A 132,505-nucleotide genomic window follows, 5' to 3' on the forward strand; every position below is an offset into this window, starting at 1 on the left:
GAAATTGGATTTTTGTAGGTAAAGGGTTTGTCCTGGTTTAAATTCCTGAGCAGGATCGTTGTGAAGCGAGAGAAGTCCCAGGGGAGAGGGCAGAGCGAAGGGTCGGTGCAGCAGGACACGGGGAGGAGAGGTGGAGGACAGCTCTCCCCTTCCATGCCCGTTAGACACGGCCGTGTCGTTACGGGGACTTACCATGCAGGGAAGTTGTCATCGCCCGCACTCACGAGTGTAACTTGTTGTTGTTTCCCAAGACTTCCTTAAGAGCAAATACTGGTGCTCCAAAATTCGGTTCTGTAATTCCAGTGCCCAGAAAGAGGGGGTGTAAGGCAAAGTGTCAGGTCTGCCAAGCTGTGTAAAATGGGATCGGCCCCCGCTGCTGCTGCGCCCGGCCTCCTGCAGCCCCGCGAGGAAACGGCTGAGGATTGAACGTGCCAGTCCTGCGTCCTGTGACCTTTGGTGCTGTCAGTGCGCTATCCATCACAACAACCCACGGTTCTTATTTCGCAATACCAGCTCTACGTTTCGTCTTTGTTACGGACGCTGAAGAATCCGCCAGTGCCGATTGTTCTTCGCTTTCTGTAAAGCTGTTTTGTTTTCATTGCCTTCTGAGTGTTCTCAGTGTAGTTTCACATGACGATAAACGCTGTTCTGAACTGGCTGATGAGAGAGGGTGTTCAGATGATTTTTGATCTGATAAAATAGGGAAGAGAGGAGAGTTCTGTCACTAAGTACTGTAGAGTCCACTGTGGGAAAGCAGAGCATCTCCCTGCAGTGGGGAATGGAGCAACTGAGTTTTTGCAGGCAGCGATATCGTCTGACTCTCTTGAACCCCGCCATGGGACAATGCCATTTATTTAGCATTTGACCCAACGTACAAATTGTAGCAAAGTCAGCGGTATGCTTCCAGGTTGTTGTTTGGCTACAAGTTATGGTTTTGCTGAAAACACGAGTTTGCGCTGTTTCTATATTTATTACTTAGTCTTCAAATGTTCACACTTAGTAAATAAAGTAAAACTAACAACTGTACCACTTTCTTTGAAAAAAAATTACAGGGGTAACATTTATTTGTCCAACTTACCTCATAGCCGGTAATTTAAGAATTATTTTATTTTGAACCTTAGATAAAAAGTTTAGATTCAAGTATGGGTTTTGCTGCCTTGGATTATAAATTCCCAACTAAATCTGTGCTTTTCCTGAAATCCTGAGTTGTGACCGTTACTGGTATCGTCTCATGTACTGCCTGTTTCTGTAGAAGCCTAGAACTGGGTTGAAATGGAAGACTTGTGTAAACATAAATCCTGTTTTATATCATTGTCCGATTATGTTCTTACAACGCATGTTTCTTTAAAGACCATATAGGTGCATTGCACAGATGGGCATTTGATTCAGCTGAGGGGAATGGACGGCTTGAGCCATTTGGTAATGAATTACGAATATTTGTTAGTTTTGAACTAAGGTAGGGAAAAGAATAAACAACAGTGATGAACACAGGAATGTTCCAAGGTTGTTTTTTTCTCTTAAGATCCCGCCCCAAGGTGCAGCAGGGGACCTGTATGGTAGCGCATTTCCCAGCATCGGAGGAGGTGTGTTACGGGTTTGAAGAGTCGAGGTCATCACCAGTTCGGTTTAAATGCAAACCAGACCGAGCTGGGCACTAATAACGGGTACCAGCGATTGCCAGAGCCTTACTGCGAACCTGCCCGAGCGTAGGAGCGCTTACCGCGCCTGGGTTTGAAAGTTTCTCACAGCCCGCTGCAGGGCCCGACCCTCAAATCCGCTTCCTCCCGCGGCCCGGCTCCCCGCTCCCCGCCCCGGCGCTCCGGCTCCCCGCTCCCCGTCCCCGCCCCGGCGCTCCAGGCCGGCGGGCGGCGCTGCGGGCCCGGCGGGGAAGCAGCGGGCGGCCATGGCGGAGCGGAGGAGCGGGGCGGCCGAGGGCCTGGCCCGCCTCTCCGAGTGGGCGGACGCGCACCTCAGCCTCCTGCGGGTAACGGGGTCGGTGGGGCGGCGGGGTAGCGGGTGAGGGGCCGGGGGGCTGCGCGGCCCGGCCCGGCCCGGCCCGGCTGAGCTCCGCTCTCCTCTGCCCGCAGAACCTGAGCACCGGGATGGCGGTGGCCGGAGTGCTGGTGCTGGCCCGGAGCGTCCGCATGGTGAGTGTGGCGGGGGCCGGGGGCTCGGCGGGGCCCCCTCCCGGGCCAGCGGCCCCAACGGGCCCTGCGAGCGGGGCCGCTCTGCCCCGGCGCCCCGCACCGCGGCGAGAGGCGGCGGGACAGTGGAAGAAAGGTGCAGCAAGGCCCGGCGCGGGCCCACGGCACGGCGGGCAGGCCGGTTTCACGCGTGTCCCCGCTCGAGTGGTGTCTCCGCGGCCAGAACCGAGACACCTTCCTCGCCCCCTTCTTTGTTCTCTGACTTAGAAGCTTGTTCTGCATCTCCAGCTGCAGCTTCCTGCAGGCCTTGGTAGAGATAGCGTGCACTTCATCTCTTCTGGTGTACAGTCCAGACTGTCTCATATCTCTAGTCCAAATAAAGCTGAAATAGAGGTGGTTTCCTCACATCTTTTCTCCATACTTCCACGAGCAGAACTGCTTTTTGAATATTTTTAAATGTGACCCTAAATCTTCCTTCAGTTCCTGAAATGATCGGTTCATGGCACGTACTAACGCTTCACCGCTAGCACCAGGCAAAGCCGCGTCCTCGCAGGTAGGGAGCGACCCGTTCTCCCGTGTAGTTCCAGCTGTTTAAAAAGCAATGGCTCTTCTGATCTTCCCTCTGCACAATTCCAAATGCAGTTTGCTGTGAGAGAATGTTTGTGTAAAGTTTTCACTTTAAAATCTTAGCAGAAAGCCCGAACTACAAATGTTGCCAGAATTCTTCTTTTTCTTTTTTCTGTTTTGTTTGGTTGGGTTTTGGTGGGTTTTTTTTTTTTAAACTGAAGGTTTGTGAATGTGTTAACCAGGCTGTTGGAGCTTCCAGTGCAAGTGAGATCAGACTTGAACAACTTCTGTTCGTAAAAACCTTCGGGCTTTCTGCCTGCAAGGTCCTGAGTTTCTGTATTCCTAGTGGGAGACCTTACGGACCACAAATGGGAAGGTTTTCTGAATAAATAACAAACAGTAGAAAGATCTTCGAGTTTAGTCGTGGTGGTTTGGGTTTTTTATTTCCCCCCAGGGCTGGTGTGTCACAGCGGTTGTAGATAAGCAGGTCTGTGCTTTTCACAGCTGCATAGACGTAGGCCAGTGTTCTACAAAAAGCTTCTTCCAGTGAGACCTCTAGACGTCGGTGGCTTAAATTCTGGGTGTTAGGCCATCCCCGGTGCCTGTCCTCCTCCCTCCACCCCCTAAAACCGTGGCTGCTTCATTCCTGCGCTGCTGCTGCTGCTGGCCAAGTCTTTGCTGCTGCTAAGCCTAGTTTTCCTGCGTGATCACGTAACTGTCCCTTTGAATCCTCCTGTTAATCGACGGCTATGGTATCAAATTTAATCTTCTTGTGATCTTTTCAAAGGTGTACGCCTGCTTTTGTCCCTCTCCTCTCTTACTCCCTTGTCAAAGTCGGTGTTGTTTCTGTCCTCCCTGGTCCGCCTTTGTTCTCAGTGTGTCTGTTCTTTGCTTAGCGTCTTTAAACACGCTTTGGCTTCCTTTCACCCCTGTTCTAGCACTGTTCAGGCCACTTCTAAAACACGCTTTTCATGGTGAATCAAATGAACTTCAATATGCACTGCTCAAAAAATGTCACTTTCTGTTCTTGCTCTAAACCTTCCTTTCATACCCACCCCTAATATTGCGAGTCCTGTAAAACAGGGAGCATCCCTAAGTGTCTGGAAAGGCTGGCACATAATGGCTTCTGCAGCTGATTGCTATTAAAAATATATACATCCACTTGCCCATGCATTCTAATAATAGGTCTGTAATTTGCCAAACTATTTTAAGAAGAAGTTGGATTTAATGTGATTGTAACTGCTCTACTTTTTTTTTTAAAAACCTTGTCTTGTTCTTCTCTCCACCAATAGACAGCAAAGTTTACGAGTGCTTTGGATATACCTGTGGCGTTCGTAGAAAAGAATGTGAAATTGCGGGGAAAATTACATCAGATAACTGAGAGAGGCCTGGAAGTTGAACACATTCCCATCAGCATCCCTTTCATTACGTCGATACAGAGAAAATGTAAGTAAAAGTCCGTGAAGAACAAGGGTAGGAATGAAATGTTGTTCTTAATGTGCCTACACAGAGAACGGGTAGGGGCAAGCTTGAGAGGAAGGGTTACGGTACAATTCTGGCTCTGCCTTTTGGTCTTTCCCTACTTTGCGGGTGGGAAACTGGGGAATAAAAGACTGCGAGGAGACCTGGAAAAAGAGCTTGCCGATACAGTATTTGTATTAATTAGCATCATTACTGCGGTATTTTTCTGGCAGCAAAAGCGAGCAGACAGGCAGTCCATTTGCTTGCGTAGCTCACCTCCTTCCTGGCAAAAAGACTCTGTTGGGGTTGCCCTTTTATTTACGGATGAAGATCTGGCAGCTACGTATACAAAGCCATCCTCGGGGACAGTTTTTCTGTGCCTTCGCAGAAGCCGTCCGTCAAGCCTGCGAGTCACAGGCTTGCTTTGCCAATACCTGCAGGCGCTAATGCTGCTTGCCTATTGTTTCTGCCCCTTCAGATAAAATCATAGTGACTGATAAGGAAAGCAGTTCTTTGTATGCAAAATAAAACAAACTAGCTTAAATCATTTATGCAATCTTGAATTAATTTTTTTTAATGAAGAAGAGCTGAGACCAAATTCTTACTTGCAAGTAAGTAGTGCTTTGGGGAACTAAAATGGATTTTTTTTTTTTTCTTTTTTTTAAGTCCATGGGAATAAACTCGTTAACAACAGCTCAGGGTCTGTGCAAAGCATGAGGTTTCCTTTGCTGCACTCAGTAACAAAGTTCTCTCTCTCGCTATAATCAGGGCAATCAAAAGGTCTTCTGCTGGTAAGGCTTGCTGGAGTGGAGTTGGCTCCGAGCGGCCTGGCCTGGTTACAGCAAGAGTTGAAACCCAAACAAATGATATGGTTCCAACTTCTCGGAAGGGAGGACTTGGCACTCGAGTGCCTTGTTTTAGTAAATAAGGTAAATATAGTGACAAAAATTGATTTTTATCTGCAGTTTTGAGTTTGACTGTGGTTATGCGATCCAGTTATCTCAGTACATTTAAGGAATGTTATTATTTATAATTTATCTGTCTTGATATGAATTTTAAATGTTGTATTTGTAAATCTGGTTTCAAGACCGGTATTTTTGCAGACTGATTCCTGACAGGAGCGTACTTCTCTGTCAGATAGTGCTAGGCTATATCCTGTAGTTCTGATCAGCCTAATGTTTAGTCTATCAAATGTTCTCTCACAAATGTCTCGCATTAGTATTAGGTTTTAACAGTCAGCTGGATTCCTCTTAACTTTTAACTCTTTCTGCCAGGGCGTAGATTTAGCAGGTAAAGCTTGTGTCTCAGAGGGAGTTCACACAAAAAAATGAATAAAACCGTTTTAAAGGTGAAGTGAATATCGTATTTATTGTGCCTTTTTGTAGGGTCGATTTCTCAGCGTGTGCTTAAATGAAGAGATCTTGAGACAAGGGCTTGGGAGAACAGCACGTATTGAAGGACTACATCATGATTCCCGCCTGTACTGGAAACTTCACAAAAGACTCCTTCGAGCAGAGTTAAAGGCCTTGAAGAAAAATAAAGGAATATGGAAAGAAGAAAGCTGCTCTGAAAGAATTAGAGACCGTATAAGCAACAATAAATTTGTACAGACATTGAAACAATTTGCGAGCTGGTTAAGAAGTTCTATTTAAAGGTAAAAAGGGAGACTTGCTTGGAGGAATGCCAGTTACCTATGTTACGGGCTTTATGTAAAGTATAACTTTATGATAAAACACAGTGCTATAATTTTGAGGGTCCCTGTCTTGAACAGAAAACCCAGTTACCTAATGCCGTATTATATCCCATATGGGCTTGAAATTTAGTAGTAGTATGCAGACCACAAATTAAAATGTTCTGAAGCCAAACTTTTCCACACTAATGTCCTATATTAGTTGTCCAGTTTTCCACCTACTAAATACCTACGCAGCTGTGTTAACCACCTAGTGAAAGCAGTCGACGGTCTGGTTTTTAAGAGGTGCAGAGTGTTCGTTCACAGTGCACGGCCTTAAGTGCTTCTCTGCTACATGTCATTACGATGTAGCCCACGTTGGTTAGAAAACTCCATTTCAGACCTCTACAAAGCTTGTGGTATGTGTTTACACACCAGCATTTTGTTTGAATTCTATTCTTATACTACTTCTGTGTATAATCTGTGTTTTAAAAATCTTTCATCTTGAATAATGGGTTGCATTGTTACCGATAGAAAAGGTAATTTGTTATGGCTGATCTTAAAAAGCTGATAAGGTCATAACAACTAAGTTTCTTGGGAAAAAAAAATCACTTGGTATATCAAAGAATATAAATGAATATGTCAGTAATCCAGATTTTTAGAAGACAACACTCACTTGAAGAGGAAAAACCTATGCTGTTTTTTCTGAGGGTTCTATAAATATCTAAAATTAGATGAAAATAAAACTTTAAATTTGAAAAGGTGGACCATACCGTGCTAAGAACTTAAATTCTTGTTTTATTTTTGAAACATGTGGTAAGTATATGAGTGTATTATTTATTTTATAAATATTCTCAGAATAAAGATTGAATTTCTTATGTTCGTTGTCACATGTTTTATATACCAAGCACTTGACCTTTGTTTAACCTCCCACAGTCCCAATATTTATTTAAAGTGAAGTGTTTTTCAGATTTTCTTTCTTTCTGTGTGATTCCTTGCCAATCAAATACTAAGGAGAAGAGTGTGGTACCAAAAAATCATAATAGCTGAGCATTGCTTGTCTGACAATTAGATGCTATGTCGTTTTCTCTGCTGACTTCAGGGCAAAATTGTGAATCCTGAGATCCTAAAAAAAAAGCAGCTTTTCCTCGGGTAAGAATAAATGTTAGTGCTTCTTTACTACTTTTGTTCCTGGGTCCTCTCAGGGGTGAGGCTGGTTTTTGCGAAGCACAGGGAGCAGCTAGCCATGAAGTACCTGCAGTGCAGATCTCGGTGCTGGAAACCAAGGTGGGGGGTGGGAAGCAGCTCTGTGGGCAGAGGCAGACCTCGACAGGAGCTGGAAACCAGGTATCTCTGCCTGTTTAAAAAAAGAAGAAGAAGAAAAAGTGAGGCATTTGGTTTTCTGCATTATACAATGAAGGGCTGGGCCAAGCACTGCTGTGGTACTTGGACATGAAAGTCATACAGATGGTCAGGGATTTGGGATCGGCCGTAGCATCCTCCGAAGCAAAACTCAAAGTTGACTTTTAACCCCAAACCACAAATTCAGTCTCGGCAATAATCCACTTCTCATGGGGGTTTATAGGTGTTCCTGTTCCTACATCTGGTAAATAGAAAGAGCTTTTCCAAACTGGGCAGAATTGTACAGTTATGATGGGTTTTTTTCTGTCATAATTAAATATAATTCTACCCGGACTTTGCACTTCTGTTTTGTAAATGAGTCATAGGAGGATTTATCACAAAAACCCACTGTAAAGCTGAGAGAAAAATCCAGGAAACTGCATGCTACATTTCTAGCAAGCAGAGGTGAGGCGCGGGTGAATACGAACTAAGTTTCTTCCCTCACAATCTTGTCCCTTAGCCCTTTTTACCCTTGGTGAAGTTCAGAAAAGCCCTAGAGATTTTTCTAAATTACAGCAAATCGCTGTATCCTTTCTGTTAGGTTGTGGCTTATGAAGGATTTTTAAAAGGTGTCAGTACAGCTGTTTTATCACTTAAGTAGAAGAAGCCTCCCCTTGGTCTGAACTAAATTTTTGAAGTTCCCAGTACTGGTGGCTGCGAGGTAGTCTAACAAATAATCTCAGAAGGAACTATGGAGGGGGATATCTAAATCTTTGAATTCAGGCCTCTCATCTCTTTTCATGTTTGTTGCACAAGACAAGAAGTTTTCGTGATGTGCTCTTACTATAGTTCTTGGTCAGATTACAAACCCAGGGAAGCGGTTTCCTGTAAGGGATCAGTAATGGACAACACTAGTCTCTCAGAGAGTAACCGAGAGGTGCAGGATTTGGCATTGCGGTGACGACTGATTTCACGAGAGTCAACTCCTGTAATTGTTTGTTAATGCTGTTTTCCTTATCGTCCAGGGCTTATCTGTTCTAAAAAAAGCAACACCACACCCTCCCCCCTCAAAAAAGCGCAGCTCAGTTCAAAGCTGTGCTTTCCATCCCTGCGAGGCTTGAGAGGTTGCAGATCTTGCCTCTGTGGGAGGCCTCTCTATTGAAAAAGCGGTAACAGGAGTAGAAACAAATAGCTCTGCAGAACCAAGCTGAGGAACGCTCTGGGAGGCTGGGGGAGAAGCAGCACTTTTCTCCACTTTATAAAAACACCCCACGCTGCCCCTGAGGAGCACTATCCCATTCCTTTAGCCACAGCAGCAACGCACGTCAGAGTATTTCCAAGCAGAGGATGCAGTTCTTGTGTGATTAGGAATAAGGACAAGAATTAAACTGTTTCGCTCCTGTGCCTTTGCCCCTGCAACTCTGAATATGCTGTGAGCAATACAACATCTTAAAAAGATCAGAGGGAGCGAAAGGAGAGGCCTCCAAATGGCCCACTAAGAAAAATATCTTCAGCGTTGCACAGGCTTTTTATTGCTGGTGCGGCATGTAAGGCAAATGGTTGTCATAAACATTACCAGCCTTCCTCGCAGCCCACCCAAAAGCGGTGGGCATGGGGCTGCGAGCGTCCTTCCCTGACAGACGAACAAAGAACCTTGGCCCCGCGCATGGAACGAGGCCTCGCCGCCACACGGCGATGGGCGTCTGCGGGGGCTTCCCCCTGCCCGGGTCCCCGGGACAGGAGAGACAGCACAGTCACCTTCCTCAGGTTACATCCCTCTCTTTTCCCAGTCTCTCAGAGCTCACGCCTGCTGGTTCCCTACACAACGCTCTTCAGTCACCATCAGATATAAAAAGTTATAATTCCGAAAGCAGAGCTTTAGACTTAACGTCCTCCACCAGAGGCGCGTTCCCTCACGCCAGGAGGAAGCCCAGAGCTTTCGGTGGCTGTCGGTACACCGTATGCCAGGGAAATCAGAGCTGTGTAAGTACCGGTTATCGCTTCCCTGCCGTGAGGCTCCGTCAGCCAACGCAGGTGAACAGCCCTTGAAGTTCACCGTAGATATTTAAAGGGGGGGGGGGGGGGAGTCAGTCAAACGCGATGATTTCCCTCCCCCGGGGGATCCCGGCGTGCTCAGCAGGTCTCTGAACGCTCTCCCCAGCTCCCGGGGGCGGCGGGTCCCTCCCCGAGGCTGCTCCGGCGTCCCGCCGGCGGGCGCTGTGAGGAAGAGCGCTCCCGCCCCGCCCCGCCCGCCGCAGGTGCGGCCGTTGCGGCGGTTGCCGCCGTCCTGTGGAGGCCTGAGGCGACGGGGCCGTCCCGCGCGTCTCCATGGCACCCGCCGCCGGCGGCCGGCCGAAGGTGAGCCTGAGGGGCCGCCCCGCGCCCGCGGTTCCCGCCGGACCGCGGCTCGCCTCAGCCCGGACCGCTCCCCGTGACTCGGGCCGGGGAACTCTGTGAGTCCCGCCGTGAGGGAACCTCTGCCGGGACGGTTAAGGGAGAGGGGGGCCCCTCGCCCCGCGGCAGCCGTGAGGCGGGGCGGCCCGGGCAGCGCTGAGAGGCAGCGCGGCGCCCCGCCGACTCGGAGCAGGCACACAATGGAGCAGGTTGAATGGGAGCGGGCGCGGGGCCGCAGCAACACCGGGGCTGGATCGCCGGCCTCCCGCTCTGCTGGCGGGCGAGAGCGGGCTCCGCTCCGGGCAGGGCATCGCTCCGGGTTTCCCCTGCGTTCCAGGCCGGAGGGCGGGCCGGGCCGAGGCGGGGCGGGGTGGGCGGCAGCGCCGTGCGTTTGAACGGGAGAGCAGGTGGCGGCGACGGCGGCGCCGGACGGGACCCAGCCGAGCCCGGCGCCCCGCGGTGAGTGAGGGTAGGACGGGCCGGCCGGCCCCGGGCAGTGACGGGCCCCTGCCCTGCCGGGACGCCCCGAGCCCCCGGCCCCTCAGGCGCGGGCGGCGGCTGTGGTGCGGGCCCCCGCGGGGGGCTCCCTGCGGCGGGCCCCGGGGTGGACGGCGGCGGGACGGAGCTGTCCCTGGGCGGGCGCGGATTGCCCGCCCCTCTGGGAACCTCCGCTGGGCTTTCGTGTTGGGAGTTAACGCTGGGTTTTCCCGGTGTTCGCAGCCGAAAGTTAAGATGGGGGTTTACAAGGTGTAACTTCCCCCCCCCCCGATAAAATGTTGTTCTGGGTCTCGCGGGACGCTGTTATTCTTCAGTTTGTGAAGAAACCGCCACCTTTCCTTCCCCTGGAGCTGCAGAGGCACAGCCGCCCCGCGGCGGGCCCGGCCCGGGGCATCCTCGGGAGCATCGTGGGGTCCCCGAGGGAAAAGGCAGCACCCGCGGTGCAGCCGGTACCGAGGGCTTTTCCTTGGTGCTCCCCAGGTGTAGCTGGCGTCGGCCGGAGTCACAAGGAGCTGCTCTAGCGGTTGCGTTGGCAGTATTTGTTCTGTTGGTTAAATAATGAATCATGCCGGATCAACTTCCAGTCGTCTTTTGGGCTCTTTGCCCCCTCTCTTGGGGGCCAAACCTACTTTTGCCATGTGGCGTGGGAGGTTCTGCTTTAAGGTTGTGTCAGAACGGTTGCAGCACCTGGTTTGGTGATGAGCTAAAACCAGAGAAAACTGCAGCCGCTTGGTGTGCCGTAGACTTAGGCCAGACCGTGTTAAATGAGGCTTAACGTAAAATCCTGACCCCGCTGAGAGGAGCGGAGGACATCACCCGAAGAGCGTTGCAGGTTGCAACGCTTACGGAGCACGCTTGGTCCCAACCCTGTAAGATGCTGAAGTAGGTGGGAGTTGAGAAGAGTCAAGCCTCTTGCTGGATTGAGTCCTTCCTTAAAATACCTTGTTTGAGGGCTGATAATCTACTCCATAAACCATTTTTCAAACAAAAAGAAAGTACAATGAGCTGGGAATTATACTCCATGCACGTTTTGTTGTAGTTAAGCAACTGTATAATTCTGGGAACTTCAACTTTAGTTGACCGAAAGGTGTTTTCAGAATAAGTGTTATTAAATTCCAGGGAGAAAGATATAAGCCTTATCTGATGAACTAGTCATAGGCTCTTTGTTTAAAGTGTGCTTTAACTCCTGAGTTACAAAGCACAATGTTTGCCTGTTTTCAGTGGACTCTCCTGATTTACTTGTCCTTGGGACTTCTGGCCCGTATGTTACAAAACTTAGAGGAAGCGGAAGAAAACTTCAGGTGTCTGTTGTTCTAAAATGTGAAAGAATACCTGCACGTAACATTTACTGAAAAGATAGACAGGATTCAACCCTGCAGCAAGATACCTAAGTTAAAGATAATGTGCTATATGGAGAGAAAATGCGGGCTTCTTGGGAGGTGAGAGACAGCAGAGTGCCTGCACACTGTTAAAAATCTTCCTATTTCTTTAAATGTTAGCTCCCTGGAATAAGTTTGAGAACACTACTTTTTTTTTAAAAAAAACTTTGAAGGATCTTTTTCTAGGTTTAAAAATGCCAGTAGGCTGTTACAGAAAAAATGTTATATTTTATCAGTTGAAGGTGCGTGATTTGTGAAAAATGATCTGACTGTTGCAGACGCTTTCTGTTTTTATGCTACCTATTGTCTATAAAAATGGGGATCAGCTGGTGGTTTTGGATCAAGCAGTGCACAACTCATTATTTTAACAATACTGGCTCAGCTTGGGAGGTTGCCTAGGGAATTGATTTAATGCTTCTGTCCTTTCACCCTTTGAGGCGGGTGTCCCACGATGACTTTGATCAAAATTGCCAGTATTTGTAAAGGAGAATAAAATTTTCACTCCATAAAAAGCAAAGGAGAGGCTACCCGCTATTAACAGATCCCAGTTTTGCATGAGTCGATCTGTAATTTAAGACGCTGTCAAGAAATACCTGTGGCAGTAATACAGTTTTATGATAAGCATCAAAACACAGAATGAAAATTAGTCCTCTATTCAGTATTTAGCTTCCCCTTATTTCTGGGAAAGGCTTTAATGCTGAAGCTGTTTATTTCTGTTGGCTCTACAAAGTAATCTTTCTATAAATGGAATGGTTTTCCTTTAATGAAATCTGAATAAGGATTTTCTTTTTTTAAGGTGTCACCCAAGATCCAACTCAATTTAAATTGATAACCTAATTGATAAGCCCAGGGCCACAGCTACACAGGGTGGTGCAGTCCTGGTGGATATTTTTTGTTTGTTTTGGTTTTTTGTTTGTTTGCATTGGGTTTTTTGAATAAGTTTAAAGAAGTCTGAATGTTAAAAAATATCACAAACACTCCAAATTATAAAAGCAGAGGTCTGTTTACAGGTCTGTTAGAGACCTCCTGTATTGTCTTCAATGGGACAGTTTTTTCTGCCTGTGTCTTCAGAGGAGGTAAGACTGCCATGCATAATTGCCTTGTAGGGTCTTACAGAAACTGTTTTTATTAGTGCTTCAGATTGACTTGAATGTGTTGAAATGAAGGTGCTTTAAAACACAGTTATTATGGCATTTTTCTCTTGGCATAGTAGGATACAGAGCATGTTCTGAGCAATCATCATGGCTGTTGTACTGGAAGGGTGTTATAGCCACTAACCAGCAAAGCGCAGTTCCCCCGGATGGTGGAGCAGGGCTGAGCAACGCACCAGAGATTAATTGGTTTGAACCACTGGGTCTGGACTGTGCTAGGGATAAATCTCTCTGCTTCCAAGTCTGTAAGCAGAAGGTGCTTCCACTGGAGTACTGCTGAGGTTGGCCAACGTTCGCGCAGACTGATCTAATGGCCAGGAGGGAGGTGTGTGTACTCTTTCTGTTGGTTTTTTTGTTGTTTGTTTGTTTGGTTTTTTTTTTTCCTTTCTTGTTTATTTTAGGAAACTGGGATTGTTTTCTGTAACAAAGGTGGCTTTCTTGTTCCAGTCTCCATGGACACTGAGGGCATTATCATTACTCCAGAGATCTGAGTTTACCATCTACTTTCCTGACTTATGGAGCCTTTTGCTGGTCATCTGGCATTACAGAAGGACTATCTAGTTGTACCTGGGTAGCTGAGAGTGATGTGGAGCATGCACTTGAGAGACGGAAAGGCGGGTTTGGAGATCCAGAAGGTGAGGAAATATCTGCTACTGCAGGTAGGCACTTACTAAGCTTCCCACAAAGGCAGTGGGAGTGCAGAGGCGTGGAAGGGAGAGGTGGGCAGAGCTGCTGACAGCAGTTTGGAAGCAGGCACCTGTTGCAGTGCTAGAAAAAGCCGGGGAGACGATGCTGGGGATGCAACATGTGCCCCTCCGGAGGCTCAGGTCCACTGGTGAACAATGCAAAACTGTTTCAAGGGCACTTGGCCACGTGCATTAAAGCAGTGTATCGTTCTCGGCAAGAGATGTCCGTGTGAGTCTCTTCAACTTGAAATAACTCAAGGTTGCTTGCAAGAAATGTCAAGTAGAGACAAGCTGTGGTGTAAAGCAGTCCATGCTCCATTACAGACTTGATGTATTGGAACTGACACAAAGTTCGCATACCCATGCACACTGAGCATGACCACGCGTGTCACTGGGATGGAGTATGGGATGATGTGTCGACTCTAAGTGCATGGGCCAAAAATAGGCATTGCTGAGCCTCGTATCAATGTGTTTCCCATATTCATTGCTTGGTCTTAGTTCCAGCCGCAGGTGATTGACACATTGGTTGGCAGCGAACTAGGTAGTGTCCCCGCAAGACAAAATGGAAGAATACTGGCAATTACCAACTGTGTCAACTGATGAAATACACAAAGGGTCTTGTTGTATGAAACGTCTGCTCTTTGGGGGACTGCATATCAGTCAAATAGCCAAATATCATACAAGATGCAGATCATCCATGTGCATGGCTGGCTGTGTTGGCATAAGTCCTTTCCAGGCATCTTATTTTTATCTTCATATTATATCCCATTGTTTGAATTATTCTGTGCTACAGCAGAGCAACATCCAGGGTTTCACAGGTTAGAGCAATAGCTGTAAGTTCAGCAATAGCTGCTTCAGCTATTGAAATGGCAGTGTTGCCTATTTCAAAGAATAGGGTCTCGCATAGTAACAGTGTGTCTGAAAATGACTTGTCCAAATTATTAAATATTTACTCCTAGTGAGAGATGGATACTCTCAGGTGTGATCTGGTGTGCTGCATCCCACCTGCTTTTTACAGGGTATGTTTCTGCGGATCTGTTGAGGAAGAAAAGGTCCTTCTTAAGGCTGTGAAATGACCTACAGGAGAGAAATGTTTATTTTAATTTCTAGGAAGAGAATTATTATTTTCTAAAATTATGATAGGTAAGAACAAAGTAAGCTTACACTTCATGTTCATTATCATGACATCACGTCTTTAAAGCATCATTTTGCTGGTGGGAAAAGGTCTTAAAGTCTGTGCCAGGTATTTTCGGAAGGTCTTAAAGATGTGTTACTAGCAGCTGTTCAGTGAATTTCTTGCTGTGTTGAATCTCTGTGAGAACATCTACTCCCTTCACTTGCCTTTTATGTTTCACACTCCAGGCAGAGATGCACGTGGCGAAGCAGTGCTAACCAGAGCTTCAGCTAAAAGCAGTGCTGGATGTGTTCTTGGGAGACCAGCGGTCTCCTTTTGCTGACACTCTCAATAGTTCACCCTTGTCAGCATCAGCACCACTGGACTGAGTGGTGTGAATGGGAGTTTAATTTCTTGACCACATGCAGTAGTGTAATTCATGGGAGTCTGTGGAAATTTAGCATCTCCAGCATGGGAGGTGAAGTCGAATATTTCCCCCTCCCTTGTTCCAGTTTTTACCTGGTGAGTTGAGTCAGGAGCTAGGAATCTCTGGGAGTTCATTACCTCCCTCTGAGATGAATCAGTTCCCTGACTTTGGGACCATTCGTCTTGGGGTGGATGGCTCTTGGAGCTGACAGTTCTGGGCTTGCTGTACGTTCCTCTGCCCACTTTGAAGGGAGTGGTGGTGTTTATAGAAGAAATTGCAGAAAATATAAAAGAATCTCGAAGAGTATAATAGAGTCTGAAGATGCGATGTTGATGATGCATTAAAAAAATAGCGTTGTCAATGTGATGAAGTGAGTTCTCTCTCTGTAGATTAAAATGTCCAGTGTAGAAACTCTTGCGTTCAACATCTAGAGTTTGAAAACCTTTGTGTGCAAAACCAAAAAATTATTTGGATTAGTGACATAGTGTACAGAGAGCTGGCAAAAGCAGCGGAAAGGTGTGCAGGGTACTGGAAAGCTGTGTAAGGAAAACATTCATGTACACTTACTCATCTTTATCAGTTCCATGTCTGGTGGGATGACTGTTGCACTGAACGTGGGGCATGCAAGGTAGGTGTCTTCCGAAGCTGTGCCTGCTGAGTGATAGAGAGCAGCGTGCTGCCCCCCTGGAAATAATTCCTTAAATAGGAGAAAAACAAATTCCGCTTAGGCTGCTTGAGGAATGGGGAGCAAATGCTAATTCCCTTTCAGGGTCTGTTGCCATGGGGAGTCAGTTCAAATCCTTTCTAATGCCTTCCTCAGTGGCAAGTTGTGCTGACACATGCTTTTCATGACTTCCCAGAAAGAGCAGAGAAATGACTTGAAACAAAAGCTCCATCAGAATTAACGGAGCCACAGGAAGATTAAAGTTTGCTGTTAGTTAGCTGTGGGTAGGACAGATAAGTTGTCCGTTATACAGGCTAACATGGCTTGACTGGCCTCCTGCCTGCCCTGGGTGGGCTACATGGGGGACGAATGGGTGCTGGGTAATTTATCGGCCAGACACCGCGTATGGTGCTGTGCAGTGAGGACTACCTGCTCCTCTCCTGGAAAGTGAAAGTGTAGTTTGTGGAGGAAGTTGTGGGCATCAGTCCTATAGCGTGATCCGAGCTAGATGCAGTTTGGGTTAGGCTGAACCTCACGTAGCACTAGTGCCATTAGGAGGGAGATGTGCAGCCGCCGCTGCCTGCTTTTTGCACCTTGGCACTGGCCAAGTGAAGCTGGGTACAGTTTCCTGAGTGTCCCCAGCAGAGCACTGGCACTGGGACTTGGGATCGAACTGGTGTAGGGGACAATGAAGAGAGCTGTGGTCTGATGCGGCAGTGGCAATGTCAGTGATGATAATGCTATTTCTGGCTTGCTGATGTAGATCGTTAGTTGCTGTAACATGAACAAAGATTTAGAAGCAGCTTTTTCAAACACTTAAACAAGCACACTGACATCAGAGTCTGTCTTCATCTGGTGAACGATGTATGACTAAGATTAGTGTTTAATGCTCTAATGGGGGAATAGCCAAAATACCAGGTTAAAAAAAAAAAAAAAAATCTGCATTTTCAGGAAACCTCACCTGTCTAAAGGACATGCAAGTGCAACATCTGTATCCCAAATCCAGACTCTCTTGTGACCTTTTCCCTTTGAATAGACAACTCTGACTTATAAGAGTTCCCAGTTGCTCCCAGTGAAATCCACAGGGAACTTTTCTTTGCTACCATGCTGGCTTGCACACTCTGACACCTTTACTGCCAGTGTTGTGCCAGCACGGCTGTTCTTGTGGCCTCATGGCACATTAGATTAGGGAACTGACCGGCAGAAAAATAAACCAAACAACAATCTCTTGTTTTATTCCTCCAGACCAGTTCCTAGAGAAATAAGAAAAGGATCGCATACTGCATGTTTTTTCTTTCTATTACCAAATATTATCAATAATCGTTTTTCATGCTGGTGATATTTACGGGTGAATACTTGCTGTTAAAGAGAGAGTGTAACTTTGGGGATATTTTTTAAGCTTTTTGTTTATACAACATACTTTAACTTCTGGAAAATGTCCGTACATTTATGAAATAGTTTACGCCATAGGTAGGTGGAACTTTGTTTTTTAAGTTATGAGAGCGACATCAATCGGTGGGGAAAAATGTCTGTTTTGTATCAGCAGTATGGATCTTTCATTTGATGCAGCTAACATGCCTTGCCTATTCTGCATGGCTCCTACGCGTGTAACTTTAGCAACATTTATGCAAGTTATTTTGAGTGAATGTTGATATTTGATGCTGATTAAAGTGGAGATTGCACAGATGATGTGTGGAACCCTTAGAGCCTGGGTTTGTATGACAGTTAAATCTAAATCTGCATGAATTCAGACCAGCTTAAATGCTTAGCAATATTTGGGCGACTATTAGTGGCTTAGTGAAATAAGAAGCCCAAGAGTGCAGATGGGTGGATGCCCCATGAAATATTGTCATATTTTATAATCTCTTCAGATTTGGTTTTCAGGTCTAACTATGGCTAAGCTTTTCATCCAATGGCTACTTTGTTTTGTGGATACTGTTTTAAAAAAGTACAGCCCGTGTTGTGCAGCAGCTGGTCTCTGAAAGCTTGAAGGTTGTTCCACCAGAAGATTTGTTGATACTTTCTTTAGAAAGTAAAAACATGGACTGGAAACAGCAGCTCTTTTTCTAATGTGTAAAGCCTGGAAAGAAGTTCCTGTTGATGGCTACTGATAAACGTGGGAGAAACCCTGCAGCTTATTTTAACATGCTCCAGGGAAAGAAAGTTGGTGAGAGCATAAATTTTCCTGGTTGCATGTTGTGGTGTAAACAGAATTGCAAATGACTTCACTCCCTCTCTTCAGTATCTGTTATTTCATAATATTAGTATAACAAAGGGCTGAGCCCTTGGACTATTGAGAGCATGTTCTAGGATAAGTGTCTCCTCTGATTTCCACTGCAATGTGTTTGCCAAGCTGCTGAGTGCTGATGGCACCTTTAGAAATGAGGTAGAGTTTGATCTGGAATGTTTCTTTATCGAACTAAGAGGTTGTACAGAAACACCAGCAATCCCGTCTGGGCAGCCCTCATTCTGTTCCTGAGGAGTGCAAGTGAATCTTTTGCTCACTCTCAAACTTAAGGTAAATCAGTTAACCTACCTCTGTTCTAATAATACATGTAGAGCTGTCATGAAGCTAAATTGCTTAGCTTTTGAATGCTACCTCAGTATTCTCCAAGGAAAGTTCAAAGTAGTATTTGTACTGTGATTTGGTGTTTATTTTTTCTGTTTGCGATAACTGGAAGCTAACTGGGTGCACGTGATGGTAGTCAGCAGAGATTCTGAGTGCCCCCACCGCAATCGCAGCTGCCAGATTAAAGACCAGTGTTTCTCTCTGGACAGTATATTCCTGCTACTTAGTGCCAGCCAGATGGTCTTTCTGCCCTCCCATGCAGATGTCTCTAATGCTTATAAGAGTGCTCTCTGGCCATATCTGGAGCTAATACAGTATTATTTCCAATCACACACTTAGTGTGTCCTTTGCTTGACTCTGTATTGCTCATTTCTAACCTATTTCTTTTTTTTTTCTTTATTATACTTTTCCTTTGTGTCAATTGTAGCATCCAGTATCTCTGAACTATTTTTCACTGTAAAATTTATCATTAACAGGTATCTGAAACAGGTGCAAGCTTCCAAAATCTGGAGCCCTCTGAATATTCAGTGTTTTCTGGACTTTCTTTTCTGTTGAAGACAAATTGCCAGGCACATGTGCCCTTTTTTTTTTTTTTTAAACTTTGGTAGAACTTTTTACAAAACATTTGTTTTTACCATACACCATTTTATGCTAAGGGAAGGAATACATTTTTTATAAATCATACTTTCAAAATGTGTTCACTGGGTAGATGCTGGAACAGTGAGTTCTGAAACAGGAGCTGTGGTTTTGTCAGAGGGAAGTGCTGGTGAACTGCAGTATCTGTCCTGTTACTAGGAACGATTCATGGTATCTGACTTAATATTGTTACCTGTTGAGGTGCTTCAGAAACAAGAAGGGGAGGGGGCAGCTGAGAAAAGGTGAGATTAGCAATCTCTCCACCCTGTATACTGCTCACTTAGCTACCAATTAATCTGTCTGGGCGTTCTCAAAGAGAGCTGTGCACAGGACTCAAAGGAGTTCCTGTCTGGTGCTAAATGGACGTGTGCTTAATACCCTCTTCACATGTGGGACCTGCACAGTGTCCAGGTTAAATATTGCAGTTAAATATTTAGATTATGCTGCTACTTTCTAAAATAGTTTAGTGCTAACCATAACAGCCTGAGCTGAGAACATGTTTCGCTCAAGTGCTGGTCACCCTCCAGCTGCTGGGATAGTGCATTGTGATTCCCTGGAATGAGTGTCCTACTTCTCTGCACAACTCCCTAAAGCATCGTTTTTTTCTGTGCAAGAGGGGAAACTGCAGAATACAGTGAGACCAGTGGGGTGTCAGGTGTCATGTTCTTGATCTTAATCCTCTGGTAATAAGAAGCATCTATCACAACCTAGGCAGAGCATATGCATCCTCTGCTAAATTCAGAAGTATCTTATACATTCATCTCTACAACTTTTATAATCAAAAAATTTCATAAAGCATACATATAATAAAACTTCCCTTGTGAGGAGTTTACCCAATATCTTGATAACAAAAATAATCGTATTTGTTCATCTCATCCATCTATATCTACACAGATACATGTATATGCGTGCATACACACACGAATTCATACATTTAACTTATTTTTTGTATCAGACTTCTTTGAGCAAAATTGGTTTACTTCCATTAATAACTCTTTTTGTAAAGTATAGTTCAGTAGAACTGATCATAGGTCTCCTCTTTGGAAGGATGTCTCTTATGGAACACAGTACTCAAAGTACTAAAATAACACAGCTGACACATGTCTAATGGAAATTAATCACTAAAATAGAAGATACAGTTCCTTCAAGTTCCGGTGTTTCGGCAGACCACATAATGGACTCCCTTGCTCAACTTACATGTTAATACACTTTATCCAGATATAAAGTAGATGGATTCTTGACACACTGGAGTAACATCTCTTCGCTCAGGTAGTGAAGCAGAGATTGCTTTACCTCGTGGCATGAATGTGGCAGGCTCAGGGCTTCACCTGCAGGAACTTTGCTTGTTGTACAAGAGTGATACCCCGAAGTTGAGAAACCTGCAGAGCGGAAAAGTTAGGAGTGTTTTTAACTCTCTTTCTCAATTGGGTCCATTATCAAGTAGCTACACAAACTGATTTTGAACTCAGATTTATATCTGTTTAGTATTTCAGTAACTTTTTGCCAAAATAGTTTGGTGGTACAGTCCTTTCCTATTTAAACATAATTATATGCTTACTGGAACTTTTTAGTCATGTAGCTTATTCTACATGTATAAAGTTATACAGGTATAGCCTGTATAACATTCTGGTCTATGACATAAACAGGATGTTCTTTTTCTACTATGTTATTGTTGAAATGGTGCAAATTTGTGTACAGTTAAGTTCCTCAGTGCATGTTCATTTGAAATGAAGGTGTTTGGCCCAAAGAGTGTGGATGGTTGGTTTTTTGTTTGCCTTTTTTTTCATACAATACAGTAAGGCATGATCTTGGCTGGGCTCTCCCAGAGCTCTGTAACAGAGAAAGGGAATAACTTTGAGGGCCATCCAAATAACTGCTGGTGTTTCTTAGGAAGGTTTTCTTACAGGATGTTTGTGTCAGCTGATGCAGCCACTTTGGGATTCTGCCTTCATCCCTGTGCCAGGGAGAACCTTTGTTCTAAGGGGCCACCGTGGTGTGGGAGAACCCTTTGTGCAAGAACAAAGGAGTATCGTATGGGCATGAGCCATGAAAGGGAGGGGAGAGGAGGGGGCTGAAGGGTTTCTTTCAGAGGCACTGCATATATATATATTGATGGCACCATTTTCCCCATAAATCTCCCCCATGATACGAGTTCTGTGTGGGAGCTGAGCAGGAGATAAGATCTCTTTTTGTTTTGTGTAAATTCTTAATTAAAACATGGTGCCACTTGTATTTTTATAGCCTAAAGCAAAAAGCCTGGCAGTAGGCTGGACCATGATGGTAGAATTATTCCTAGTAACTAACTAAGCGGTAAGAAAGTAACTAACAGCTTGTGCATTACTAATTAATGCCAGAAGAGTGGCCCTAGTTATGGCAAGCTATAATGAAAGCTCATGGCTGGCAAGGGCAAAAGTCCAAGAAATGTAGAAGATGAAATCTGGCAGAGGTAGCGGGTATTACTGCTTAGCATTCCAAATCTTAGTAAAATATGCCCTTAGTGTAAACAATACATGGGCCATACCCAAAACACATACTGTAATGGAGACTGTGATAGTTCTAAGACAGAGCAAAACAGAAACAGGCATTTTTGGCTCACACCTGCAGTGGATCATTCAAACTGTCTCTCCTCCCCACAGAGGCAACAGCAGAGAGGCAAATCCCACATCTGCAACAACAGCTTTCTCACAAACCTGCAACAGAAACATCATAGATAGCAGATTAGTATTTGCCTATCACTCTTAATACTTGCACTGATGAACAGTGCAAGTAAACATAAACATCACTTTACACTTTTTCACCAAGTTATTGGCTTCAGCCCCATGCTAGCTGCATCTCCTGCAGAAGAAAACCTTGCCACCTTGCAGACTGGAGCACCCCTGGCAGGGGTGTCCCTGAGAGCCTAGCTCGCTGGCGGGAGAGGGCGAAGCTGGTTCCCCTCTACCTTGCCTCCAGGTTGCAGGATACTGCTACCCCTTCACAGTGCCAATGCTGTTGAGCCTTCTCTGAGCTGCTTCAGCTTGCTAGCCCTCCAGGAACAGCCTGCTTTTTTCCTGGGTTTGTGAGGTGAATCAGTTGAGGGATGCCTGGTGACTGACAGAAGTGGTGGGGGAGAGGAGATCTGCTCAGCCATTGCAGGGGACTGCAACAGAGGTGTGACTGGGGTTGTTTCCAGGTGGGCCAGAAGTGGCAGATATTTCTGGGCTCTTCGCAATCAGCTGCTTCACCTTCACCACTGCAGGAGACAGCGTTCATCGCACCGATGCATGGGGAAGGGGAAAAGTTCTCCAGGTTCTTCTGTTCCCTTATAGCTGAGTACAGTGGTTGGGTCCCAGGAAATGATTGCAGCTAAATTGATCATTAAGGATAATATGAGTTGGCTACGATTTAAGATTACTTGGTTTCCTTTTTGTTTTGAAATCACTTGAGCAAAACGGATCTGTGTTCCTCAGCAGAGCTGCAGTCTGGGCATTTACAGCATGCTGTGGTATTTCATTTGGGGGGGATTTGTTACTAAGCCCCCCTGGCAGTAGCTTTTTGAGGAGGCTTGAATGGCAGTGTTCTTACATCCTGCTAGTGGTTTGCTTGGATAAGGACAGTTGGAGTTGTTTGTGCCAAGTGTGGGCGAGAAAGCAGCTGGGTTGACCAGAGTGAGGGTGGGAGGGAGTTAAAATGGGAGACCAAAGCGGGCTTGTAACGGGAAGGGGTATCTGGATTGCTGAAACGAGAGTCTTGAACTTGATAAAATAGCAAAGGGAGAAGGAGGATCCAGTGAAACGATTTGGTGTCAGAGCAGGAGATCGAGGAGTCCATGGTTTTTTGTTTTGTTTTTTTCCAGCAACAAATATCAAAGAAATACGAAATGCTGGTTTGTTTGGCTGTAACCATAACTGTGCATCATAAGTCCTGCTGGGTGGGATGGATTTTTGCAAGGTCCAACTTGCAAAACAAAAGGCTGAAATTCTTTGAGTGGAAGTTCAATGAAATGACTGAAACAAATACAGCCTTGTCTTGAGTTATAACCACCAGCTTATTAATGAGTTAACTTCTGCTGTTTAGGTCGCTGAAAATAATTGTTCCGATTGTTCCCATTGTCCTGGATTGCGCAGTGGAACAGTGAGTGGCTGTGATGGAAATGCTCCAGGGGCTGAAGGGGGGTTGTTTCTCACCTCATTGTCAGCAATTGGCTTCAGCCACTTGCGTTCCCCTCACTTGGCTGGTCTTTATTTTGTGCTGGCTTGCTGTGCGTTTCCATTTTAACTGGTTTATAAATATTATTGGCTGGATCCAAGAAAAATTGGCGGTCATGGCTTGGCCTAGCAGAGCTCTGGGGCCTGTGTCCAAAAAGACTGCTCTCTGCTCCCAGCACTTATTGGTGATAGCATCTGCGGCAAATTACCCGTGAATACTTTGATGGGCTTGTCTCTGCTGCTGCTGGCATTAGAGGCAAAACTCATCTGGTGACAGTGCTGGGAGCTTCAGCCCTGGCAGGCAAGCAGGCAAGGCAGGGGCCAGCATGGATCCATGGAGGGAAGGGTTGCTGCCTGGCCACTGTGGTCTCACAGGAAGGTCTCTGCAGTCTGCCTCTGAAAAGACTGCCACGGTTCAGAGATGAATCCCAGTCTTCCTCCCGTGCAGCAATGTGGGCTTCTGCCTGCTGCTAAAGATGCTTGGTTCAGGCAGCCATCAAGGGGGAGCATTCAGGCTCCCAGGTGCTCTGGTTGTGCTCTGGGGTGTCCTCGGCTGGTGGCATTTGCCAGGAAGGGTATTGTTCCCACTCGTTCTGTTTGGTCCCGTTGGCCATTAGCTGTGTAATGGGGGCATAACGGAGGAAGGGGAAGCAGGAAAGACAGTAAAGCAGATTGACAATTTATCCTGTGCTGAAGCACAGGATAGCATTGGCGCTCTGAATTGAGAGCATCTCTTCCCTGCACAAAGCTGGGATCCCTTGGGGCTGGAGGACACACATTTTGCATGGCTGATGTAACTGCTCCTCCTCAAAGGAGCTGCTCAAACTGCCTGTCCCCAGGAGAGTTCATCTCGAGCTCCCACGGGTGAATGTCTGCCAAGGGCATGGTGCGCTGGTGCAGGGGGAGTGCTCAGGGGGCTCTGTGTCCGTGTAACACTACTCTGTGGTCTCAAAATCAGGAGGTAATTACCTTTGATTCACTTTTTTTTAATAACCTTCACTTGGGGAGGATTTATAGTTCTGTGGTGTTGTCTGATGTGTCTGTAGCTTGTTAAATATGGGACAGCATCATTAAATAGATTAAATTGATCGTCTCTGCACGGCCCCACAATAGCCTGCGGGGGTTGACTGTAACAACAGGCGCCCATTGTGGGTGCAGCGACTGCCGGGTAGGGTGGGCTCACTGCAGCAGCCTTCAACTCGGTAGTTGTAAGCATCGCTGACAGTCCGTCTCCAGCTCGGTCCAAGTGATCCACCTGCACCCTTTGCCTGTATATCCTTGGAGATGGGCAGGTTTGGAGAGTGAAGGCCTCCGCTTGCTGTAATGCTTTGTGTGAAGCTAATGAACTATTTTGCATAAAGAGCACAAATAAATACTCTTGTAGCGCTTGCAGTAGTTATGCATTTCATGTAAATTAACTCATAATTATCCATACTCTGTTTCACTTTGTAGGGTCGCTGCCTTTGATGGTGAGCAGAAAGTCCTCTTACAATGAGTTACTGGAGTCTGGATAAGAAAAGCTGTCTGCAGTACTGCAGGCACTTCTTGGTGGACAATGGTGTATTTCATGGTAAGTCACAAGTTATCTCCTATTTTTGGCTTCTTGTGTTTCCTACTGTCAGATGCGCTGAAATTTCCAAGCGGCACGTGTGTATCTCGTTGGTAACGCTCCTCTCGGGGCCGGTTAGCATCGGTGCCTGCGCAAGCCTCGCTTCGGCCATGCCTTTACCGGCACAAAGCAGGTGCGAAGGCCAGGCTGGCTATGGCGTGCTGCGGCGGCTGCTCTTCGGGTGGGGTGCCCGGGGCTGCCGCCGCCTGCTTACTGCGGGGGCAAGCTACGGGGGGTGCGGGGGGGGGGGGGGGCACGGACACGGGCTGGCTGCCGGCGCTGCCGCGCGGGTGCGCCAGGGGGCGCTCTGGCTCCGCCGCCCCCCTGCCGGTGCTGTCCGGTCCCGCCTCTGCACACACCGGTGGCGGCTCCGGGCGGGCGGGGGGTGTGTGTGTGGGGGGGTATCTGTCTGTCTGTCTGCCGCAGAGAGCCCTTCCCCTCCTCTCCGCGGTTTGGTTTAGGAATGCGCTTCCTCCCTTCCCCTTTGGGTGAGGCCACGGACACGCAGGTGCTCCGGGCAGGGAAACTTAGCTTGAGCTCTAACGAAAGCATTAAAGCCTGAAGAAAAGAGGAGGAGCAGCAGTTGGAGCATAGGCAGTGGGCAGAGCTGCTCTGGCTGTAGATGGTGATTGTGTTTTGGAGTGGAATGGATTAATTGTGTTCACATGGTCTGGCACTGCCTTACACTTAAACATTTTCTCCTGAGGCATTTGTAGAACTGCTGCAGCGAAATCTGCAGGTGTGCATCCTTTGTGCTCCTAGCCAGGAGGAATTGAAAGTGTCAGGAAGAGCTTGACTTCCAAGTATTGATCAGATGTTTGTGCAAAATAGATGCCTAATAGTGATCCCTAGTTAGTCCCCTGTCAACCCCTCACATCTTAGTCTCTTGCCATTACAGATTACATGCTATGATCATTCAGTTGTTGAAGTATCCTTCCAAAAGCAAAGTTGGGAAATACTCAGAAGACATTTTGATATAAAATACTTCCTTTTCAGGACCTCTTTTGGTATGCTTAAAACTCGCTATATCAACTTAACTAGAGAGCGTATGTGTTCCCCACGCAGGTTTCTGTCCCTTTGCTGGGTAGCTTTACTCTTGGGCAGAGGTAAGGAGCAGTGCTGAGCCCAGCACGTGCTCCTGCAGTGGGTGAGGGACCACCAGGATTCAGGAGCCGTCCCTGCCTGGAATAGACTCCTGCAGGTCTAGTCTAATAAGACTGCTGGACCCCTACGTGTCCTACTGGGGGAGTGACTTCCTAATGCTGTTTGAGAGGCCCAAACTTTGTATTCCTTATTCCCTTTGAGGTCAGTGATTAAAAACTGTCACTTTAGGGCAGATTTATGGCACTATTAATAACAGCAACATGGAATGCCTATAAATTAAAGACAGAAATACTCATCTTTTTCAAAAGCAACGCTAATTTTTCTTTCCCTAGAGAACCTCCATCTCCATTTTCACTGTGTTTGTCAGGAAGCTGGGGAAGTTTGCAGCTCACAGAACTGCAATGCAACCCACTGTAAACCTAACTGTATCTGCGTTTTTGTCACTGTGGTTATGTCACCATTGATGAAGCTAATGGTCTAGTGGGAGAATTAATCACTTGTCAATTTGTGCATCTTCTTAATGAAAACCTATTCAGAGGTAACACCATTTCCCCTGTACTGCTTTTTTCTTGCCCATAGGCACTGCTAGTTCTATTTGGGACACCAGAAGAATGTTAATAACTTTTCCGTAAGTCAGTCTGACAGCGGCATTGTCATATTAATTCATCTGTGCACTACATTTGGGACATGCGTTACAGGGAAGATGGTTCACAAATCTGTCATTGGTGAACCTGTCATCTCCAGGCACAACTGTTCTGCTTCTCCAGTGAAACCGAGATTCATTCCTGGGATTTATCAGGCCATTTGTGCGGTCCCGCTGATTTTGGTGGGATCATGTTCCTTCTGAGTTCTTTCTGACATTGTGGAAGGAGAGAGTTGTCTCCTAGATGTCTTCGCTCAGGTCCCCCTTCGCTGAGTCTGGGCACTCTTGCAGTGTTTTGGTAAATGCCTGTTAATCACGCTTCTCTCCAGGCAACAATCTGCTCTCTAGCATGAGCGTATAACTGGAGCAGCTATGTTTTGGATGCGTATTTGCAGTTTTGCTATTCCAGATCAAGTGAAAGAAAAGTCTGGTCCCTACTCTGTGACTTGAAGTGGTAATTTATCATAGAGCACCACGATGTCTTTATCCTGCTAATGGTGCGAAGGCTGGATAATGATCTATTAGCACAAAGTCCAGTAATCCATGAACAGCTATTGAGTGATGAGTATGCAAAGTGATAATCGTCTAAAGTAGAAGACGTAATTAGCAGGAATCCTAGACCAGAAGGATTCTATGGCTTGCTTTATTTGTCTTTCATTCATGACCAGACAGGATTAATAATTTTTTCCCTGACAGAATCCTTCAGGGCTTCCCATTTGTCTCTTCAACCTAAGCAAGACATTGCAGTGACAGTTACTTTCACTCTGAGTTTATGGAGGGAGCTGAAGTCCCCGCTGGACAGTGACAGAGGTGGCTGTTCCCAACAGCATGATGTAAGGAGACATGTGCATGTCCCCAGGAATTAGCATGTTGCTCCTGACGCTTGAGAGAAGTTGGTTTCCTATGGGACTGTGCTGATACAGATAAAAGGGTTGACAGAGCTTTTTAAGGATTTGCTTTTTGTCAGTGAGCCTTCTCATCCTGTAGGTCCTGACAAAGGGCAGTGCGAAGAGTAGGGGTGAGCGGGCTGGGTGCTCACCCCCATTCCTGATGGCAGCCTTGTGGTTAAGATTGACCCATCCTCCTTGCCTCTCTCGGAGAGACCAAGTGGGACTAAGCAGTGAACTTTGGGCTTTGCTTGACTAAGCGAATGCCAAACAACTAAATTGGGACTACCTGTGTCTGAGACCATATTTTCTCCAGCAGACATAAGGAAATTGTACTTGTTTAAAACTTTTTTACACTACTGGGAAATTAGGAAAGAAAATCTAATGTGAACTCTACATGGGAAGGGTGCTATCTGTTAGCACAGAAGGTGCTGTGATCCAACCCCTTGTGATTTGCTGACATTTCAGTGTTTGAGTTGTATGTGTCCAGCTCTAGCGTCTATTAATTCTAAGTTACGCAGTGTTTTCATGATTTTTTTTTGTAGTTATTACTATTATCGTTTCATATTCTGACATGGAGAGCATGGCTCGTCAGGGAGCAAGCACACAGAGCTGTTGATTGGCTTATTTTTCTACATTTATGAATGCTAATATTCTATAATTGTTAAACAGAAAGAAGCTGCAACATGTTTAGCAAATAGCTGATTTTGTCTCAGCAGTTCTTAAAGGAGCTGTTCATACGTACCTTATTAGTCAGTTACTTATGCCAATTATCTTTTCTTAACTTCTCTCAGAAATACAAACCTTTTGTTAAATTGCATTTCCATAATTGTAATTAATTCTCTCTCTTAGTTTAGTTTATCTTTTGGGCTCTCCACCTCTTTCCAGACGTGTCCATAGGGACTTGACCACTATTGGCAGGATGTCATGTTAATTCAGTCTTGCTCATATCTAAACTGCGCTCCTTCGTTCAGAGCAATGGACTAATTCAGTTGTATCAGCTTGTCTGGAAGGTCACATTACAGTGGCACAGTTATCTGTAATTGAACCTGTAATCTGGAAGAACTGTTGCACCTCAGGTGCAAGCCAGCCAGATAAAAATACCCCACTGCATCAGTTGATGTTCTTAAAAAGCACAGGAACATCTTTCTCCGTAGAGACTTCAGGACTGGAAGCGTCTACAGAGGCACACAATATGAACTTTGCTGCTCAACTGTTCATCTCTGGTGTTTCCTTCATACCCTTCTGGGACCTGCATTGCTTTAAGAACCTAAATAGATGGTATTCCATTTGTTCAACTCCAGCTGAGGTGTTTAAATGCAAGGAACTCTTGTGGACTGCATAAATAAGAATGCTGAAGCTCTGTGTTTATTGGGAGTAGTTTAAACATCTTGATTGTGTATAAAAAAAAAAAACCCAAACAACAAAACCCAACAACACCCAAAAACTAACCAAACAAAAAGAAAACCCCAAACCAAAAAAACCCCAAAACCCCACCACAAAACCAAAAAACCCACCCCCCCCCCAAAACCCCCAAACAACAAAAAAAACACCCACAAAAAAACCCAAACCAACCAGCCAAAAAAAAAAAACCAACACAGAAACAACCCCCCAAAAAACCAACCAAAGGGGAGAAAAAAAACCCCCAACTTAGAGCAGAAACACCCAAATGAGACTGCAGCACTGCAGGCATAACCTGTTGGAGTGCACGGTGCCTCTGCGTGAATGTCAAAGAACCTCATTTGGAAGACAAGCAGTGAATGCTTCTGCTCCAATGTGGGAGACAATCAGCTGCAAGCGAGGAGGTGGTGGAGGACAAAGCATACAAGATACAGCAACAGGATGACAGCACCTTGCTTGTGTGATGCATTAGTTGAAGGCAGATGCAATTTTGAGTGTCATGGAGTAAGATGAAGGCGTTAGTGCTGGGAGGCCCACCCTAATGCAGTTCTGGTCAGCAGTATTCAAGCAAGGGGAGATGGGGAACAGGCACAGAAAAGGACTACAGAAGTGGAGACGAGATGAGTCTGGTTTGTTTAGCTGGGAAAATCAAAGATTGAGAGGGGATGTGACTGCTGACTATAAATGCATTGTGAAGAGAAAGCTCAGGGAAGAAAAGTCTTATTTGAACTGATGGGGAAAGTTGGCAGAAAAGCAAATTGAAAGTTGTCCACGAGTATCTAAATAGACACAGGAAAAACTAATGTACTTTGAGGTGGAGATTGGTAAGTTTTGGAAAAATTGTTAAAGCATCCGATCTGTGCTCTTGCTCTGAAGTTGTAAATGTAGTTGGTAGCAAGCAATATATTGACTAATGTGAATATAAGGCTGGAGAACTATTTAAGTGGTCCCAATTCAATTCCTCTGTACAGTGAACAGCAAATACAAACAGCAGTGTTTCCATTCCACTCTGGAAAATGCTGCTGTACACAGATCAGGCTGCTTTCTACCACATTATAATGATGCTTTGAGACACTTGCATGTTGTTAGGCAAGAAAAAGTATTGATACACAACTGTGTGCCTTTCCACAGGGCTTTAATGGGTTGTCTTTGAGTAATGACTGAACATTCATACATGTAATGCTGAAGTACTATGTGCATCAAAATTGCCTAAGGATTTCTCCTAATTTTATTAGCAAAAGCTGCTAATAGTTGCATTTGCAGGATATTAAAATTCTTATCTGTTTATGTCTGAAATCTTTGGTTATGGAAGTGGAGGTTGCTGCTGTGTCTTGTACTCTAGGGAGTCTTATCTGCCTAGAAGCAAAAATGTCAGTTTTCTTCAGTAACAGCGAGATACAGCACTGTCTGCACACAGAGAATAACTAACTGAAGACAGATCTGGGTTTAAGCTATTTTAGTAGTTTCTGTAGAATAGAGCAGATAAGCAATTATATTGTTCGGAATAGCCTTGAGGACTTGATGAACCTACTTTCTTTTCCTTCCTGTTGCAAACAGTGCCAAAATACAAAGTACGTCATGCCTCTAGGCTTGGAAAAAGATTTTTTTTTTTTTTTTTTTTTATTTTCTCGGGGTTTTCAAGATGTAAACGTGGATCATATTTTGTTTGTTTGCTGGCAATAACAATGTAGGAGTGGCTGTGTTGTCAAACCAAACATCCATCTACTTTGCTAGCAGATGTTTGGGGCTAAAAGTATGAAGGGGAAAAAAAACCCCAGTGTGTACATAGTAACCCTTCCCGTGGCACACGCTCCCAGTGCCTGCCGGTCAGCAGTGTAAGTACTTCCCCAGCCAGAAGCTGCATCTAGATTGCATTTAGTAACTTTACGTCTGATGGTAAGGTTTTTTCCTAAAGTTTTTTGGAATTCACTCATGCTTGTGACCATCTGTGGGAATTAACGCCAAAACCTATGTTGGTTGGTGTAAACCTTCTGCTTGAAGGGAAACAGTAATTTCATGCAACCGTGCCACATTCAGACTGTAATGGATGGTGCAGGTTTGGTTGCTCGATTACTTCACCTTTGAAAGACCATTGACTGAATGTACTGAACCAAGGGCCAAGCCTGTAAGGTAGACAGGTACTTAAGTCGTGTTAGGCGTTTTGGTAGCTTTGAATGTCTGCCTTCTAACATCTTACTGAGGAAATGGGTGGAGAACATTGTGGTGATAACACTTTCTTCTGCCACTGGGAAAGGGAAAGCAGCAGGAATGGGAACTTCATTCTAGACTTCAGTATTGAGGTCCTGAGCCACTGCAGTGCAGCTTTGGTACAGTGCTGTTGTAGATATCAGTACTTCCACTTACTTCAAATGGGACTTTGAGATAGGCCACTCAAACATTTGTCTCATGCTGGCACTAAGCAAACAATATTTTTCAGTAATTATTTTGCCATCTGACAATGTGCAGTGAGCTGTCTGTCCCAGCCACCAGCAAACTTGCAGGGGAAACTGCTGACCGCTGATCTGGATTCCTGCGTGTGCTCTTAATCTCTTGTTTCAGGAATATCCAGCTCATCCTTCAAAAGGTTCTTCCAAATCGCCTACTTATATACATCCCAAGTTGAGCAGGGGGGAGAGAGAGAGACTTAGTCCAAGGCAATTGCTTATTTTGAGAGATCATCTCAAAGATTTCCCAAATGTAATGGATGCAATTGTGCACCACCTTTATTAGATGAACACCTACTGCTGTTACATAACCAGTTTTGGACAGCTTCACAAGAGATTGCTTATGGCAGGTGTTACTGCAGTGTTTTTCCATTCATTTGCCCGAGAAGCTGAGCTTTTGCGCAAGTTCTGGTAGGATTTTTTTGCTTCAGTGATTTTGAACTTTTGTGCCCAATGTATGGGAACATAAAATGCATTATCTTTTACTTTTTATACAGTAAAATGGTCTATTTTGGTTATTAGAGCACAAGAGTTTTGGGGGAACAATAGTAAATCTTTGCCGAATTGCATGTATACGTTAGGCTTGATGTTTGCTGATGGGCAATGCTTTATAATTAGCTCTGCTGAAGCCTCCTGCAAGCCCTACGCTTGAGGCTACAGTGCTAAAGATGCCAGATGTAGAGTGCAGAATTCAGACTTATGTCTTAAGTCAGCTTCAATTTAAGTTTTATAATGATGTTTGGGAAAGCAGGACAAGTTAATAGTGCAGTAACTTATATTTTGGTTTATATTCTGATTTATGTGGTGAAATATCCACAATTCATTCCTTGAGACAGCCGGAAGTAACTGAAAATGTATATGCAAGAAGAGCATTAAATAATTTATTAAAGTTCACATAGATTAAGTAAGTGCCTAAAATGCCTGAAGAAACTGCCTCTCGGTGCTTCGTTGAATGTGTAACTACCTTTAAGAACCCTGTGTCTATCACTAGATGCATCCTTTGGTGAAAGGAGGAGTTTCATGTGTGGGGTCTGTCTCGAGCTGGTGTATCAGGTGGTTGAGTTCTAATGCCAAGTGTTTTTTCCGCTTCCACCTTGGTATATTTGTCAGCTTTCCAAAGAACCGTGTCTTCATTAATGACAAATGAGTAGAGTTGATAAAAGCTTTAATCTGATAAATATGACAAGTTTTTCGTGCAGCTAATACAAAGTTTTATTCATTGCTAGCTGACTTTTCATGAGGAGGTTGTATTACAGTTTAGGTATAAGATTAAATTTGGATGATGAATATGAAGATGTTGTTATCTTCTTATTTCATTATCTATTTACTGTAAGAGGTAGAAGTTCTCTAATCAGCTTTTCTTGCTCTTTAGCAGAATTAGTCTTTGTACTGGTTTCCAGCTATTTTGACAGTGAAAAAGGAAAAACCAGTGAGCCAGAAAATTAATATTCTTCTGATGCTGTAATTTCAAAACTATTAGTTAAATCATATTCTCATTTATCAGAAAATGAATATTTTGCAGTAGAACTTGCACTGTCGTATCTCTGTCCAGTAATCTAAGCCTTGTGAGGTATAGTTTTTCGTGTTTGAAAATTGGGCTTCCATTTTGGCAATTTGGCAAAGGCTGACACTTTTGGTAATAAATTTTCTTTAATTGTGAATGGGGATGCGGCAGCTGCCTGGTGCCACAGGCAGGTTCTGGTGCTGCCAGGCTGTGGGGAGGGAAGGCAGTCTCCCACGTCTTGGGGTGCAGGCAGGGCTGCACCGCAGCCCGTTCTCCAGCAGATACCTTGGACCATGGCCACTCAGCCCTGCCAAGCGCGGGGCTGTCGGCTCTTGAAGGGGGACTCTGCCTGAGCTCATGTGGGTACAGCCCTGCGCCGCCTCTCCGCATCCCATCCAACCTATAGCAGCCAAGCATGAGGCAGGATTTTTACCCTGGAATTACTGGTTCAGGTTTACGTGGCGTACATGTATCTTCCGTGCTTTTCAAGGGAGTTTTTAGCTGGTTTTGTAGCCCAACAGACTTGAGCTGTCTGGGGAGGAGAGCTATGCCTGAGCATAGCGATTCCCGCAGCTGGCTGTCTGTCCTGTTGGTCATCCATTTTGCTGTGGGACTATCTGTTGGTTATCCCGTGGGCTACTCCCTCGCACAGATGAGCTGGGAGTGCCTCGGTGGCAGGTTTAATGTATCTTTTCTTCCGGGGAGCTAAAAATATTGGTGTTGGTTTGGCAACTGCACCCCAAGACAAGCCAGCACCGTTTCGTCGCTCTGGCATTGCTTTTGGCACAAAACAGGCCACATTTCCCTCATCTCAGCCAGAAGCTGTGAGCTGAACTACAGTGTATTTTAAATGAAAACATATCTGTAACTATGTGCATAGAAGAGAAGAATTACAGTTTGCAGATACTACAAGAAACCTTTAAATCCCCTCTTTTAATGAAATGACAGGGATAGTGCTTTGACACTGTCTGCTTTGTACCTGGAGGTACTTGCTGTCTTGTCTCAAAATAATTCCAGTGATTTAATGATGGAACTTTTTTTTGAACAGCAAATTAAGAAGACTGGAAAATAATATTAGCCTGGGGGAGATGGATTTTGAGTGAATGAACATCTTTTTAATAAATTGTAGTGCCTTTGTAGCTGAGATTGTCAAAAGCTATCGGTGAGATGAGGCTTGGAGGATGGTTCACGTGTTTCTTGAAACCAGCTTAAAAAGTTGAAAAAAATCAGGCTTTTAAGCACGCAAGGCATTGGCAAAGGTCTCCCAAGGAAGGGCTTCTGGGGCAGAAAACGTAAGTAGGAAGAACAGGCGTACAAGTGAGTCTGTTACCTTTCCTGCCGAACCTCATCTTGGGATTGTGCGATACCTATGAAACAGTAGTGGCTGTTGTTGAAATATGTGCTGTTGCCTTATGGTGATCATTGATGTTAATCAAATACAGGTAATAGAATAACAATTTCATATTCAGAAAGCTTGCTTGTCACCATCAACTCTGAGACTTTGATAGAACTTTGCATGCTGTGGCTCCGCAGTGCGCTCCCAGCAGGAGCGTTGTGATCCCCCTGAGAACAGGGGATGTACGTGAAAGCGAAGCAAACTGGAAAGATGTGAGGGTTACTCAGCCACCGCTTAAATAAGATGTAGGTGCAATGTTGGATGGTATAAAGTAATCCAGTTGCCTTTTGACTCTTCCCTTTGCGGACAGTCAAACTGTAAAGTAGTGTGTCTTCAAAGGACACACCAGCTTCAGATTTGACTCTGACAGGGCTAGGGATTGGATGCAAAACCTGGCTTGTCAGTGAAGACTTATCATGGTGATTTTTTTTTTTTGAGGAGTTGAATAAACCTACAAGTATTTTCATACCATTTGGCATATGTCTCCTGAATTACATAGAAGTCTTCATTTGTTTGTTGTAATGTTCTTGATAACCCATATAGCATGCTCTATTTCTAAAGCCTTATAGCATTTAAGCACTTCTGGTTTTAAAGTGAACTTTATTTTGAAGACAAAATAATAAGGAATGTATTAATGATTGGGCAAGGTTTTTTACAGAGCGGCTTTGGTGTTGAAGATGCTTGTGTATAGCTCCTCTCATAATTAATAGAATAATAGGAGTGTGGAGTAATTTGCACTTAACACATTATCAAGTACAATCTGATATATCAATAATTAAACTATAGAGTGGTGACAGTTTATTTTTTGTTGTTGAATTGCAACTATAACACATCAATTCATTTGAATGTATTGATAACTATCTAGAGGCTTCTGAGTGACTTCATCCATTAATCTTGTGAACCAGTGGTGGGGTTAATGATGTAGCTGTTCCATTTCCCTTGTTATAACTGAGAGCGAGTGACACTTCTCTCTGCAGAGCATGACTTCTGCCATGTCCTGCCATCCTCAGCTGAACGTGTGATTAGAAGCACAAACTTTGAGCGCAGCCAAAGATGATCCTACAGTGGGTCTGGGGGGTTGTTTCATCTTACAGGTTGCTAGATATAGTCAACATATATCTTGCAGTGTGCTGCGATCTATCGTGACATGTGGTGACTGTGGGAAGTCTTACTATTTGTGTTAGCAACAGCTAACAAATAATGATTTCTCAGTAAGTAAAACGTGTCAACTCCACTTGTATCTTGTCTCCCATCTCACTCAAGCTCTACAGGCATGTAGAACTATGGGGAGTTTTGGGGTTTTTTTTTCCCTCCTCTCAGTCACACTGTCTATCGTGTAACTTTTTCCTAGCACGCGCTAGACAAATTCTGTCCTCTTTTATTGCTGTCACAATCTTTGAGGATACAGCTGGGGATTCCTTTCATGCGCTGATGTAAATGTCACTGTGTGAAAGCCAGCTGAATAGTGAAACAATTAGAAAATGCAATAAATCAAAGATGCAAAGCATTATATACGGTGCCTACTTTATTCTTGTTATGCTTTCCAGCACTGTGTCCCCTTGGGCTCCGTTGTAAGTGCGTGCAATTTATGCAAGTCTGAATGTTTCTGCCCGTTGTTCCACACTGACTATAAACCTACTGATTTTAGTAGCATTGAGTTGGCTTAAACAAGCACAGTATTTAGCCAGGCCAGCCAGTTACCAGGCATGGTAAATTTTTATAGCTACTGAGAGAGTTAGTGCTCAGCATCTCGCAGGAGACTACTTGTTCTTACGAAGTCAATGCTCAGTGATGCACAGACTAAACCATTTGCATGCTTTGTGCTCTAACTGGCCTGATTCTGCAGAATGGCTGTTCCCCTTCAAGTTAGTGAAAGAGACAGGAGGAGGAGGAGGCACAAAACCTGGGGAAAAGGAGCGCGGTCCACAGAGGTTCTCTCCTTCTGCCTCGCAGAATCCCATGGCTGCAGATGCTGGGAGTTACTTTGGAGTGAGGGTGTTTTTTTCTCTTCTGCATTCAGCCTGCGTCACTCTCCCGTTCTTTAACTGAAGTATGGTAATCCGTTCCTGACTGGCCTCCCTAGGTGCCAGCAGGATTTCCTTGAGCTTGCCTATAGAGCTCTTCTTCCCAGGCGTTATGCATGCTTAATGCCTGGAGTGTCTTAATCGCTGTGCTATGCATGCATGTCTCATACCAAAAGTAGTCGCTGCTCCTGCATTCCTACAGCAGCCGCAGCACAGAGCAGATGCTTCCAGCTTCCCTCTCAGGCTGTGCTTTTCGGTTTTGGAGAAAGTTGCCTAGTATTGTCTCTGGATTTGTGCTTTCCTGTCTTTTGTGTTATGGATCACGAAGATTTCATCATTCCTCATAAAGAGCAGTGCTGGCAATGTTCTCCTGTACTTCTAAGGATTGCTTGCCAAATGTTTTAGCTCTGGAGACATGAAGATTAAATTGAGGCTTTCCTGCAGTGAGAATTTCCATTCTACTTGCCAATAATGCATGAGTTACAAATTTAATGGCAGACCTTGAAGTATATAAAAATTTAAGTCCAGAAAAAGGTAAGGATGTTTGAGTTTGGAATTACTGTAAAAAGAGCTCATTACATTTCTGGAAGTGCTTATAGAAAAATCGGGTAACTTTATCCTTATGATCGATAAGTTACATACAATATTTATGTGGACATTATTAGTATGAAAAATGTGTGTATATGTATTCCTGAATATTTAAGAGGAAAACTTGATATTTTTGTATTGACTTGAAAGTACATTTCTCCATGAAAACGTGTGGATTGTATGTGAGATACTGCTCCTATGATATGGACCAACTGCACTTGTGTGTTATCTTAAATTATTACAAACGTATTTGCCTTTAAAAAAAAAAAAATTCTTGACCTTTTCATCTGTTGGTCATTTTGCTGTGGCATAGCTTTCTATAGAAAAGAGTTTCTGGGTTTTTTCTAGTAGCACTTATAATAGTATAACACATATGCAAATGATGTGTGAAATTCTGATCAAACGGCATTGGATGAGAAAGATGTGTCTTTTCAAGAATTGTAGGAAGATGATACAAAAAAGGAAGACATCTTGACTAACTTTCTTTATAAACTGCAGGTTACTGATGTCTGATTTTGTTCAATTCAAGTCGGTGCTGGATGGCAAGTGGTAATTAGTTTAAGCCTCTAAGTGGATATAGAGTAAATGCTGTAGAGAGAAGGAGAAATCATGGTAGATAAAGTTTATTTTTGTATTTTGCTCATCCCTAATGATGTTATGTGCTTTTAAAGAAAAAAACTTAGAAAATACATTTAGCAAAGAGCTGGCTTGTCAAAATTGGGTAGTTCAGAAGATGTTTTCTAACAAGATTATCTGTAATTTAAAAATAAACAAACTAATCTAAAATAAAGCCACCAGAAGTCATGGATTGTACTTTGAAATACCATTTTGCCCACTCTGAAGCATGTTAAAAAAAATTTAAGGGCAGTGTTGGGGGTTGATACATACTGATTTTTTTTTTTCTTTGTGTTTAGCATGGATGGTTTTACTTGATAAATATGTGTCTGGAAACAGACACAGCTATTGTATAAGAAATTGAGACTATTTCAAGAAAAAGTCAGTTATTTGTATACCCTCTCAGGGAAGGGCCTCCTATGTTGGAGTTGGTATGCTACAGTTCCAAATGCTGTATTTTTATTTTGGAGGTTTTGGTTACAAAAAACTCTAAGCTTTGATGCATATGGTTAGGTAAAGGAGACCAGGTGTTACTCCATCTGCTTTCTGAGACACAGAAGGTAATGGATATGTCCCCACTTAATAATTTACAAGAGCTAGCTTATTTGAAGGGGTTTTTTGGAACAGTCCTAGAAGAAAAGCATCAGGTTTAATTTTTGAAGCTCATGTAAGTGTGTGTGTGTAGATAAACACTTTTCATACTGAAGTACTCAGTTGATGGTGAAATTCTGTTTGTGGTCATTTTGCAGTTGCTTTTCCTTAATCAGGTATGACAGCAACTGCCAAATTTCTGTTAATGTTTTTCGGTTAGTAGCACTACCATTACTCTGTCTGGTGGAGGCGGTTAAAGGATGCAGAAGCAATGAGTACAACCCGGTGTCCCTTGCATTCAGGTTTGGCTGCTTTGGTGGCGTTGCAGCAGTGCGCGTGGGTTCACGGCTGGGCTCCCGGGGTGCCTCCCGCACGCAGGAGGGCTGACAGGGCACTGCGCAAGCGCAGACTTCGGATGTTGCGTTTTGTAGGCATGAATATATTCAGATGCTTGGATGGTGGAAGAAGGCAGAGTGCCTGATCTCCCCCTTATTCAGGCTGGTGATTACTTTAGCCTGCCGGCACTGATACTGATAACAGCAGGATCACATCCCTCACGCAATTTATGCACGTAAGAGTGCTCGTATGATAGCGCCTAGATAAAGGGATAACTGAACAAGCGGGTGCTGTGCGTGCTGTTGCTGGCCGGCTGTCTGACTTGGCTCCGCGATGAGCGCTTGCAGGAGGCAGCAGCTCCATGCCTGCCAGCGGTTTGGCTGTAAGTTCATACGCGGCTGCTAACCACTGTGAATGGGAAACGCGCTTCTGCTCAAAGAGGTGTTGGCAGTGGGACATTAATGGGCATGGCACGGGAGGAGCGGTACAGACTTCCCTTGGTTATGGGTCTGGGTCTTTGGCTGATGGGTCGTGGTACTTGGTAGTTATCTTCTTGTTGCTGCTTTAGCAGAACACTGGGGTTGCAGTCGGTACAGCTAGGCAGAGAAACAGCAGTGAACTACATCATGTTTCATTCACAGGGACTATCGCAGCAGCCTTTTTTAAGGTCATTATTAGTGCTTCTTTGGGACTCTTGTATCTTTACCTCTGTCTAAGCACCTGTAAAACAAGTATTAAGTATAGACTCTGGAATAGTAAGTGATATATAAAGGAATGAGCTCAGAATGGTGTACTCTTCTGAGTGGATATTGAAGGCATCAGCCTCCTCCTGTGAAGAACTTGGTCTTCCGCAGGTTTAATTCCAGTAATAGCTTAAATCTATCACAGCGTTATATGCACTCGCAACAAATTAGCATATGCACGGGCAGCTTTGAAAGATTTAGAGCCTCTGGGTTGTTTGGTATGTTCTGAGGATGTTATCCTGTGTGAAGTGAAATGCCTCACCTGCCAGTCTGAAAGGAGTGTTGCTGCAGTGTGGCACTGTGGGGTGCTGGGTCCCTTCTGTGGCACCAGTGAGGTTTCAGAGGATGTTGGAGCTGGATGCTGAATGCCGATGGCTCCGTGAGAGGTATCTAATCTGCTTCTGCAGAGCCAAGGGCGCAGTAGACCAACTAGTAACTAGGTTATATGCTTGTTAACTACTTGTATTCTTTTTTTCTTTGTGCTTATGAATTAAATACACTCTTGTTTCAATAAATCTACAGAACACCGTTACCGTGTGAAACTGAAAAGGTTTTTAGAGTTTGCTGAAGAACTGTGCCTTTCTGAAATTATGTGGCATAAACTTAAAACTGTTAAAGTAATTTTCTCACTGCTTTGATGAAGACTAAAATGGCCAAACGCTGTATTGAGATCAACATTGATGGTATCAGTGTCATGGCATGCAGTAGCTTGGTGAAACCAGGGGTTGGTGAACGGAGCTTGCTGAAAGAAAAGTTCACAGCTTTTTCAAGCACTGAGCTTATCTGCAAGAGGAAATGTGTGTGCTTATTTTTCCTCTTTACCATACATTTTGAAGTAGTCCCTTAAGAAGTTCATGTCTTAGAGAACAGCCTGTTAGTATGCAGGCAGCATTTTGTGCTGGTGTGTGTGCTTCTTGGATAACTGAAATTAAAGTTATGGGAAACCGTAAGCTGGCTTTTTATATACAAGTGACAGGAAACCCAGCTGCAGGTGAGGGAAGTTTGTGCCTGTTCTATGTCAGGTTATTGGTATGCTCAGCAGTATAACAGATCGCTGGTTTGGAGACATTTTCACATGTTACCAATAGAAACATTGATCAGCATGAAACTCAGATGCACAAAACATCATTATTTTCAGTAATAAAATTACTTTGGTGTTTGAGACTGTCAATTCATTGTTTGTCCACAGATGACTCAGTGACTTGTACCGAGGTAATTTGAGAATAGAATAGATAAACATGTTTCTTTAGCAAAATGATTGTTTCTGAGGAGTGTGAATAAATTAGTTCATATCATCAGTTGCACTGTAGTCTTCATTCATTACTTTTAAAGGTTAATTAACTCCGCCTTCAGTTCTACTCTGCTTTTCCCCCCTCCTACTCCCTAATCGAGCCCCAGATGTGGATTTATTTGGCAGCCTGAAGGGGAAGCAATGCTTCCTCCAGCCTAGCTGCTGTCACAGCCCAGCGTGATGAGCGCACTCCAGGTCCTGGGGACTGGATCCCTCTTGCACCCACTTCATCCTGCAGCTACAGCTGCTCTTGTGCCCTGTGATTTATTCCCCTCACCGGGCTGTGATGCTGTACAGGTGCCAGGATTGCTGTGACACATTGCTATTTGCTGATAAATTTGCAGACATCAGAATTCACTCTTTGCGCTGAAGCTGGGACAGTTTATCCTCTGCATGTCTAGTGTGTGGGGACAGGAGCCAGCTTTATGAAGGGTATTCTGGTGAGGTTTTTCTATTTTTGTTTTGTTGGAGAAGTTAAGGGGTGGGTAAGATATAAAGGAATGGCATATTTTTTGAGGGGAGATGAAGGGATCTGACCCAACTCAATATGTTGCAGTGGGAATTGTATTTCATTGAAGTCCTGGGTAGTACATAAAGGATTGAGGAACAGGGATGACATTAGGCTTAGAACAAGACATGCTTGGTTCTCAGGCATATGATCCTTCTTTATGTACTTGCTGATTTTTTTAGAGGGCAGACATGGGATTCTGGCAGAGAAAGAGCTTGTGGCTTACTGTTTTCCACTGTGACCTCTGCTCAGTGTAACTCTGACCAGGTGTAGCTCCTGGGATGCCTTTCAGACTGTTTTTTATCAGTTGCTGTGAGGCCTCAAAGGAGGAGCTCCTGTCTTAGCACTGCTGCGGAGCATGCACAGGTGACTCAGTTGAGCTCCTTTGAGTGAGTTATTGCCATCCTTTTGGGTACTTGAGTGAAAGCTTGCCTAGCTAAGGGGAGACCCTAGGGTTTTCTTTGGAGCCATGGCCACAGACCCACACTACGATGTCTCGTGCTCCTTGCGAATAGTTATGGCAGCGTGAGGATGCTGCCCAAGAAGCCAAATGCATCTCTGTCCTTTGCTTGTCCTGAAACCTACTACTGAGGCTGTCACAGCAGCACGTACAGACCTGTCCACTCAGCCTCCTTGTTGGCAGGTGTAGTGGAAACTATCCTCCTCCATTCCTTCCTGTCCGCTGCTGCTTCCACTTGCTCTATAGTGTCATAATCAATTGCTGTGCCCTCCCTGCTGAGGGATCCTCATGCAATAATGAGGATTAGGATGTGCAAACTTGTTAACTGTGTTTGCTTAATAAATCTATGTTTCTTGTTCACTCTCTTGATGTGACAATGTGTTTTGGCAGTTGGCCATGTCTGTGGTTAAATGATTGTGCTTTTCAGTGTTGATAAAGGACTAATTCCATAGTCTTAATGGAAAGCTTATAGTCCTCAGTCATGCTGGGTTGCAGTGGCACCAGAGCTCTCAAAATGAACAGCTTTGCAGTCTGTTTCTGAAGACAGAAGAAGAGATCTCAGAGATACTTATTGTATTTCAGGAACCAATAGCAGTAACATTCCCCTGTAAGCTGTCACACAGTCGGTCTCTTGGCTCTGTGTTGGCAGGCAGTGGCCTGTCAAAGGTGCTTCTTTATGGACAAGACTTAGAGCTGGGTCCCAAAGCCTTGCGACCGCTCAGGACCTCAGGATGCTTCAGCGGTGTAAGTGTCCAGGAGGACGGTGGAGGAGCTGTACCTGCTGAACGATCTGTTCATCAGCTCCTTTCCAAAGTGCTGCTTGAATGAAACCTGGGCTAATTTCTTGAAGATGATAATTAGAAGTCTGCTGAGCTAGCAGAAGGAAGGTATCCTTGAGCAGAGGTGGAAAATATGCATTATTCATCGTAGCTGGGGGCTGCTCTCTCGGACTTCAGTTGCTATACCGAAGTGTAGATCTCAAAAAGGGGATCATAGGCCCTGTAAATAAGGCACTGTCCTAGCAAGTAGTTTTCTGCACTACACAATACTCTGTAAAAGATAGTCTCACTGTAGGAGCAAAACTTATGATTAAGGATCATTAAAACTCTTTTGGGATTATATTGTAGTGCCAGGTCTTTCTTTTGATGTTTCTGTTTCCCTTCTGATCTCTAAGCGCAAAAGAGGAGGGGGCCTCAGTCTGGGAAAGGACTCTAGGTGTTCCCATGGCAAGAATAACTAATTATTGTCAAGGATCAGCTGTGGAGAAGGCATATAGCAAAAACCTTTCGCTTGTAATATGAAAATAAGATGAGTTAAATTGATCATTCTAGAAGCATTAAGCCAGCAATCTCAATATGGTAGGCTGAAACAGCAGTTACTATTAAATATGTATTACTCAAATAAAACTTCTGGGAGCTACTACTCCCAAGTTTTTGTGTGTTGTTTTTGGTTTTTTTTAAGAAAAGATGATACTAGACAGTTTCCACACCTACAAAGAGTTAAAACTATGCTGATAGATTTTGGTTGTTTGGGTTTTTTTTTCCCACTTCTGGGTAGTATATGTTTTTGTTCTTAAGCTTCACCTCTTTTTTTTTTTTTTTTTTTTTTGTTGGCATATTATTTAGTGAATTTACAAGCATGAGTTATTTTTCAGATTTTATGGTTTTCATTGATTGTAAGCCATTCACAATTGTTTTGAGTAGTCACAGTTTGTGCTTGGCTAGTTACTCTACTTGTTTTGATTCTTTACCTTCTGGAGGGCTGAAATGAAATACCTGTGTGCTTTTCAGCTAGGCCTTGCAAGGACTAGCACCAGCCTTTGGTGTCTGCTGGGGTGTGTGACTTCCTTGAGGATTTCTTGAGATTTGCAGAAGTGTGAGAGATTGTCCGTCTCATGTCCGTGGACTTCACAGAGATTATGGTTAAATCCATTGTAAGAAACTTAATGTAAAATTCTGTAAGGTTGGAAGAGTTGCTGCAAAGCAAATTAAAGTCTGGCATAAAATATGAGATGTGGTTATTAAAAATGGTCCTGACTGGGGCCGTGGATTCCCCCAGACCTGCATCTGCGATCTCTGCTTTCCTGGGCTTTTTGGCTGTTATATAACAAAACAGCAATCAACAATTTAATGACATTAGTGGTAAGCTGCATGGCGCACTGGATGTTAGTGGTGTTCTATGGGATTTAGATAAAGTGTGCTCTCTGGGGAATGGAGGTAGGGAGTAAATGGCTTTTAATGGCCTTAGCGTAAAGGCAGACTTACAGCATACTCATGAATAAATGATGCAAAATAGGGTGATGAGAAGAGTTCAGACAAATGAGAATGCTGGGCTTTTTTCGGTTTTTTTTTTTGTGATTGCATCTAGAGTATCTTCACTACTTGGATCATGATAGTCTAACTGCATGCTGTTCTCCAGTTCAGGCGTGTGTGTGCTTTTTTCTTTGCATGTTTCTTCAATGCCTGCTTCTGGGAATGTGCATCTACGTCAGTAAAAAATGGACTCCAAGCTGGATCCAGGTACATGATTCCAGTGATGGGAGCATGCTGTGACTCCTTTGTCAACCACCAACTATCTACTTTTTGTATAACAGCCTCACTTAGAGTTCAGTTTCTGGAGTTTTGGGGTTTTTAAATCTGAAAACTTGAGAGAATTACTATGGTGGCATTTGGGGGTTTAAATAAAGATAAACCATGCTTTCCATAGTGTAAGACCAGTTACCCTAAGGTGAAGTGTAGGATCCTGTTCTGGTTCTCGGGATACCGCAGTATAATGGATTACAGGAGATGTCTGCAGAAGTCCTGGCAATCATGTGGGTGGGAACAGCACATGATGGTGATGGTAGTGGGGGGTCTTTTGGCTCTTTCCTCTCTGAAGAGAGAACAAACGATATACCTGCAAAGTATATAGTAAAACCAAAAATACTGAATGTAGGGGAGAAGAGCTGATGTTGCAGTTGAAAAAGTAACTTCTGCGTTTTATGGGTTTCTCTTATTCTCCCCAAGCTTAATGTTGGCTTAATGCAGCTTGCTGCATATAATTTAGAAACACAGTTTATATCCTCTTTCGTAATTATACTTCTCATTGTTTGGTAATGCTCTTTATACCTTATTTAATCTTTTTGTTTTGTCAGATGGCTGTAACATTAAGTCCCTAAAAGCAAAACATGAGACCAAACCTTTTTTCTTTTGGTTGCACTTTGAAATATTAATTTCTTAACATATAGTAGTATAACAGGGAAAAAGAAGAAAGAACTGTTCCTGTGGACAGCAGTAAAAAATGTTTTGATCTTTGATTTAAAAAAAAAAAAATCTGTCTCAACTTCAGTGGTGTAATCTTAATACTCAGTTGTAGGATACTGTTCCTTAAGCTATTAAATATATTCACATTCTACTGTATTTGTTTTGTTAAGGGCCAACTGTATTAATTTACTAAGGGTTTGCTGTGAACACTTGAGCTGTTTGCATGTAGCAGTTGCACACACTGCCCCTTGCAAAAATAGGTTTTACTGGCTGTCCTGAAATTGAATTAATAACTCATTGTTTGAAGATCTATGTACATTGTCTAATGGCTTTCTTGTGCTTTCTCACAGAAGTTGTCGGAAATGTGGGTGAGATTATGCTCAGGGTGTGCTGAGTGCCTCTGTGGCAACAGGCTGCTGTGAGTAAACTTAGGACAAGCATGGAAGTTGTTTAGTTGAAACTTTGCATGTGCATGTGACTTACTGCACAGGACCCACAGAGTAAAATGTGTGGGGCTTTGAGCTTTTTTTTTTGTTCAAATAGTTAACATCATCTCTTTGCAAGTAATGGTTCTTTGAAGGCAATGGTGGAAAAAAGAATGTTTTTAAAGTGAAATCCCACTGTAACTGGCTAAAGAAGTGAAATAAACCCCTGTTCACCCAAAACCTGTATTCCATCAAGATTTTGCTGTAGGGTCTTGGCAATAGAGAGTTTTGCTACTAATGGTTAGGTAATAGTATTTTCTTGAATAACTAAACCCCAAAATGTAGCAGCAAAAAATCTCAAACCTGTTCCTGCTGTTGCTTACTTTTAGGGTTACATGACTGAAATGAAGGGTTGGGGAAGCTAAGCAGGACTGAGGGCACAGCAAGACCGAGCGTTCAGGAGTTGGGGTAACCCGGAAAACCTTGGTGCAGCGTTGGCTGTTGCGTGCACACCGAGCAGCCCAGCCAGCATCCTTTCGGGTGCCGGTGCTGCTCCTGCACGGTGCCTGCCTGTTGGCTCCAGTTGCAGAGAGACCAGCATGTTTATTTAATCTTGGATGAACATGTCTTATGGGGAGTGGATGTTTGTTTCACTGCTGTGATGTGCCCTGTATATCAAAGTGCATTTCCATTTTACTGAAAGTGCTGCCAGGTATAATGTTTTAATTCCCTAAATATTTTCCTTCTAGTATCAACTAAAGTGTCCCGCGTGCCTTAAAGGCTTTGTGGTAAAGCACAACAGCAAGCAGATGTGCATGTCATAACTATGACTGTTGAGAATTAAACCAAATTAGTTGCAAACTATTGAAAAACAGGGCTCGTACAGGGAATGGCTGTTAAACCTGTGAACAGAGCTGTAACTTTTTGCGACAGATTCTCGCAGGGTACGGTGCTAAGCTATTCCCTGGTTATTAAAGACCTGATTGCACATGGGGATAGATTAGAGCAGAGCTGGACAGTAGGTAGCATTGGCTGATTTGGGGCGGATTAGAGTGCTTTTTGAACGTAAGGCCGCGTATGGTTAGCGGTCAGAGTTCCAGCTTAGTGTTCCCAGGCAGCAGCTTGATTTATTTAGCAGCGAGGAGCAGTGTTGTCAGGTAGAATAAATAACATCTGCCTAACGTGCAAGATTTCAAGTAACATCTGGACTTACCGGGGGCTCGATGGCTTTCCTCCTGGCTTCAGAGGTCTGCCATGTGCTGGGGAGCGTGGCCACTTCAGAAAAAGTCCAGCTGGCACAGATGGGTTTGTATCTGGTTTACCATTCGATAGAGAAGCAGCTCCTTCTGAAAAGGAGATGTATGTACTACTAAGAATGATTATCATCTCTTGAACTAAAAATTTAAAAAATGCTCTTTGAATTCAGGTCTGTTTTGCTTTAAATGGCTATTTTGGGAGGAAAAAAATAGACTGGTATTTCAATATTATTAAAACCCATTAAACTACAGGATGTCTGTTAGGATGATTTTAGACTGTCAAGAGTAAGTTTGCATAACTCTGGAAACAGAAGTGACTGTAGTTTTCAGATTTTTTTTCATTGAAAGTAAAGCTTTAAATATACAATACATAAGCATAATATTTTATTTGAATTTCCAGATTAATTAACTTTCTTTGTTCTTGTAACACATAAACTACATTGTATTCTAGTTTAACTTACTTAATTTTCAGATTTTGGGCAAAAAATGCACAGCTAGTCCTTGTGTTAGAAAAATACCATATAATGGAAACCATGTCTTGCTTTTTCAAATTTTAATATATGTCTGCATCGAGGAGCTGCTTCATTTGCTCAGTATTCATGGTTTATCTAGAGGATTAAATGTTTTTCTAGAACTAGTTTTCCTATTCCTTAGTGAAAGCATTCTTGAATTGCTCTTCTGGAGCTTTATTCTGAACTGCCTCTGTTCAATAACTTCACCTTATTCAGATGTTAATGTGCGGTGTCTATCTCTTGTGAATGTCTGGCTAGAGACTGAAATTAGCATATTAGGAATAGATTTGAAAAAGACTTCTTTTCTTTGTGTGCTTATATTTTATAAATAGCTTAAAGGGCAGGATGGTGTATTTTGTAAATGGCTTGCAGAGTTGAAGTGCAATGGGCCTATGAATGGTATGGCATTCCTATTGCCGTAGTCCGTTATTTAAAGTGGATTCTTTCTGTTATTAACACCTACACAGTAGGGATGATGCAATGAACTCTTACGTGTTTACTATTCTTTAAATGTTTGCATTCTGATGGTATTTTCTTGGAACTGGAAAAGTGCAAGCAGAAAAGATGGTGCTTACTTGGGCACTAGATTTATTGCAGATGGCATTTGAGAAATGGAGAATGTAAAGATATTTGTCAGGAGCTTGATTTCTTCCACTCTTTGTGGAAAAAAAGTGTTTTAAAATCTATTCCATATAACTTTGATTCTGAAGTCTATCTGAAAGCATGTATGTGAAATGCATCTATAACAATTACAAATGTGATGTAGAAATGTTTAGGCAATTGAAACAGTGAAGAAGAAACTGGATTGCCTTTTTTGATTTATTTTTCCGTGGTTTTGTTGGCTGTAATTATCTGAGTGTGGCCCATTTTCTGCTTTTCTTACATTAAAGAAATGTAGTCTTCTTTCTTCTGCCTTTTGCTAGCTGTCCTCAACATCTTAGTGAAACCGTTTTTTTTTTTTTTTCCTGTGATGACTGAGCTGATGATAATAAAGACCTATGTGAGAATTAGTTATTTTTGCAAGACTTTTATTAATAACTGATAGCCTTAGGTGCAAAGAAGCAGATTTTCTGTGGTGAGTAGCTTGTTGCTGAACCTCTTCCTGAGCTAAAACCCTGTTGCAGTCGATCACTCTGATAGTGAAATAAAAACGTGCATGAGTTTGTATGCCAGGCTAATGTAGCAGTTCAAATTTGCATATCCCCACACACTGGTACAATCTTTTCTTATGGAGAGCCTTATTTCTGTGCTGGAGGACAATTCTTGTTTGTTTGTTGGGTATGAATCTAAGACAAACTTGATCTAAACTCAGTTCCAAAGTGAAAGGCTCAGTCTGGCAAGAGAAGGTGTGCATGTATGTACGTATGTAGTAAGTTTGAGAGACGTGTTTTTCCTTCAGTTAATCTTTCTGCTTGAAGGTTCTGAGTTTTCCATCCCTTGTGGTGTAAAGGCTTGTCGTCCTGGTACTTTGTGCATCTTCACATCAATATAAATTAAAACTGCCACAGTCAATATGTGGATACTGTATAACATCTATTTCTGGCTTGATTTATGTCACTTCTCTGGCTCATCTTAAAGCACTTCCAAACCCACCTATTCATTTGGTATGTGTGATGATTCAGGAAAGGCCATATATTTATGGACATAATAAAAGACAAATTTATTGCACTCATGCACATCTGTGGTGCTTTCAGAAGAGTTTGGTTCTGTTCAGCTCAACCTAAGTCTTCTCTTTCCTCCAAGAAGGACAACAACTCAGCAAAAACACCGCTTCTGATGCAGTTATTTGATGTGGAGTTTGGCTTGCCAACTCCCTTTGCACAAGGGAGCCAGGGGAAGTTGGTCCAGCGATGACAGCTGCTCGTCCTGGTTTGAGTGATGTTTAGGATGCTGCTCTGACTGCGTCTGACCCGGAGGCGCTTTGGAAGGAGCAGCAGGCTTGTTCTCCTTCATTGATGGCCTTGAGGTTGTGTGGGTCTCTACTAGAAGATGTGTTCTGGCCATGCTTCTGCTGTGGAGACGAACTGAGCAGGGCCACCACAATGTGCTTTGGCGTATGGGAACACTGTGGGGTTTCAGCTGGCGCCGAGTCCACTGCTGCTTGTGCCACTTGTGCCACTTGCTGTGGGAGCTAAGGAGGTGTCAGGAGCTGAGAAAATAAATCCTAGCTCTGGCAGAGATGAGTGGGAGGGTGTATTAGTCTTTGTTGTGATACCAAGAGGAGTACTGAAGAGAGAAGTGGTGAAGAGAAGAAGGGTGATAAGAAGTAGTAAAGACAGACCCAGATAGTATTTGGGAGCTAGCCAGAGTGTAAACAAATCACCTGGGAGGTGAAGTTGGAGTGATACCAAGTGAGGAGAGGCCGTGAATGGGTAAAAACAGGAGAAGGTAATTTAAGAGCATGGATATATACTGAGATCAAGAGGAAATGTTATCTTGATCCTAGTGTTTGGAAAACTGTAGGAGGGAAGATGTGAGATGAAATGGAAGAGATGGGTGTGTTTCAGTCAAAACATAGAGAAACAAAGCCTTATCGTCGCAGATGGGACGGGTGGATAAAAGGAAGTCATCACAGTATGTGCTTGAAATTTGGTAGCAGGATGGAGAGGGTGTAAATGTGTGTGGTGGGGAGGTAGGATTGTGTATTTATAATTCTGTTAGCAGTTCTAAGGGTGTCAAAAGCTTATCCTATATAAGCTAAAGGATTACTGAGCCCAAAGGAATGCGGAGTTTGAATGATAATCTCACCATTCAAAATTTGTGGAGTGCTGGGGTTTAAAATTACAATATTGTGTATAAGAATACAAAAATATTTAAATGAGATAAGCATGGAACAACTATAAAATATTTTCCTTCAACATACGGTAAAGTTTTCTTTGCCTCCTTTGTTGTGAAGGTGTTTTGACAGGTGATTTTTTTTTTTTCCCCCCCCTATGTGGAGAAGCTAGTAGTGAAGAAGAAGAAATAGTATGTCTCACACAGCAGTGACTAGTTTCTGTCATTAAAGGTGCAAGTCAAAAATTTTACATGCTTGGCAGATGTTGGAAAGCTAGTAAGTCATTTTATTAGTGGAATTAGATGGCCATTTAGTTGAATTTGTTCTGTTCTGCTTCACAGTTGAAAGATGCATGAGTGTTATGCAGTCTGGGACTCAGATGGTTAAGCTGAAGAGTGGAACCAAAGGGCTAGTTCGTCTCTTCTACCTGGATGAGCACAGGACCTGCATCCGATGGAGACCGTCCAGAAAAAGCGAAAAGGCAAAAAGTAAACTTTTAATATTTCTTTTAATTTCTGGGGCAGTTCAGTATTAGAATGTGAATTACAGAGGGATCAATTAAATAAATGCTTTTTGATGCTTATTTTAAATGTGATGTGATACTTACATGAAGGTTTTCAAGAGTGTGAGTAGAGTTTAACCACCTACTAAAAGTTCAGGATTATGAAAGGAAGGGGAGTGTAGTTCAGTCAGATGTCAACATTTTCCATAAGTTTATATTAATTATGAGCAAACTGAAGAGGGACTTGATAACAAACTATGCTGAACTCTTTTCAATGTATACATCACAAATTTAAATACAGAACCTAGCAAAGTTTAGATTGAGGTTTCTTAATCTTAACTGTGATAATTTTCTTTGGGCATTATTACATCTTGAAGTTATTGTGTAGCATTATTTCTCATTGAAACTCTTCCTGCTGCACTGTTTTAAATTGGAAATTCAAGTTAGTGGTTTATTGAATAAAATAAGGGCTAGAAATTCACAGAACTGTCAGGGAGGCTTGAGATTAAAAACAAGCAACTGGGAAGGCTACAGATAGTGCCAGTTGATGTTTTTGGGCCAGTGTGTGATGGCTAAGAGCATAGCTGTTGGGTGCCATGGCACTGGGAGCCGTGTTACCCTAGCACAGCAATGGGTATCCCTGTCTTCCTGCTGTAGAAAGCATAGCTGTGGTGGGAGCAGGCCCTTTGGAGCTACGCAGTGTTTCACTGATTGACAGATGACACTTGGTATCTGTCTCCTTGTGCTCCCCTTTGAGTAGCTTACAGTCCTCTGATGTAGCAGGGAGCACTCAGAGAGCTTTGCTGTAACCTGCCTGTACCTGCACTGGCCTGCCTTCAAGGCAGCTGTACTGTGCGTGTGCATGGCCAAAGCAAGGATAAACCTACAAATCAAAAAGTGCTTTTGGTTGTGAAGATGTAGTATTAAAAAACAGTTAATGACTCTTAGCCTGAATAATTCAGAATTGCTAAAAACAGAAAGAGGTTGGGTGGATATCCAAGCATGTCAATTTTTGGTTTCCCTTTTCCCCACAGTTGTCATCGATTCCATTTACAAAGTCACTGAAGGCCGGCAGTCTGAAATCTTCCACCGCCACGCAGAGGGGAACTTTGACCCAAGCTGTTGCTTTACCATTTACCATGGCAACCACATGGAGTCACTGGATCTGATTACATCTAACCCAGAGGAAGCTCGCACCTGGATCACAGGACTGAAATATTTGATGGCTGGAATAAGTGATGAGGACTCGCTTGCTAAGCGACAGAGAACACACGATCAGTATCCTTTTATAAGCCTGAGCTCCAGCTTCTGATTCAGTATTTCTGGCTTGTTTTTTAGTGACTTCAGCATAGGGTGTCCTTTCACCTCCTGTTAAGTGACCAAAAACCTTGCCATTGATTGCAGTGAAAACTCGAGTAATGGGTTTGACATGGATGCTTATCTGTGCAATAAAACATCCAGTGCCATAGGGACTGGATTAAACTTCATGGAGGTCGGGATAGTCCTGCATTTTGTTACTGAAATTCTTATTGAGGGATCAAAACAGTAATTTCTAGTTATCTCAATAAATACTAACCCCAGCATGATTTCAGGATTTGTCATCTTCTGTTTGCCCAACTGTGCTTTTATTCTTCTGCTGCAAATTGCAAGGTCCATTAGAAGACACTTTTCAAGATACTACTAATTGAAAACTTGAATTTGTTAGCCTCTGCACAGGGGAAACCCTAACGTTTTTGAGAGTCTTTCAGTAAACTGACTAGTAACTCCTGGCCATCTCCATTTCTCTTGGTTGGTGTCTGTCAGATACCTATGTGTACTTCTCAGCCTCCACTGATCTTCAGGAGCACAAATCTTTAAAGCTCCTTAAATGTTCGTTGTAGCCTAGTAACCAAAATGAACTTCTTGTAAAGATCATGCCTGCTGAATATTTTGTTGATGTGCTTTTTCACAACAGCGCTGACTAGTATGTTAAATACAAAGAACACTCTTTCCCTTAAACCAAAAAAACTAAACCAAGCCCATCTCGATTAAAATTGTAACCTGTCTCTTCTGCCACACTGAAATCTACAGTGGTCACTTGTAAATACTCCTCCTGGAGAATATAAATACTTCAGGTATTTTTAACTTATATTCTCAGTGTTTAATTCTGATACAAGATAGGCACAGATCCATTTGGGGGATATACTGCATGCTCTGTTGCACACATACTCAGCTTGCTATATTTATCCATGACTTTTCCAAGCTGCCTGAATCTGCTGTATGTTCTCTACCGGTGAAACCTCACTTTAAGTCTTGTTTGTGTTATCAAATGTGGCAGCTGGGAGACTGCAGACAAAATGACCCTGTACCAGTTCCAGCTAGTGTGAGAACTTAGCAAAAGCTGCGAAGGGATATATGTGCAAAGAGGAGGTAAAAGGTACTGGTTAGAAAGTGGGGAAGTTCAAGCAGAATGAAGGGAAAAGTGGAAGAAGATATGGAGCAAGTCAGTAATATTTGAAAACTTAGAGTATGTTCTCAGAGGAGAAGCTAGTAGCAGAAATGAGAGCGCAAAGGGGCTGGTATTGTGAACCTAGCTGTAAATAATTGTCATAAACCAGTCCCGATTTTAAGCATTTGAATGAATCTGTAGCAAGGGCAGAAGGGGGAAAAACTGGTTCAGTGTCACTTCAAACCCATGTAAATCTGCAGAACATCCCAAAAAGGTTATGTTAGAGATGAGCCACATGCTGTGTGAAGAAACACCTCTTGTTTTCTGAATTTGACAACTGCTAGCTTTATTTGATGCCATTTTGTTCTTGTGAGGGGAGAAACAGCACATGTATGAGCACTCTCCATTTTCTTTGTGCAGCTTTTGATTCTATGGACTTGTTGCTGCCCTGTGGAAGGTGTGGCACAAGGTGAGGGCAGAGGTATTGGAGAGAAAGCAGTGGACAAAGAAGTTGTCCAGAGATGGAAGAGTTACAAGTATACGGATGAAAGAACTGTGAGACAGTCTTGGAGGCGAGAGCATGGAAAAACAAGAGTGGTTAATTTTTAATGAGGTTCTTATGGAAACCACAGGCTGATAATAATGTACTTGGGCTGATTTCAGAGTCTTCCTTATTCCATCCTCTTGCACTAGATTAACATCATCCCTGATGTAGATGGCTATTAAGCTTGATTCCTTTGATTCGAGTCACGAAACCAGTAGCCCTCAGATATAACAGTCTTAGGTGCACCAGGTAGGAAATTGTACCAGAAGGTGTACAGTAGCAAAAATGCCATGGTTTGGCATCAGCGTGGGGAGAACCATGTAGATAGCACCAGATCTTTGCCAGCAGTGACTTTATTTCACAGTGTACCCCAATAACTCTAATGCTGGCTGTGGGAAGTGTTAATTCAAATATTTTTCCCAGAGGTGCTGGCTTGAAAAAGACAGGTTTGTGAAGGCTGGATTGAATAATGCTCAGTTCTTCTGCCTGGAAGATGTTAAGGTCCTCTGCTAAGGAGGATTATCCCCTTGCCCAAAAGAGCTGGGGCAGGGTCTTGTTCTCCTGAGTTCCGGTCTTGTCCCTTACCTGCCCAACTGCTCTGCCTCCCTTCTCCATGAGGAAATCACCCTCTTGTCCCTTTCCTTGACATGTTTGTAGCTGGGTCAAACAGACCTTCGAGGAGGCTGACAAGAATGGAGATGGACTGCTGAATATTGAAGAGATCCACCAGCTGATGCATAAACTAAATGTTAACCTGCCCCGTAGGAAGGTCCGGCAGATGTTTCAGGTTGGTGGCCTCTAACACACAGCGTTGTTGTGGTAAGATAGTGCCAGATATGGTCTATTTCTGGACAGATCCAGAACAGGATCTGCAAGTTGGGACTTCAAACTCTGTCCTTTCTAGCCCCTCACAGACTTTTTCCAAGTCTTACCCTTTTGTAGACAAAGATGCATCACAACATTGTTTTAATGACGTGAACCACATAGAAGGCAATTTATTAATATTACTTTTTCAGATGCATTATTGTTTTCATCTCTGTGAACTGAATTGTTCTATGCTGGCATTGATGGACAATGAAGTTATTCTGTTTATTGAAATCTTTTTTCATTTCCTTTATGGAAAATTATTTAATAGAAACTAGCTTTATGAAAGTAATTAGTTTTTTTAACAACTTTCTCTTACTTAGCCAGAATCAATTTTTTATTTCTGTTGTCTGAAAACAGTTACCATTTTCCACCAGCCCTAGTGTTTACTGTAGGAAAGGAAAGATAAGCTGAGGACATAATGGAGAGCAAAATAAAATTTTTTTAACTCTTCAAAAACAGTACCAGCCAAAAGCTGGTTTGCTATAAAACATGGGAAAGTTGAAGAATCTTCTATGGTCAAAAGTGCTTTGTTTGTCTGGCATAAAATCCACATTAGAGATACATCTATGGAGTATCAAGTTACTCCCCAAAGACTTGAGAAATGTGGAAACTGGTGGGGTTGTGTTGCAGAGATGAATTCAGGTTGTACTTGTTCCCACAAATTATAAATGTCACTTAAGATATGCAGTAGATATAAAATGATTTAAAATCCCATTCGACACCAGATAGCTGGGAATTATTTTCTTCTCAGCTTACTCGCTGCGATCTGAGTTTATAGCTCAGATGACAGTAGCACTAACAAGGTGTAATGAAATGCAGCTCCCTGAGATCCTTGGGTTTTGCTGATATTGTTGACTGGTGCAGGAGAGGCAGGGAGTTGTGAAGCCATGTACTGAGAGAAAAAAAAGAAAAAAGTAGTTCTGTCTGCACTTTTAAACTGTCTAGGAATGAAGTAGAGCACTATAGCAACCATCAGCCTTCGTATGATCAGAGGCAACTTTTGGTTAAAAATAAGCTGCTTTACTTATTTTGCTGCAGTTGCTGCTAGCCTATACCTGCGTTAATATCCTAGACCTCACAGGCATGGTTAAAGTTATTAAGGTTGAATACAAAAGGAGTGTTGAAGGTTTGTTTACTGTTAGTCATTCAGGGCTCAATCCTAAAGGTCTTACTCCACGAGCAGTGCTTTGTACCAGCAGTCCTATGGACTTCCAGGATTTAATGCGGGATAAAGGGAGTGGCAAAGTAACTCTGGGACAAATCCTCAGCTCTATATCTAGCTACTCTGCACCTTTCTTGCGCTTGATCTGCTCAGGTGATACTGTTTCTGTGACTTGGCATTACAATTTGGGACACGGCACAAACAGCCCCCAGCCTGGAGGAGCGCCTGTGACTCCATGAGGAGGCCAGGCTTATGAAGCAGTCCACGTCCTGCATCTGGGAACAGAGTATGGGGCTGCTACTTCAGTGTGTATGTACTAGGAGTCACTGGTGTAAAGATGGGTTCCTGTTCTAAGACATGCTTCAAAGTTAAATGCAGTGTTTTATGTGAAGGGAAAGTAAAACTGGATCCTTGGAAAGCAAAGCAGGCCAGAGGTGTGTTCATTGCATCTTGTCTATTAGACTAGCTCCTCTTCTATAGAAGTGAGGTTGGACACCAACTGGAAGAGCTTTCTTGAGAAGGAAGAAGTGATAGCAGGATGAGGATGGCCCTCCATCTGGAGAAGAACTTGTATTTGGTCTACCACTGTAGAGACAAGCCAACAGGTTCAAAGCCAAGTCAGTGTTAAAAGGGCTCTGCACAGAAGGTGTTCTGACCTGAACAGAAGGAAGCACTGTTTTTAACAGAACATGACTTGGGAACGGCAAGGGGTTTTATAACTACAGAGAAAAAACGTTATATACAGCTATGAACAAAGGACATTATTCATGGGAACAATAGCACATTTCTAAACGTTTATTTCACTTTGTCTCCATTATCTGCTTACAGCCTCAAACCTAGCAAGAGTTGTAGCTTCCCTGAAGTTTGTTTTTCGTGGAGACCTACATAATGTTGACAGCAGTTCTCCAGAATATATTCTTTGTTTTGAAAATCCAAAGCAATCCTCTTAGGCAGATGTTCACAGTAAAAAGCTTGTATTAACAAGCGTTAAGTACTGTTCTCTTCCTACCTCTGAGGATAAACAAAAACTGCCATCAAGACCGGGGCTATTGGGCGTATATTTTGGTGTGGAGTCTTATTGCTGCTGCAGACTTGTCCCCTCTACAGAGTGCTGATGGGGTGAGAGTGTTGCAGTTTGAATTAATGTACATTTAAGACTGTGATATTGTTCTGAATGTTTTAAAATGTCAGACCCTGTTGTTAGGGGAAGCCACGAGGTGAAATTATTGTGTTCCTTGCTATGTTTTAATCCAGGATAACTGGAGGGCATACAGGAGAGTAACAGAGGTCAGAATAAAGCCCAGGGTGAGCCTCTTTACATCGGAAACAAATTCAAAAGTAAAGATGGAATTGAGACTTTCATAGGGAACCTGTGCCTTTAGCGTAGTAACTGTTGTCACCAAAAATCCAATAGATGATATTATAATTTTGCAGTGATTTGAGTCTGAACAGAATCTTGCAGACTAGAATTTATTAAATTTGTGTACATAAATCCTGTTCTGCTTTGTTCCCTGAATTCACCTGTGTTTAGCATGCTTACCTGAGTGTCTTTACCTCTTAGGAAGCAGACACAGATGAGAACCAAGGAACCCTAAATTTTGAAGAATTTTCAGTGTTTTACAAGATGATGTCCTTACGTCGCGATCTCTACTTATTGCTCTTAAGCTACAGTGACAAGAAGGATCACCTCACTGTTGAAGAACTTGCTCAGTTTCTAAAGGTGGAACAAAAGGTATGGGAATACTATGCATCCATATATATGTACGTATAAATACATTCAAGTATAGGGAAAGAATTTTATGGGAAATTTAGCTTGGGGCAGGGGATAAAACACAGATGTAACAAAAGAAATCTAAAGGCTTTAGTGTTGTTTAAATACTTCTAGAACGAGTTTGAACTTTTTTGGACTCTGTGGTAAAGGAAAGGCAAGTGTAGGGCACATATGGTTAATGTTTGTTTGTTTATAATGGCATTCAGGTAACATTCACACTTCTTAGTTACAGCTGATTATTGTGTATCTTAGCATGGTTGCTTTCTCTTGCATAGCTTGTCTGGATTGTTTATTGGTGTTGTGGGGGGATGTTTATATTTCCAGGAGATGCCTTTCATGAGTTAAGGTCTTGGCAGATATACTCTAAATTAGGATGATGTGTGATACATTTTTAAAGCTAGAAACACATGACAAAATAAGAAGAGCAAACTTTCTGATTATCTAGATCGTTTGCCTGTGCATGGCTTAATGCGGTAACACGTTAAGATGAATCTTTGTGTTCGCACATCCTTTCCTGTAAGCAAAGTTGAATCCTACAACATTGTTACATATCCCAGGAGTTCCCAAGTATCAGTTGTAGTAGTAATGGTAAGGATTGCTGCTTTTATTATTAAGACAGCAGTTTAAATATTGACAAAGAACTACCTCTTAAATGTGGCCTAAATATCTATTAAATTTTAAGGGAAGATTACATTTTTGTGATATAATATGAAGATGAATATTGTACCAACCTGGCCAAGGGCGAGATGTCCAGGATTCTATCCTTTTTTTCCCCCTTCTGCCTTCTTTCCCAATTTTTCTTCAGGAAAGCCTGTTTTCCAGGCATTCCTCACAGATGTGTGGGACTTGCACAAAGAAAATTTCACACCTGGAGGGTGCACTTCTATCTGAAGCTCCTCAGAGAGAAGCAATTGAGAGAGGTGAGGTTCAGGGAACCACAGGAACAGACACACTGATAAGGAATTTAAAAAAAAAAGAAAAGACGCATAAGTAACTCAAGAAGCAAAGTTGGGTCAAGATCAGAGATTTTCCCCCAATGTGCTTATGAACAAACTTGCTGAACAAAAAAATCTCTACCCATTCCTATGTATGTTGCTCCAGTGGAGATTTTTATGCCCATCTTGAAAGAGACTGGATTACTACAAAAATTATCTATGGAACCCATGGAGAGAACTTGTACACTGGACAGTGAGGAGCACAGAAGGAACCTTGTGATCTCTAGGAGTCTTGTTTGCTTCTGGCAATTGGTCCTGGGTTGCTTGCTTACCCATCCTGTGCGTCCTTGCGGAATGCTGTTCCAAAAAACCTCACGAAAATAAATACTAACTTCCCAACCTACTTCAGCTTCCTGGCTATAGATGCTGTGTTTTGCCTGCGATCATTGGATAATCTCCTGTGCCATTCTGGGATCCTGCCTGTGATGACTGCTTTTTCTGAGTTATCCCTAGCATAAAATAGCAACAGTCCGTGCTGTTTTGTTGCTGCATTTCCCCCTGTTGGCCAGTGTGGCAATTCCCTGGCATGTACGACTCCCCGGTTCTTCCTTCCTCCCCCTTGAAACATGAAGCACTATCATGTCACTGATCTCGCTGTGATAGTCTCAACACACAGATTCCTGCAAGCAGTCTGGTCCTGGCAATTCTGCTAATTACAACTTTAAAGCACAAAATGTTTTTCTCTTTTTCCCTTTACGCTATTGCCCTAAGTTTTTTGAGCTCACTGTTTTTTCCTTTGTTTCCTTTTTAATCACTGCCTTCTACTGGGGTGCCCTTCAGCAGAGCACCCTTGACAGCAGCAGCAGCAAGGTTGACACTGATGAGAAAGCAAAGAAATGCTCTAGGGAGGACACGTTCATGGAGATGCTGAAGTTCCCAGGAACAGCTGAAGAGCAGTAGTATGAGAGGGCACTCAGGGACCTGCGGCAGGAAGAAAAACATGTGAAAGAGGCAGAAGAGCTGTCTTTGTGGGTGCACGAGGACATTATGAAACTATGAATGCAGCAGAAAAAAACAAGTTGACTGTCAAGTCTCGCATACTGCATCCTCTTCTCTGGCTACACACTACTCAAAATGCTGAATGCGGACAGGGCTATCGGCTATAAATGCTCTGCTCAACATTATTTCAAAAACAAACCATGAAAAGAGTAAAAGCATGATCTCCTGTAGATGAACCTCTCAGCAGTGCAGTTTAGAAGCACCTTGCACTTTCTTTGCCTCTTCCCTCTGGTCTTCCCGCTTCCCAGTATTAACAGTGTTAGAGCGGATTTACCCTTAATGTTTTCAGAACACAGACGTGATAACAATGTCCTCGGGTAAGGCAAGATTGCCTTCAAAAGCTGATAATGGTTCAAATCATAATGCAGCTCTCAAGTGCCTTCAACCAAACAGCATTTCGTTTTTGCTCTTGTCTCGCTGCTTGGAAATCTGTGGACAGTCTGTCCAACTCCATCTGCTACTCTTTTGGCAAGACTCTTAAATATTCTGCAGCCTGAGGACAGAACAAAAGGGGTTTGGGTTTTTTGTTAACTTGCTAAGCTGGCTTCTTTTTTTAGGAGAGCTCCCTGTTGCCTTCACCCCAGAGTTTGTGAAACATTTCCACTTAGGTGCAGTTAAACTCAGCTCATTGCTACTGAACTTGCAATTACATGTCTTCAAATGTCGGAAGAGCAGAAAGTAGGCTGGTTTCCTGGAATGATTTCTGGTCCTGCAGTCCTCTTAGCACAAGTGGCTGCGAGGGAGGAACATCCCTGGATGTCCAGTCATATCTGCATGCCTGAGTGTTGTCCCTTTGGGAGTGTCCTTTCTTCATAAACCAATATCATTGCCTGAGTTGGTCCTCCCCAGAAATGGATCTTCTGCTATATGACAGATTGCTTCCACAACAGGATCTCCAGGCTCTTTTGACTGACAGAGCTTGTCTCATACTTGGCTTTGGGTAGTGGGGCTTGGGTGAAATAGGCTTTAGAAACTTCTGTCTTCCCTGTTAAAGAGCAGCTTTGCAGTTGCTAGCCATTCTGGACCTGCATCGTGGAGATGCTGCCCTGTGTCCAGGGGGGGTCAGCGAGCCTGCGGCTGTTGTCTGATTGCTGTCTGTCCTTCCCTCCTCCTTTCTGCTGTATCCATATCGCATCAAGTGCTTTTATTTCAGTCATAGCAGAGACCTTTTTGACTCTTGTGTTGATGGTTTTATGCAGTCACAAGGCTGCTTTGGGGTTGCAAACCTGAAATGTGTAGTTTTGGTTTTCTGAGGGTGAGGTTTCTCATGTGCCTGCTTGCCACCTGCTGCCTTACCATGGATCAGTTACTTTGCAATACAGTTTTCATCTGTCCTGAGAAAAAGGACAGCCCGCTGAGATCTTGCCTACAGCAGCGTTCTCTGCATGCGCCAGGGAACTGCTGCATATTGTATGATGTGCCCTGTCAAACTCCCGAGTGACAGGAACCAGATGGAAATGTTAATACCACGCCATCGTACCAGTACCGAACTAGTATCTTCTGTGGTTAAAAGGGCTTCTGCCGTATGCAGCCCAAGTGAAACTGGTGGCAAAAATTAATGCCCCCATTCATTTTAATTGAACTGAAGAGGAAGTAATGTTAGAACAATTACACTCTCAGAACATGCACATATAATTATGTAAAGCTTTTCCTTAATTATTCAGTATGAGCTAGTGCATTTTGAGTTAAGCCTGCTTGAGAGAGTAAGTTTACTCTTATTACTTGTCTACACTAATCACAGGAATAACTAGGGATGTGGTGAATAGCAAAAATGTGACAAAAAGTGGTAAGAATGGGGATTAAGTATGCTTTTAGAAAATGAATATTTTGAAACAACTATACCTGCTCTCTTGGAAGAAGTTTTAAAGGGATATAATGAGACAGTAGATGCCAGGGCATGTTGGTATATGTTAGGCTATGATCTGAAACAGTGTGTACTAAAGGATATCAGGAACCAGTATCCCAAAAGGAATAGGAAATTATAAGAATATCAGTGTTGGTACATGGACTTTGAAAAGAGGAGAGACTGTGGAGCTTGTTAATATCAGACAAGGAAGACAATACCATATCATCATGCCTGATCAATCCTTGCTGCTTTCACAAAAAACCCTTATTGCGGCAACACAACTGTCAACTGGAAAGCAAGCTGATGCCTGCCTCCCTCCCTCATGCTTACACAAAAGGGTAATCAGTATAACTGGTTTGTGTGGTGACTTGATATGTCATGACATCTTACATTGACATCTTGCACTGAAATTCGAAGAATGTCTTTGCTTTGATTATTTATATTTTGTTTTTTCTTATAGAATGATTAACTGTGAACAACTAAAGCCTAACCCGTTAGAGCACTGACACACTGATGGGTTGGCATCCTGTCTAGGAACACCGGTTATTAGCATTGCATTTCTTTTCTGATTTCTCCTTCCTTTTTTTTTTTCTAACTTCTCTTCTACTTTACATTCCTTTCTCTTATTTCCTTTCCCATGAGAATGGGAAATGAGAATGATTCCCATTCTTAGCTTGTGGGCCTCTGACAGAACAGGGCTCTCCCATTACCTGGCGTTGCAGTGCTCTGCAGCTTCAGATGGCGTTAGATTTTTGGAAATAGGTTTGTCTGACCTGCTTCCAATGAGATTGGTGAAATCAAAAGTGATTTCTCTCTTCTTTCTCGTACTTCTACACTGAAGATTAGGGATGATGTTGCTTTTTTGTAGTTTTGTAGGATCTTATTTTAGGAGAATTAATTGGTAGTTCATTTACTTAAAAAGCAAGGTCTTATTGGTTATTCAAAGGCTGATACTCTTTTAAAGAACATATCTGCATGAAAATGAAAGCTTTTAACCAGGAATATAAAAAGTAGTCATGTATCCAAGAGATTTTGGAAGCTCCACTATTGACCATCTTCAATAATCCACATATCTAAATATTCACTCATCAATAATGATTATTACTATTTGATATTATTTTTAGTGGGATACTTTAAAATGTAATGAAAACAAATTTAAATAAGTAGCTTAAGTCATCATCTCTCAAGCTACAGTTAAAAAGCACAAATCAGTGGACTTTTCCCTAGCAGATGCAGCTTTGGACTAGATTAGACATTTTCATTCCTAGAGCACACAAGTAGCCTGCCACTCAGCCATCAAGGAGCCGTGTGGGATAATGCAAAAGTTAATTCTAGCCAGCTTGTGCTGAAGAAGGGCCTGCTATGAGTAGTGTTTGCAATCAAACAGCAACATCTACTTGAGCTAGGATAATCAGTTATTTTTTCTACTGAATTGTTCTTTTTCCTATTATCCTGTGTAATTCCTGCAGGTGTCTCATGATTGTTGGCTTAGGAGATATAAATAGAATGTTCGGAGAAGAAAATGGGCTGAGCCATGCTTTTGAGAAAAAACAGGGAAGGGTGAAGGGGATAAAGGCTGGAAAATGTCTCCAAGTTTTTCAGCATGAGTCACCATATGAGTTAAACTGTTCACTTGCCTTCTGTTACTATACTTCTAATGTTGAAATGTCTAGTTGTTCCCCTCCTCTGGTAATTTTTCATACTTAGGCTGTAGCCTTTTAGGTGTTACAAGATATGGTCAGTCATGGCACCCACATTTCTTAGGAGGAGCTCAGCACTTGGCAGGATCAGGCCCTTAGAGAAGACCAGATCGAGTGTCAACTTACTTCTAGATTTCCGTATAGCTGAATGCTGATGCTGGGAATACTGAGCTACAGGAAATAATGGAAAGCACAAACTCATCAAAGGCTACAGACAGAGCAGAGTAAATGGAATTGGTTTTGCCATCTGAAAGAGAAGTCCATTAGTAAGAGAACAGCTCACAGAGGGACCATTTTTGGATTTAAACAATAAATGTCGTGTAATCCGTATGATGACTAACCTCACTCCTGCCTTTGCCTGAAGCAGTCACGTTAACAGAGGTGACATGCTATCTAAGAGGGGACTGCATGTTCCTTTGCTTCCAGACTGCTCCACACGTTAGGGCATTTGAGCTGACTTTGGCAAAGGATGCAGAGTACAAACAGTAAACAGAATAATGGTACAAATAAGCTGCCAAAGGTTTTAGTGTCATCATTGTCATCCTGTGATGTTATTAGTGGAGGAGATGAAATACACCCAATTGTAGTTCTTACTGTGGTTCTCTACAACTTAAGGAGGGGCGGGGGTGAGGAAAAGATGAGATGAGTGATGGAAGCTACTTCTTTCCTTTAATTTTAAAGGGAAAATAAGTGTATGGTGATACTCTGACCCCACTAGTCAGTTAGGACTTCAGTTGTAGGCTAGTTGAAGCTGATGACAAAACTCTTTATTTGTTTCAGAAGAACTGCTGGTTTTTATTTCAGAATCTACTTATTTATCTCATCGCTTGTATATTATGGTGAACTCTCTTGGAAGTAATGAAATCACAGAAGTGGAAAATGCATGAAAATGAAATCAAACCCTGCCAAATCTTTTTGCATGTTTAAGTAGATTATATTAAAGAATATAACTTCATAGTTCTCATTTCAGCAGTATTGCCCAGTACAACTATTAAGTGTGCTTAACAGCTAATTTTCATCTTTAAACTAAAATGACACAGCTTTTAATTGATCACTACCTCTCACTCCTATTTTTCTCCTCAAAGGTAAGAGCCATGAGGCTTGTGCAGCGCTGACAAAAATCAAATCAAAATCTTAGTCCTCTTACAGTAGTGTCACTGACTGTCCTATTCATATTTGACTGAACTCAATGTTTGATCATAAGGTTTTTCAACTGGACCCAGAAGCCTGAAGTAGATTCTGACATGCTGGTGACATGGTATTAAAAATAAGGGCACCAACACTGTCGTTTTTGTGCAGATGAATAATGTGACGCCAGAATATTGTCTTGACATCATACAGAAGTTTGAAGTATCAGAAGAAAACAAGAAGCAAAATGTTCTTGGGATTGAAGGTAAAGTTTTTGATTTTGAAATTAGTTTTGTCTTGATATACTGTAGTGGAATAGGAAAGCTTTAACAGTGTTTTGGTGTGGCTTATAATATTTCATTGCGATAGAAAGTTACATAGAAAATCAGCAGTCAGTAGTGTAGGTGCATTTTTGTGAGACATGGGAGAGACGAGAGTACGTGGGGTGAGTTAGCAGCTAGTGTTATACAGCGATACATCATAGCCATCATACAGTAATGTGAATGCCTTACGCTTGCATGAATTTATTGCTAACTGTGTGTTTGTAAAACACAAACATAAAACCATGTATTTTATACTATAGCCTGTTCTAACTGAAGTAATAAAAGCAGAGTTTTCATTTTGCTCTGTCTCCGTAGATCTGGAATCGCTCTTGTACAATCCATTGATTTATGCTTATGTGAAATAAAATATGGATAGCTGCATTTTCTTTGGGTTTTAATACCTTATTCACCTTGTTTGCTAAAGCAATTGTAAATGGTATATTTATTCAGAATCCAACTTAGTATCAAATCAAAATCAAAATCTGAATTGGAATGAAATAGATTAAATGCCATGGTGTGTTAATTTGCCCAGAAGATAGCTTTCATGAAGCAGCATAATTTACATGGTGATTTCGGGCGGGGGGGGGGGGAGAAATCTTCCTCCCTGTGGTACTTAAATCCCGGGTATGGCCTCCCAGATCTTAAACAAGCTTCTGGTGTGACCCAGGGCACTGCACTTAAACTGAGAGCAAAATGAACAAGCTGTGACAGTTAAAAAAATATTTCTGAAAGCATTTCTGTTTCTCTTAACCTTCCTGCTGCTGCTTTTATGTTTGAGTTGCTTTCAGGGTTGGTATTGTTTGCACTATCCTTTTGAAATATTTTACACTTCTCATTCTCAAAGGAGATATTTTTAAAACTTTCTCTGTTCAATGCTGATCTGATTTACAGGGATATAAACCAAGTACCATCTTCTCAGATAAACTTGCAGCATAGAGAAAACCATAAACTAGAGTGAAATTGGCTAGATTAGGGAGTTGGCTAGCATGGGCCCCCATGTTCTCTGTGCTGCAGTGCAGCCCTTTGGGTGGCTGCTACCTTGTCTACACGGTATCTTCAGTCAGGGTAGTGCTTATTTACAGCAAAAGAGTGGCACTGGAGCAGAGACGACGTGTCAGCAATAAACTAAAAAAAAAAAAAAGGGGGGGGGGGGGGCGCGTTTGCTTCCAAGTCAGGATGTCACTTTGGCTCCCATTTCTGTCCTGTGATCTGTATAAATTGTCAGATCTTTCTTAACTGTGGTAGGAGTGTGTTCTTTTGTTTTGTTCTTGACACTTTTGCTACCTTCTGAAGATTACTTCTCAAGTTGGGACCCGTGGGGCATCAACAGCAGCACGAAGTCCTGGCAGATCTGCAGAATATCAAACCTGTGCTCTTGCAGGCATCATATCCTACATCTTTCTGCTGCCCAGTATTTGAGGGATTTCCTATGCTTCCTCTTATTTACAAGACGTTACACTTGTGATGGAGCAGAACAGGATAGCTCTTACCTGTTACCATCACAAGGGCCCATTGAGGGAAACATGGTGCACATGTCAAATCCGTGCCGTCCTGCTGAACATGAGGCTGAGGTTCCCTCCCTTCCACCTACCCAGCTATATTCCTCTAAGCAGGTCACTTGCCCTCCAAGGCACAATTCAGCATCCCAGGAAATGCGGACTGATGCTGCGTAAGCATGTGACCCAATTTCTCAGTTATACTGATGCTTTAACAAGAATCAAGAGGGGATAGGGGATACCAGTTTGAGGAGGTGGAGGAGGAAAAGACAGTTTTTATGAGAGTAATGACTCATGGTTTAGCTGCATACTGTCTGTTTGCAGTAGCATCTAGATGAGATCATTTTTATCTCACTGAATAATTGTGAGGGAGGATATCTTCTTCCACCAATTCTAACAGAACCAATAACACCTTCTGCTCCGCTTATTAGCGGAGGGGTTTTGTATGAACTGCAGAAGATGGTTTGAGCACACTTGTCTTAGTCTGTGCACTGGATTTGGTGTAGGGAGATTCTCCAGGATTTCAGAGATTCTCCAGGATTTCGGAGAATTTTTACATGTGCATTTTTGTCATCTGCCCCTTTTGAGGGTCTGAATGAAGCATCTGATCTGAACATAGGTTGGGCAGTGGCCATATTGATCTGTGGGGTTTTTCAGTCTTCTCATACAGCTACTGTTCATTACTTTTATGCTTCTCTTAGAATCCTACTTTCTTTTTTTACTAGTGGTTGTTAATTAATTTCTGAAGGGGCTTAGCTCAATGCTGTGTTTTGCAAAAGTTTGATTTTTTTTTTTTTTTTTTTCCCTCTTTTTTTCTGGGGGGGCAGTCATCAATGTGTCTTTCTAGATTATGTTTGCTTTTCTAGTTCAGAGCTGTTTGAAAATTGTCTGGGGACAAGGGTTGGATCTTGGGAATCTATTCTTCTCAAAGGTGTCAGAACTTCCATAGGCTTCAAAAAGAACTACCTGTGTGTGTGCCAGCAGTGGACTGAGTCAGTGCAGCCTCTTCAGTTTGCAAAGAACCAGGCGAGCCACAGACAGCAGTTAATACGCTGAAAACATGGGGTACAGGAAGATTAATCCCTGCTTTGTGATTCAGTGGTTTTGGAGACGTGAGTTAGCACTGACAATCATAAACAGAAAAAACAAATGTTAGAGTGCAAATCATTTGCTTGGTAATATGTACTGCATCCGTGGCAAAACTATTTCTCTTTGTTCAAAGGTTTCACCAACTTCATGCGCAGTCCTGCTTGCGATATATTTAATCCACTGCATTGCGAAGTGCATCAGGATATGGATCAACCCCTTTGTAACTACTTTATTGCTTCATCTCACAATACATACCTGACAGGAGACCAACTGCTGTCCCAGTCCAGAGTGGAGATGTATGCACGAGTGCTGCAAGATGGTTGTCGATGTATCGAAGGTATATTTTTAGTGTAACTTGCTGGTTGTGAGAACTATGGTGGATATTTCTTTTAAGCACAAAGTCAATGGCAAACTCAAAGCATTAATGCTTCACTGTCTGGTTAACTTCAGCGGTAAACTCCTGTTTTCTAGCAGTCTAAACAGAATTTTTCTGTTGGGAATGATGTTTTCAGACAAACATCAGACACACCACTGTTTTCTCCTGCCTGCTGCTGTGGTGTTATGCTTTTCTCAGTCAGTGCAAGTTTTCCATTGTCCCGCATTTGTGTGAAGCATCTTTTTGTGGCACAAGCCCCAGTAAGGCAGTGGGCAGGCGTCTGTTTGGGGCCCTGCAGTTCCAGCAGAGCAGCCCCGGTTGTTCCGCTCTGCGGTTCCCCTGTGCTGGAGGTTACCGCTTCACAGGAGTGCTTCCTAATCCACATTGTTCAGAATGAGCTGAGCCAGTGAAGACCTTTTTCTTTCATAAGCTGAATGGAAAAGTGGGCGTTTGCATATACAGTTCCTCCTGCGGATGCAAAGGGAAGATGAAAAGTGCCTGTAGGAGGAGGACAGGTGAGCAAATAGTGCCTTCTGTCAGCACAGCTGTGTATCTATTTCTGTCACCATCTTAGAGCTGAGAAACTTGGTTTTGGTCTGCCACAATAGAGAGGTAGGATGCCCTTTTGTTGGCTGGATGCTGGTAGAAGAAAACAAGATACTGTTTGTCTGATAGCCTGGAGATCACGTTGGATTCTTGTTTAAGTTCTGCATGATTTAAATAATAACAAAACATTAGTATTTTTCTTTTCAAGATTCTGGGCGGAATAAAGTCTTCTGACAAATTTAAACTCAATATTAATTTTTTATGACTAGTATTACAAAACTAATCTCTGGAAAAAAGAATTGTTAATCTGAATTTAAAAATTAATTAGAGAAAGTGAATCTGAGAAAATTGGGTGATCTATCACTGTAGTTTCCCTTCTGTAGGAAAGTTCACTAGAACACACAGTACTATGTTATTTCACTTGACCTCAAAACTATTGTAGATAATGTACAGCCTAGGTAATAGCTCTGTAGCTTTCTCTTGGTGAAGATTTTAACTTCATGTAAAGGCAACAGTAGTGACAAGTTTGGTGTAAATCCAGGGTACAGTAATTCATTAGGAAGAGCATTACTGTCCTAGTCCATTCTACATGTGATGGATTTGATGCTTCTTTTACTATAGTCAGTTATAAAACTGCAAATTTAATTGCGAGTGGAAAAAGACTAAATTGGTTTTAAATAGTTTGTCTTCAGAAGCAGAAGCTGCTTTCCCAAGAGATAGCTGTAAACATTAGTTGACCTATTACTCCTTTATAACTTTATATATGAGAAAAAAACCCTCAGTTTAATATAAGGGGAAAAACCAGTTTTAGGATGCAGATTTCTCATTTGATAAAAGACTGTCTTGTTAGTCTTAACTCAATTGGTAGGTCATAATAGATTGAATGAAACTTGTTGACACCTGTGTGGTTGAGTAGTGTACATGAGTTCTGCTGGCAAGCAAGATCAGCAGAAATGTGTAAGATCATGGGCACCTCTTAATGTATAGCTTTTTTGTCTTAATAGTGGATTGCTGGGATGGTCCAGATGGAGAGCCAGTAGTGCACCATGGCTATACTCTTACTTCTAAAATACTCTTCCGTGATGTGGCAGAAACTATCAATAAATACGCCTTCATCAAAAATGAGTAAGTGTAGAGTCAGTTTTGAAGCTACACCTGTCTGTTCTGTGTAGTTAATCCCACCAAAATCAACAATCAACATCAGGAGGTACCTATATTCCTTTAAACACACTGAGAAATTACAAAGTTGATTCTGTTCCTCTGTTTGTTGCCTGTGTCGTATTTATTGTTTAACTGCACGAGCTCTTTCTGTCAATCAAGTTAGAAAGTTCAACCTAAGTTAGAAAGACCTTTCATGCATTGTAAACTCAGTAATATTTTGAACAGTCTGAGACTGTTGATTATCTACAGATTATTTTAGTCCTTTGTTTGAACAGAACTTCCCACTCATATCCACAGGGAAATTCTCCTTAAAAATCAATACTGTAATATTCTCTACCGAAGGAAAATACTTTATTTCAGTAGAAAAATTGAAAAGCTGTCTCAAACATAGTACGAGGAAATAGAGATGTGGGGTAATATTCAAATTCTATTTTGTTTGCCATGGTACTATATAACAGTTTATTATGAAAATCATGGAGTTTAACCATATATATACAACAGTCTTAAATCATGAGTGGGTGTATAGAATTTTGAGTAATTTAGAAGGAATAAAGGGAAAATGCTTACTTTATTAAAAAAAAAGTGACCCAACAATGGCGGGGGGGGGGGAGGGGGAGGGGCAGAACCAAACAAAAAACCTGAGCCCAGAAGTTTGGTGTTACTGATTAGAAATAGGAGGTGGTGATTTCAAAACTGAAGGAGGTGGTTCTTCATTTGGTGTGTAGTTTGCATGTGGGGTTCCTTGCTGTAGGATTCTGGGGCTGCCAAGAGTTTAGAAAACAATGGGGCAAATTTGTGGAAGAAATAGACTGTTATATACAGAAACAATGTCTTTAGCTCAGGAAACTTAAGCTGCAAATTCCTGGAGCCTGGGAGAGTATTCTGGAAAGTATTGCATTCTCCAGAGTCTGGGCATCTTCAGAGATTTGGTCTGACTCACTGTAGCTGCACTTGCTAAGACAAAGGCAAATCGTTCATGGAGCTATCAGTCTTTGGAAGATGAACAGAGAGGAGTTGGCAATTCTTTTGAATCTGATTTCAAAGCACTTTTCTCCAGGAGCAGCTTGCTGATCACTTACCGCTTATGAAGACTTTGTATGTGGCTTGCAAAGGTGTAACATACCTTCTGCTCTGTTACATAGAACAGAAAGGCATTGCATTGCTGATGAGCTTTATTGCAAGTTTCTCTGTGCCTCATGCTTCGTGATCATCGGTTTCAAACTTTGTCACCCTGTGTGCTAGTGGGTAGGATTGGAGGGAGAAGGCAGAATCGCCTGCAGGGACTGTCTGAGGGATTCTGACAGAGCAGGGATTTGGGAGTTCATGTGCAAAGTCCTTCCTCCCAAAGTGAGTTTGTTTCCAGACTACTGACAATGCAAAAGCAAACTGCTTAAACTAGTTTATGTGGTAAGCTGTGCGGGTCTTCTCTCTTAAAACACGGTTATGACAGCGTCTGGGGGTTTTGTTTCTAGGTTTCCAGTGATACTGTCTATTGAAAACCATTGCAGTATTCAACAGCAAAAGAAGATCGCTCAGTACTTGAAGGAGATATTTGGTGACAAACTGGACTTATCATCTGTAATCGCTGGAGATTCCAGACAGCTTCCTAGCCCTCAAAATTTGAAAGGGAAAATCCTAGTGAAGGTAACTTGCTACTGGCGGTGTGTTCAAAATGCAACAAAAGTCAGCATGTGATATTTATTGTAGATTTTCTTTGGCTTTGGAGAACCAGTTCAGCAGTACCATGTGGAATAGTACAGATGCAGTAAGTGAAGTAAAATTCTGAGCTTTTCAGAGACATTGAAACAGAGTTTACTTTGGACTTGGTGAGTGTCCCAAAGTACTTCTGTAAGTGTTTCAACAGGGAGGTGATACCAACAGCAGTGGAAAGAAAATTCTTTCTGTTTTTTAAGCATCTTATCTGAGAGTCTTAAAGTCCAAGGTACTTATTTTTAAACCTTAGTACCAAGTCAGGAGAGCAGAAAAATGATCTAAAATGCATTGTTATGAATAGCAGGAACTGTGACACAGTTACCTGAACCTGATATTTTCTCTTTTTTTGAAATTTGTCTGATTTGTTATTAGTAGATACTGTTCTGTATGGTTCATATCCCTATAGTATCTAAACATTATCCTACAGTCCGTCCTTGGACAAAGTATTTTGGAGTAATATAAAAGCATCTGAAAATATCTTGCATTTTCTTGCATTTCCCCCTCACCCTGCTATGAGCAGTAGTTCATGAAATGAAACTATTTTCACGGTTCATCAGCTGTGTTTATGAGAGAAGAGCACTTCAGAAGGTGGCTATAAGGAGCAGCGAGGGAGGAGGCCCTGGAGCACTGAAGTTAGTGTTGTATGCAAGATTAGTTGTTTGAGCCTCTCAGTATAAACCGATTTGATCTGAAAGGAATTTCAAAGACCAAGATGGATGTAATAAGAAAGAAATGCAAGGCAGACCTTTGAGAGGATGATTAATGGAGTTGTGGCTTATTAGATTGTCTAATTTACTTTGACATGTGGGGGCAATTACTTCGCTGTGAGCTCTTGAGATACTATTTCCCCCCCCCCCCCCCCCCCCATCCTCTGTTTCAAGCTGGCTACAAGGATTCACAATTTTGGTTTGATGTTAGTTTGAACATATTTCAATGTATAGTACAGAGCTGAATTAATCCCAATGAATTAGGAAACCTTTGAGTGCTCAACTGTGATTTTGAATTTCACTGAATCAGTTTTCTTGTATAACTGCTAGTCAATGAACTATGAAGCATGTAGTGTTGATGTTTTAGGGAGTCAAACAAAATAGTATGTAATGTCAGTCATGCGACAAAACCCAGCCAACCTGGCTTGAAATACTATGTCAATGCACAAAAGGCAAGAGAAGTTTGGTTCTCTGCTGTTCTTACATGAACTTTTGAGCTGGTCTTCCTAGCACATTTGAGTTTGTAACTTTAGTTTCATTCTTCAGCTAACAGTGCTGAAACCCTGTCAGTAGTTACAGAATGGAGTGGAGCTGAGCTAACATTTTCAGAGTGAGGAATAGTATTTTAAGCATCACAGTATCTTTACACAAAGCCCTGTCTCCTGTCTCCTGCTCAATTTAAGCAGCCCTGTTGGAAAAGATAAAATCATATTTAGGAATCAGCGACTTCTTGAGAAGTAAGCCAGTTTCTCATCTTTTTGCTGCTATTTTTGCTCTGTTTTATACATTTTCCTTTGAAAGGCAGTATTGATTCATTAGCCAAACAATTTCAAGTAATGGCATAATTTTCATCTTGCTAGTGTATATGAAGAGTAATTCTAATAATACTCATGGATTTAAGTCAGTATAAAGATGCCAGCGTGAAGTGAATTTGACCCACTCATTAGCAGGGCAGTGTTACTAATTTAAAAATGCAGTCTATAAATCAGTCCTCTTCATTTCTGCAGAAATCTGAGCATAATTCTTGTCTGCCTCTGTCACTGACGAAGCAGGTAGACTGCACATTTCTGCAATCAGTGAGGAAGACACACACAGAAGTCATAACACGGGAGTTTTAATAGGTGATTTATTAAGTAGCGGATGGTAAAGCAAGAGGCAATGGGCACAGGTTACAGCTTGGGAGGTGCAGATTGGATGGCCGGAAAAGCTTTTTCAGCTGAGGGCAGTGCAGCATGGAAAGAGGCTGCCCAGAAGGCTGGGGGAGTCTCCACCCTTGAAAGTTTGCAAGACTTGGCTAAGCAAAGCTCATCTGGAGCTGGTGATGGCCCTCTTTTAGTGGGGAGATTGGACCAGAGACCTTCAGAGGTCCCATAGCCAACATTTCTAAGGTTCTGTGATTGGGCTTCGCTATAAGTGATCATGCAGGAGAATTAAAGATGAGTGCTCTAAAAAGGATAATTAATCTGTCAGAGCCTCTTTTTTTATTTTTTTTTTTTTACCAGAATGTCCTGGTTTTGGCTGGGACAGAGTTAATTCTCTTCTTAGTAGCTGGCACAGTGCTGGGTTTTGGATTTAGTGTGAGAGTGATGTTGATAACACGCTGATGTTTTAGTTGTTGCTAAGTAGAGCTTATCCTAAGTTAAGGACTTTTCAGTTTCCCATGCTCTGCCAGCAAGCAGGTGTGCAAGGAGCTGGGAGGGAGCACGGCCAGGAGAGCTGACCCCAACTAGCCAAAGGGGTATTCCATACCATGGAACGTCATGCCCAGTATATAAACTGGGGGGAGTTGGCCGGGAGGGGTGGATCACTGCTGGGGCATCGGTCAGCGGGTGGTGAGCAATGGCATTGTGCATCACTTGTCTTTTCTTGGGTGGTGGTGGGTTTTTTGGTTATATTCCTTTGCATTACTATTATTATTATATTTTTTATTATTGTTGTTAGTATTGTATTTTATTTTACTTTAGTTATTAAACCATTCTTATCTCAACCCGTGAGTTTTACTTTTTTCCCCCCCCCGATCCTCCTCCCCATCCCACTGGGAGCGGGGAGGAGTGAGGGAGCGGCTGCATGGTGCTTGGTTGCTGGCTGGGGTTAAACCACGACACAGAAGTAGCCAATAACCTCTGTTTGGTGCTCATCACTCTAATTCCATGTCTAGTTTCCAACATCTGGTTAAAGTAGTTGCTTTCTAATGTAGGTATATGACATTCACAGTACTGGATTAGCAACTCATTTTGGATTGCTGACGACACTCTTGCATGAGCATGCAATATTAAAATAGGCTTTGCTACTTCCTTCATGTTGATGGCTGCTTGCAGTGAGTTCTTTTGTGTCTGCGTTTTCCGTTCTCATGAAGAGCCTATAACAAAATCTCAGCTTCTGATTTTTAGAGTTTTATTTTAAACGTACAACAGTCTGCTTGCTAGAGGTAAATCTGAAATAGCTGAGAGTCAATTAAAAAATCTTTTGGACACTTGTTGGCTTGCTCCAGAGGTGGGAGGTGGTATGCTTTTTTTGGAAGAGCTTGCAAAGATCTTTCAGGAACAAACTCTTTCAGAAATACTTAAATTATCACCTGTGATAATCTGGGTCCTTGAACCAGTTTGCCTGAGGCTCTCTGAAAACGAATTCTAAACTCTGTTCACAATTTACATACAGAATAGTTGCGGAATGGGCTATTTTGGTCTTTGCACTAAATAACACTGACCATGTGTGCATTTATTGTGAATATTTTTTTCCTCATTTTAGGGTAAAAAGTTGCCATACAGTCTTGGAGCAGATGCTGAGGAAGGAGAAGTTTCAGATGAGGATAGCGCTGATGAAATTGAAGATGACTGCAAACTAAAGCCCTGCTATGTATGTGCATATACACAGTTCCCAGAACTGTTACATCTCTACATTTCTTACATGCATACTCCGTAATCCTACTTACAGTTATTAGCAGATTAGAGTTTTTAACTTTGATTTCTAAGTCAGGTCCTTAAGGTACAGAAGTTATGTAAGTCCACATTTAGATATGGAATGACATTGTTCAGAAGTGCACACTTTATCTTTCAAATCATATAAATAACAGATTTAAGTACTTCAGGTACACTAGACTGAAAACATTGATGCCAGCACTATAAGCATGCTAGGCTTTTTTTCAGATACAAATGCGTAGTACTCAAAGCAATGGCGTGATGGAATTGCTACACAATGGCTAGATGAAAATTATGAAAGGAGACATACAAATGAAAAAAAATTTGAGGTGTGAAACATTTTTATTTTCAGTCCTTCTTTTTCTTGTTTTTTGACACTGAAGATTGCTTTCTATTCCCTTTGTTTCTTAACTCATTTATTTTTCGGCTGTTAATGTTATTAACACTTTTTTTTTTGCTACAAACTGAAACTGGTGTGCAGTGCTAATAATCCACACCTGCTGGCTAATGTGGTTTTTTTCTAGTGAGGAGGCAGCCTTGCTTCACCAGTTAAAACAGTTGAACAAAGAAAATACTATCTAGGGAGATGCAGAAAGAATAGATCAAATTCAAATTAATATTTAGCAAGTCTAATGTTTATCTCTACTTTTGAATGTAGCCAAGTGAGTTTGCTTTGTTGCCACACAGAAACACCTATCTGTAGTTCTCATTAACTGGTTTTGATTTACATATTGAGGTTTTAATTTGTCTGTATCATTTATGCCTGCTATTAGCAATTGAAGGTTTTTCAGAATAGCTTGGGATTTGCTTTACAGGTAACAGAAGTCACCATCTGAACTGGTTCAGAGGAAATATATGTTTATGCTGGTTCTTCCCCTACCCTGATGCTGGTAAAATGCCAGTGTCAGCAACATCTTTTGAGGGATTCATGTATACCACACAGAAGGGCTGATCTGTTTCCCTCCCCCCTCCCCGCCCTAGATAAACAAACCCCCTTTATGCTACTGGACAAAATCATGATTAATTCATTTCTTCATTATTTAGAGGTTAGATTGCACTTGGATGTCATTCAACCCATATGTTCCACAAGACAGTCTCATACAGAAGTACAGCCTTGCAGTAAATGCTTGAAGCATAGGATAAAATCAGCTTACTCAATGACTCAGAATGTTATATTTCTGTTAGTGTTTACTACAGAATTGGAAATATTTGGTATTAATTTATGGGGAAGCTTGAAAGCTCCCAATCCTGTAAATCTTTAGGAATATGATTGGTTTTAAGTACAGGTACAAAATTCTGCAGGTTTAAGTTCAGGGAAAAAGTGTATATTGAATGAACATAACTCTAATTATGGGTATAGTAAGATGAGATAAGATTGCTCAACCAGTTCTGAAACCAATGTAATGCCTGATTTGTTGTCACATGCTGTTCAATAGGAGCAGTCTGTGTAATCCACGTGTACTTTACTAACGTGGCTTGAGCACTTCTGATGAGATGATGCTTTAACAGAAGGATTGCCAAATTGTGTCTTAGGTCTTTAAAGCCAATGCAAAACACAGTATGTCTTTTGGGGCTAGAAATGGAAGATGTTAGGACAGAACAGTTGCTTTCCTCTCCTGTCTCCAGGAGAGGTCTCACACCCCATGGACAGAGGAATGCTAGGTGCACACTGTTTTATAGATCCATTTCTATTTTAAGCGCCTTATATGAGAGACTGGTTTGTGTCTGTATAGTCCATATGACTGTTGTTAACAGTAGTTGCTTCCTCTTTCTTCCAGTTTGGGGCAGGAATCTAATGATGCTTAGATTGTCTGATATTTTGGAGGAAGTGTGTATTAGCTGAGAATTCATGCCATCTTCTGAAAGCAAAGGTCAGACTTGTGACAGTTTTGAAACAAAGAGCTAACACCAGGGCTGTGTTCTGGGGTGATCTACGCAGTGGACTGTGCTTGGGTGAGGCAGCGTAAGTTGCGTCAGGAGGACTAAAGAGAAAAAGGAAAATGGAAATGGCAGTAAAAGCCACCAATAAAGGCAAAATTAGGCAGGATTATGCAAGAAGCTTTTTCTTGCACAGAGAAAGGAAATGTTGGGAGCGCTGTGTGGCCTGAAGCATGTGTAATGCTCCCTCAGGCTGTCCCAGAAGTGAGGGACATAATAATCTACTTTAACTGGATTTCTTAATGTCTTTCAGAGTAATGGTGCAACTGAGCACCAGGTGGAATCTTTTATAAGAACAAAACTGGAATCTCTGATAAAAGAATCCCAAATCAGGGACAAAGAAGATCCTGACAGCTTCACTGTGAGAGCCCTGCTAAAGGCAACTCATGAGGGTTTAAATGTTAACCTGAAGCAGGTATGTGCGTTTTTCCCCTTTGCATGCTCTGTTGAATATTAGACAGTGCAATGTGTATTGCGCATTTTTCAGATGATAAAGCTGGTAACTTATGAACAACTTCTGAGAGTTTGTTTTATCCAAAATGAAAACTTGGAACTATTTCAGGAAAATATCTAAGGAGAGAATAAATGGTCAAATGTGAAGAGCATGTTGTTTCAATGTGTTCTGATCTGGTTTATTCCTTGTAAAACTTGGAAGTCACTAATTCAGTAACTACCAATATTGCAAGCATGTGTCAAGCAATTTGGTTTGTGTCTAGGTTATTGGGGAAATATCCTTTTTTTTTTTTTTTTAATTGCCTTCGTCCTATCAAGACTAGCAGTGATAACTGAAAGTGTTGGTCTGCCTGTAATGCTGATGGCTGTTTTGTAGAGCACTAAAACACAAGATTGTCCTTTTACTGCCCTAAGCAAGCTTCTGTTTTTTCATTACTGTTTTTTTTAGACGGTTTTAGATCAAGAACGGTATGTTTCTTTCCCCTCTTGACATCAAACTATTTTTGTAAAACAGTAAAATGTGTCGGAATTTTGAGTATATCAATAAACAGTACCTTGAATCCACAGTTACCATACTCTCACCTGAACCGGATGCAAACCCCGGTTTTGTTAAATACAGAGTGAATTGTTCTGTGGGGGATGTGCCTACTCTGTAACTGATATAGTCTTAAAGGTCAAGTACGCATAGCTCTGCTTTCTGCCCTTCTTCCCACTCTGTAGGGTTTATGTAGCTCTTGTCAACCTCTTTCTCTGAGGCTGGACCTACGAGACTTTTGCCTGAAGCCAGGCTTGACTACAGAAAACATACTTGGCTTGTGCTGATGCTTGAGACATCTGGTGAAAGCTGTGTTGTGGTGGGAAGAGGCTGTAAGAATGCAAAGGACAAAGCCGTCTGACCCGACAGAGAAGGGTTATTTTCAGACTGTGGCTTTGCAGTGTGAGAGCAGAGTCAGCTTGCCTGTTCCCTTTGGCCTTCGTGAGGTCAGAAAAGTGGGATTTCAGAGAGCAAACTCCTCATGTTAGTAAATATGATCAGATATGAGCCATTTCAATATTATTTTGTTAGAATAATTACATTTGGTATGTTCCCTGGTATCTGGAAAATGATTGGCCCCTAGATAGCATTTGAGGGGGTAGGGAGTTATGTTTAAAGAATGCAAATTTCCATAAGATGTTGGTGTTGGATATGATGCCTGAGATTACCCATTACATGCCATTGACGTGACCAGAATACTGAAAATACTTCAGTAATGCAAGTGCGTTATTCAAACATCTGTCAGGTAATAATATTAAGTGATAGAATTTTCTAATTGACTTATTTTAAATTATTAAGGGACATTTAGAGATCTCTTCCCTTGCTGCAACAGTCCTGTGTGAAGACTTATTGTATGTGACTCTTGTTTCCAAGGGTCTTAAAGCAATACAGAGCTGAACCATTAGTAATAATAAGTTAAAACAACTGGAAGATTAATTTATAGTAACTGTTGACCTAGATGGGAGAAAACTAAATGGTTAAACGTTGTGATGGTGTGATAGTTCTGTAACTCATTAGCTAGCTTTGTTTGGTGGTGTTGTAAAGCTCTTTTCTAGTAGTTACTGTGTAATTGATGTATCAGAAAGGGATCTGTTGGGAAATTTTTGCTGGTCATTTTCCTTCATTACTGATGTGCCTTTCATTTTCCCAAAGATTTGCTATTATATTAAAAAAAAAAAAGACATTCATAATGCAAGCTTATGTACTCATCTCCAGTAATTATCAAGTGGGTTTTTTGGCGGGGTGAGGGAGGAAGGCAATGTGTATGGTACTGTCAGTCAGGCCTGATGCTAGTTTGGATTTGCTGTTGAAACGGTCAACTCTCACTCTTATCTGAGGGAGAAAAGTACTTTATTTGCTAAGGTTTCCTTCTACATTTTGCAGAGACTTTCAGCCTGAGCTACGAACAAATCTTTGAACGTAGATACAGAGGTTATTGACTTGGACCTGAAGAAACCATCTAGTGCCCATATTGTTATGATAGCCAGAAGTGAATTCTAACTCAGCACTGAACAGGGAATAACTGGAGTTCATAGGACTTGCTGAAACGCTGGGGGAATACTCTTCAGCACCTTTAGGTCTTTGTTTTGGTCTTTAGAAGATGAAAGGATGTGCTTTTCTAACACAAAAAGCTAGATGCTGCCAGGACTTGCCGAACTGATGTCTAGGGGCATGGCTATAAATGTGAAACTCGGACTTCAGGCTGCCTATGAAAAGTCCACATTTATCTGTCAGGACATTCTGCCCACTCCCCCTTCCCTTTGTGGCTATTTTCAAATACACTTTCAAATGGTGTTGTGTTTTGTTGTTCCTTGCCTGTTTTTGCTAGACTGTTTTTTCTAAATGGCTGGTTGTTGTCTTGAGTGTTAATATTTTTCCTTACTGTTAGAGGATTGCTAAGCTATCAAGTATATAAAGAAATTAGAAAAGTCCTGTAATGAGATTTTGGATTTCAATTTGTGTTCACAGATGTTGTGTTTAGACTTTAACTCACTTTTATTCTCACTTGCAATGACTGTACTTTTCTAATAGTGAATCAGGGTGACAGACAAGAACTTGTATGAAACTACGGTTGAAACTATGTCTTTTAGAGACTGTAGCAGACTCTTTAAAGATACTTCTGAAGGTATCTAGTTACACTTTTTATTGCACTTTCTCTGCACAGAACCAGGACGTGAAAGAAGGTGGAAAAAAGTCTCATAGTCGATCATTAATGGGCAACTTTGGTAAACACAAAGTAAGTAAAATGAGAGACTCAGTTTGCTGTTCTAGGTCTGACAGCATTCTAGAGGCACTGGGTATATTTTATTGCTTGAGACAAGCATGGTGTGTATGGGGCACTCAGGGAAGACTACGTGATTACACTTGGTGTGTTTATTGCTGTTCAGAAGAATGTTAGCTGCTAGCAGTATAGAGAACCCTTTAAAGATGATCATGCAAACTCAAAAAAAAAAAAAAGAAATCTTGTCTGACCAAAAAGGTCATCTTTACTAGTGATGTGGAATTGCTGATTTTCTGATCAAACTTGCAGCAGCAGAAGAGCAATGTAGACAAATGCCTTGGCGTATTCTTGTTTTCCAGACCTGTGTCCACACAGCTGACAATGTTTTTTTCATTCGGGGTCCAGTTTTACTCTGTTTCATACCCTGAGCAGTGCCATGCAGAGCATGCTGTTCCTGCCTTTCCGCTTGCTTTAAGGGACTGCTGTGACTGAGTACTGGCTCTGGGCTCCTGCTTTGTAAAAATGTGATCTTTTCTGATCTCTTCATGGTTTTGCATATAGTATTTATATGTTTGTGTAGCTGCTAGGTCAAATTGCATGCTTCACTGGGTCTTCACTGTGGCGGCTCTGTTGAACAAGGAAGAGCTAATATAATTCAAATGAGCGTGAGGTTTCATTTTACAGCTGGACAGATAGCAGCCACCAAAAGGGACAGTGCACCCATGTTTTCTCCCATTCCCATATCCTGACAAATGTGTTCCTGTCATCCACCTCCCCTGTTCCCACACTCCCACAGTGCCTTGAGGCTTGGATTTATTGAACATGTAGCCTCGGCATGAGCTGATTAAACTGAAAGCTTCCTTCCTCCCAGAGTCAATTAGCAGATACCAAGTAAATCAGCAGATAGGCTCATTGTGAGAGGGGCATGCGGCAGGTCTGCAGCCGAGTCACTGTGCCACCAGCGGCTTCCTCTGCCCCCAGCCTGCTAGGCGCCCGTATTCCTCTTCAGCACTATCCGTGGTGAAAGCTGCAGCTGAGCAGGGAGCACACTCTGTAATTGATAATCTGAGCAGCAGTTTAGGAAAAACAGCAATTATGAAATACCTCATAGAATTTAATCAGGCACCAGCTCGTCTGCCCTGAAGCCAGCTAGGAGCCATCAAAAAGTCTCTAGGCAGACAATACCAGGACTCCTATTTACACTTCGATTATAAGCTTACCTCAATTTAAAGTCGTCATATTTCTTTCAGCAGCTTTAGCTAAGTGCACATTATTCACTCGGTATGTGTTGAGATCTGCAAGTACCTGTTGTACATGATAGTGGACACTTCACATTGTAACCTGTGCTCGCTGATGGGAAAACACATGCTGTGGAATGAGATGTCACAGACAAAAGTCAGCCGCTAAAAGCTGCTGGTTACACTGAGGGCTGGAAAGAATGTCAATAATTTGATTACTTCAACTAGTTATCCTAATGGATATTGCAGGTTGGAAAGCCCATTCGTTTCAGCTCTGCTGGAAAAAAATAAGACAGAGTATATATAGATTTTTTTTTTTTTTTTTTTTTTTTTAAATAATGACTGTATTGTAGACTGAGGCAACAGAGGATGTCCAATAACTTCCCCCTTATGCCTTTCCAGCTAAAGGGATGCCTGGGACGGATGGTTACTATTGATATCTTTGCAGGTACAGAATTATCCACCCAGGGATATTGACTTGCAATGTTTTCAGCCAGCTCTTGTGCCAAATGTATCCATGTATAAACTTTTTAAAAACTGGCAATGGAGGGACAAAGACACTAAGGCTGGCAGTTCCTGCAGGTTAGCTGCAGGAAACAGCCACAGTGCAGACCTTCGGATTCCAAACTAAACCATGCAAATGATTTCCAATATAGTCAACTTTATTTCAGCACTCAACACAGCAAACTAAATTATGTACGTTATTGGTATATCACAGCAGGAGAAAAGAAATCTGTGCTCAATTAGCCATATGAGCAAAAGGATGAGGAGCTCTCAGTTATATTGTTAATTACCTCTTGATGAGAAGGGAATTAAAGAAACTCTCACTTGAAGCTATAGTTAGTGTTACAAAAGATGTAATGTTGTTGAAATTGGAAACTGTATTAAATAGTAGGTGCTTATGAAAAAAAGGCGCTTCTTAGATTTTAATCTTTTTATCATAGCTATTTTCTTTACTGTATACTGTAATAACTTAGAATAACTTGAATATTTGTATGTATGGCTCAAAAGGCAGCAGAAAGATGACGATTGAAAATTTTGCCCAGACTCTGTTCTCAGCTTCATGAATGAATTTGTTAAACTTTCTAAATTGGAGGGGAAGCATAGGTAGGTGGAAGCAATGCACTGTACATTTAGATCCTATTGTGTGTTACTGTTAGTTAAATATGATATGATTCATTAGAATTTCAGTAGGACCAGTGCCCAGTGTACTGGAGACAGTGGAGCAATGTTGTCCTCACGTCAGGAGGGAGCAGGGGAGGGAAGCTGCAGAATACACAGTGGCCTGCAACGGGCTGGCCAGTTTGCAGAAATAATTCTCTTCAGGCTTGGATTTGTCTGCTTGCCAGCAGATAAACCTGCTCCGTGGCTGCAGGCTTGGATCCTTGCAGTCAGATGGAGTGACATCAGGGCACAGATGCTTTGTGTTGGCTTTCCTTCTCTGCATGTATGGAAACACTTGATGTACCACCCAGGTTTTTCTGCTGTCAAACCCCCAGGTTGTCATTCTGTGTCCTTGTAGGACACTGGTCCTGTGCTGTAAACCTGCTGCAGCTCACCCACCCGCCTGACCTTAATTACTGTGATGTGAATTTCTAGAACCACCCCATAAACTGGCAGAGCTGTGCTTGATTCTTTCCCAACAGAAGGCTGTGAAGGCAGCATCCAAATACCATAGTGCATCAGATGAGGAAGAAAGCCAGCAGAACTCTTCTGGGAAGGAAACGGGGCAGCTCCACAGGTGAGCTATGAATCACCATAGTTTTACAGCTCAGTTAAAGCTAGAGGCATGTTTACTACTATCAGTATTTGTATGTCATTGCCTCAGGGAAGTCTGTTCTTAAGAGCAGGTCATTTATGACAGTGCTGTTGGGGTATATTTTGCTGTGACTGCTGTAGCCTGATATTTTGATTGTGTAGATTTTCATAGGTTGCCAATAGCAATTACCCTTAAACCGGAAAGTGTGATAGTAATACTCTTCTAATGGAAAAATGCCAATCTACATTTTGCATGCTGTAAATAGTGCTCAAAGAAAACTGTTTAGGCTAAATAAGGGTACATCACAGCCCAGCCAACTTTATTACATCTGAGAATGTAAAGAAAAAGCAATCAAAAAAGTGCTATTGAGAAAGCATTTGTTGTCACTGAAATGCTGTGTTTTCAGATACAGCTTAAAGTTTTCTGCCTTGTTTTTGTTGAGAAGAGCCATGTGCAGCTATTTCATTATATTTTAAATGAAAAATTTTGTTTGTGTAGTGTGACTATAGAGGTACAAGGGGAACAGTCATCTCGGAGCCCTCTAAGGAGGTTTGCCACATGCGGTTCCCTGTTCACATTTGTTTATTTCCTTATTGATGAAAAGAACAGAAAGAGGGATTGAAATATGCTTTAAATATTGAAAAATTCCTGATTTGTTTTATATATTAAATACAACTCAGCAGACTGGCTCGTCGAAGAAAAACAGTGAAGCTCTGCCGAGCTCTGTCTGACCTAGTGGTGTACACGAACTCTGTGGCAGCCCAGGATATAGTAGACGACGGTAAGGCTGCTGGCACAAGACTTGCACATGTCTCTTTCACTTTTCTGTTTGGTTAGGAAACATGTCTGTGTTCTCAAGGTTTCCCTTGTTTTTCAAAGATGTGTTAAAAGCAGAGTAGTTAGTTACCTGTTCCTTTTACTTAACTATGGAGAAAGAGTAAAGCACCACCTTTTCCTTCCCTAGGAAATATTCTTTCCCTGGGTTTCTTATGACATTCATGTTTTAGTAGCAATTTTAAAAATGAGGGTTTTTCAGGAGAACCCTTTCCTGTTTTCAGTTTTATAGAATTCGTCATGATCTTTTAACTTTATCAATTTTAAGTAGCATTTAGTAACGTAATAGATTTCAGTTGTGATAAATAGATGTGATCCCTGTTCAGAAAGCGTGCAGTTGTTTCACTAAACATGTCAGAGGCAAAATGGAAATTGAGAAAGTTGCAGAGGAATTTGTAGGAAAGGTCACCAAATGTACATGAACAAACTGTGTATGAAATTCTGTAATTCTATGAAATTAATTCCTAATTTAATGGGAAGAATTAAGGAGGGTGAAAGCACTGTGGAGAAACAGAGTCCAAGAAATCCTATAAGAACATAGTCTTGTAGAGATTCAGTCTCGTCATTCTGAGCTGAGATACAGCTCAGCTTTTTCCGGAGGTCCAGGTGCAGTTAGATGGTACTGCTGAACCCATCTGATGGCTCGTGGCCCTCTGGAAAGGAGGGCGTGCTCATCAGAGCACAGTACTGCTGCTGCCTTTCGTCTAGATCTTGTGCTTTCCTGATCCTAGCTGGAGATTGGCATGGAGAGATGGTACAGTTGAGTTGGTCTAACTGCTCCCTCAAAGTTGGGCACTCTTGCCTAGGAAAGTCTTCTGGACAGTCTTTCTCCCAGAGTGCTGATCAAAGGGGGTCTGCCCAAGGGGATAACATTTTCAGAGGGAAGACTTATGAATTGGAAAAGATTGCTTGGATTATTTAGAGAAAGAATGAGTTTGCAGAAACTTGTGTGAGAGAAATGGGCTGAGTGCTGCTATTAATGTGTTACAAGGACAAGAGCAAAATCGGAGCCCTGCTGGGCACTTCTTTCCCCTGGCTGTAAGCTCTTCAGTAAGATAGTTTTGATCATGCTGCCCATTAGTAGATTTCTCTAGAGATTCTTCATAGCAGTCATGTCTGGGGTTCTGCAGGAGAAAAGGCCCTAGCAATTAGCTTGAGCTCTTGCTTGGCTTTCCTTTTAAGTCTGGAAACTTGAGGGTAGAACAAAAGACCCTCCTGGAAGGGGAAACCGGTGCCTTTCAGTTACGCAATGTACATGATTTGCATATGACAAGACAATCTATCCTTGTAACTTTGGACTAAATCGCCTGTTCCCCTGATTTAAAATACACACAGGATCAACAGGGAATGTGCTATCATTCAGTGAAACGAGAGCCCACCAAGCAGTGCAGCAGAAGGCCGAACAGTTTATGCTTTACAACCAGAAACAGCTTACAAGGGTCTATCCATCAGCCTATCGGATTGACTCCAGCAATTTCAATCCTTTACCTTACTGGAATGTTGGTTGCCAGTTAGGTAGGTGTTGCACAGCAAACTTACTTCCCAGTTCTTGTGTATGTGCTAAGTAGGTATTAACTTTACCAATGACACCTGAGTTTTCTCTTTCAACAGTGGCACTAAACTACCAGTCTGAGGGACGCGTGATGCAATTAAATGAAGCAAAATTTAGGGTAAACGGCAACTGTGGTTATGTCCTCAAACCTCAGCAGATGTGCAAAGGTAATGTCCGACTATACAGTTATTACTGTAAGTGTCAAGCCTTTCAGAAAGTGTCTTCATGGTGAAGTTTTGAAGACACAAGAAAGGAAAGTAAGAACATATATAGAATCTTTCCTATTTCCATGCATTCATAACTCTCAGACTGTGTAAGTACTAGTATGCAATCTCTTGCTGTTATTATAGTTATGTTTTGAGGGCTCCATCTTATTGATATGTGCTTAAAAAAAGAAAAAGGGGTCCTAGGATAGCCAACTGCAAGAAAGTAGAAAAAGGTATGTGCAGTGGCCCAGGACCAAGTATCCAGGACTTGGTCCAGCTCTCAAGCAAGTCAGTGGAATTATTTTGTTCCCTTTAAAAGGGGTTTGGTTCAGTCCTCAAAACGCTGTTAGTACAGGAGCTGTGGTTTTCAGTGTTGTGCAATGGCAGTCCTTCCATATTTTGAGGATTTGGGATCCGATTGTGCCCCTGTGTCTCTACGTAATTTTCTTAATGTGGCCAGAAGAAGCAGTGGCATTGATTGAAGGGTACTTGAGAAACGGTAGAGGAAGTCTGGGTACTTGAAGCAGGCATTGCTGCTGCAGGAAGCGGCTTACTCAACCCTAGCTGCTTGTTCTTGTTAACATCTGGGCAGCTGTGCAAGAAACAAGATCAGAGTGCTGATCCGGTGATAACTATTGGGGTTTTTGAAGCTACTACTTTACAGAAGAAGGTGGTTTTTTTTTTCCCAAAGTAGTCTTGCAAAACCCTACTATTAGAGGGGTCCTTTCTGTCTTGTAATCATATAAACAAGGGCTGCTCAGCTCAGAAAAGGTTGTAAGAAAGTGGAATGAAATTTCAAAATTAATGAACAGCTGCTGCATATTCTGTAAATTACTTGCTTATGACTGAATTTTGGCTATATGTATGCATCTTGGGGGGCAATATTTATTCTCTGTATCTTTTTCCTTGCCCTTCTCGTTCCTTGCCGTCTTTTAGGCACATTCAACCCCTACTCTGCTGATCCACTTCCTGCCAGTCCTAAAAAGCAGCTTATTCTGAAAATCATCAGTGGACAGCAGCTGCCTAAGCCTCCTGACTCAATGTTAGGAGACAGAGGAGAGGTAAGATATTCTGATACCAACAGATGCTTCCATGAGGGGTCCTGGAGTGACATGGCAGCATGTGACTCCAATAAACTTTCTCCTTATCTAAATACACCAGTAAATTTCAGATATTGTCAAGCTTTTCATCACTAAATACTACATTTTCCCACAGAGTCTCTATCCTACACATGACGTTTAAGAACTGATTTGTTTTCTATTTTGAGGGTGACTTCACTTTTTTTGAAAATTAGTCATAGCTGGCCATAGCTCTTGAGACTACGAACCATATGTCAACTTATACTTCATGAAGCCATTTCCCATGATTGTGCTGCATTAAAATTCATGTGAATCAAAGGTTTTTTTAATTCTCATATGAATTTAAATTAACTCTCTGCATGAATTTTCCTAAAAATTTACTTTCATTTGTATCATTGGCTTGCTTTTAAAATACTTTTTTTTTTAAAAAAAATAGATAATAGATCCCTTTGTTGAGGTGGAAATTATTGGGTTACCTGTTGACTGCTGTAAAGATCAGACCAGGGTGGTTGACGACAACGGTAAGATAATCTAGCTGATTTCCTCTTCTTAGAGTAAAATATTAAGTAATTATAAATTATTCAGTATCTGTTATTACTTTCTAAACTGCAAAGCTTCTTGTCTGATGAAATCAAATGATTGTATTTTAACAAATTAATTCTGCTTTCTAGACAGAATTTCTGGTGTGGGGAGACAGACAAGCTAGAGGTGAAGGACAAGAACTGTTCACCACAATGTTTCTCCTGGATTGTTCTTAAATCTCATTTATGCAGAAGTTCCAAATATTTTTTTTTTTAATGTATATAAAATACATGTATAACTTCAAATGCAATGAAAACAAATCATGTCCTGGGCGGTTTCACTGCCACCTCAGCCTTCATGGGAAGGAGATGAATAACAGAGTGAGATAGCCTGTTGCAGCAGGAGAGGTGGCCATCAGTTCTCATAGGCAGTTGCAAAACCATGTGGAAAAAAGGTAGTTCCTGTTTGTTTTGGTCTATCTTTAGCCTACCATAGTTCTGCAAAACAACAGCTTGCCTTGGTATCCCTGCCAGCTACCCAGCCAGAACCATTTTGTTTGTAAAAGCAGTCCGAGAGGCAGATCTCTCACTTTTAATTACTTGCATAATGGAGACTGAGAGTGCCTAGATCTAGATGAGCAATAAGTAATGAGTTTTCTTTTGTGTATTTGGTCTGCTTGTTTCTTATGCCTCTTGCTATGCACCATAAAAATTGAGGCTAGCGCTTGCTGTGGACTTGTTTTCCAAAATTTCTGTTCTGTTTGTTTTACAGGGTTTAATCCTGTCTGGGAGGAAACACTCACTTTTACCATCCACATGCCCGAAATAGCTTTGGTGCGATTTCTTGTTTGGGACCATGATCCTATTGGGCGAGACTTCGTTGGACAAAGAACTCTGGCCTTTAGCAGTCTTGTGCCTGGTTAGTCCCACTTGTTTTCCTTGACTTAGAAATCTAGCTGAAGAACAAACACCTTTGAACTTAAACTTTAAGATGAGGTTATCAGCATAAGATATATGCTTATATCTCTGAGACTTCATGTATGAGCTTGGACAATTCTCCTGGTATCTTAGGGTGGTATATTCACCATTACCTGAAGGAGTTTGGGTGTCTGTGCTTTTGGAAATTACTACTGGTGTCTTATTTGTAACTTGGAGGCAGTTTGTACTGAGGGGCTTGGAAAACCTGTGAGAACATAAGTTTTACTAAAGGCATAAGGTGGCTTACTGTATATATTTCACTTTTATAGACAGTCATTGCCAGTTGTGCACAAAATGCAAACTGTTGATTATTTGTGGTGCAATATTTTTGTTGTATTAGGTTATCGTCATGTGTATTTAGAAGGACTGACAGAAGCATCCATATTTGTTCATATAACCATAAATGAGATCTATGGAAAGGTAGGTATATCTGGAAATTTACATCTTTTATGACTTCTTTGTTTCAATTCTTCTGATAAAAATGGATTTAAATATACCACAGAACCTCACAGGATTTGTGTGGTTTCTACATGATTCTTACAGCTTAGGTTCATGGCATTTTGTACATTGGATTAGCAGTGCCTAGCTCTCTCTGGCACTGATCAGTAATAAAATTTAAACAAATTATTCAGATCATAGAGCAATGAAAAAGCACAATGTCTGATTCTGTTGCCCTCAACTTGATGTCTTCATTTATACTCGTATCTGTATAGCCATCTACATACACTGCTAAGCATCAGCATGCTCAAGGAAGCAAAATGCAGTTCCTTATCCATAGTGTTTTCTCTGAGGAGCACTGAGCCAGGGCACCCGTTCACAGCACACCCATGTCCAGTAAAACACTTGGCTCTCTCCAGCTGAGATACCCCAATAACAGCGCAGACATGCTTCTGTCGGAGTGCTCAGGAAGCAGAAGGATGTAGCTCATAGTCTGTGGGGGGTTCCTTGCAGGTAATCAGCAAGGAAAGCATAACATACTGTTACTCCAGTCTTAGCATGCATGTACTTATGAATATTCTTACTGTTAGCACCTAATAATTATCATGTCTAGATACAGTAAGTACATTTCTTCAGTGTACTAAACTAATTTTATTTTAGAAGTAAATCTTGAGAACTGTAACTGCACCAGAACATGGTAATTTGACAAGCTATTTTTAGCAGCTAATTTAGCTTTAAATCTTTTAGGTTTTAGTGCATACATCTTGCTTTTCTGAAAGATTACTAATTTTAAAACGTTTTTAAAATGAAAGTAAAAGCACGGTGCTTTTTCTCTGCATTTCTGCTTCAACTGTCTTCATGAGGAATTTGCAAGAGGTCACTGGAGATAACTAGCACGAAGAAATTAAGGCTATATTCAACAGGATGCTGAAATAAAATAGCCCTTTGTAGTGATTTAAAAAAAGGAAAAACAAACACACCAAAAACCACAAACGCCCCCCCCCACCTTTATGAAGGGTATGGGTTGAAAAAAACAGTTAGCCCTCTGTCTTTCTCCCTTCTGAGAGTGGATGCAGAGAATGTCATGTCAAATATGTAAAACCACAGTTCTGCAAGCACCCAAGGAAAGCTCAGTGGAACAGAGATAGAAAACAGCATAGACAAGGCCTAGGGGCTGAGATTTGGTATAGTCCAGATCATCACTTAACACCACTACCTTTATCCTCACTAATCCCATTAGATCACTGAATGATCTAATGATGGCTCTGTAAAGCACTTAGATGTCTGTCTCGCTCTTGGCATCCTTGTCTCAGCACAGGGACCAGCGTTTCAGTGTACTCGTCTGCTCTTGCCTCCACAAATGTTCCTCCTGCAAGGGAGGACAGCGGCAAGGCGGTGGAGGGAACAGCACTGACTGTACCAGACCTGTGCATGTTCTGTGCGCAAAGAGAAGCTTTTAGTATTCAAGGTAGACTGGTAGTCCTAAATCAGTGTAAAAAGAAAAGCCGTAGTAAACAGCTTGGAATGCATCTGCAATGTATTCCTACATCTGTACACATCTGGGTACGTGTGTGAAATCACATACAGTTTTGGTGATAGTCTGTAGGGGAGCCTGTTTGGCTATTGCTCTTGGCTCATGTGCTCTTCAAAGAAGAAATATACTCAAGAAAAATAGTAAAGAATAGCTTCATAGGGAAAACAAAAGGACAAAAGAAGGGCAGGGGGGAAAACTCATTGAGACTTGATCTCTGTATCACTTTGTTCACCTAATGCTTGCCATAATGATGGGCTATATTATTTTTTCTAATGTACAAACAAAAGCTGAATGCACATTTGCATCCTTGTAAGTGAGGATATCTGGACAAGTTTGAGAGACACTGACATTAGACTAATAAATAGTTTTAAATTATTTGCTGTAGAGGGGTTATATTTACAGCTGATGTACTATTACCTTATTTGCTTGTATCACAGTCTTGAAAACATTAGCCAAATGTACTTGCATTTTTTTGCCTTTCAGTGGAGCCCTTTAATCCTCAATCCCAGTTATACAATATTGCACTTTCTAGGAGCCACAAAGGTAGACTTCATTAGCATGCACTTGCTGGGCACAGGTTTTTTGAATGGTTCCTAATCGCATGATCTGCAACTACCAAACTTACATCATTCTTCATTCAGACTCTGAAACATTTGAATATTGCTTTGATGAAGCCCATGCATAAAACTCCAAGTTAATGTGTAGCCTGTCACTGCAGTACACTTGTTACAGTCTTGTCATCTCAGATTAGGAGGCTTTGAGCAAACTTCTCCTGTAATTGTGGCAGGCTGCCATCCTAATGGGGAGAAATACAGACATGCATGAATTCATGGAGACCTATGCTGATAGTTCCTTGGTCAGAGTAGATGCGAATTGCTTGGTGTGAATTTTTGCTTTGCTGCATTTTTAACTTTGTCTTCATCATTCATAAATACTCTGAAAGCAACCCTTTTCATTGTACTCATTATATAATAGTCTGAACTCACTCAAAACTGTGGTTATTCTTTTTTCCTTTCAGAATAAGCAGCTGATAGGACTCAGAGGGTTGTTTAACAAGAACCCTAAGCACAATTCTGCTGAAACCAGCGGGCACTATGTACGGAAGCGATCTATTGGTGATCGAATTCTCCGGCGCACAGCCAGTGCACCAGCAAAAGGTAGAAAGAAAAGTAAGATGGGTTTCCTGGAAGCTACTGAAATTAAAGACAGTGCATCTGAACCAATAGACTTGAAAGACAAAGAAGGAGTTGTAAGGCGTACAAGCCGGAGTTTGCAAGCACGTCCTGCTTCTATGCCTGTGGACAAATATCTTCTTGCAGGACTGCCGTGCCCAGAAGATGAAACTGCCCAAGATGCCAAAGGAAAAGAAAACGCATCTGGTAAGATGCTTCCAAAATTACTTTTGATGTAGTAAGTTGAAATAGTCTATTAAAAGGCTTAGTTCTGCAGTCCCTATGCACGTAGTTTTATTCAACTCAAATAAGAGTTGCTGGGCTGAATTACATATGCTTAAGACTGTAGTATTTCAACAGCTCCTTGAACTCTTTGATAAGTGACACCCTGGAAAGCTGTCCAAACTAGGCAAATGAATTACAGTAATTTCTGGAAATGCTCTTAAAAGGACACTTGCCAAATTTATTTTCGTAATTTAAGAACCAACCTTCAATTACGCTTCATCAATTTCTGGTTTGCTACTGTCCCTTTACTTATAGAAACAGAGCTGCTGGCGTGGTGGGTTTTCTCTCCCCATTTTCAAGGAGGAAGAACAGCATGCAGCATATGTTTTTGGAAACAATGTGTGTAAAGACTAATGCAGGCTTTCAAATAGATGTAAATAGATGTAAAAGGGGTAAAAGTAGGTCAAACTTAGCAACAGTCTTGCTAGGTTACTTAATTTGATTAATTTATATGGAAAGCATATGTTAGGATAAAATCTTGGTCTTAAATTGTATTGTGTATCGATAATATAATTCTTAAAATAGCTTTTTTCTAAGTGTATTCAGCAATAATAGTCCTGGTTTTGAAATCCAGTTATTCCCATGACTACAGCAAAGTTAGAGTGTTTGACCTGCCTAATATTTGATTTACTGGAATATTTCAGTAAGTCTAGGAAGCTTTGAATACAATGGCTGTAATTCACTAGACCTGCTGTCTCCACCCTGAGCTTGTCCCTAGTCTGGGGCGTCTATACTGCTTTTTGGGGCTGTCGTGGTTTAACCCCAGCCAGCAACTCAGCACCACGCAGCCGCTTCCCCCTCCCCCTTCCCAGTGGGGTGAGGAGGAGGAAAGAGGGGAAAAAAAGTAAAACTCGTGGGTTGAGATAAGAACAGTTTAATAACCAAAGTAAAATATAATACTAACAATAGTAATAATGAAATATAATAATAATAACAGTAATGAAAAGGAATATAACAAAAAAGAGGGGGGGGGAAGGAGAGAAAAAACAACCCCAGTGATGCACAATGCAATTGCTCACCACCCACTGACCGATGCCAGAGCCGCGATCCGCCCGTCCCGGCCCACTCCCCCCAGTTTATAAACTGGGCATGACGTTCCATGGTATGGAATACCCCTTTGGCTAGTTCGGGTCAGCTGCCCTGGCCGTGCTCCCTCCCAGCTCCTTGCACACCTGCTTGCTGGCAGAGCATGGGAAACTGAAAAGTCCTTGGCTTAAGATAAGCGCTACTTAGCAACAACTAAACCATCAGCGTGTTATCAACATCATTCTCACACTAAATCCAAAACCCAGCACTGTACCAGCTACTAAGAAGAGAATTAACTCTGTCCCAGCCGAAACCAGGACAGGGGCTGTTTTTTGTTTGTTTGGGAAGAGCGTGTACACTCATACAGGCTGTCCCCATGAGGCTGCAGGGCTAGCCCGATCCTCAGCTTCTGGTCAGTTCTGACAGCGCAGCGTTTCTGCAGTTAGTCCCGCAGGGCTCTTTTACAGCTGGCGCAGGACAGCCAGAAGCACCGTCTGTCTTCCTTGGTAAGATGCAGAGAGCACACCGAGAACCTCTCTTGGCTGGTGGGGGGGGTGGTGGTGTGTGTGACAGAAATGCTGCTCTGCTCTGAATATTTTCAGCTATGGAGCAGCAGCTTCCAGCATCCACAGGAGCCAACCTATAATAGAAGAACTACTGGGCACAGATAAGAATGTGTTGTTAAGCCACCTTTGTTCTACTTGCCCACATTAGTGGCTTTGAAGGAATGGATAATCTGCACATCACCTTGTAAAACAGGTTACTTAGGAGAAACAGCAAGCAAAATCAAACCAATTCTTCTACCACCCTGAGAAGAAACTGTAGACACGAAAAAGGATATTCCTAGTAAAGGAAGTTGACTCTGAAATGCTGTATTTTAAATTGAAAGATCCTCTAGATAAGCCTGTGGAGATGATACAGCTCAGCCATTCTTCACAACAGATGTAATAATTTCTTAGATATTTCTTCCTAAAGATGCTACAGAAAAAGACACAAAATTCTTTTAGAAGAAACTTCCACACTTTTTGGAGGTCACAGGTATTCACTTATAGCAAAATAACTTTTGCAAAAAACACAGGCCCTGGTGGGATGACCTAAAAAGCTGTCACCGGGAATGAATCTTGCCCCTTCTAACTATGAGAGGACTAGACCCTGTCTGTTAGAGTCTCTTGCTCTAACGGCAAGCTCTAAGGCTTGCTTCATAACCCCTATGGAGGAGGACTGGCCACCTTAGATGTAAAGAAATGAGACATGAAGATGAAATTCCAGATGGAGTCCTCTCCTGTCCCCGAGGGACCTTTTCCCTTCCGTGTGCTACGGGGTCATCCATGGCTTAGTGGTGGACATAGAGAAAAGCAACCCGGGCCCTTTTTTTTGTGGAAGCACTTACCTTGAATCATGGTAAGAAAAGGTACAACACAGCCTTGTGCGTGTACAGGAATAGACTTGGGTATTCTCAGGAAGTCAGTTCAGCCCAAATATTTCAGACTGGGAGGTGGCTTCACCCTCAGGGAGGTACTAGTCAGATGAAATGTTTGTTATTGCAGGATGCCATGAAGAATGGAAAAGGCTGGCTGTCCAACAGAGATCTTTCTTGCTAAAATACTATGGCTGAACATACCTCTACTGACTCAATTGGAATTATGCCAAGTGGACAGCGTGCTGTCCATTTTCTCCTCTGTTCTTTACTGGGGAAAAAAAAAATCTGCAGATCAAAGAAATGTACATCTCTTCCATCCTTATCTAGGAGCACTGGAAAGCTTGGGAAACTTCAGATTTTGGAGATCAGCATTTAATACCATGTTCATTAGAAACAGTTCTTATTCCACCGAGGGGGTTCACTCACTGTTAATGAATGATCAGGGCTTCTCTTGTTTCTTCCGAGGGTACCTGATTTCTAGCAAATGTTAGAAACAGTATATGTTATGCCAAGCTTACTTCTATAGTCCCTGCTTAATTAAAAGCTCCAAAGGAGTGAGTCGTGGAGCTCAGATTTGGCATATAAAGACAAGTAAGAAGATTTGGTGGAGAAAATGTCTAATGCATATTTGTCAAGGAATTCAAAGTCTTGCTCTCATGAATGCAGTATGCTGGTAGAAGATCAAAAATGAAACCCTTAAATTGTAACACTTTGCAATAACTACATGTATAAAACAGGCTGGAGTCCATCTACTTGATGCTTTTTACTCAGCTCTTTTAAGCATGCATCTTGTTTCAAAGTATTATGTTTTTTAACAGAGCTGTTTTGTTCTGTCTTTATTGCCATGCTTCTTTATAGTACAAATCTGAATAGGACACAGCTGAAGGTAATACCATGTGCAAGCTATGATATGGTACCTCATTAACATTATTTGCAAACAAATATTACATCATGTGCTTGATGTAATAGACATTCAAAGGAAGTTTCAATGAAGTGCCTGCAGTTGTATTTTTCCATTTATTCATATCACTCAGATAATTTGTACTAAACCTGCACAACCCCATAATTAAGTTCTGTCACAACTATACCTAATTTTGCGTTCTCCATTTGTCTGTCTGAGGACAAAATAGTTGTTAATAAACAGAACACAATATTGTATGCAACTAATATGTTTCTTATTTAATTTAGCCAACAGTGATGACAATACAAATGAGAAGGAAACAAACTTGAAAGAATCTGTTTTTCCATGTTCTGAGAAAACAGCAAATACTTCAAATTTGGCATCTCAATTTAAGAAGGAGAATGACCAGAAGGAGACTGCAGTTGACTCCTTAGTACCACCTCTACAGGAGCAACCTGAAAATTTAGCTTTTGCAAGTGGTGTGGCTGAAACAAATTGCCTCATAGACTATCAGGAAAATAATCTTTCTGATGACACTGTCCCTCTAATGCAAGACTCCGATTTTGAACTTTCCACAGAAAAAACACGTGACAAAAACTGTGCAGACAGTAAAAAGGAAGATGACACAAAAGGGTCTAAGGAGGAGAAAATAACTCTTGTGGGGATTTCCCTTTCTCAAAAAGTAGAGATGGAAAATCACAAATATGACATCATCAAGAAGAACACTGCAGCACCTCTTTCTTTGACCGATAGTTCTTCTACCATTTGCTCTAATGCTCCTGATTTGCACTCCACTTTAACCATGCAAGACAGTGACATTTCTCGCCTTATAGATGAAGTTTCTTTAGCAAATGAGAGCGAGATGGATAGCGCTGTCTCAGCTCTGATCGGACAGTTTGATGTCACAGGTGACCAAACTAATCTTACCGCTGTCTCAAGCCTCCACGGCACTAGCAGCCAGACCTTCAGTATGATGGCTACACACCCACACATGCTTACCCCGGATCTTAACAGTCCCTGTAAGCACTTTACTACCACAAAATCCATCAAATCCCCTTTATTCTCAACTCCAGATACTACCATGTTCTCCAGCCCTGAGACTGCAGAGTATTCTGTGTACACAATTATCCATGAGGCAACTCTTACACCGGCTTCTGAGTGTAAGACCCACAGTGAATTAGTTTGCAAGAAAAAGTTAAATAGTATAGAAAATAACTTGCCTAGCTCTCCTTCTCCTTCACCTCTCTCTTTGCTAAATGCAAATCCCAAAAGAAAACGTGGAACAAGCTGGGAAGCCCCTGAGTCTGCCAGTTCTTTTGCTTCCAATAGCCTCATCTTTGAGGAGACGCTTGTTGACCCTCTCACAGGTGAAAATTCAGAAAGCAGCAGTCTTGTAGAAGTAGATGGGGATTCTCAAGATCTCTTGGTAACTGCATGTGAGTACAAAAGGGAAGACATGAGCCAGTTGGCTTCCCCTTTGAAATTGAGGCAAAAGCAGGACGCTGGGCATGGTGGTGAGAGGACCTGTGGGAATAGCGCAACCATTGAGCTCTGTGCTGCTGCCCTGGACTGCTTGGATAATATCAGGACTGCAGGGACTCAGCTCCCTTTTCCAATGTGTGAAAATGTTGGCTTTTTGTATCATCATCGTTCAGATAAGCAGAAAAATGTAATGTGTACCTCTGAGAGATCCCAGCTCAACATACCCTCACCGGTGCTCAAAAATGCTTTGGCTTTCCCGCCTCATTCAGCCATGAAGCAGACTAGCCCTTGCAAATCCAAGAGTCTTGGTGACTTGACATCAGAGGATATTTCCTGCAATTTTGAAAGTAAGTATCAATACATAAGTAGGAGCTTTATTTCGTCAGGCATGAGAGACAAGAAACTTGCTGCTATGAAGAATATGAGACCACATTCTACAGATGCCCTGACAGAACAGCTGAGGAAGCTGGTGTCCCTGGACCAGGAGGACAGCCATCAAACGCTATACTCCAGGCAGATTGATGAAGACTGCCCAAAAGCGCTGGTCAGAAAACTCTCATCCAGAAGCCAGAGCAGAGTGCGGAATATAGCCACCCGTGCCAAGGAGAGGCAGGAGGCCGCCAGCAAGCAAAAATCTTCTAACACAAGTAGCATAGCAGGGGTCGTCCTTCGGAACAAGCCCTCAGCATCTCCTCGCGTTATCAACAGGCATTCAACGGGCTCGTACATAGCCAGGTACCTGAATGGCTTCCCTGGGGAGGACGTGGAGGGCCGAGGAATACCGGAGGGCGCGTGCGCTGCTTTGCACTACGGCTGTAGCGACCAGTTGTATACACACGATTCTGTTCTGCAGCTGGAACCCAGTAGTGATGATAAGCCTGAAATTTATTTCCTGCTGAGACTGTAGATTGTATAAATGTACATCTTCAGTGTTTACAAACTATTTCATTGAAATGAAGGATTTTTAGCAAGAAATACTGTTTTGAGGGTTTAAATTATTTAGAAATGCAATTTTGTGCTAGTGATTCAGTCATGATTTAATGTGCCCTTTCCTGTCAAAGCTTATGTAAATAGAAACCGTGCTCCATCCTTATATATCTATTACTTTCATTTAGAAATTAAGTGAAGTAGTCTGGGGACTATTTGCATGCAGTAAGCATTTGTAGCATTTTGTATTTGTAATGTATGTCATTTTTAAGTTGAGCACATCTGTGCTCAAAAGCCTAACATTGCAAGGAATGCAACAGTATTCTGTTTTCCTGATGTCCTATCCTACTGTTTGGAAAAGCATTTTTAGTGATCACTTTTGGCCTTTTGTGCAAATTCTACTAAGCATAGTGCTTTCTGCTATTGATAATGTCCTTGGGATTAGGCTGCTGAACTAGGACTCATGCAGCCCAACAAGCAGCGGTCTCGGAATGGGACCCTTCATTAGCATCGCTGTTTTCACTCTGACTCGTACTTAATTGTTAATATTAATTTTACATGTTTCCATGTATGAACTATGATTCTACAGCAAACCATTTGTAGAATTAGGGTTAGTCCAAATTTGTGAGTAATGTGTAGGTTTGTCTTCTGCCTGCTCTATGAAGTATAACGAGAGTTGTCTTCCTTTTTGGTAACCGTGTTGAATGCTCATTTCAGGACAGAGTGGAGTGTGGGAGTAATTCTGCATTTATGAATGGAAAACACTTAATTTCTACGTATTTTGTTACGTATTTTTGCTATTGGTTGTGTGTGTAGCTTCAGTACAGTAGCAGATCTGTTTTATGTATATTTGTAATTTTATTGCTAAATTGTTGACAGTCAGTGGAATATTTAAAGCTGACACGGTAGAGTAACTATTTTGACTGTCCATCTTCATCTTTTTCTATGAAGGCTGAAAGTGAATTGAGTGAGTAATCTCAAACACCTGAAGCTTCCCTGTAGGGAGCAACATAGCTTTATTTTGGATTTAAGATGTTCTTTGCCTTCGCTGTAAGTTTTTTCTTATATGTAAAAGACATACCTTTTACCTCTTTCTTTTGTAATGCAGAATATTATTATTCTTGAAAACATCATTAAAATAGATTTTTAAGCACTTGGTTACATGTTTACTGAAACTTCAGCAAATACAATTATGCTTAAACTAACAGTCGTTAGTGATTGCAGGCATCGGTCTTGTCATAAGCTTGCAATAAGGTTTCAGAAAGGGAAAAAATTCCGTCATTTCACATGATGGTAATGGTTCTTAGCTAGACATCTGCAGCTGAGCTCTTTCTCTTTTCTGGATAGGAAGCCATGTTTACAGAGTATGTCTTCACTGCCTGCATATTCCCATTTTGTTCCATTAAGGGTCTAACAGATGCAACTGGCTGTTGTTTCAATCACTTGGGAGAGAAGAGTGTGTTTTCTAAATAAAAAGCATTTTTCCATGGATGAACAGAACCAGATACTGGATTAATCCCTTAGGCTTTGGACCTGAATTTCAGTCTCTGTACTTGTGATACAATTTGGAAGGTGCGATTGAAGCCATCTCTAACTTCAGGGAAGTTCAGAAGCTCTGTGCCTTGGAGTGTCAGAACTTGGGCCAGTACTTTGAGAGAGAGGTGGTTTCAACTTGCGACTTGCCTGTAGCTTGTCTGCTGTGGTAGGTTAGAGGCTGTTTCCAAGTGAAAGAGTGGACGTGTGCAGGCGGTGATCCGCTCTGCTGAATGCTGCGTGCCACAGATGCTCACACGCTGTATCCAGATACATTTATTTGTATTAGTAGAACCTGTGCATTCTTTAGAAATAACTGCCATTAAAAGTGCCTTGTAATTAAGCAAATGATATGATCTCCATTGCAGGAGACGAAAAAACTAATCTTGACTTGAAGGTTGTTTCTAGCTTTAATTGGAATAAATTTAGAAAAATTGTATGGTGTGTGCAGGAGGTCAGAATAGATTATTACAGTGGTCTCTCATGACTTAATCTCCTCTACTTTCCTCTTAATTTTAGAGTTTAATTCAGATGGGGACAGTTCTTTATGTGAAAGTGAAATTTGAATAGTGAAATGGGGCAGGATTTCTATAGTGTAGAGTCAAGCCAAAGGAAGATGTGGCCCAGTAGTTTTTCCTGTCTCACTGGGCTTAGCGTTGTTTTTTCTGTCTCGCTGAGATTCAAATTATATTTGGTTTGCACAAGTTTCTTTTTGGTGATATAGCATTGGGGTGTGCCAAAACCTTCTAACTTCTCAGTGTTGGAATACTCTGAGCCTTGAAGAACTTGAGTCAGAGTATTCAAGATGTTCAAAGGTCTTGTGATCTAGCACAGGTGAGAAGGCAAAGAGTACTTACGTCAACTGCCATTAATTTCTGTTCTTGAGTAATCTGTAGGGCAGTTTGTGGGCCTTGACATGGAAAACTGATAAGAGACTTTTTATGTCTGTTTGCAAAGGTGATATAAGAGAGAAGTTTTCAGTCTGCAGAACTTTAATTTCAGTAAATTGTATTCAGAAATGGATTTGGTCCTTAAATGTATGTCTTCAATGCATGAAGAATGCATGAAATCACAAGTGGTGAGTATAGGAGCATGAAGATACCTGTGTTACCAGCTACGTCTGCACAGAGAAGCTTGATGACATGATGAAGTATTTTGAATATTGGAAGGAAGCATTCTGTATAAAACGTTTGAATTGGAGAGGGTTCTAAGCCAAAGTCAGAGACATTACATTATCTCTTGCTTTTATGTTCATAATTATAAAAGAAAAAAAGATTAGTAGTAAACATAAAGTACGAAAAAGTCAATGGTATTATTTTGTGCATATAATACATTTGGATTAAATTTAGTATTCTGTATTAAAGCAAGTGCACCAGCTACCTTTACAGGATAACCATTTGACCATCTCTCTCTTAATTTACTAGAAATGGAGAGCATTCGTACTTTGGAAGGAAGAACTTGAGATCCAGAGGAGCAGAGTCCATACTACCCTTGCAGAATAGGCAGGTGAAGAATACTCCCCAGGACTGACCTGCCTTCTGTTTTCCTGCCAGCTGGCGTAGGGTCCAGTCCAAGTGCAGTCCTGTTTCTCTTTGTGTACCAGGTCAGAAAGTATGTCTGATCCCCAAAGACATTGGGGCTATTCCTATGCTTACTGTTAAGTATCTGGTTAAGGTCTTCACAGAATTAGGAACTGTTCTATAAGCAAATGTCAAAGATGCTTGAAACCTCAAGTTAAATTTCTGTTTCTTTTCCAGATGAGAATGTGTATAAACAACAATTTATCCTTTGCTTGAAACTATCCATATTGCTTCTGAATCTGGAACTTACAAATAGTAGAAATGTAGGACAAGGACAAAAGATGGAACAGAAAGTTAAAGACATCGTTTATCTGATAAACTATAAGCTAATACTTTTTTGTGTGCTAAGTGGGAGGTTAAGATGAATTGGAGATGGGCAGACATCACTCTCCAATGAAGTGACCTGGTGTAAACCCACTATTTTAAAGGAGATGTACTGCATTCTGTACCAGGCTATATTCTCACTTCCAATGGATTTTACATCTGTTCAAGATTTCTATTATATTTTCAGTTTTTAGTTTAACTGAGTGAGCTTCCTTTTTTTATGGAATGAAAGGGATATAAACAAAAGTACATTCCTATGGTGATGAGAACTGTAATTAGTGTATAATGCCAGTCTGTTGCAGGCAGTGTCTCATTTCTAAGTACTGGGCCAAACACATCTCTGGTATAACTAAAAGGTCTGATCAGGGGAGCTATACTAGGGATAAATTTGTCTTATTAGATATAAACTTTCTGGCATGTTAAAGCAGTGTGTTTTGGTTAAATACCACCCACTTTTTCTGATCCTTGGCATAAACTTGAAAATATGGCATACTTGGTCCGTGCGTGCCTCTGGGAATCGCTGCTGCTGCTGCGTGTGCACCAAAAAGCAGCTGTGTGAGAGTGGATGGGCTAACTGATGCTGGGACTGGGCTCGCTGACGGCTGCACGACAGTCTGGGGATCAGTCTAATTCGGTAGCTGCCAATTTCCAGAAGGAAACGTGCAGCCTCTTTGGGATGATTTTATGAGCCTGGAAGCACCCTGCCAATCCAGCCGCTCCAGTGGCAACGTTCCCATCATAAAGATGGCCTGGCATATCTGAAAACACACTGCTGATCCTCCCATATCTGGAGGATGATGTGCTCTCACTGGTGGGTACTAGTAATATGAGCCCAGAACTGGTGTGATGTGACACAGTTGTGGTCTAATGTGGTGATACTCTCAGAATCATAGAAATGTGTGTCTCATTGTGAATTTGTGCTGCAGAAATTATTGCAGTGTCAGAGAAGATCTGACCCGCAGGTAATATGTTTTATACAGCAATGCTAAAATGTGATGCTGAATAGCAGTAGGAATGGGACAATTTTGGAAAACTGAGAATGCTTACTTCAGTAGCCTTGTGTACTGGATAATAAAATGAAGGGACACTGTATCAAGAAATCGAGATGAGTTCAGAAACTGCTCAGTCTTTAAACCTCTGTGAGCATCTGGTACGTAGATTAAAAGCAGCATTGTATAGAGCCAGGATTTTTAGATATATGGATAGAACAGACCAGCAATCTGCAATTCAGACATTCATAAGGCCATTCATTTTTCAGTCCTTCCCTGAAATTAATTAAACCATGTACGAACACGGCTGCAGCTTTTTGAAAATCCATCTAGTGAAGGCTTTTTTTTGGTGCAGAATCTGTTGCAAACTTCAACTTATTCCAATGCTGATTACTCTCAGTGTTTAAAAAACAAATATTTCTCGTTGATGTTTGTCTAGATCCACTTTCCAGCATGAAATTATGTTTTATCTGACCGCTCAGTTGAGAGGGCTCTTACCACACAAGTTTCTCTCTCATAAACATGAAGTCACAGCCTTCTCTTTGACATCCTACATGGATCAAACCCCTGAAGTCTCTCTTTTTAAAATATTTTATTCATTCCTGGAGGTCTCCTGTGAAGGTTATAAAGTTTCCAGCACTGTTTAAGAACTGTAGGCACCAGAACCAGTTGCAGCATGTCAGTGGCAGTTCTGTCAGTGGCAAGCATGGAGATAACGTGATTTGTACCAGATTGTGGTTATACTTATAATGTGAGGGCATTTAATCTTTTCGGCTGCAATAATGCAGTTGAAGAATCTGTTCAGTGGGTATCTATCATGTCTCCTAACTATTTTTTTAATTCTTTAGAGGGTGGAATTCTACTTTTGTAAATATAATTTGCATTTTTCTCCTTCCGAGATTCATTGAGATGTGTTTTTCCTTGCTACCATCTTACTTTGCTGTCCAGCTCAGAAACATGCTGTTTATTTCGCATTCCTCAAATTTTTGTGTCTTCTGCAAACCTTAATCATTACCAATTTCACACTTTTTTTTTTTCAGGTCATTGATACAGCACAGGGCCAATGTCTGAGTCTTACAGGACTCTAATACAAATGCCCTTGCTCAGCACTGATTCACTGTCTGTAGCTCCATTTGGAGGTCCGGCTGCTAACCAGCTTTGTGCTCTTCTAGCAAGTGTCATAATGATCACGTGTCCTTCGAATCTCTTGATGAAAATATCATGAAGCATCTGATTAAATGCTTTATGGAAGACTAGACAGACATCGTCATCACTCTACCTGTATGGACCAAACTGTTATAATTCATAAAAAAACCAAGATGTCCAGTAAATCTAGTTTCTTTAATCCCATTTTGTTTGGTATTAATTACATTACCCTTCTTTTCTAAATAAATATTTCCTTAATTTTTTTAAATTACTTTCATTACTTTGCCCAATTTTTATATCAGTCTCTTATCTCTCTTGTTGCACTTACTCTTAAATATTGGTACATATTAGTTTTATTTCAGCCCTGCGCAACTTTCTGAAGAGTTGAAAATTCAAAACTTAAATATTGGGGCATCTCCCTCAGCCAATTATTTTTAAACTCTTGGATACAAGTGCCTGATGATTTGATTAGGTTTTCGTTTGCTGGTTTTTTTCTGTCATTTTCCCTAATTCCGAACAGAATAATTGACTGCTGGGAACTCTTACAAATAATGACAAGCTTTTGTGTATGTCTGTTCTTAAACAGTCGCTCAAATGGCCAGCGCCAAGATTTCTTTTGCACAGTGAAGGAGGGGGCTATAAATAAATTGCATGAGTGGCTAAGTGCTGTTGGAAACTTTGACTGTGTTAAGAGTATGCATTTGCTGAGAGGGGTGATACTTATCTCTTTTGCAAAAGAGTGAATGACCTTTATGAAAATGAAAAGCCAGTGCACCGAAGATGATGCAAATGATAACTCTCTTGATTATTTCATACTCTTTATTTCAGAAGCTCGGTCATGAAGTAACAGAACGCAAAACCAAGCAAAAGTATTATTCAGTTCAAATTCTTTCTCTTGAAAGAAAAAAAAAAAGCTTTTTAACAGATTCCTAACTTCTGTAATATTTTGTTTCCTATACCTTCAATAGCAATTGAAAATGGATTATTTTCCTCTAAAACTTCCTTTTCAAGCTGTCTTCCATCCTAACTGCATGTAGGTATAAATTAGCTGCAAGAAACAATGTGTTTTCTTCACTAAGGATCTGTACTATTCTAGTATGTCTTGTCAAGTATTTTTCAAAGCAAGAATATGTTATGAATGCTGAAGGTGTTTTTTACCCTTTCTCATCTAATGCATACATTTATTGCCTAGCAGGAAAAATTAGAAGAGGGGAATAAGCAATTATTTTCGCCTAGTAAAGGCTAGTGGTTCACATCCTGGGTTAGCAGGCCTAAATTACTTTTCTAGTTCATGAAAGAATGCATAAATTAATCTGTTTAAGAATCTGCAGAGAACAGTTAATAGCAGCAAAAATGAGATTGGAATATTACTTCTAAGAAATTATTTTTTTAATTGAAAAGCAAAAAGGGTCTCTAGGTACCTTTGTGTGATTTTTTTTTTTTTTTTTTTTTTTAACTGGAATATCTACTTGCCCCTGCTTTTAAGAGCAGTACAAAATACTCCTAGTGTTAGGGATCCAATTTCACATTCTTCACTCTTGGCAGAGGAGCCTATGTTCTGATAGAAATGCACTGCAAAGAGGTGAAAAGATCTGCCAGAACGTTTTTCTGTTTCTTCTGTTCATCCTAACAGGCTGAGGAGTTGTTTATTGCCCAGTCAGATTCACCACTGATGTATCGAACAAGAAGTGAGGCAGTAGCTGGAGGAGTGATTTATGTGTGGGCGATGGGACGGGGAAGGCATCCACTTCAGGCATTAGAACGCATGAGAAACAGAAGTAAATATGTTTAACAATATTTTTGAAAGCATTTGTTTCATTTTGGCCAGTCATGCTGCATTTCAGCAGTGCCAAGGTGGTGTGACGTGACCGATACGGTTGCTCAGATGAGGTGACAAATCATGCTCATCATTCAGGAGTAACATTTTAATTCTGTATTTTCAAGATGAGGTTTTTTAAAGTCCGCCTGTACAGCTCTGAGAGGATGGCAAAGCTGCCCAGTGCTCAAGGTGGAGTTACTGCTGTTCAGAGAAGCCTCAGCTTTTCCAAGATAGTTAAAAAAACCAAAACACCAAACCATAACCCAACAAACCCTCAGTTTTTCTTCACTGCAGTTCTTGTATCAGCTGCTGCGAAGTCTGCTGGGAGGGCAGCATGAGGGGGTGGGGTGCTGTGGGGATGGGGGGTGTTGCTGTCCCCTCGAGGGGGACCGGTCGTAGCGTGTTTCTGATGTTTCACCGTGATACGAGAGCTGGTGCGTAGGGCACTGAGGCTGCTGCAGACTTCTGGGCACCCGCTTCCCTGAGCGTGCCATGGCTCTGGGGCACGGCATGGGCTATGGGGGGGAGGGCGTGGGGGGCACACCAGCAGCTGAGGAGGTATCTTAATCCCAGGCTCTGCTGTGTGCCAGAGCCCAGCTTGAGGCAGACCAGGGGCTCAAATGGCAGGTCAGATCCCTGGGCTGCGATACCTGCTTCATCCTCGAGTCTCTCTTTCTGATCGCACTCTGAACAGGCATCTATGCAAATTTTACTGCTTACAGGATCATAAATCCTCCTAGTAAGAAACATATTTTGTATCCTAAAATGTTTTGGTCAGAGAGCTTTCTTCATTAGTTTCCATTTTCATTTTAAATAAGATTAAGTTGTAAAAGAGTAAAACATTTCATTTCTATAAAAGTGAAAGCCATAGAAAGAACAGCCAGACATTCCCGTAGAAGCATGTTGTGTCAGTTTTATTCTTGGACTGATGCTCATTTTGATTTGTTTTGATAAGATTTTAATGCTGTTTCTATTTGCAACAGGGAAAACAATGTTCAGGACCCTCAGTCCACATGTCTGAGACAGTGTGGCAAAGTGATTACACTGATTACAGATCTGCTTAGACATGCAGGAGGAGAAATAAATTGAATTTGTATCAGAGATTATCTTTTAAAGTCTTGTGTTGATTGAGACAGAAATAAATGAAAATGGGCAGTGTCTGCGCTGGCCTAGTTGAGCATGGAATTTTTTGTGTGTGTGTAAAAAGCCATGGAAGTAGAAATGTGTTCTTTAGTATGTGAATTTGGTATCTGGTATATCTGTGGACCAAACAGGAGAATTTGCAGTCCAGGTACAGCTTACAGCTGAATTACCTCGCCTTCTCTTGCTGTCTGTTTGCAAAACTTTCATGTCAGATGTACAAGTATGTATTTGTACATATAAGAAGGGGTCATGGAAGGGAGGGGAGGGAGGGCAGCTGCAGCTATTGCAGTGGCCTTATTAGCCTTTTGCTTAAGGAACAGTTGTTTTTTTAATATGTAAACTCTTTGCAGCAGAGACTTGTCTTTACGTATGACTTGACTCAATCACTGCTGTAGTCCTAACAGTATTTCTAGAGTCTAGGTCCAGCCTGAGGAGTATGGTCAGGCTCTTCTGCAAGTGGAGTTACATTGATTTAATGCCTGCCTTTGATGCTTTGGTTTACATATACGTGTGTACAGTGAAGACACAGGCGTAAGGAATGGTGAAAATGGTCTAAGGGAGTTTGAGATTCTGAATTGACTAAGTTTTAGAAGTCGCTTTGCTGAACACTTGCAAATAAAGATAAATCCTGTTTTTCCTGGTGGATGCATTTAAAAGCAATGTGAACTTCTGTTTCAGACTTTATAATGAAATGGGAATAGTTCCTTCACGTTCAAATCAGTAAGATCTAATCCTGGCACACAGGGGACATGGCAGTGTACAAAATGACACCACGAGTGGGCACTCTGGTGTCTAACGGCCCAAAACTTTGGGTCTAGGTCAATGCAGGGGCCTGGAACATCTCTATACTCCATGAGCAGTGTGACATGCTTCCCAGAGGCTGCACCACTGATGGTCAAGGGCACCTTGCTGGTTCCCAGTTGCGCTGTGTGGTGGTACAAGAGAGCAGAAGGTTTCAGGAGGAAAGCCCCCCAGCTTGGACGAAACATTCATGCAGCATTGCACGGGACTTTGTGTGGTTTCCCTGTTATGACCAGTGCTAGAGATAAAGCACTGAATTAGATCTGCTCCATCGCCTTTGTGTGACAGTTATTTCCCTGAAGCTCTGTTGTTCCTGATTCATGCAATGTTCTATAAAGGCATTAGTTGGATGGTTAATTTAAGTGCATCTGGATATAGACTTAAACTGTCTGACTTGACTGACAAATTTATGTGATCCCATTTTAAGGAATAATAGTCTTAAGGAAGCACATTTTTAAGGGAAACAGATGTCTTGAAGCAGATGATTAATTCATGCTTAGTTTTCAAGCACTCATTTGACTTACAGGCTTTTTAAAGTGGATTCTTTCTTTTAATTTAGTGCTTCACGTATTAAACATTTATAGCCAAAATCTTATTTCAGCTAAAGACGTATTAGTCTAAAGTAACACTTCAATTCAGTGGAGAAGTTCTGCTGAAAATTAACACTGCTGAGAAAACAGAATATAGAGAGTTGCAGGGTGTCTGCAAGTCATGTTAATTTGACTTTTTTATTTTCAGCACTACTAATATTTTTTTTTCAGTAAAATGAAAATTTAAGTTGCATCTGAGTGGATCCTCTTGCAGGGCAGAGTTCAGCAGAACGAGGGAATGCAATCAAGTGCTAAATTTGGGTTCTTTAAGTCAGTGCGGATCCGGGGTGTAACTACTGAAGTTGATGGAGTTTCCCCAGATGTATGCTAGGATGGGAGTCTGTTTCTTGACTACTTGCCCAGAGTCAGTCCATTTAAAGCTGTTCAAAAGGCTAACACTAGAGATGGAAGTTTGATTTAAAACATGTTTCAGGTTTCTTGTACTTTTCCATATCTGATCTTCAAATAGAGGTGATGCTGAGTAAGGAAGATGGTAATTAATACCCTTGTATTTATTTTGTCTTGGGACTAAGATGTTAAATATTTAAAATATATGCCTAGCCTTCTTCAGGGTGAGGGTGCATGTGCTGTTTTGAATTAATTTAAATAAATAGTAGCAATATTGACCTGCACTCCCACTTTTTTCCTATAGCTTGAGCGAGAACCTAGTTATGCATAGCAGTTGCATAAAATGAGGCTTTCGCATTAATCAGCTGCATTCCTAATCCTGGAAGATAATCGTTACGATTTTCTGTTTTGATCTGTGTAGTCAGTGGGCGAAGGGTCAGCCCACTTGGATGTGAATTGCCCTCTGGAGGAGACTCTTCAGTCTCTGGCTGTACGCGCAGGGTGCATAAGGTGACTGTTTTTAATTGGGTACTCGGTAGCTTTCTAAAGCTGGAGTGCAGAGCTGGTAGTCGCAGTGCTGGCTCTCTTAGTCCTGCACGCGCACACACAAAGTGCACAGTGTTTGAGGGTATTTATGAAGCATGAGCAGAGAGAACCTGTTGTCATGTTATCTCACCAGATGAAGAAATGTAATGCCACCAGAAAGTGTCTGCTGTTCTCCAGAGATCTTATCCTCAACTAGAAAGGTTGAAGCGGACACAGGGAATCTGCTAATGGAATAAAAAAACCAAATCTGAGAGCAGTTTGGGATAAGGCTGCCAGCATCCTTCAGAGGGGTAAAGGGGATGTCTCAGGGCCACGTAAGTAAAGCCAGGCGACTGAGAGTTAAAGCTGCTGCGTTGATTTACCCCATGTTTGAGCTGTGGGAACACTGAAGCCATGAGACTTTTCTGTTGCAGTGGGATCCTTCCCCAAACACAACAGCGTGAGTGAAGGTTGCGGAGGAATTCATACTTCTGGATTTCCCTGAAGCCAATATACGCTTTCATGAGATAAAACAAGATTTACTCATTAATATAGTTTTTAATTTGAAAGATAAATCCTCAGCAGTCTCCTTTGCCTCTGGTCTCCATGCTCAGTGTCTCTGTGCCAAGCACAGTACTGAGCCAGCTTTGCAGCAGGAATACTGCTAGACTTGACAGCAGGAGTGAAGGGAAAAGGCCTGATGCACACATGTCCAGTAAATTGTCCCTTTTATTTGCTTGCTGAAAAGCACTTCTTTTTTTACTCAAAAGATGTGAAAGTGTGTGTTTCTTTTGCCAGTAATTCAAATTCATACATTATCCGGCCAGTAGGATGCAAGCCCTTCTCTGCTGTAGGTCTTTGCTAGGAATCATGTAGAGGGATTCAGTCCAGTGCCAAATGAAATGGTTTCTATCTCTTCGATGGTTTTGGCAGCACCTTCTGTTGCACTTAATAGAGATGCTAAATGCTTAGCAGGATGGATAAATACAAGCAAAGGCTGACTTCTGCTTCTGAATATGAAGCTTTAAACAAGGAATAACTTTATGTATTTTGTTTGAGCTATGTAACAGTATAAATTAGACCAAAATTCGTAGTCGTTGGTCATACGCATCAAATACATTTTCATTTGTTTTAAAGTGAAAGAATTGTGGAGAAAGTGCTGGTAAGACTTGTAGAAAACAATGCTGTAAGCATGGCAATTCTGGGTTTCTGATCTATTAAAGCCTTGCCAGGCTCAACATTCAGTCCAGAGACTGCAGTTGCTGAATGGATATACGTTCTAGAAAGACTTATAGTTTCTGCCGAACAAAACTCTGCTGTGTAATTCCGAGTAGTTCAGTAGCTCAGGCGCTGCATGTATGGAAAATCCTTTGTCAAGGGGGTCAGTGTCATATCAGGCTGGCAGCTCCAGGCTCCATCGGCTTCCAAGGTTCCTCATTGTATTCAGGATAGGTGTTGGCGAGGTCTCCAACAATCTCTCTTCCTCCCTGTAGAAGGGGGCAGCAGGAGGTGTTTGTTCTTGTCTGCTGAATGAAGTGAGACTATCCTTTCATTTAGTAAAAGGAACGCATCAGATCACCTATGCAGCAGGAATAAGACCAGACAAATCCTATCTTTTTGCCTTCCAGAGCCAAGGCACCAAAACCAGTGTGGTGGTATGTGGTCAGGATGTTGGTAATACAAGCTAGTATCATATAATTCTGAACGGTATGAATTTCTGCTCCAGGTATTGCTAAAGGAGGAAAGGGAGGATGATGTGTGCTTGCTGCTAAACTCCAGTGAGTTTAAGGCTGGTTCTTATCAAAGCAGGCTATGCTAAAAGATAATGCTCGAAGAAGGGATTTCCAAAAAGAAAGTTTGCAGGTAATTATCCATATAAAGTAAAGGAGAAGGATGTGATAATGGCAAGAAAACTGTTGTTGAGATGCTACAGACTCGTTACCTCTCTAATGACTTGTAATTAAGCAGCATCTCTGGAAAAGCCTCTGCTTGCTGGGTGATCTCTAGCTGCCTTGGATCTAGACACTCAAAAGGTATTTGTTCCCCTGTGCATGCATCAAAATGCTCTGGATGCAGAGTCAGACTAGTCAAGTAGAAATGACACAAGTCCTAGAGAGCCAGGTTAGCCTCTGTGGGAAAGGAGAAGGCACAAGAGATTTGAGGGAGGCGGAAAAAGATTTGTTTCTGATAAGCATGGAGAGCAAGCTTATTAGAAGACATGAATGTCTTTTTCCAGGAGCTGGACCCTGGCGAGGGGGAGGCAGATCCTTCCAGCTCTGCCCTCTAATGCCAGCTTGCCCCTGACTCACCTGCATTCACTGTGAGGTCCTTGAAACACAGACCCTATGTTTTGGAATTTTATCGCTTCCCGAGATGGAACAGTGTGGAAAGGCTTGGGGGAGCTCACCTGTATTTTCCTATACTCTCAGGATGTTGACAGATGGAAATTTGCATCTTGTCTATACTTTTAAAGATGCACCTTGGTTTAGAGCAACAGGTTTGTATAATGACAAGAGTACAACAGACTGGTACTTAGATGTAAAAAAAAAAAAAAAATCCTAACAGAAAGCACACTTGATATTTTTATCACATTACACTGAACTAAGCAGGATTACTCAGTGTGTAAGTCCATTAAAGCCTTTATGGCTTCCTCTGAATGTGAACTGAACTTTTAAGGCTGGAATTGGATCTTGGAGGGCAGGAGTTGCATGCTGCAACACTTGTGCACAGAGTGCCAAAGAACAAGTTACATCTTCATTCTTTTGTGACAATATATTGTCTCAATATTCTTCTGATACTCCACTATCTCATTAAATTACAAACAAAAATTCCTGTTTTGCAGCCACAGCTCTACTGCATTCAGGTAAGTGACTGTTCCTACACCTGCATTGTGTCTGCATGATGATGATGATGGCTTGGGTGGTGGGTCTAGAGGAAGGGAGAGGCTGGGATATTCTTACACGGGTACTAACAGCAAAGGGATGGGATACTCTTACACAGGTAATAACAGAGAAAGGATAGCAAGGTTCAGCCTGGACCCAGAACCACTAAAGAATCCAAAAGGATTTGTGTTCACTTAGGCCATTCCAGTAAAAGACTGGGGAGAATATTCTAAAATGTTTTAAAACTCCTTTTTTACTACCTTGAACACAATTCCTCTGAAAAAACAGAGAAAGCACAAGTCGGGAGGAACACCTTCAACTGTGTGGCTTATCAGATTCCAGGCCCTCTAAAATCCCTCTATTTTTGGACTTGGCACTGCTAGCCTTTTTTAAATAGAAGTCTAGTCTCCTATTGAAAAGATGCATACGAAAACAGTTGATGCTTTTCTTCCTAAGAAAAAAAAAGTTAAGCTGGTTTTTCATTTCTAAAAGATTGTTTGGTCTTGTGATTTTGCTCTGAATTGCTTCTCTGTATGTATTTGATTCCAAATACTGATCAATGACAGTGGAAATATTAAAAAAAAAAAAAAAAAAAAAAAGCCAGAGTACCTCCAGAAAGTCCTGTTGTTTCTTTTTTCTTCGTTCTTTATTTTTTTAAGTCTAAGAAAAAGCAGCTGCCAATACATTTGGCGGCTGGCAAGTAAAGCACTGTCAGTAAGTCTGACTTGCTGTGAAATATTAGTAAACAAGCAGTTATGTTAACGGTAGCCAAGTTTAACAAGATCTCCACTTATTATCCTGTCATTTTCTGTGGAAGAATATGCCATTGCTGTCAGATCCATCTGTTCAATTGCACAGCCTGTGCATAGAAATCACCTAGTCTCACACATGGGGAAAGATTTTGGAGAAATCTGAAACCGAGAATGAAAGATTAATAGAAGATCTGTTAATAAATAGTTAGAACTCAATTTAGATAATTGACCGTCTGGCCGAGAGCAGCCAGGTTTTGTTATGTTGTGTGTAGTAGTGAAAAATCTGGCTATCTGGCCCAATGCAAACATGATTTGTTGTAGTCTGCATAGATCAAATGTTATCCGCAGCTTGGTTCATCACAAAATGGTATGGAGAGGAGGCAGAAGAGAGAACATTGCTGGGAAAAGCCATGGAAGAAAAGCATGTAAGAAGGTATCTTTTTCAAAAATAGACAAATTAACCTGATCACTTGCCATAAAAATCACTGCTGGTGTAGTTGGAATACCTTTCTTGGAAGCAGTGGTATGGAAAAATTAACAAATGCTAGAGAAACTTCAAGGGATAAATATATATCCCTAATAATATTCTATTGTTGTTTATCCGATTCTGTCTAAGAGGTTGAAGAAAAGTTGCTAGGCAAGAGAACAGTTGATTGAATGGTCTCTTCAGCAAAACCAAAAGGTCACCATTGGATTCTGCTAGGGGGTGTGAAAATTGTGAACTGGTAAGGTGTTATGTTCTTGTTCCTTCTGTGGAGGAGAGACCTCTGGAAAAATAATTGGGAAATCCAAACTGGTTATCGTATTTCAGTCATTGTCAATCAATCAATAAATAATGGTTTGACTAATTCTAAAACCATTTCAGTAAAAAATGAATCCTATTGCTGCTCTCTTCCATAGTGGTGAAGCCATCTCCCATCGCTGTCAAACCTGTCTGCTTGCTTCTTGGGTACAAATGAGCTTAACAGGAATTCAAAGGCTGTGCTGAAAGGACCAGCAGTGGAATGGGATGAAGCGACAGCAGAAGCGTGGTAGGATGTTGACAGAAACTGGGGTTTTAACCTGGCTCCCTGAGCAACACTAACACCTTTATGGAACTGGGCAGAATAACTAAATAGCTGTCAAACATACATTCATTAAAGTTTAATAAGTTGCTTGCTCAGACATTAAGGATAGATCCAGCTTTGACTTTTGCACAGCAAATCTATGTCAGCTGTCAAATGTCTTTGCTGCAGATGCTGGCAGGGACTATCATGTATTTGCAGAATGGACTTCTGTCAGCAACTGTATTGTCATTCTGGTGCCTTTTTGCAGCTTGGGATTTTTACTTGCCTGTCGGTGCAAGTCTGAATAACACTCTTACCTACTCTAAACTGAAATGGATCCTTTCATTTCCATGGGACTGGGACAATGTATTTAATAGCTCTATTTGGAGATACTTAGGGGTGTCAGGTTTGGAAGATTTAGTGAAGTCACATATTCTCTGGTGTCAAAATTTGTTTAGAATTTCTCCTCCATCATCTATGTCATGCATGGTTCCTCTCCTTTTTGCTCTTCCACACTATAGACAAAAAGTTGTTTTGGGTTTTTTGACACTGGCCTGTCCGTATGGCCTCTCCATGTGGCAGCCCTGGCGTATGTCACTCTGCACTGGTGAATTTATTATGTTTTCAAGACTTAATACACCTGTTCATCAGCCGGGATAGCGTTGCTAGTAGGAAAACAAAACTGATCTGCCAAAGCATTCAGCTAGCATCGTTAAGAGCCAGAGACCAAATGTACTCTACTTGGTGGTACCTGTGAAGCTACTGGCTTCTGGAAGGAGACTTCTGGTGTCAATTCCCCCTCCACCCGGGGTGAAGCACATCTCTCTTGCTTGTCTTCACACCCTGGGGTGCAGACAAAGAGCCAAAGAGGGGTTGAACACACGATAGTACAGATGAGCCTTGTGTCAAACCGGGTGTGCGTGGTCAGTCCTTCCCGCGGTGGGTGTCTCTTCCCATCCGGGCTTCATCACAGCTCCTGCTGCTCCAGGACAGCTGAGAGAGCAGGCAGTTGTGGGGCACAACTGCTATCTCTCGGAAATGTTTTGGGATTTGGGTTTTTTGGGAGTTGTGTTTTTGTGGTGGTGGTGGTTTTTTGGGGTTGTGTTTTGGTTTGGTTTTAGTTTGAGTCAGAGACTTTGTTCTTTGCCCTTTTATAAACGAAAACAAAATTTCGTCTGTATTGGAGCAAGCTGCAGTGTGGCTTTTGCTTTCCGTGGCATGTATTTTACCTTCTGTTTGATCAGCCTAATTAACAGATCACAGCCTTCAGTTCTGGCTTTGACAGAGGGCTTTAGTGGAGCTTTGAAACCGGTCCCTCAGCTTCTGTCACTTTTTGCCCCTCAGAGAGGTGTGAATTGCCTGGGCTTTTTACTCCACCCAAGCACAGAACAAGCATGCAGGCTGTGCGGGGTTTGGGGGTGCCTGGGGCGGTGTTGGTGGCTGGCTGCAGGGAGGACCCAGCTGCCAGGTTGTGGATTTGAGCAAGGACGGCAGGGAGCGCAGAGATGGCAGCAGTGCCTGGGCAGGATTCCTGCTTGCCTGTTGCTAGCTAACAGTGTTAGGGTAGGTGTGAAGTCGAAGCTGCCAGCTGTGCGGTTGAGGCAGCCAAAGGAAGCGAATGATGTCTATTAAAACCTAATATGATTGGTGCATGCATGGGAGTGTAATCTGCATCCTGGGCTGCAGCAGAGATGTGTCAAATCCTATCTCTGCCCAGAGCAAGGTGGGGGGGTGTCCAGCATCACCTAATCCAGAGAAGGATGGAGTCAGCCCGCAGGAGTGGAAAGAAGTGGAGTCACGCTCCAGCGGGCTGTCACACTGGGAGTTTCTCAGCATTTTTATTTTTTCATTCTGGATGGGAGCATTTAAGGTAACGCTTGATCGTTATTTTTCAACTTTTTTGTAACTATGGAGACTAGGAGCTTCGTAAAGCAAAGCAGAAGCTCTCTAGGTGCAGTTGGAACTAGCTCAGACATTTCTGTCTCTCTTGGCCCCTTGTCAAATCTTTTCACTTTCTGGAAACTGGAAAAAAGAATCAGAGTGGCATATGCAGAATATTATAGTTTAGATTGAAATTCAGTGGAATGAACATGAATGAATCTGCATTTGAAAACAAAGGCTAACTCTCAAAAGCCCTTCTCCCACAGCCACTGCTCTGAACATGAAAGGTATGTGCCAATAAAATCAGCAGGTATGGTGGCTCTCTTGTCAGACAGGCACCCACTTCTTTTTAAAACAAAGGCGGGAGGACCTGTACCCAGAAATGACAGTAACTGAGGAGGTGGAAAAAGATGGTGGAAAATGTCTTGTTTGTCATACATATTTGAAACCATGAGCTGTTGGATAGGGATAGAAAAGTCTGTATCATCTGATTTCCCATGATTAAATACTACTATTGTGATAGGATTGCAGTGTGCTGAGCCGCGTTTGAAGGCAAGAGCTTTGATGGATAAATGTAGTGAAGCCTGACTTTGTTAAGGATTCATGCATCTCGAGTTAAGAATTTTGCCAAATGTACTATGTACAGTCCTGCTTTAGTTTTGTTAGATGATCAGCAACTTTGTTATAGTCCTTGATTCCCTACATATGTGTTCAAGTATTACTGAATCAGAGAGGACAATTTATTTCCTCAGCATTTGCTTTAGGGAGTTGTAATGTTTTTAATCTTGGGATATGGCAGCAGAGAAAAATGTTTGGTGTTTGGTTTTGTTTGGGTTTTTTTTTTGGTTTTTTTTTTTTTTTTTTAATTCAAACTAAAAGCTCAGTTTCAATCTGGTCTTTGTGAAACAGGCAAGACAGTCACTGATGAGTTCTCTCAAGAGCTGGGGATCTGTGCGGTCAGTAATTTTAGTCTCCAGGGTAAGTCCTTGAGGGAGCTGAGCTGCTCTGACCGGAGGTCCCAGCAGGAACGCTCACCTCCGGCAGTCCTGGGCTTCTCTTTCTGGAGGAAAGCTGCAGCAGGAGCCAGGCAGGTTGCCGAGGTGGCTCTGGGGAAAGCAGACGGAAGAGGAAATATTTCCTGGATGTGGAGCAAATAGTCTTTGTGAAACAGGAGTAGAATCTGTCCCATAAGGAGAGCCCATAGGAGGATTCCTGCTCCTAGTCCTTAGCTTAATTTGTCCAGCAACTGGCTTGCTCCTCAGACTGCACTTCATTGGAAATGCGGCAGCATCTTTCCCCTGTGCCAGCCAGGAAATGCGTGATTATGTAGCAAAGCATGGTTTCCTGAATTTGTATAGTAAATGTATTTTTCCTTGAGAAGGTGATTTGATGGTGCATAAGAAACTGAGAATGTGCAAGTCTGACTTGCACGTAGAAAGATTGTTTACAACGCCTTGTTTGTGGCAACAATCCTTAACTAGCTGGGACGGCTAAGGGTTCAATTCATTGCTGTAGCGATGTATGCAAAGATGCTCCAGACATGCGCTGGGGGAAATGCATTTCTGGCAATGAAAATCCATTAATTTATGATGCAATGAGTTTTCCTATATCAGGAGACACAAATAACAAATATGATGAATATGGATGAATTTTAGTAGGATTTTTTAAGTTATCTGGAAATGATCATTAGTACTGCTGCAGTTCTGTAAGATTTCAGCCTATACAATAATCATCTCGTTCTGAAAATTGTTACACATGAAGTTTTAGTAGCTGTGGGAGAATTGTTTCATTTTCTCTGTTATACAGACTGCTGAATTTTATGACAGCATAATAAATGTCAGGAATAAATAAATGACTAATTCATTGTAGCAGTAGTGCTAGTACCATAAAACATAAGTTAATAAATGACAACTGTTTAGACAGACTTGAGCCGCACTTACTCTACAAGCATTTTAATTGCAGAGGGGAGGGTTTTACGAATGCTTTTTTTATACAGTCAAGGAACCACTGGCAGTACTTAAAAATAAGGCGGGATACTGCGCTGGAAGTAGCCTGATTGTACAGTTTCAAGTGTAGTTCATTACAGCTGAACAAAGACGTGAGGTGCTACTGCCCCATCTCTTCTCCATAGGGAGCTGTCTGCTTCACTTCAACAGTCTCATCCCATCGTTGCTGGGAAGACACAAACTGTGTGGAAGAACTCTTCTCACCCTGTCTGAGAAGCGGCCAGGTGTGGGTTGGTGCTGTTTCACTCCTGCTTGGGACAGTCGTATCTCCTTTCTGAGCTGGGTAGCTAGCCAAAACTGAGGGAAGCAGGTCTAGCAGGCTATTCCCCTAAAAAATAAAAATCAGTGGTGGTATCAGGTATATTGATGCATCTTTGGTGCAATGCCATTTCTCTGTTAACCAGAATACAGAAAGTAAGTGGCAAACAGTTCTTACTCATCACTCTTTCATCCAGCCCTTCTCCGACAGAGTCCTCTCCCGCAGGGCCAAGCATGGCTGCTCCTTCGGCTGCTGCTTGTCTCTGCATCTGCCTCTGTCCCCTGCTGAGCTTTGTCTTCCTTCCTTCCCACGGCAATCCTTCCCAAAACAGTATGTACCCAACCCCTCTGTGATTCGGAACAGCCTTGTCTTTCCGTCTGTTTTGGACAGAAATGTACTTCCAGGTGGTTTCTGTAGCAGAGCAGCTCGGTCTCTGCATTCCCCTAAAATGTGACACAGCAGTAACTCCCCTTACCTGCCCCTGATACCAGGGCCCTGGGCTCGCTCGCTGGAGCTTTTGGGAGAAGACATGAAAATCAGCTGCAGTGATGCTGTCAGCTTGTATAAAACAGGGTATATGGTGTTTGGCATCTTCTTACCTCGTTAGATAATATGAGATAATGTGGTACTTTCTGTAATACATTCCACTGCCTACTGGAACCAGGAATGAGAGTGGTGCAGGTTTTATATGCTTTCATTATTTTTTGAGGTTAGATGATCAGCCTTGCACTGTACTGAAAGAAAAAAAAAAAAGTCCTGTTTTTCTCCTTAAAAAAGCAATGCTGCAAATGTTGTAGGGGAGCAGGCACAGGTGCAGGATGTATCAAAAAATGTGCAGAAGGATCATTCAAAAATAGGCTATTAAGAATAATTCAGAAGACAAGTTGGGAAAGAGATTTAATAAGAAAGGAGATTATCTGGCTTTGTTTAGTTTTCCTGGAGCAGCTACTGTTTATGAAATCAATACACACAACACTATGTAACAACACATAGATAAAATGGTATAGTAAGGGATAATTGAGAAACAATAGTTGCTTATATTCTGTGTAACTCCTTATGCTGTTACATACTCTTATTTGGATTTAAGATACTCTTTGTGTGAGGGAGTATGAATTAGACATATAAAAGACTTCCATTTTGTAAGTGGTCCAGCTGGATTTCTCTTTCCTTTGCAGTTTGATCTGTGAACATAACCTTTCTAATTTTATCTGTGCACAATGAGACTGTGTATTTTGTCCGAGGAGCCTGGCATGCGAAAGCTGGCTTGTGCCGAGTGTATTATGCCCCATAGCATACTGCAGTGGAGTACAAAGAACCACCCCAAGGAACTGATCCTGTGTCTAGCTGTTAACAGCATTAATAGTTTTTTAGGTGGCTCCTAAAGCAGTGAAACTAACAGATATGCATATGAGAACGTAAGTGTCAGCTGCCATATACAGTTTTGGGATATATTGTTTGGTGAAAGACAGTCCCATAATTTAAGATCTGTATTTAGTTTAAGATCTATGTCATTATGATGATCTTTTCCCTGAAAGAGAAAAAATTAGAGAAGCACCAGTATGCTGATTGATTTCAATGACTAATGTGGCTTATTAGACATTTTTTGATATATGTTAAAATTGGCAGCAGAGAGTCAGAGACTTTTTGTAGTTCTGGTATCTCCTTCAATGAACTTGGAAACAGCTATTAACAGCACATTAGTTAACAGCACTAATTAAGCTAGAAAAATAATATAGAAAGGATTAATATAGGCCAGGAAGTGGCTGAGCAGTGTAATAGCATAAGAAAAACTAAATTTGCCCAAACAAGCAGCCCACTAACACAGGTCACAGGCAGCATTGACATTGAGAAGGATGAGACTGGAAATTAATGGATTTAATGGGTTTCTTGAGGACTGGCCCTGAGTTGGCAGGGGAAATTAGCAGTCTGACTTTCTGCATGCTTTTTGGTTCAAAGGAGATGTTGATAGAGTGTGAAAAGGCAACTGTCTTCCTCACATTGCTGGAAGGAAGCCTGTTTTGCTCCAGAGATCTCATCTCATCTCTTTTTTTTTTTTTAATGAACTTTGAGAACCATACATCCGCCTGACAGTCAGACTTCAGTGTCCTGCCTGGAGATGAGGTCAGTACCAGCAAGCCTTCAAGCCCGTTGCATGTAAGATCTTGCTCTGCATCCCTTCTTTGCCTTTCTGCTCCTTCTTCACCTGAAACTGCCTTTTCATTGCATGATCTGAGCTGAAGCTCTTCCACTTGGTGGGGAGAGCAGGAGCTGCCAGGCTGCTGGTGCCCTCTCCTTCTGTATCTGGGCAGTCCCAGCCCTGCTTTGTCCCACAATTTGTCATAACAAACTGCACGTATGGATGTTGAAAAGTAGCAAAAGAACTGATAGAATATGCACCCAATATAAATTCATGAGCAAGGTAATGCAATAGGATCATTCCAAGACAAGGCTTATTTTCTACTTGCCTTTTTAATTTGAAATATTCAGAACAGTTTGAGAGTTGTGACGTGTAATAAAATCCTGACCTGTTTTCCACCAAATTGCAATTGTACAGCCTTGGCTTAATAATATATTGCCATCTGGAATAGGGTCAAAGCAAATCCACATACATTATATAACTTGAATTGGTTTATACAAGGAGAAGGGGATATAATATCTTAAGCCTTTTAAATAAGGGATAAGTGCAATACTCAGAATTTGTTAATATTTTCTCATGCTAAACTTTAAAATGCATTTCCAGGTGCAGTATTTAAAGATGAGGCTGTTTATTTGATGGGATCATTTGCTTTCATGTGTCTGGGAGTTGTAATGCGTAGGGATGCCAACAGACCATTATCCTGTGGTTGGTTATTACTGTGGTCAGATGCTGTTGTGACGAGCTTGGTGGATATACCCGGGTGAACAGTGGGAGAGCTCTTCCTCCCAGCCAGAAAAGGAAGCAAATACATGATTTGCCAGAGTGAATAGAAATAGTTGTGGTTTAAAGCCTAGGCGCTCCTATAGTGTTCATGAAACTTAGTCAAGAACTCCAAAAATAGCTCCTTCTGTCAGTATTATTTACTAGCCTGGAGAGAATTGTCCAAGCTTTTTTATTTTAATAGGAGAAAGTTCATTTATTGACGTTTTAAAGCATATTGACTACTTTGGGGAGGCTAGAGGGAACTACATAGGTTGCCAGAGCGGTTCCAGGGCTCGGTTTCTTGGGTACTCTCCAGAAAGTTGCCATTCAGCTCAGAGGTGGTCTCTCACTTTATTCTGCAATCTCAGTGCAATGTAAGCCTCGGTTGCTGCCTCCTTCAGTTTTTTTTTTTTCACCCTCTGTGGAATGAGGCTGGGCTGTCTTACAAATGTACAGGTACAGAAATCATATCTTATATTGACATTTCAACAGTGCTTCAAGAAGAGGAGCTGGGTGTTACTGGAGCCCTGCGGAGCTGCTCGCATGCGGTGGTGTCATGGGATAGACGGGAACGTGGCTGTGCCGTGCTGTGCCGTCACAGCTCGCATTGCAGCCGCTCCAGCTACCGAGCCCCAGGTGCCAGCACAGCCGGAGTGACATTTTCTAGGATAATATTTTTAGGTGTCTCAGTTGTGAAGGTTTTCTTATGTCAATTTCAGAGTCCAGGGCATAGCATAAAGAGACCCAAACTCTGATCTTGGTGACTTGTATATACATATTACGTATTATATATACATAACTTCATGCTTTTGGAGTAGTATCCCTGAAGTGACTGGGGTGTGAGGTGGCAGTACTGCAATGTGGAACGAAGTTCAGGGATTTTGCAGCAATAAGTGCAATACAGAAGTTAAATTAAAAATAGATCAACTAAAAATATACTGTACGTCAACAAGTCTTGTGTACGAGCCTGAAACATGACACGTTGTCAGTCATTAGCCCCCCAAATCAATCAAAAAGCCTCGTGCCACAGTGGCCCTGACAATGAGTAAAAGGAATAGTGCTTCTCACCTGTTGCTGCCATAAATGCAGTCCAGGCAAATAGTGACTGGAAATTGTTTCCACATGATGACATGTGGCTGGTTTGAGATGAGCTAGTGTCACAAAAGCCCCCTCTATCTATAGTTGGCATGTAGACAGTTGTCAGGCACAGGACAAAGAATAGGCTTTTAAGACTATTTTACTTTATTTTACATAGGTTTTTTGTGCTGTCATTGCTGTATGCATTGCCACATTTGAAGTCATGACATGATTTGGCTAAAATCTGAATGTTATGGTTCGTGCTGCCCTTGTTCTTTCCCCAGGGAGACAATTGCATCTGCAGCATATGGGCTTTCTGGACAGACTTGGTCTTTCACAAGTACTGCTGCTGTAGAGTTGTGTTGGCAAGGACAAGAGGGTGGCATCGTTTCTGACAGTTCTTAGCTCCTGGAAGGAGTCACAGAAGCGATGATCCAAAGATTAATTTAATTTAAGCTGTGGGTGAAGGACACTGTTTTAATGGGAGTTCTCTGGGATCGTATTTAATTCACCTTAGCTTATTTTAAATGTATATAGAGCCATATTACCAAATCCTGCACTGACATGCAAACTCTTCCTACCCTACTGATTGATGTACAATGCAATGTTATGTATGGGATGTGGCCACCCGTCTTCATTAGATGCAAGAGGACCTGGCACCACAAGGTTCACAATCAATAGCTCAAGGCAAAGGAGCTGCAGAAAGAGCGGTCAAGGAGATGGTTGGTACATTATAGATCGTTAATTTAATAACTTTACACAATTAAGAAATACATGTTAATATATCAATACAGAAAGATAAAGATGATAACATGACACTGAATATTAATTGTCTCAGTTTGAATCTCACATAATACATACAGAATTTGAAGTCAACATAATTACCTATGCTACTAATTTAATTAGCATTCATTTAGGGGAAAACATCCTTTGGCATTTGACAGCATTTAAACTTTGCGTTGCTTGCTCAGAAACAGCTACCAGGAAAAAAAAAATCAAGTCCACTTAGTTTTCAAGTCTGAAAAATTCAAAAATATTTTGAAATTAAACTATTTCCTCTATTTCCTTCCCACATCTATGCTCATAAAAATAAGCATTGGGATTTTAGAATTCTCATTTTGCATGAATAACGTGTCAGATGATAGTATTCACAGAACATACTTGAATCAATTATCAGCAGCTTCAGTTCCTCTGGAGAGGAAAAGTAAGTGAATTTGTGCTTCTTTTGGGGTTTTAGTATGTTCTAAACTATTGCTGGCAGTTGATGATGTTTGTAACTGTTCATTTAACACATGGAATATTTTGACTTCAATATGTTTGGTGATTTTGTAACCTAGAAAACTTGATGACTAGTTCAGAGCACCTGCTGAACTAGTAAAGGCATTGGTGCTCAGATAAAAATAAATTAATAATTCTGAGGTACACTCTGAAAACATGAACTTCTTGTTATCTGCCATTAATATAATCTAGTATAGAGTATTATACCCCCAGAAGGGTTGTTTTCTTCCACACACTGAATGCAGCCCATACGCAATCTCTCCATGGATTTTGCTTTAAATTTAAACTTCAAGATAACTTATTAAAAGGCTATTTTTAGAGATTATCCCCCTATAAAAATCTTCAAAAGTATCATCTTTCCCTCTTTGTCCTAGCCGTTGGGCTTTTCTGCGTGCCCTTTTACTTGCAGCATGATTTTAAAGCACTTAAGCCATTACAAAAGATAACATGCTCTTTATGAGGTTTAAAGATAGCTTATTTCAGTTTAGTATAAATGAAACAAGAATAAACTGAATCTGAGGAAAGGCTTTTACTGAACTAATAATTTCTGCATTTTGCATAGAGTAATTAAAGCTGTGAGTTTCTGTGTGTATAAGTAAGGCCTTGCAAAAATGACCATTGGCCTTTTATACTTTGGATAAGGATTTTATAAACCCATCTGCCTTCACTGGCAAGGTAAAGCCAAATTACTCTGTGCCACTGCTACCACTTTCATTAGCATCATGAATATTTACTTGATTGTATATAAATGTGTAGAACAAAGTAGAATAATGTATTAAAAAAAAGATTTAATTGGGGGGGGGGGAGAAGTGTATTCAAATCTAGTTCCCTCACCGAACATGTAGTCTTTTGCAGGATCTTGCTGCCCCTCGGGCTGAGATGGAGAACTGGAAAGCAGAGAAGGGTGCTGGAGCAAAGGGTGCTGGAGCAAAGGCTGCAGAAGGGCTGCCAGAGCAGCCTGGCGAAGGAGAGGAAACGCAGGTTGCTGCAGGCTGGGCTGGAGCTCAGAAAGCAGAACATGTGCAGGCCCTGCTCAACGCAGTGATTGTCTTACGCCTCTGTTGTCTGAAGCGACTACTAATTGGTTATCTTAATAAAACTAAGTTATCTTTGTGTTAAATTGCTCGTTAAAAGGTTGGCGTTGCAATGAAAGCATGCAAAATGCTATCATTGCGTGTATCCCATATGTATGGCCACGCGCAGCATTTACGCTGAATGTGCTAGTAGAAAAGCATACGTCAGTAGTAAAAATAGCAAAAAATAACACCAATTTTGGCGAAATTTTACTTGTGACATCCTTTGTCATTTGGGGCGTGTTGCAAAACATGCTGATTCTTTGAGGAAAGACAGGTGATTTTTGTCATTTATTCTTTGCTCCATAAAAACAAGGGAGGGGTTAAGAGAAGTGGTGTAATCACGGAAACATTTTCCAGGGCAGGGCTGTTGCAGAAAGAGCTGTCTTCCAAATGTTGATTAAATTGGGAGCTTTTCTCACATGGTGATTATTTTAAATAATTTTCTGATATCTGTGACTATGATATATCATTGAGAGAATGGAAAAGGAACCACTCCTCAAGTGTTTAAGAAACAAAACCTTGCTAAGTGTGTATAGGTGGGTGAGAGACAAAGGGAGAACTGGCTCTCTATTTTCCTTCTGTAGGCTCTGTATCCTAAGCGGAGAGGTTTGTGTCCAAAAATCCAGGACAAAATAATATTTCTCCTATGTAAATAATACGTAATATAATTCATTATAGAAATACTTAATGTGTATTTTTTTTTTTTTAATCGTTCAGATCTGTTTTTTCCAAACACTCTGTGCTGCTGAGACACACCGCTGCCCTGGCTGCCCGGCACTGCAGGAAGGGGTTGCCATCTGCTGGCAACCACCCACCCCAGCCCGCAGCGGGAGCGCGCAGGCTGATACAAGGTGACTCGGGCAGGAGAGATTTTTGGGTAGTGAGACCTGACTCCTGAAGTCCTGGAGAACTTGTATGTCTTACTGTGATCCCAACAGTTCAGTCTAACTGGAACAGTAACAAATATCACGAATTTTGTGTACCATGGACAAAGTGAGGTGAGATGATGTAGGCGGGTGTGTGGCTCCTGCTTAGGAAACAGCCTGAACCTGTTGCAGTGGCCAGATTTAACTAGTGCATACAATCTGTGCCTGCTCTGGAGAAGAGGAGCCTAATTATACAGTGTTGACCCTTAGTTTTGTGATTCAATAACAACTGGCTTCTGAAAGCAAAAACCAGCAAATTCTGGGAGCTCAGTCTGGGGCAAAATACATTCTCAGTAGAGAACCTACAGAAATGAGAAAGGCGGGGGAGGATTAAAGTCAAACAAACACCAAAATCTGTGTTTCTACCTGTAGATGTTGCTCCCAATTACTCAAGCGGTCTGAACGGTAGCCAAAATGCCAGTGCTCAGTCATTTTTGAGCATCCTTGGCTTGTGCACGCAGGTACCCCAGGCTGAGGACAGTGAGGTTCAGGTGCCCTGCTTTGTTTTCTGTAACTGTGGTAGGATTCGTTTGAACAGGGGCAAAGACACCCCAGAGTGAGGAAACACTCAGCTTTTTCAGAGCCCCAAAACACTAAATATATCTTTCCTGAGAAAAGTTTTAAGCACAGCATATTTAGTTTCTTAAAAAAAACCACCACACCTTTTTCTGTGGAGAGAGCTCCAGTGCCTCAGCTGAGTGATGCAGTAGAGCATCCTCTGGGTTCCCTGTAAATCTGAAGTTGCACCGTCTGTCGCAAGAGGGTACTGCAGCACAAGTGTAGAAGCTGCTGTTCTGCACAATACCTTTTCTTTAAGGACTTGGTGTTTACAGTACGTATCTAGCTAGTAAAGCTGGCTATGTTCTTACAAATGAGATACTTTTTTTTTTTTAGTCTGTGTGTGGAAGTGTCAAGTTTTGAATGTTTTTGAGAATTTTATTTGTGGTTGGATAAAACTTGGTAACATTTTAATGGCTTTTCAAGGCTTGCAAAACTTTTTTGAATTAAGTGGTTTGTTCTGGTAATTTTTAAAATGCATATTTACCCCAGCACAGGATTCATTTAAAAAGGAAAATAGAAACTATAGAATAGGAAAGGAACAAAGATCCATCTCGTTCTCCCACAAGTAGATGGACTGCAAAAGGGAGGTGGTCACCTCCACAGAGGTACAGAATCCAGGCAAACTTACGCCAGAGTCACCTGGAAAAGGAGGGAGAAAACGACTTGACTAGTTGTCTACAAAACACAGTGGAATGCTGAACCAGTCCCTCCAGGAGGACAGTGTCAAATCTTGCATTGAGGTCATGCAGATTCAACTCGCATTCAGAAACGGTAAGGTTGCAGTGTGCAGAGCTCTCTACCACTCATATAAATACCATTTCCTTACAGCTGAGTCTCAGCTGGTACAGTTCAATGTATCTCTGCGGACCTTAGTATATTTTTTGCTTTATCAGAAGTTGTTTTCTTCTGGTCTTGAATTTTGTCCCCTTTCACTAACTGCCAACCTTGTTCAGGCTTGCTTTTTCCAGTTTTTAGGGAAAGGGAATTCTCATCTGTACGGATAAGAGCAAGATATCCGTAGGTATTTCTGCTGGGGAAGGTGCAGTTTAGGGTGGGTGACTTTAGGGCTCAAATTCTAGGGCTGGCTTATACTCAGTTGTGTTGTAGTTTTCTAATTCAAGGGGGAATGTAAAATCAAAGATTCTGAAGAAATCCTTCATTTTGTTCTAAAGAGGACATTGAAATCATCTTACTCCATCTTTATCCAGTGTTTATGGTTAATTGGAATGATCAGATCAAGAAATAAATTATTTAATTCTTAGAGAAACACAGCATTTTAGAAAGTCTTTCACAATTTATGTTAATGAATATATCCTTTTTTCTTTAGCCAGCTTGTGTTTTGCCATTGTATTCCTTGCTGGCATGATCTGATGTTCTTTCAGAGGATGCAGTAAGATCAAATAAAAACGTTTTCAGCTTCTGTATGACTTTGCTCAGCACATGAGCTGAAATCATACAAGCCAGCATTTGTTTTTGAATGCAGTATCTTCAGTCTTGTGTTTTCAACCAGGAAACTCGGCTGAACCAAGGACTGGAACACGCATCACAGCTGAGCAGTTCAGTTATTTGTTTTTCAGGAGTTAGAACAAGGGAACAACCAAACATGTAATTTAATATCCATCTGTTTCTGTCTCTTTGTCTGGGTATGGCCAGGGCATCACGGTAAAACCCAAGAGCTTGATAATAACGATCCCCAGTTACGGGGCTGCTATAGGTACCCCTTGTTGGAGCATCCCATGTTGCTCCTGGTCTCCTGCACTGCTGCCTCCCCACCTCATCCACCCTCTGAAGGAAGCTTTTCCTGCCCATTTGAGTCTGAAATGGTAAAAATGTATCCTGAGCACTAAACTTCAAACTTCACCTGCAAGAACGGTCCCTTTACAAGCCAGGGAAAGAGGGGAGTGTACCTACTGGGCAAAAGGAGAAGAAATCAGTTGGGAGCAGCTCACGCAGTCGTTCATCCCATTCACTTCCCCCCACCTCTGCCCTTGTGCCGCAGGCAATGCCGGGGAAGCGGACAGTTCTTGTTCGTGCTGTTTCACCCTTGGGCGCAGGGGAGGTGGCTGGAGCTGGGAACTGGCCTGGCTGGCCCAAGCAGGGAGAGCACTGTGCGTTCAGGTTTCTCCAAGCAGGTCAGATGTGGAGTTCCTCATTTCTGCTCTGTCCTTGCGACCATCCATTAATTGCTAGTTTTTACAATGAGAATTTGAAAGAATTTTCCAAAAATAGTGAAAATGGCATAGTGTGCCTTATTTTCTTTTTGCCTGGTACCCTACCTCCAGCAGATCTGGAGCCAGAGGAAGATTTTCAGGCCAGTGTCAGTGGAAGGCTGGAAGATGTAGGGTCTTGAACACAGCTGGCTGCTTGAAGATAGGTCATGGCCACAACTACTGCAAAACAGTACGGGGTCTGTCCTTGTACTGGGGGTGGCTGGGGGCTCCTCTCAGCTTTTTGCCAGCAGAATGGAGCAGTGGAAGAGGTTACAGCTCTGGGCCACTGCCGAACACCCCTTCCCATGCCTGCACTGAGGCCTCTTCCTTAGGCTGTTTGCTGCATACAGGGTGCACCACAGGTTAACTTTTCTTGTCCAAAGAAACAGAACGGAATAATTACTAACTTCATGTTTTTGTGATAGCAGAAAAATCGCATGGAAAATGCAGCATGGTAAGGCTGGAGTTTTAACTCGGGCTTAGGAGCTTGGTCAAGAAGTTAAGATTCAGTGCAAATCCAAGTGACGCATTAAATCCTTTAAATTATGAGGAAAATGCCAATTTTTCTTCAGCTGTCACAGTAAAAACCACACCAACAGGTTATACTAATGTATAAATCATAAAATGCATCCTCCAGAAAGCTGACATTTCCCAAGTCATAAATCCCATGGTGATTTATGGTGTATGATGGGTTGGGTTTCCTTCCTGAATAATCATCACTGGAAAGGAAGAAATTCACTGAAGTTTTTATATGAAATATCTGAAACTTGTCCTATCGCTGACCCTGAGCTGGGTAGCTTTGGTTGCTGAGCTATTCCTGGGAGGTGTTTAGTATCCTGTATGCCCTTCAGTTCAGCGGCAGGCGAAGGTGCGCAGCACTTGATCGGACAGGGCTCCAGAGCTGCTTTTCTGTCTCCAAATATCTGCGGTTAAGTATGCTCGGCTCTTTGTTCACGTACTGCCATCCCTGTGGGGTGGGCAGTTGTCCGTGGTCTCGGCAGGCTGTGCAGAATGGGCTGGAAACCCTGGTCAGGCTACGATGCGCATTGAGACTTCGGCCACTGAAGTGGCAGCTTTGAAACCTGGCATTGCCTTGCATGCCATCGTTTTGTAGTGCAGCTCGTCTTCCAGTCATCTAAAGCTCAGTACTAAGAAATCCAGCTGAGATGGTTTCTCATAAATTATGTGTCAGGCAGATTTATTCACAGCGATTATCCCTGTGCCAGCTAGAAAGGTATTTACCAATCACTCAGCAGCCATTGAAATGAAACTATACAAAGACAAAATCCACATCATTATCGACATTATTTTTAGACACCAGTGGGGAACTAATCCAGAAATGACATTGCACAGTAGATGTCTACACTGATAGTGCCGTTTCTCCATTATATTTACAGCTTTTTTTATCAGGTATCTCAGCATTCAGCTGCAGTGCTCTGCCAAGAGAAATGACGTGTATACCCTAAGCCCTAGGAAATAGTGTGTGGAATTAAATATTTAGTAGCTTAATGGAATTTTTCAGGTCTTCAGTTGCATAGTTATCAAATAAATCAACAATCAGTCTTTATTTTCATGATGTAAACGGGAGTGGAAGTAATCTCTAGCAATTTTTAAGGGAGCTTTCAAATGCTAAGATTGGTGTGACTAATAAAATGCATCTCATTAGACAAATTTTCCACACATATATATCTCTTGTGAATGCAATAATCTGATACTTTCTCACATGTTAGTCTGCAGGTCACAAGAGAGTATGGCAAAGTAATAAAACAATTCAAGGCATGTAAACATGGCTTTTGATTTGCTAGTAAATCAGTTTGGTTTTTTTAAAGGAAAAAGCTCAATTGAAAGAATAAAATGTGATTTTAAAAAAATTAGTACCAATATTACAAAGCTATAAAGATTTTATTACTTGGAGCATTCCTTTTCTGAAGATGAGTTGATATGTCTGTCTAATCTAATATAAAGCAATGTAGCCTACAGTTATATATACAAATTGTACAGGAGTTGTAAAACTGAAAGTATTTCTTTGCCAGTCTACTGAATGCTGCATGTAGACTTTCAGATGTTAGAAGTATGGCTAATAAAAATATAAATTTGACATTTTAATATTTGGTATCTAGGTACTGGTGAAATTATGCAGATTAGAATGTACTCTAAACATATTAGCTATTTAAACAATAAATTTGCCAATTTTCTTTGCAAAATGGGCGGTATTTTAATGAGGTGTTCTGATAGTTGCTTCCCAAACAGCGCACACTAAATCACTCAAATTCAGCAGGAGGAGCGTAGCAAATGCATCCATGTTGTTGTTACCAAGCAGTTGATATGTGCTTTCTCTGTTGTATTCCCAGCATTCCTCAGAGGGGACTGTGCTATGAAGAAATCCTGTCTCTGGTACAAAAGGGGAAGAGTTTGCCTCTTAGTGAGGTGATACGCGATTGTTTATAGCTAAATCTTTCCCTAACTTATTGTCTAAGAAAGCAGCACCAACTCCGGGAGAGGAAACCCAAAGCTCACGAAGCTTAGATGTTTGTCTATGGCTCTTTGATCTCCGAACAAGCACAGCCTGTATTTCTGCTTGCCGTAATACCCCGTGTGTACAAACACAAGACAGCGGGTGGGTTGAGGGATGCGGAGATGCTCTAGTTTCTCATGTTAAATCTGTGCCCATTATTGTTACAGGAAAACAAATTGCCAGCAACATGTTGTGGCAATGTATATGTTGGCCTTGTGGCCCCAGTGTTAGGTTAGTCCGCTGGAAAGCTCCTATATAACCAGTCTACCTGTTAGAGCTGTACAAACACATTTCTGCTAGTGTTGGCTTGATTTTTCTTGTTTTCTTTAGGATTGGACTCTGGCTTTAATTGCCCCCTTGCCCGTTAACTTTCCATGAGCACTCAGCTGTCGGTCCCCTCCGTGCTCGAGGGCAGATGCCGCGGGTGCTATGTTTCATGTGGCAAAGGCGCCCGCTGACACAGCAGCACGGACAGCTCCCCAGGTCTTCCCTGGCAGTTTTGGTGCAGCAGCAGTTAAATGGCTTGGACGAGGATGGCATCAGGTCTTTCAAACCATGGCAGGCTCATACAACTCCTTTGTGTGACTGAAGGAATAGCCAGAAGATAGCAATCAGTGAAATAATGCACTTCGTATTTCTAATATGAGGTGGGATACTTTTGAGCACAGCTTAGGGACGTTGTTTCTTCCAACCCTTCACTAAAGCTTTGGCACAAAAACAGTCAAGCAGCCTGCAGAGGGTTCTCACCACTCCCCATGGCCAGCGGCATGTGTGGCTACGCTGGGGAACTGCAGGAGTTTGTGAATGATGGCATTCATAACTTCCAGCCAGCCAATGAATCCAACAGCAGCCTCTGCTTTTTTTTTTTTTTTTTCCCCCCTTTTGGCAAAGTCCACATGGATCTGAAGAAGAGAATTTAATACTTTCTGAAGCATCAGTACTGTTTTTCCCCTTAAAATTGCTTTCTCTTCCGGAAAGACTTGCAGCCCTTCTGGCTTACTCAGTTCCTCCTCCTAACTTTGGCCCTAATTCACTTAAAGTACTGAAGGCATTTTAAAGTGCCTTCCTAGCTTTGAGCAGTTAATGGGACTGAAGTCAATGAGGCTGCTCAAAAGACTGCTTTAAGTGAGACAAATCTGTCTGAGTACCTCAGTGAACTGAAGGCTAAAAAAGAGATCTCATTTCTGACCACAACTAACCATCCAAGTCTAACTCTGAATATTGAGTATTTCATCATCCCAGCACAAACACAGAGGAAAAAACATACAAAAAATTATAATGTCATCTGAAACAAATAAAAATGAGGGAATTGTTTTTCTTGTGTATTGTTCTTCAGCAGCCAAAAAAGTAGATGCTTTTTGCCACGAATCATTCTCTTGAGTTTTTTCTTAAGCATTGTGTACTCTCCTTGTTTTTTATATTTTGAAACTGTCCCTCTGCTTTTTTTTTGGCTGTTGGACTGAGATCTATTGTAGAATTTATGTCTGCAGCTCATTCCTCCGTTCCAAACAGAAGATGTGTTGTTTAAAATAATGTCTATATTGTTACACTATTCTTTGCTGCCGTTACAACTTTTATATCCTTAACCTCATGCCTTAGACTTGCAGAACAATACTTACTATGCTTGCAGCTAAATTAGGGTAGTAGTTAGCAAAACTGTTGTGAACAGCAATGACTCTCTGTCCTTGCTTAAGGCAACTAGGCCTGGAAAGATCCCAATCTGTGAAGGTCAGATTGTCTTGCTAGGAATACGTGGTTCCTGGTAGAAATTATTTCCATTAGATCAGATGTATATATATAATTAGCAGAACCAAAACAGATAGGATTCTTACGGGAACAGCTATGCAGCCGATGAAGTTACTGTATCAGAGAGGTGTGTTTTTCAATAAACATATTACACAGAGAACAGAATCATATTTCTTTTTACAACAAATTGGATCTTATCCCAAAAAGTCTGCTCTATAGCGAAGCTAGACAAAGAGTGTAAAGCTCGCATTTTATTCTTGTGTCTTAAAATGATGTGATACACTGAATTGTGCATGGCATAATAAAATTTCATATAGCCCTGAGTTTTATTTTACAAGTATACCCATTTTGGATAAGCAGTAATGAAATCACTTTCCTTAGATGGTGCTTGGGGAAGGGCAAGCACTTTTTAAGGAGAACTGTCTTGCTCAAGAATGCGGAGGACTGGCAAAAAGCCATACTAGGCATATCCAGTACCACAAAACTTCAGTACTCGGAGAACTGGCCGTTTCAGTTATTATATTAGCATACCCATTTGATCAAACTGATCTCTAGAAACCAGTGGAAGTCCTTTGACTAGCTTCCCTGGCAGATGAACACGATCCTTTGAGGGGACTCATTGAGCCTTCACCGTGAAGTATGCGCAGGTCTGGAGATGCTGCCAGTGCTGTCACAACCGCTGGGAAACCACCAGTGGGAAATTCTAGAAAGTAGCAGGTCCCAGAAATTCTGCTGGTTTTAAGATGTTAAAATTTATGAAAAAGATGTTATCACATGATTGCTGTTAATTGGTAGACAGGAGTTTCAGGTCCCAAAAACTCCTTTAAGTCCTGTGCGCCTACTAGAGGAAGTGGGAGTCCGATCCTTCAGCCAGCGGAGTCCCTGCTGTCAGCAGAGACTTACTGCTATGGACCTGGTGTTAGTGGGCAGACAATAAAGCTTGATGTTTCTGTTGCATCTGCAGAACTGGAAATAATGCCTCAAAGTACCTGCTTTGAAGTATCTCATCGTACAAACAGAAACACAAGAACCTAAGAGACAGTGAGCACAAACTGAGGAACAGGTTGGTCAAGATATTGATTGCAGAAATTGATGAAAACTTCCTTAGGTGACATGACTTGGCTTCAGTTATTTTTCTGTAATTGTTATCTTAGAATTCATGCCAAACTCAAAAGACCAAAAAATGGGGACTATTTATAGTATGCAATGAAACCCATCTATACAAAACTGAATTCATCACTGATGTAAAACAACTGTCTTCAGTAAAGTTTTGCCAGAGCTGAATGCTGCTCAATCACGTTGTGTATGTTAGCATGGTTTCTAAGATACTGATCACAGCAATACAAATAATTGTGTTTAAAATATTCCACTGCCATTTTTTTTTTTTTTTTTTTTTTGTTCATTCCATATGAAAGTACTCTACAGATGGACACAAGTCATGTAGCCTGGGGCCACAGTTTCCATTCTTGCATCTAGGACAAAAAATATTATTCCTGTAAAAATAACCAGACATTTAATTGCATTTCCTATGGGTATTTTGAAGGCTGTCTCTCCCAACTGTTTTGTAGATGTAGCATTGGACATGTATCTGCACGCTTCTGCTCTGCCTCTGCAGTCGTGGAATGGGCAGGGAACTGAGACGGGATCTCTGGAAAGCAGCTCCTGTGTTCAGGAACAGACCCTTCCTTGGTAGGGACGGGGATTGCATTTCCATTATAACCAGTTCTAGTCCTTTCGAAACTAAATATTTGAGTTATGAACGTGCTTTAGAACAAGTTAGGTCGTGTTAGTATGAAAAGCCAGTATTTTTTCCACCCAGTGCTCTATAATCTCACTTTGGTCTAATTCCTTTTCTTCAGGCTGTCTGATATAAGAGCTCCAAGGAAGATGTGATCTCAACAGCCATTGTAAGTGAGGAAGCAATTCTGAAGAAAGGTGATAATTGAAATTTATTTTTTTATGTAAAGTATTTAATCTTTAATCAACAAGCACATAAGAAAAGGATAATCTTTTTTGGAAGATCTGCATAATGTATTTCTGAGCACTGTCTTGTCTTCTTGGAGCCCACAACCAATTCCTCTGAACTACACAAACATCCAGATTAGATTTCTTCAAAACATCCTGTGCACCTGTTACATGGAATCGCTTTTGAACAGCGATTTGTGTCCTTTTCCATTTCAGAAACACACAGGAAGAATCCCCGTTTCATTTAGTATCTAGGCACAGCTCTGAAATGGGATTATGTATAAGCTTGCTGAACGTTAAAGAAAATGTCCTCCTGTGCCTGAAAAAAAGCATTTGGTTAGGGGCTTTTTGCTAACGTGTGATGCACGTGTGTTCCTCTGAATGTTCTGTGCAGGACTTCATTTCCCTAATAAACTGTGAGTGGGTTTCTTATGCTTATTGGTCAAAACCTGTGGCCAGGATCACTCCAAGGGATCTTTATACGGAGCTCTCCTTTTATGTGATACAAGCTAGTGTGCAGTTTGTCCTTTTGGCTCAGATCTGGCACTCGTCTCAATGTTTTTTCTTTTCAGAACTAGAGACAGTTTACAATGATTTATCCTATTTAGGACAAAAT

General features: G+C 41.9%; 2 protein-coding genes across 4 annotated transcripts; both read left to right on the plus strand.

Annotated features, from left to right (window-relative positions):
- Positions 1-1,903: 1,903 nt before the first annotated feature.
- On the plus strand, positions 1,904-6,719 carry C10H3orf33 (chromosome 10 C3orf33 homolog). 3 transcript variants are annotated; one of them, XM_050902548.1, is made up of 5 exons: positions 1,904-1,984; positions 2,088-2,147; positions 4,004-4,157; positions 4,941-5,033; positions 5,556-6,719. In XM_050902548.1, the coding sequence occupies exons 1-5, from the start codon at positions 1,904-1,906 to the stop codon at positions 5,822-5,824; spliced, it is 657 nt and encodes a 218-aa protein (XP_050758505.1). In that variant the 3' UTR covers positions 5,825-6,719. The 3 variants fall into 3 exon arrangements, with proteins under 3 accessions (XP_050758505.1, XP_050758507.1, XP_050758506.1); XM_050902550.1 differs by having other exon boundaries at positions 1,915-1,984; positions 4,941-5,101; positions 5,558-6,719; XM_050902549.1 differs by lacking the exon at positions 1,904-1,984 and adding an exon at positions 2,625-2,697 and having other exon boundaries at positions 2,087-2,147; positions 4,941-5,101; positions 5,558-6,719.
- Positions 6,720-24,378: 17,659 nt separating this feature from the next.
- On the plus strand, positions 24,379-95,992 carry PLCH1 (phospholipase C eta 1). Its single transcript, XM_050902341.1, has 22 exons — positions 24,379-24,457; positions 49,584-49,730; positions 50,779-51,022; positions 53,374-53,503; positions 56,307-56,477; positions 63,356-63,449; positions 66,226-66,429; positions 68,019-68,139; positions 69,648-69,819; positions 73,344-73,451; positions 75,705-75,866; positions 78,604-78,675; positions 81,545-81,639; positions 82,341-82,438; positions 83,827-84,006; positions 84,103-84,210; positions 85,186-85,310; positions 85,765-85,849; positions 86,622-86,768; positions 87,168-87,247; positions 89,818-90,178; positions 93,891-95,992. Exons 1-22 carry the CDS (start codon positions 24,379-24,381, stop codon positions 95,990-95,992), a joined length of 5,085 nt encoding a protein of 1,694 aa, XP_050758298.1.
- The last annotated feature ends 36,513 nt before the right edge of the window (positions 95,993-132,505 follow it).

This window comes from Gymnogyps californianus, chromosome 10, assembly GCF_018139145.2.
Source record: "Gymnogyps californianus isolate 813 chromosome 10, ASM1813914v2, whole genome shotgun sequence".
In the NCBI taxonomy this organism is placed as follows: Eukaryota; Metazoa; Chordata; class Aves; order Accipitriformes; family Cathartidae; genus Gymnogyps; species Gymnogyps californianus.

What these genes read in the sequence shown, in the direction of transcription:
- PLCH1 (XM_050902341.1), top strand. Translation starts at nt 24,379, where the DNA reads ATGAGTTACTGGAGTCTGGATAAGAAAAGCTGTCTGCAGTACTGCAGG. An exon ending in TTCTAAAGGTGGAACAAAAG is followed by an intron (nt 56,478 to 63,355) that starts GTATGGGAATAC and finishes GTTTTTGTGCAG; the next exon opens with ATGAATAATGTGACGCCAGA. An exon ending in TAAATGAGATCTATGGAAAG is followed by an intron (nt 87,248 to 89,817) that starts GTAGGTATATCT and finishes TTTTCCTTTCAG; the next exon opens with AATAAGCAGCTGATAGGACT.
- C10H3orf33 (XM_050902548.1), top strand. Translation starts at nt 1,904, where the DNA reads ATGGCGGAGCGGAGGAGCGGGGCGGCCGAGGGCCTGGCCCGCCTCTCC. An exon ending in CGCACCTCAGCCTCCTGCGG is followed by an intron (nt 1,985 to 2,087) that starts GTAACGGGGTCG and finishes CTCTGCCCGCAG; the next exon opens with AACCTGAGCACCGGGATGGC. An exon ending in GCAAGAGTTGAAACCCAAAC is followed by an intron (nt 5,034 to 5,555) that starts AAATGATATGGT and finishes GTGCCTTTTTGT; the next exon opens with AGGGTCGATTTCTCAGCGTG.